Source organism: Sesamum indicum, linkage group LG6 (genome assembly GCF_026168435.1).
Source record: "Sesamum indicum cultivar Baizhima isolate 11 linkage group LG6, ASM2616843v1, whole genome shotgun sequence".
Taxonomy (NCBI): domain Eukaryota; kingdom Viridiplantae; phylum Streptophyta; class Magnoliopsida; order Lamiales; family Pedaliaceae; genus Sesamum; species Sesamum indicum.
Window position 1 is genome coordinate 562,203 of NC_142662.1, and position 144,179 is coordinate 706,381.

A 144,179-nucleotide genomic window follows, 5' to 3' on the forward strand; every position below is an offset into this window, starting at 1 on the left:
ACCACAGATCCTTTAACATCTCTTCAATGGCTTCAGATAAATATTATATAGATGATCATTATAACAAAATAACAAGAATAAATATGTGTTGTACCAATACCTGAAACGTAGAGTGGCTTCTTGACCAGTTTCAAGTAGCTTTGCAATTTCTTTACGCATCTGCTTTAACTGAATCTCTATTTGATTTCTCAGTAAGAATTGGGAATACTTTCAGATTTTGAAAGATTGAAAATGTAGTTTTTTTATGGAAATTCTTAAAAGGGAAGAAGATGATCTCCAAATACTGAATGATGGTTCTAATGACAACCAGGAGTTTTTCCAAATACTAGTAAAATAGAGAAAGAAATTCGTCCTAAAATTCTAGATAAAGCCACAAAGTGGGATCCTGACCTCTTACCAAGGACGAATAAGAAGAATGATAGAGAATTCACCAGATTCAGAAGGTGCTACCAAGAAATGTGCTGAAAAGCCTACAAGCAACCAGAATCCATGGTAGAATACCAGCCAGGAGAAATGAAATGGGTAAATTCCTGTACAATTACAATTCTAAAAATTATGATTAAAGGAACTAATTGGAAAAAATTCGAGTCTGATACCTCGAATATATCACAAGATCTAAGAGAGATTCAAAAGACAATTCAAGACTATGAACATAGGTTAATCTATATATCTATGAAAATAGAAACTTTGAGCTAAAAGATAGACGAGATCCTTAAGATTCTTCCAAATCTACACAAGGATCTTACATATATGAAGATAGAAAGTTGCAGATCTAAAGAGAAGCCAAAGGGAAAATCCTGAAACATCCAAATTCAGACAAGAGCAAATCAGGGACGCCCTTGGACCAGTATCCATTCTACGTCAAAAAGGGAAAGCGGCGGAGATCCCAAAGCCAAAGACCATAGAGGATCTGATCATCGCATCCATCATATTTATAAAATAATGGAGGTAATGAGAGTATATCTGTCAGATCTACATGATTAGCTGAATCCTTGTTCCAACTCGCGATTGTGGATTTAGTCAATATTCAAACCCATGAGATCACTCCAGCACTACCATTGCTGGAGGGAAGTACAGGTTCCAATTATCCTCCATAGGATGATCCGACGAGAGAAAGTATAGATTTCCACACCAACGCGACACCTACTTTTGTGGGAAACAGACTTAGAGAGAATCAAGGAGAAATTCAAAAAGAGTGCCAAAAAATACACCTTTGGCAAGGACCATGCTCCAGCTCTTACATCCATATGGCACCATACTCAACTTAGATGTTATCGACTTCAGAAATATAGAGAATTTGATAGATGAGTGGGTTGCAGTCATAAAGATAGAGGCAACTACCCTAATACTCGACAAAGAAAACTTCATAAAACTAGTGAAGTTGTTAGAGGGCTCTGTGCAGATCGGATTGGAAAACACCCCAGAAGATACCAAACCAGTATCCTTGTCGGGGATTCAAAAGCGCAATAGCAGATCGACTAGGAAGGATTATGAAGATACACATCATCATATATGGATACTTCGAAGGAAGTAGAGCAGAAAAGGCTAGAGAGTATGCACAAGCTATTTTCGGCCTTGAATTAAGGAGTATTTGGCAGTAGATGAACATATCTATTGATTTCGCAAGTATTTCTTCCAAAGTGGAGTAGTAATAGAAGTAGCAACTCCAATGTTCTTTGCAAAGATCTGCAATCCATGAAGGGAAATGTTGATCAAGTTATATAAAGTATCCAAGGGATAGTTGAATTCAGTTGCAAGAAGGACGTCTTTCCTTAAAGACAAGCTGAAGGATTGGTACTATCAAACATCTATCCAGAAAAATATGAAGAAGCTGAGAGGTAAGATCAAAAGAACTCTTCTCTATTGTGATAACAATGATTTTCCTACGATTATAGGAGAATCAAGTGAGCCGAGGAAGTGGAAGAAACAGAACAGTGACTCCTTCCCTAAGACCTCCAGAAGAACCTCTTTCAAGCGAACATCATGGTGGTCCAAATCAAAAGTCAAATTATATAAACTGGATAGAATGCTGGACCAACAAGGGATTCATTAAAGGGATTTAGACTAACAAATGCAAGATCCATAAGAAGAACCCCTACAAGGAGAACTTTCAAACGAGCCCATACTCGAGCCAATAAAAGTTTCAAGGATTGTAATTACTGCACCTGCAAGCAAAGGGTCATATATCTCTGGACTGCCCACAGAAACGTGGTGAGTTGAAAAATTTAGAAGGTACGGTCGACATTTTAGACTCAGTCTATTATCGCGATTTGGTACCAATGTACCAATTCAAAGATCTTCCTTCAGATGAAACTGTATATGAGGAATAAACAGAGACTGATTCGGATGGATCTTCAATCGAGTCAGAATAACTACAACAAGGAAGATAGTTTTCAAACCTCTGAAAGCCTGTCATGATTCTTTTCAAGGATGATGATGTCAAACAAAATTATGGAAAGAATCATGCGCCAAGATTCCAATCTCATCCCATACAATGGATTTAGGATTGGAGGAATTGGGAGAGTCCTCAACCAGATAGAAACCAGAAAAAACATCACATAATTTACAAAGTAAATTCAGGTGAGTTCGCTATTCATACAGTACTTACAGGCAATGTGATGAAAATACAGCTTATTCCTAAGTAGTAACAGAAACAACATTCAAGGAAGGAATTGATTCAGAAATAAAATTTATAAAAAATGGATAGAAGAATCAATAATTTAAGAGATGGTTGTCTTGGGACAATATAGGTAATATGTATGCAAGAAAATTAATATTTGATATTCATCCTAGAATTGCATACAACCTAGCAGACCAAGATTTAATAGAGTATAACCCTTCATCAGAACTTTAAAAGAAAAGATCTTATGAAAGAGGAAAATGGACCGTATTCTATAACTTATAGAATAGCTTATGCCCTTTCCAACACACATCATTCCGATTTGTTTCTTAGGAAGGAGTATATTGAGATTCCTAGAACTTTCAAAGAATTCACTAAGGTAATGATACCAGATCCAATTAGGATACCTAGAATAGGTAGTGTTGATATCGTTATAAAAGACCACCCAGTTTTAGACCGAACCATAGCTCTAGAACTGAGTTTAGTAGCAGAATGTCCTTTTCGAAAGATAGGATTACAGGCTACAAAGGAAATGAGAAGGAGTTGTTAAAAACTTTAACTCCTTAAGAAATTAGGGTAGATAGCATAAAACTTAGATGCCCTAAAGGATGAAAGAAATACAAGTTATATTTGAAATCACTAAGAAAGAAAACTCTTTTCCTTGTGATGACTTATATTATTTACAACAACCTATCATTGGTAGATATGAAGGCAAGTTAGAAATAACAGGCTATGAAATTCTAGTTGCAGGTGCTGCAGGACTAGAAAATAGGAGTATGACTTTAGGGTTAAGTTTGCTCGAAGATCAAACCATGGGAAATAAAAGGTAATGGAATGGAATTCAGTCTTGATGGTGTTACCATATGAATTGAATGGGGATTCCCTTTTTTATATACATATCTATTGGTATGTTATTTTATCAATATAAGATAGAGTATTTTGTAGCTTATATGGATTTAGGATTAGGAATTTGCTCAGCAAAACCTGGACTTTTCCCTGAAGAAGTAAAGAAAACCTTACCCGTCATTGCAGAAAGGGATTTTTCATAGAAAATCCTAATACTCAATAAGAGTATACTAGAAGCCAAGATCATGATTAAAGAAGCACTCGAAACACCCTACTTTGAGGTAAAAACACCTCCTATCTACTTTCGAGATACATGTGTTGATATCTTGTTTGATAACAATTTTATTCAAATATTTGTAAGATACAAGAAAATAAGAGGAATCTGTTAATTTTTACAGATAACTGTGGTAGTGAGATACATGTTTTGCAAAGAGAAAATGCAATTAACAGGATAATGCTTATAAGTTTTCGCAGCAAGTGTGGTGATTTTGATGCCAAATTAACTCATCCAAAAATGCAAGATAGGAGGAAATTTGGTAAACTCTTTTATCTTTCGGGCAATAGGGACTCATCAATAGCGATAGTTTCTACGAGGAATTTGAAGAAGAAATTAAGAACCTCAAGGAAGTATTGCAAAAGATAAATTCACTAGACATATACGAGGAAAACAGGCTTTCTCTCAAAAATATTAAAAGGCTTATCCAGAGAACTTCAGTGAAAATTTTTTGGCGTCGTGGGATAGGAACAAGATTGAAACTACTCTAAAAGTCAAATATGAATGAAAATATGAGTATGTTCGTTACAAGCCTATCCAAATGAACATGGAGGATAAGAAGAATATACGGGAGATTATAAAAAAGCATATCAATCTTAGACTTATCGAGCCTGGAGTCTCTGTTTACAATAGCCTTGATTTTCTGGTAAGAAACCATGATGAGATAAAAAGAGGTAAATCTAGGTTGGTAATTGACTATCAGGGCATTTATAAAATATTAGAATTTGATAGTTATTATATTCATAGTAGAGAGCACTTAACTGATTGCATTAAAGGTGCAAAAGTATTTTCTAAATTCGGTTACAAACTTGATTTTTATCAGACCAAGATGGAGGGTGAATCAAAGAAATTTATTGCATTGTCCACACCGAAGGGACAATACATCTGGAATGTGCTACCAATGGGATTAGCTAATGCACCCTAGATATTTCAAAGAAAAATGGATAATCTTTTTAAAGATTATTTTGAGTTCATGTTTGTCTACATTGACGACAAACTGATTGCATCTAAAAATATGAATTAACATATTAAAAATCTTGAGATATTTTCTAATGCATGCCATAGAGAAGGATTAGTACTTTCTACAAAAAAAGCTACTATAGCTATCAATAAAATTGAAAATTTTGGATCTTATTGACGAAACAAGTATTGAGTTACATGTGGAGAAAATTCGCAATTTTTCAAACGTATTCAAGGATAAGAAACATTTTTAGAGCTTCTTAGGAATTGTTAATTTTGCAAGTATCTTTAATAAGGATCTTGCGAAATATAAAAAGGATTTCTGACTACTTTTGAAGGAAAGGGAAAGTTCAAAGTGGAAGTGGAAAGAAATTCACACTCAAAGGGTCGTGAGCTAAAATAGGCTTGCAGTAACATGTCCAAGCTCGCCACACCACAGGACAAGGATGAATTGATAGTCTATACGGACACCAGTGATTATAGATGGAAATAGTGTTCATGAAAAAGACCACTATAGTGGAAGAACCTTATAGATATACAAGAGGGTTGTTCTCAGAAGAACAAGCCCAAGTCTGGCACATCAACCAGAAGAAGTTTTTTGCAGTTTGGAAAACTTTTAATAAATTACCTTTATTTTTACTTGCTAAATAATTCACATTAAAAGTTGATAATACTAATGTTAAGGCTTTCTTGAAAAATAAATTAGAATCTAAAATTGGGAAAGCTTGCATTATCGGATTGCAAGCTGAATGCTAATAAAATCTCACGAGAATGTTCTTCCAGTTTTCCTAACATGAGATGGAGCATCTGAAGCAAACTCCATCATGTTGAGGTTTAGGCACCTGAGAGAAAACCTTGAGGAGCTTGATAAGAAGTTTCGACAGCTAAAGGTGAATGCCCAGGTGACCAGACAAATTAAAGAGCTGATCTTGACACTGTCCAAATTGCAATAAGTACCATGGTGGTTTCAATGTCGCTATGGAACGACCTACAAGAACCAATTCAGAAGGCATCACCCTCGAAGATGACTCACAAGTTGAAGGAGCATGACCCTAAACATGACCTCAGAGTGTAGGGCTCTAGACATAGCGTCGGATTCAAGTACCAATTTCATAAGGCCATCGCCAAACTCTGGTGAAAAAGCAATAATTGAATTACAGAAAGTGCAAGCTCTTGATGATGCAAGTCAACTCAACACCTCTAGGGTAAAAGAGGGAGAGATTAGCCTTAGGCCGTCGACAGGCACCTCTAAGGTTAATACTAAAGAGTTGATATCTTCTTCTTCTGCTTGGCAAGTTTACAAGCAAATGTGGAAAAAATTAATTGCTTGCAAAGAAGTGAATCCAAGCAAGATCATAATCAAAACATCCAAAAAATATAATAGAGTTTGGATATTAGAAAGGTCCAAGCCAGAAAATGTCCGAGAATTGCATGGTTTTGGAGCACTGGCTTCAGGTCATACTATGTCACCAAGTTTTTCGAAAATTTCAATGCTTCTAGAAGGGATTAGTGGGGCGGTCTATGATTAATGAAAAAACAACCCCCACTTGAAAAGAGGAGATATTTTGGAGTTAAAATTCATATTAGTCGCTCCAGAAACTGCAGAAAAAGAGTCTCATCCAACATTCCATTTTATCAAGCTGCAGAGACTGGATATGATAGCTTTCAACAAAATCAAAGCTACCTCAAAAGAAGCTCTACTGGTTTCAGTCATAAGTGAGGATGATATCTCCACCAGGAGAGCTTAAGGATTATGGGTCTGTCTCACCGAGATGGATAAAGTGAAGTATTCATTTAAAATCTTCTCGAATAGTTTAAATTGGTCATTCCTGTTAAACTCTGTGACAGGAAAAAGTACTAAGTTCGCGGAAAGCTTATTTGAAAAGAAAAATATGTTGATTTGGGAAAATAAGCTACCAACGACCAAACCTACAAGGATGAAGACATGTAATATATTGCATGTTGGGCAATGGCATAACCATGTATACCTTTGTTGTGAAAAAACAAGAAAAGTCCTTGTTTGGGACAAAAATTTCGGTTACCCAAAAGAAACCCGAACTAAATAAGACAAGGGTAAAAGAAAGAATTTTTACAAAGCGAAGTAAAAATCAAAGAATGTAAAAAGTTGAGAATAAGACTATCGGTAGAAAACGAGAGAAGCCAATAGAAAGTAAGAGAACTAGCTAACAATTACATGGCCGACAAAGCCATCATGACCAACAATTGAAAAGGACAAGGAGATGAAGAATGCAGTGACATCATCAAAAAATAAGTTTGAAGTCCGTGTTTGAAGTTCGCGGACGACTATAAACAAAGAAGCAGTAAAGCAGATGGGATCATCAGAAATTTTCTCCACTCTTCAAAGCATAATAGTTTAAAGCTCTCAAGCCTTTGTAGTTTTTAATTCTCAGATTTATGGGGATATCCCTAATGAGGCAAGTCCTTTATCATATGAGAGGCTAAGCAGTTGTCTCCTCTAACGGAGGAAATGATAACTATGTAATATTTCATATATATCTTCAATAAAAGTCCCTATATTGGAGTGTCGAAAATTCTATTAAGTCCCTATATTGGAGTGTCTTCATGCCCTAAGGTAGGAAACGAAAGAGGGTTGTGCTGTATGTTGCTGAAAGAGCCAAGTATCTATGGACCATCTACAGCGGTAGTATGGTTGGAAGAAGTTCATAAATCGAGAATTTAGAATACCCAAGAATAAGGCAGTTGAAAAAAGGTATGAACTTATGAGAGCTTAATTTATTTTAAAAGCATGTTGGGCCAAATTTTGAGCATAGAATGAAACTATAAAACTTTTACATTAGAAGGGAAGAGTGGTCATTAATTTGTCTATAGGATCAAAAGTGTTGAGTCTGGAAAGATATAGGACCAAATGTGTTACGTGCAAAGTTAGAGAATTGAATGGGCAAAATCTCTAAACATATAGGACCAAAAGTGTAATTTCACCAAAAAGATAATAGAAGAAAGAAAAAGAGAAGAGAAAGGTGGGGGGGGGGGGTGGAAGGAGGAGGGTGGCGGCGGTGGGTGAAGGAAAATGGGAGAAAGAAAAAAAAAAGAGGGGGAGGGGAAAGACAGTGAAGAAAAATGAAGGGGGAGACTAGAGAGAAAAGAAAGAGGGAAAGAGAGAGAGAGAGAAGAGGGAAAAGGGAAAATGAAAAATTAGGTTATGAAAAATGAGTTACAAAATTTTAGGATTAAATTTGTGCTTCAAATATTAAATTTAAAATTATATTTATTTTTAATAAATAAATTATATTTTTTATATTTAAATATATATTATTTTGTGTATTAAAAGAAATGAAAAAAAGCAATATTAATTCTAGAGCTAATTTTGTGTTTGAACTTATTAAATTTAAAATTTAATTTTTTCTTTAATAAATAATAATATTATTTATATTCAAAGATATATATTATTTTGTGTGTTAAAAGAATAAAAAAAAAAGTAATATATATATATATATATATATACATACAGTAAGTAGAGCTATCAGTCAAAATATATATATATAATACAATAAAACCAACCAATCAATATTCGTCATATAATAACAGCAGATGTAAGAAAATAACACATGCCCACAATCATATATTAATCCAAGACATGATATATGACGTTGTAGTTTATTTTCTTAGAGCTCTATTTACCCAAGCTGGAAAGCATCACCCAATGGTCTTTGTCGGCTATCATCATCATCTCAATCGCAATATCTCATCTTTTTTTTTCGATATCATACAATATATAACTCGTATTCTACCACAATATCAATGATATCACACAACACATAACTGATATGATATCTCATCATCAATCATATCGCACAGCAGACAGCTCATTCAATATCTCACATCATCTTCATTGATTAATGACAACACACAACTTGTCTTTAATTATATCATCATAAGCATTGCAGTATGCTCCCCAATTAGGTAAGCCATCTTTTTATTTCAATTTATATCACATCATTAACTTCATCACAATTTCATTTAATAATTATAAGCAACCATTCAAATAGTCAACATCTACGATCAAATACACGAACAATCAGTATATAATATTCACATATATATATATATATATATATAAGTTCAACTCGCTATATACTTACCTCAAATCTCAAACGGTTAGGTTTATAGAAGGAGCAACTCAACCCTCTTCATTATCCTCGCATCCTATAGTTCCTCGCTACTATAGAATTAACTAAACACCAATACTTATAATTAAGCATTTGCTCAATAGGCCCTATGAAAATGAATAAATTAATTATAGAAATGATTAAAGCTAACAACTCTAGTAATTTAATTTAAAGTTTTTTCTAAATTACCCACCACGTCCTTTCTAATTTTTTCTTAATTAATATAATTTGCTCTCAAATATTATGACAACTCGAATTTACTCCGTTCAAATTTAAATATATTCCAATTTATATATAATTATTTGTGATTAAATCTAAGTTTTCTTAAAAATAATCAATTAACTTCTTAATTATGTATAAAATTCTATGGACATCACAGGTCTTCTTGTATATCACTTTTGCCACTGCTTCTGCCACAGATTGTGCAATGATTTTGCCAAAGAAGAAATAATCCGTTGCATTTTCATGGCAAAATTCAAATTCAAAATAATGGGATCCAACTGTTTACATATGGATTGCGATGGACACAATACATTGTAAAATCCGTTGCAAAAGTAGTTGTAAAATTGTCGGTAACATGGCCACGGACAAAGATCCGTTGCTAAGTCCATTGCAAAACTTATTTTGTATTTTGCAACTGACATCATTCATAAAAACATTGTCGCAAATACTATCAATAATTGCCATGAACTAATTTTGTTGCAAAATCCGTGGCAATACTGCAATGAAAATATTCATGGCACAATGGTATTTTGTAGGGTGTTGCAAAATCCGTGGAAAATAAGTTCATAGAGACTTGGTTTTGTTGCAATAGACGTTCACGCTAGCAACGGATACAAGATAAATTTTCGTTGCAATATTTGCAACGACCGCCATCCATTGCAATACCCATTACACATTTATAGTTTGTGCGTGGCAACATTTCTCATTGAGTTCACAGTGACTTATGTCAATAATGGGACATCATAAACTTGACCAAATTTTACAACAAATTGTTACAATGGATAATCTATTGCAAAAGTTTAGACTGCTTTGCGATGGAATATTGCCACGAAAATTCAAATAAAATGAAAGTCCGTTGTAAAGTCGCTGCAAATTACCAACTGATGCTTCCGTTGCAAAAATTCGTGCTATAGGTCTAATTTCTTTTTGTAGTTACTCTTTTCTTTAAACTAAAAAGAAATTTAAAACACTAATAAATAAAAATATGATTTGGAAATATTTTTGACATTAAAATTTAGTCTAAACAAGAAAGGGTTAAATGCAGTAGTTGGTCTGATGTTGATGTAGTCATGTTGTCGATAATAAATAACGACATCTCATGTATTTTCTTTGAAAGAACATTAGTTTTTACTATAATCATATGTTACTTATTTTATTGTTGTTTCTATTTTAAATTTATGATAATTACATCGCTCTTTCATGAAGTTTGGTGTAATTTCACATAAATTTTATTTGAAAAAATATAAAAAAAAAGAATTTTTTCTGACCACACTATCATTATAAGGATGTGAAGATGTATAAGGAATCGTTTGGTTTGAAAATTTTCATTTTGACTGGCAATAAGTTATGAATAAGTTAATTCGGAGTAAATATATATTTTTATTTGGATTTTTTTTTACTAATATTAGCAAATTTCGTAAATTTTGATTAACGAAAGAATTTATTTATTAGATAGAAATAAATATTAAAATTATTAGATATAATTTCTCAATTCCACATAAAATTACGTGTAATTACTCTAAATTTCAGAAAATGGTGATATAATTATCTTTTTAAATTTCCACCAGGCCCAAAATATACAAGTCATATTAATACAGAGCTTTTCGATATTGGGCCGGCAGTTGAAGTTCTATTGGGCTGTTGGTATCGGCCTGCTAAGGTGCTGAGGCCTTAATCTTATTATTGTGAGATTGGCGTGGCTAATTAGGTGATTCTCAAACATGGTGTTATCTCTGAGGTCTCTTATTACCAGAAGATTGTATGCAACATCAAGCCTTGCTGTCGTTGATTCAATAGATATTCTGTCCGTGGAAGGATGTAAGAATCACTCAGCAGAAAATCGAAATGAGGCCATGGAAATCAACATGCTGGAACTCAACTCACAGTTGAAGTGCCTAACAAAAGCTGGCGACTTGAGAAGTGCCCGCAACTTGTTCGATAGATTGCCTCACAGAGATGAAATTTCTTGGACTACTATGATTTCGGGTTATGTCAATGCTTCGGATTCATCTGAAGCTTTGTCTTTGTTTTCTAAGATGTGGGTTGCTCCGTGTGTCCGAATGGACCCCTTCATACTTAGCCTTGCTCTAAAGGCATGTGGGCTAAGTGTGGATGTGAAATTTGGGGAAATGCTGCATGGGTATTCAGTGAAAACTGGTTTAGTTAGTTCAGTTTTTGTAGGGAGTGCAATGCTTGATATGTACATGAAAAATGGGAGAGTTTTTGACGGTTGTAGATTCTTTGATGATATGCCATTAAGGAATGTAGTGTCTTGGACTGCCATTATCACGGGGCTTGTTCGTGCCGGATTTAATTCTCAGGGGTTGTCATATTTTGCTAAAATGTGGAGGGATGGTGTTGACTATGACTCTTATACGTTTGCCATTGCATTGAAGGCGTGTGCTGATCTGGAGATTTTAAATTACGGAAAGGAGATTCATGCACGAACAATGAAGAAGGGTGTAGATACGACTTCATATGTGGCTAATAGTCTTGCGACCATGTATAACAAGTGTGGGAAACTAGAATATGGTTTGCGTCTGTTTGGAAACATGAGCAAACCAGATGTGGTATCTTGGACCTCCATAATAACCACACATGTCCAGAGAGGCCAAGAGCAACAGGGAATTGATTCATTTTTGCGGATGAGAGAGTGTGATGTGTGCCCTAATGAGTATACCTATGCAGCAGTTATTTCAGGCATTGCAAATATTGCAAGACTTGATTGGGGTCAGCAATTGCATGCACATGTTTTGCAAGTAGGTCTTGCAGGTTCATTATCCGTGGCAAATTCCCTCATGACAATGTATTCGAAATGTGGAAATTCTAATTCAGCTTCAATTATTTTTCATGAAATGACTGTAAGAGATGTCATTTCATGGAGTACAATTATTGCAGGTTATTCTCAAGGGGGTTGCGGAGAGGAGGCTTTTGAGCTTCTGTCATGGATGAGAAGAGAGGGGCCGAAGCCAACTGAATTTGCTCTCTCTAGCGTACTAAGTGTTTGTGGAAGTATGGCAATTCTTGATCATGGTAGACAGATTCATGCTTATGCATTGACTGTTGGTTTAGACCAAACGGCTATGATAAGAAGTGCTTTGATTAATATGTACTCAAAATGTGGGAGCATAGCAGAGGCAGAAAAAAGTTTTTCTATGTCAGAGAATGATGATATAGTGTCATGGACAGCCATGATTAATGGATATGCTGAACATGGATACAGCCAAGAAGCTATTGGATTATTTGAAAAAATTTGTCATGTTGGTTTGAGGCCAGATTCTGTTACATTTATTGGCGTTCTTAGTGCTTGTAGCCATGTTGGACTTCTCGATCTTGGCTTTCACTATTTTGATTCAATGACTAATGAGTACAGAATAAATCCTTCTAAAGAACATTACGGTTGCATGATTGATCTCCTATGTCGAGCTGGTCGACTACGTGAAGCTGAGAATATGATAAGAAGCATGCCATTTGAACGGGATGATGTTGTTTGGTCAAGTCTGCTAAGAGCCAGTAGAGAACATGGTGATGTGGAATGTGGAAGGATTGCAGCAGAGCATCTACTTCAACTAGATCCAGATTGTGCAGGGACCCATATCACACTGGCTAACATTTATGCTTCAACAGGGAAATGGAGAGAAGCAGCAGATGTGAGGAAACTGATGAAATCAAAAGGTGTTATCAAGGAACCTGGATGGTCTTGGATAAAAGTCAAGGATCAGGTTTCTGCTTTTGTTTCTGGTGACAAGTCTCATACACAGGCTGAAGACATATATAACATTTTGGAGTTATTAGCTTCAAAAGAAGAACTCACTATCCAGGACCTTGCTTCAATCCTGTATGTTTCCGAAGGATAACAGATGATTAAGGTAGTCAGTTCTATCCTATTTGTTAATTGATAACGAGCTTTTTGAGAGCACCAGCTTCTTTTGCAGTGACTTTTGCTTGCAGTTATTGTCTATTATGCAAGCCCAGAATTGAAGTTCAGAATGGACTTGTGGGTAATAGTTTTCAGCAATCTGGCTTTTTGCGTAAGTTGTGCTTCTTGCCAGTAAGATATGGAAAAATTGCTCTAGGTTGAAGCTGGAGACAATCTAGCTTGCCACTTTCAGGGTAGACACTAGATAAAATGTGTTTCTTCAAACGTATATAATACGCAAAATTCTTTGGTGGTGCTGACCTAATGATCTGGTAATTAGTTTGACTTTCTAGAGTCTGACTAACCTCTGAAAGAGAGATGTTATCATGTCAGAAGCTTGAGGTAAAGAGCATGTCAACTGCAAGTGAGTAGAAATATAAGAGACAAGAATTTCAGAACAGCTATAGTTTCAAGGAACTCTCTATTGCCAGTGCAGGTGAAAGATCATGAGAGCACTAAGGCTCAGACCATGAGAACATATGAGCTGCAAGGGAGTAGAAATACAAGAAACAAGAATTTCAGAAAAGCTCTAGTTTTAAGGAGCTCTATTGCTAGTGGAGGTGAAAGATCCTGTACAAAATCATATTCTGTTATACATGAGTTCCTGGAGGAAGTGAACTAAAGGTTCCAATGAATCCAAGGAAAGATCTTCCACCAAAGTGGGTAGATGGAATCATATGAAAGGTTCGAAGAACTTCCATTCCATTCAAGTTCTTGTTCAAGAGCAAGGATAAAGAAGAATTTGATAAAGATGGACTAGACCAATGAAACACAAATACCTTGGATCAGGAAGTGCATAATTCATGCTTAAATACACAAATGCCGAGTCGGATGCTGAAACATAGCAGCATTGTTGTATGTTCAGTAAGATCTGAAGGTGGTAGATCTATTTAAAACTGCTCAAAAAGGACCGCTGGGGGATGGTGGTAGCACTTTGTTTCTTCAGCAAATACTCTTTCATCAATCTAAGATATTCGATTCATGGCTCGTATGATAATGTCACTCAAAGTCTTGGACCAACGTTGTTAAGACTGTATTATCATCTCATACACTGGAGTTAATGTTACCTGGACCATGAAGTTTCTTTTTTCAATGTGAGTACCAAGTCTACTTCTCATGTACGTGTTTGTCATGATATGTTGTAATGTATAACAGTAGCACGATTTTAGACGAAAAGTTTTAGTTTGACCTATTTAGGCATGTAGATACACGAAGCTTGGGTTGTATATTACTTGGCACTTGGAAAGAATATAGTTTCTTGTTTACAGCTTTTGGATTTCTGCCGCTTGTTGCTTCTTTGCAATATCATCTACTAAAGAAGAGATTGGATTTTGGAGTCAGACCACCACTGTTAACAGCTAAAAGAATGAGAAAAACGAAGTAAAACTACCAAAAGTATGTGCAGACAGAGAAAGTGAACAATCACCATAGATTTTATCCTTGCTCATCAAAATGAACTTTGGATCCTGTTACTAATATCTATTAAAAAAGAAAAGTAAGAATAAATCTAGCAGATGCAATCTGGAACCCCATACCAACAATCATAGTTCTTCCAGAATCCAGGTACGATAAACGTGGATAAGAAAAGCCGAACAGTATCCGATTGCACCAAGAATAACCACAATTCTAACCCACAAGAAGGATATGAAAAATTTTAGTATGAAGCTATTCCATAACCAGGACCAGAAAATGGAGAAAAAGGATCCGAGAACAGCTCCCACGATGACCTGGCTAAGTGTATGAAGTCGTTGAGAAACCCGTAGCCATGACTGCAAAAACACAGAATTCACTAATTAACAACCATTTACATTTATGCCAGAATAAAAAATGGAGGTAACCATACCATGCAAATCGTAAAGCAGACGAGTAGTTATAAGTTCAACCGTAAATAAAGTTTACACCACTAAAATTTCACATGGTCAATGCAAGTACCTCATGAGGGCGATAAACCTAATGATGGGAAATACATTTTTAAGTTTTGTTACTATCAACTATATACACTACGCCACTAGTTGCTAAAACCAAATTTCTTAACTTCTACCACTAATTAATACTGGAATATAAGTCACTAGCTACTATCAATGTGAATTCGTGAAAATGTGAAAGCAAGAAATAAGACTTCAAGATAATCATTCTTCTGTCATTACTGATATGAAAATATCAGAATCAACCTACTTTAATTAGCAGATCCATCTAAATTAGGAATCTCCTTCAATGGCTAATAATGATAGGACATGCATGTGGAAGTTCCTGAATCCGCATGAACTGATGTATACTTACAAAATAAGAACCAACAATTAAAAAAAATCCGCTTAGTGTTGCCGTAAGTGCATTCACCCCGTACCACTCTAGCACTGCAGCAAAGAATACACATGAGATATACAAAATGAACTATATGGTAGAAGTTAAGAAACAGTTTATACTAATACAGAATGAAAATGATCAGCAACAATCAATGATCAAATGAACTCAAACAGATATAGCTAATTGAGGCTTTTCCAAACTTGCAACATTTGGTATCCTCACCCCAAAAAGGGCACAAGGAAAAACTTTTGATTTTCACGTCATGGTGATGCTTAATATAGCATGACGAAAGTACATCATAACTTGCATGAGAAAATGACACAGCAGAATGAAATATGCGAGGAACTGTATCTCCATGGCTATCCAGGCTTACTTGACAGATTGAGAAATGTTATAGTATAGAAGATGGACTGCGCATGAGAAGAAGGCATTCCCGGGTCTGATCTTGACGTAGATATTGGCCTTTCTTGGTTTAGTACTTTCTTAAGTGTGATCGAGAGCACAGCATTGAGAACAGCACCCATAGCAGCCCATAATGCTTCGGCATCATGCCTCCAGAGGATGATTGCAGCAAAAAGTGCTGAGACAAACCACTTGCTCTATGACAAATGTAGTAAACCAATGAAAATCATAAGAAGCTCACTCAAAGTAGGAACTTAAAGATAGAGTATATACTTCCAGACCAAAAACGTTTTCTACTGAAAAATTAATTGTTGATTTGATAATCAAGCAATATATTTGAAGTTCTGATAGAAAAATGTGAAGAACAATGACTCTAGTTATAAGCCTATAGAAGACAAGAGCATTTGCAATTGATATTTACACCTTATGTCAGGAATTTTGTTTTACAAATCTTAAATACAAAGAAATACTAAAAAAGAAAAAAAGGGATAATATATAATATAAATCTAAATTCTCAAATTTTAAACAGATTTATTATAAACCATCCGCCAAATAAGTGTGTAGATGCAAGCATTTGAAGTTGCTGAGCTGCAATACAGTCATTCAACCTTTTAAGTACTTCTAAACAAGATGGCTGCAGTCAGAATCATTAGCCACCTATGACCAATAATACAACTTTTAACAAGCCCGTCAATTGAAACTGCATGAAAATGCTTAAGAACATAGTTCTGAAGCAAGGAAATGCACTAAACACAAATATTTTGGTGGCGAAAGTCTAGAACTAGTTGAATAAAAAATTTGTACCCAATAAGTGACTTTTTCCTAATCAAATATGTTCAGAATTCACTGGATATTACCTCTGAATCATTTGCATAGCTATCTTAAATTACTTGATCAACAAGTTCTAACCAAGTTACTTCAGAAAAATTGACAAAAGAATCATCTTCTTGAATTTCCAAGAATAGATGAAAGTATTAAGTTGTGCTTTGCTTACATTTCACAGCGTTACCTCTAATCATTAATCACTAATATCAAACACACTTTGATTGGCGACTGACAACTTCATCTCACAACATTGAACACTATCACCGCAAGAACAACTTCTGAATTCTCCAAATAATGAAAAAAATTATAAAACTGAAGTCATTGAAAAAGGTCTCATCAGACACATTAAGTGAAATTTATGCAGTGTACGAAGTGCATCACAGAGTCACATTGAGCGACCATATCCTTTCAGCTCTTTCCATTTAAAATTTTCATTTATTTCTCGTTTTGCCTGCTGACAAAATTCATTAAACAAACCGAATCTTGGAATCACATCAAGTACATTTCCCCCTTGGGTTACAACATAGCACCTCAAAAATTTATAGAACTTAACTGCTACATCCAAACAAAAAAATTACCGAGCTTGACCATACATCCAACTCTTCCATTTTCACCTTTCTCTTAGCTACATATGTCAACTCCACTTGAACGTACAATCTTAAATCTATGAGTAGAAGTACTAAGAAGACTGTCTCCCTGTATACATATATATGATATAACTCACAGGAATTCTACTTGATAATTTTTAATTTTAACTATAAATTAGCTCACTCCCCAGGACACTATCATGTTCCAATTGTTCCACAATTGCTTAGAGTAGCTATTACTTGAGATAACATCTATGGTGACCTACATAGCCTAAAGCTATTTCCCTGCAATTAAAGCTATATAAAATGACAACAAATCAACAAAATTTGAAGGTTTGACCAAATACCAACCAAACCATTGAGAGTAGCTTCAAGCCCACCAGCCCCCAAATTCGTTGAGTCTTCCACAAGGGCTTCCTGCTCAAAAGCTTTAACACCCTCATCAGTTATACGAACTTCAATAGGATTCGTCATAATACTCTGATTTCTCAAAGTAGCCCAACAAACAGATTGTCTGCGACCGAATAGTCCCCCAAAACGCAGACTTTTGGCGCAAATTTTAATGGGTTTCTGAGGTTTTCTTGACTGGGACGCACTAAAACTAGCAACTGCGAGGGACGATACAAAAATAGCTGACATTTTCTGCTCTTGGGCTGTGTTTGTTTATTGATCGAGCGGCCGTTCTTGAGGACTCGGAAGGCTGTTCATTATCAAGAAATAAAAGAAACAGGTCAAAAATCAACACCCGTCGTGTACTAATTTGGAGCATTAAATTAGAAAGTTGCAGCAAAGACTTTGTTTATTGGCGGATATGAGAGAATTACAAGATAGAGATGTACCAAAATGAGCATCTCATTTGGTGCCCGACGATGTGAAAACTGCCAAATTCCACTTTCCTTCTTTCCCATCCTTGCAACAAACAAACAATTCTCCAACGGATGGAATGAAATTAAAAAAAAAGGGTTAAACTATACCTAAATTACAACCATCTGTCCACACATGCTACATAATTACAAATTCTTTTCGTCATTCAAAAATTATAATTTTACTTATTTTGTAGCAGACTAATCATTTTGAAAGATAAATTATAATTTTACTTATTTTTTTAAAAAATTATGGACGAAGTGGGCAAGTATTTTTCTTTTTTACAATTTTTTGAATTTTCCATCCACCTTGTCAGACTTTTCATAGGCTAAATAGAATAAAAACTCTCCATGTGTTTTAAAAACTCTACTAAAAGTTTCTATATTTTAAAAATAGGCAAAATCCCGCTCTCTTTTATTAAACGTAGATCACTTGCTCCTTTCCGTTAAATTGACTTAACACCGTTATTTTTTTTTTTTCATATGAACATTATGCCCTTTTTTATGTTAACGATCGTCATATCTTTTTCTATTAAATAATTATCGTTAAATCTAATCAATTAATCTCAACAATAGATTCTAGAAAATAAAAGATTTAGATTAAAAAATTATTTAACTTATATTATATACATAGATAATTAAAAATTATAAAAAATATTTTTTAATTAATTCAATTAATAAATTAAATATATATTATTGTTAAATTAAAAATACTTAGATAATTATATACTTATTATATTTAATTAACCTTTTTGCAGCCAATATATATATTAGCTTCCTTTGTTATTTTAAATACATATAATATTAATGTAAATATAGGTATTATTTATAGAAAATTGTGAATGTTAATTTTTTTTCTTCAAACATTCAAACTTCAACATTTTGTCACCTTTCACTTGTATTTTATATACTCAAAAATTTTTATTACAGAAAACTAACGATTTAATTCATTTAATCCTTCTGTGATATGCAAAAACTCAAGATTTTAACCGTTTAATCTGCAACAAAAGGGTTGTAGATGACATTATTACTATTTTAGGATAGTATTATTTATGTTTTTTTTTTTGTTTTTTGTTGGATTTTTATGAAAATAATATAAACTATTTTGATGATTTTTAGAAAAAAGAAGAGATTTTAACCGTTTGATCTGCAACAAAATGATTGTAAAGGTATTATTACAGTAATAGGATAGTAGTCTTCACGTTTTTTCTTTATTTTTTGTTGGATTTTCATGAATATAATATGGACTTTTTGACGATTTCTAGGATTTTTGCGTACGTTGGACTGCAAAGGCACAGAATATAAGAAGTTCAAATGAAAGTGATTTTGGTATTGAGAATCAAATTTTATTTTAATTTTTTGTTTTGTCTTTTATGTTTTGGTATTGAGAATCAATTTTTTTAAGGTTTTTGTTTGTTTCTGGTGTTGGATCCAAAGGAAGAAGCTTATAAAACTGCACATGTGCTTCTATGAAGGTTAGGTCCCCATATGTTTTTAAGGTGAATAGCAATTTATCATCCTGTAACATTGAAAATAAGCATATTATACCCCTATGAAAAAGTTATAGCAATTTACCGCCTTATACTTTTTAAAATGAAGCAATTCACCTCCTTATACAGGGAGGTAAATTGCTTCAATTTAAAAATCATAGAGAGGTAAATTGTTGTATTTTAAAAAATATAGGGAAGTAAATCGTTATTTATTTTTTCATAAGGGGGTAATTTGCTCATTTGCGATATCACAAGGGAGTTACTTGAATTTTTTTCTATTTTTTTATACACTTTATTCTAAAATTTTCATAAAAAGTGCTTATGTTGTCCCCTGTTTTATCACTTTTTGAGACCGATTTTGTTTGATAAATATTATGGGACAAAATGCATAAAACCTCTTTGTGTTTTAAAAAGTATGCAAAAAGCACTCCAGTATTTTCAGAATAGGTTAAAACCCCCTCCTGTTTTGTTTTAGTCAGCAAAAAACCCTCATTGTGTTAGCAACTAACGGAAAGTGGAGAAGACGTGCGCCAACTGCGTTTGGTAGTCTTTTTCTGCGATTTAGGTTGATATTTAATGACTTTTTAGACTAAAATACCCCTCTGAATCTATATAACATACAAATAGGTTTTTTGCTTGTTTTGTGTCTTCCTTTTGCCATTTCTCCAAAAAAAAATCAGTGTTTTTCGTTCTATTTAGGGTAAAGAAACACAAGTTTTTGGATCAAATTCCCTCGTTTTCTCCCTCTCAATCGCATACCACAAAACCCTAGTTTTTTTACTTTGATAATTCTAGTCTCGTTGTAACTCTTTCTCTCTCTTCGAATTCACTCTTTGACTGTAGTCAAAGAGCAGTAAAGATAGCAGGGTTATAACGGTCAAATTAGGAAGAAAAATAACGCCGTTAGCGCTCGTTTTAAAAAAGGTTACGTGAGCTGACTAAAACAAAACAGGAGGGGTATTTTAGCCTATTCTGAAAATAGGGGGTACTTTTTGCATACTTTTTAAAATACAGGGAGGTTTTATGCATTTTGTCCAATATTACGTGACATTGATAAAATTTTATACATAATTGAAAGACTAATTAATAATTATTAAAAAATAAAATTTAATTGTAAATAAATTAAAATATATTAAAATTTAAACGAAATAAATTAGAGTTCATAATAATATTTGAAAGTATTAATTAAAAATTAAAAAGCACTTAATGTGGCTCTGGGCCATCGCTTCCACCGCCTACTTATGTTGTTAGTTTAAGTAGTTTAATAATTGAAACTTAAAGACTTTTGCACACACTTTCACGCAATTACGCAAACATTTGCGGTGCCAAGACAGGTATGGAAATTTTGAATTTTAATTTCTATTAATTTATATAATTATATTATTTGATTAGTCAATTCGTTAAATATAATTTTACATTAACTGATGTAATGTTTAATCGAAAATTTTATGAATTGAATTATTTCTAAGTTAGGGATTAATTAGATATCCTATTTGCTTTAAAAATATTATAGTGGGATAATTAAATTATCTAAATTGTTAGATTTTAATTAATTTACTCAATTTTATTGGGTCTGTTGATCAAATGCTTAATTATGTGTATAGTTGTTTAATTAAATTCTGTAGTGATAGAAAATTTATAGAAATATTAGAAAATTATAATGAGAAATATTATAGTTATTAAAAATAAAAATGGAATTTTTGTAATAAGTGAATTAGGTATATTATAGAGAAAGATAGTTATTAGATATATGACGGGTTTAATAAAACTTAATAGTCATATGACGGATTTAATAAAATAAATTCTATTTTGGTAGATTAGATATATACCTGAAAAAAGCGTAAATACTTAGTTATTTAGAAAAAAATGGAAAAGAGAGTTGAATTTCTATATAAATAAAATATTTAAAGAATGATAAAAAATATATGACTATTATTTATTATTTATTTAGCATTTACCATATTCTTATATTGGTTATACGAATTATAATTTATTATAGGAGACAAAGTTAAAAGAGAGGGTTCAGAAACTCCTTCTACTAACATAATTATTTTGAGATTGAAGTAAGTATAGTTGATTAAATTTATATATATATGTATATATATATATATATATATTTATATATTTGTATTGTATATTTAATTGTGAATTGTTTATTTATTTATTTGGATTGTCTTGTTGTTTTGTAGAGTTGTCGTTATATATTTATATGTGGTTATGATGTAAGAAGAATGGATATATATATATGTATATATATGGATGTATACGTACTTGTATCTTGATCGTTAATTGTCGGCCATTTGTTGGATTACGTTGTTATTTTATGAAGTTGTTGCTATGTGTTATTTGTGATTATGTGTAAAGTAAATATTGATGGATTATTGTTCTATATTATATTTGATTATTGAAAGGATTGGGCAACGACTTATCGATGAAAAATTAATTATTGGATTAAATTAAATGACAAGAAAATATTGTGAATTGAGATGAAAAGATGACTTACCTAACCAGGGGCATATTCAATAGTTTGTAATGATTTAATTGATGACGAGTTATGGACTGTTATGACAATGTAATTGGTGACGTGATATATGATATGTAAAAAACGATATAAAGTATCATGGTACGAAGGGTACCGGAGTATTTTGGTAGCGGGCGATATACTGTGTTGATAGCTACACACTGAGGTGGCGTGGGGATATCACATTTGATAGGTATCCTATGTTGTATATTATATGATACTGATTGAGATATTGATAATCGACAAAATAATTGAATGAAGTACTCCAATTTGGGTATACAAGGTCCCAAAAAAGTAAACGATAAGGTCATATGTGTTGTTGCGAATTGATATATGATAGTGGGTATGAATTACTTCTTATATTTATTGTTATTATATGACCAATATTTATTTGTTGGTGTGATGTATTGTACTTGCTATTATCTTATCAGGTCAAATGGTTATTTCTTATGACATGAACTATAATTATGTATGGGGTATCCCTTTCCACGTACTTTTTTTGTTTTCTTTTTCAAGGGATAGGCCATAGTGTAATGTCCACAAATTTTGTATGTAATTGAATGACTAATTCGTAATTATTAAGAAAATTTAAATTTAATTATAAATGCATTAAGATTGAAATTCGAATAATTAAAACTTAAAAGGAATAAGTTGGAGCTCGTCATAATATTTAAAAGCATATTATATTATTAAAAAATTAGATAGTATGTAATAATAATTATTAAAAAAATTAAATAAAATAAAAACAAATAACAAGAAAAAGGGGGGATAACAGCACGTGGCCACCCCCCTCTCACCGCCTCACTTTTCTCATTTCAATACACATATATGTATATTATATATATATAGGGAAAAGTATCATTTTACCGTTAAGTATGCCTAATTTTAATTTTTGTCCGATAATTATGCCCATATTTGTTTAGGTCCAGTAACTTTCGAAATTGCTTACTTTTAGTCCTCTGGTAGATTTTCAGATAATTTTACCCCTATGCAACTTTTAAAAACCAGTTTTAGTCTATATGCACTCACTTTATAATTTTTCGTTAATGCTCGCCAAAAATGGTATCAGAGCCCAAGTATATTGAAGAAATATATGATTATATTATATTTTGATATTATTTATCCACTAATGGAGGAGACTATTTGAGAGAAAATGGAACCGAACAAAGGTTCGAGTTACAATGAAAACAGGAAATATTTCCAAATTTTGGAAATACAAAAAAGAAAATTTCTCATAAAAATTCTTGACAAGAGTTATAGCGATCCCAATAGGGTTGATCCAGAACTTCTCACGCCAGAAGAAGAACAAGAATGACTGAAAAATTTTGAAGTTGACAAGTACTACTAGGAAGTGTAGTGAGGTGTTTACACTCCACTGAAGTCCATGGTAGAATCCCAACTAAAAGAAGCTGAACTGGTAAATTCCTGCATAATTACAATTCTAAAAATTAGGATTAAAGGAACTGATTGGAAAGAACTCGACCCGGATACATCGAGGATCTCCCAAGATTTGAGGAAGATACAAAAGACAGTTCAAAACTATGGACATAGGTTAATTTACATACCTATGAAAATAGAATCCTTGAGCCAGGAGGTGGATGAGGTTCTTAAGATTCTTCCAGATCTACACAAGGACCTTACAGATCTGAAAGCAGAAATTGCAGATTTGAAGAGAAACCAAAGGGAGAGCCCTAAGACATCATAATCCAGACAAGAGCGAATCAGGGACGACCTTGGAGCCGTATATCTTCTACATCAGAAGGGTAAGGCCACGGAGATTCCAATGCCGAAGTCCAGAGAAGAGCTGATTATCGCATCTATCAGATTTATAATATAATGAAGGTAACATGAGCAGATCTATCAGATCTACAAAAATTGGCGGAATCCTTCTCCCAACTCGGGAATGTGGATTTAGTCAATATCCAAACCAATAAAATCACTCCAGCACTACCACGGCCTGAGGGAAGTATATGTTCTAGTGATCCTCCACAGGATCATTGGATGAGAGAAAGTGCGAATTTCCACACTAATATCACTCCAACATTTGCGGGAACCAGGCTAAAGGAAAATCCAGGAAGAAATCCAAAGAGAGTGCCTGAAAATACACCTTAGGCAATGACCATGTTCCAGCCCTTACATCCATATGACACTATATTTAACCTGGATATTATCAATTTTCGAGATACCGAGAAGTTGATAGACGAAGGGGTTCCAGACATCAAGATAACAACAACTACTATACAGCTCGATAAAGGAAAACTTCATAAAGCTTGTGGAGTTGAGCTTGGAGGGATTTGTGAAGATCGAATGGGATAATACCCCAAAAGATACCAAGGCCAGCATCCTTGCCGGAGATTCAAAAGGTGCGATAGCAGACCGGCTAGGAAGGCTTATCAAGATACACTTCATCGGAGATGGATACTTCGAGGGAAGTAGACTAGAAAAGGCAAGAGAATATGCACAGGCTCTCTTCAGCCTTGAACTAAGAAGTATTTGCATAGTAGATTAATATATCTATTGGTTTCGCAAATATTTCTTTCAGAGTGGAGTAGAAACGGAAGTAGCAGCGCCAATGTTCTTGTAAAAATATGCAATGCGTGGAGGAAAATGTTGATCCAGTCATACAAAGTACCTGAAAGACAACTAAATTCAGTTGCAAGGAGAATGTCTTTTCTTAAAGACAAATTGAAGTACTGGTGTTATCAAGCATCCATCCAGAAAAACATAAAAAGATTGAGAGGTAAAGTTAAACAAACTCCTCTATGTTGTGATAACAATGTTTTCCAACTATTATAGGGTAATCAAGCTAGCTGAGGAAAAAGAGGAAGCAAAATAGTGACTCCTACCCTAGGAGTTCCAGAAGAACCTTTTTTCCGACGAAAATCATGGTGAACCAAGTCAAAAGCCAGAACACACAAATTTGGACAAAAATAGGACCAACAAGGGATGAATCCCAAAGATCTAGACGAACAGATGCAAGATCCACTGGAAGAACCCTTACAAGAAGAACTTTCAGACGGGCCCATACTCGAGCTAATTGAAAGTTTCAAAGACTGCAATTGGTGGACTTGCGGAGCAAGAGGACATATATCTCCCGATTGCCCCCAGAAACATGGTGAATTGAGAAAATTAAAAGCCAAGGATGATATTCTAGAAGCAGTCTACTATGGAGCCCCATCTACCAATTCGAAGATCTTCCGTCAGACAAAAGCGTCTATGAGGAGGAAATAGAGTCTGATTCGGATGGATCTTCAACCGAGTTAGAATAATTACAACGAAGGAGATAGGCTTTAAACTTCTAAAAGTCTGTTATGATTCCAACCTCAGCCCATACGATGAATTTAGGATTGGAGGAATTGGGAAAGTCCTGAACCAGATAGGACTGAACTAAAGGAAGCATCACACAATTTACAAAGTAAGTTCAGGTGAGTTTGCTATACCTATGGAACTTACTGGTAATGTGATGGAAATGCAACTGATTCCTAAAGAAGAAATTTTTGAAGAATTAAGTAAGCTTAGAGAAGAAGTAGTTGTTACTATGAAATGGATCCATATAGGAACTATTGAAGTAGTAATAAAAATAACTTTTAAAGAAGGAATTGATTCAGAAATACATATACCTATAATGGTGCCGGAGTGCTAACATGTTATTTCCCCCAGCAATGGCTGACACAATTGCATTGCCTTCAAATAGGTCTTCAAGATGACACCAGATTGTAGGACTCCCCGAAGATGAGTAGTAGGGTGTCCCCTTCATGGATGCAGTGATGACGGACGAACTCCTAGTGAATTGTCATACCCGGCTATCGCAGAATATGATAGGATGATTGATCCTCAAGAGCATCTCTCACATTTTGAGAATGCGGTTCTTCTATATATGTATACGGATGGAATCAAATGTCACGTTTTTGTCACCACCTTCGCCAGGACCGCGCAACAATGGTTCATTCAGTTGCCCGTGGGGGCAATAGGAAGTTTTCAAGAATGTTGATCTCTCTTTTTGTACCAATTCGCTAGCAGTCGAAAGCTTGTAAAGACGGAGCTCAGCCTTTTTGCCATACGTAAAAAAGACAAGGAACCTTTGAAGGAGTACTTGCAGAGATTTAATGCTACAGCATTGGAGGTACCCTCCCCCACGAAAGAGGTGAAACCCAATGTTTTCTCACAAGGACTATTGGATGAGGACTTCTTCAAGTCCCTAGCCAAGAAGCCTGTCTCCTAGCTCATGCAACAAAATATATCAACATAAAGAACGCGCAAGCTGCCAAAAAAGAGAGTCATGGGGAGAAAAGGAAATAAGTATGGGAGCAGGCCCCCTCCAAGAAGCCCCGACTGATTTTCGGGATAAGATGCCACCTTTCAAAAGGGTTAATGTAGTATACACCCTCTTAATGGTACCTATACCTCAAGCCCTTATGGTGATCAAATGGAAAGGCCTACTAGCTCACCCTAAGTCATGGAGAGAGAATCCTCGACGTCCTAAGTTTGATAGATTCTGTCGTTTCCATAATGATTACGATCACACCACTGAAGAGGGTCAGCATTTAAAGAATGAGATAGAAAGTCTTATAAAAAAAATGGTTATTTATAGGAGTACGTTTGCTGGGAGAAGGTTCGAGGAATAGGGCCATATCAAAAGCAAGAAACAGACAAAGGAAAGAAAGCGAAGAGATCTAGTCCCGAGTCTTTACTAAACGAAGAGTACAGAAGTGCGTGTGGGGGAAAGGCTGAAGCTAATGAACCTCCCTGTAAAGGGGATATGCGAATGGTTGCAGGGGGTTCAAGTGAAGGCGACTCCCACCATGCTTGAAAAGCCCAAGTTAGAGAGGCACACGGTATAACTATGAAAGAAATATGGGATGTTGGGGGGATAGAGGACACTCCCCCATCTAGTTCGGAAGGGAAGAACAGTCTGGTGCCAAAAGCTCTCATAATGATGCTCTGTCATCACGACATATTAGCCAACTATGAAGTAGGACGCATCTTCATAGATTCAAAAAGTTTTGCAGACATATTATTCGAAGTGGCATATGATCAAATGGCTAGGGGACACCTCCCTAGAAAAAGTGAACACCTCCTTGAACGGTTTCACAAGAGAAGTAGTCCACCCTCAGGGCATGGTTTCACTCCCATCGACCTTAGGTACTGAAACTATTCGGAAGACTTGCCTGGTAAAATTTTTAGTGGTGGATTCACTCTCAGCTTACAACATCATTTTGGGAAGACCTATCCTCAACGCTTTCCAAGCCGTAATCTCCACTTATTACATGAAAATCAAATTTCCTACATCTGGAGGTGTAGGAGAAGTACAAGGACAACTCCTTCAATTCGCAAGTGTTACGTGGAAACTGTTTGTAAAGGGCAAAAAAAAAAATAAGGACGAAGCGTCTAAGGAGGCACCCCCAAGCAAACGAGAGAAGGGGGTTGTAGAAAATAAAGAAAGTGAGGGAACATCCCCCGAGGTTCAGCCAGCTAAGGAACTAATGAATATCAAACTCGTACCTAGAGATCCATAAAAATTTACGCGAATCAATTCTTAGATGGAGGGCGCAGTACGTGAGGAAATAATTCAATGCTTACGTCGGAATGTAGATATCTTTGCATGGACCCAATAAGATTTAGAAGGGATTAACCCTAACGTCATAACTCACCATCTTAATATAGATCCCAACATTAAGCCAATAAAGCAAAAGAAAAGGCATTATGGGCCTGAAAAAGATAAAATAATCCAAGCTGAAGTAGATAATTTTTTGGCGGCAGGATATATCGAATAAATATAATTCCCCGAATGGCTATCTAATGTCATATTAGTACCTAGGCCAGGAGGAAAATGGAGAATGTGTATTGACTTCGGGGACCTCAACAAGGTATGTCCTAAGGATTTTTATCCCTTACCTTGGATTGATCAACTGGTGGATTCCACATCAGGATGCGGTTTACTAAGTTTGATGGATGCATCTCAAGGATATCACCAAATAATGTTGGCCCCAGAAGATTGCAAAAGAGTTAGTTTCATCACGTCCACTGGAACATTCCGGTTTGTAGCCATGCCATTTGGTTTGAAGAACGCAGAAACCACCAACCAATGTTTGGTTGATAAAATCTTTTGCCGAAAAATTAGATAGAATGTCGAAGTGTACGTGGACGATATGCTAGTAAAAAGCAGGGAGACTAAGAACCATGTTGCAGACTTAGGAGAAACATTCTCTATTTTGAGGAATTATGAACTAAAGCTCAATCCTGGAAAATGCGCCTTTGGAGTGAAAGAAGGACTCAAAGAGGGACTGAGGCTAACCCCCTCAAGATTAAAGTCATTCTGGATATGAAAGCACCCTCCAACATTAATGAAGTTCAAATACTAACTAAGACAGTGGTGGCACTCAGTCGTTTTATCTCCAAGTCGACAGAGAAAAGCCTATCCTTTTTCAAAGTCCTATGGAAGGCGAACAATTTAAGTGGAACAATGCGTATCAACAAGCCTTTGAAGAACTCAAATGATATTTAGCAAGACTCTCTCTACTGGTGAAACCATCTCCAGGGGGATACTCTTTATGTGTATTTATCGGCCACCCCCAAGCTATCAGCTCCATCCTCATTTGCGAAGATAACGAAAAATAAATGCCGATTTATTACGTCAGCAAAGTACTCAATGGAGCGAAAGGATATACCTTTATTGAAAAAATGGCCCTCGTGCTCGTCATCACTGCTAGAAGACTACGGCCTTATTTTCTCTCGCATGCCATTGGAGTAAAAACTAACCTATCTCTAAAGCAAACACTAGGTAAGCCATATACATTTGGACGACTAGTAAAATGGGCGGTAGAACTAAGCGAGTATAATATCTCTTACCTACCCCGGACTACCATCAAAGCCCAGGCTTTAGCCGACTTCGTCTCCGGAACAACAGGGATATCTTAAGAAGCCAACCCTCAAGCCGAAAAATGGCTATTACACGTAGATGGATAGTCGACCCTTCAAGGTAGTGGTGTGGGCATAGTTATCACTTCACCTCGAGGAGAGGATTTAGAATTCACCGTGAAGTTCGGATTTAAGGTCTCCAACAACGAAGCTGAATATGAAGCACTAGTAACAAGCCTCAAATGGCACGAGAAATGGGAGCTAGACACTTTCTAGCTTATTTAGATTCGCAGCTAATAGTCAAACAAGTAGAAGGCTCATATGAAGCTAAGGAAGAAAATATAATACAATACCTACAACAGATAGCAAAGTTAAAAATAGGATTTGAGAGTTTTGAGCTTATTAAAATCCTAAGGGATGAGAATGTCAAAGCCGACTACCTCTCTAAATTGGTTAGTGCTTTAGAATATTATAGGACAAGGCATATTACCATACAATACCTCTCCAAGCCAAGATATCCAATTCATATTCAAGCCATATCCTCCTCAGGAGATTGGAGGACACCTGTTATCCAATGGCTGCAAAAGGGACACCTCACAGATAATAGGTGGGAGGCAGCAAGACTTAGGGCTGGGGTTTCCTGTTTCCTGCTCTAATAAGGAGTCCTCTACAAAAAACCCTTCACACACCCCTTACTTCGGTGTCTATCGTAACACGAGGGACAACACATTCTTAATGAAATACATTGTGGTTGTTATAGAGTGCACGTGAGAACATGGATCCTCGCTAACAAAGCGCTGCGGACGGGATACTTTTGGCCTTCCATGAAACAAGACGCACGATAGCTGGTGAGCAAATGTGAAAAATACCATAAACTCTCCTCCCTCATACATCAACCTACGGAACCCATCATAACCATGTTGTCACCTTGTCCTTTCACACAATGGGGAATACATATTGTGGGCCTTTCCCCTAGCTCCCGATCAAAGAGAATTCCTTCTATTAGCCATCGACTAATTTACCAAGTGGGTGGAAGCTGAGTCACTCGCCCGTATCACATAAGCAGAGGTGATGGAATTTATATGGAAGAATTTTATCTATCGTTTTGGACTCTCGTCAGAATAATCTCAGATATCGACAATTCCAAGGCCATAAAATACAAGATTAGTGTAAAGAATTGCATATCAGACAAAGATTCACATTAGTAGCACACCCCAGTCCAACGGGCAAGTAGAGGTCACTAACTGAATCCTCGTTCAAGGAATCAAAAGAAGATTAGAGCAAGTTGGTGGAAATTGGACAGAAGAATTAACAAGTATCCTATGGGCATATCGCACAACCCTCAGAGGGTCTACAGGAGAGAGTCCATTTACATTAGTTTATGAAACTGAGGCAATCATTCTTGCAAATTGGGGGTACCCTCCCAAAGAATTTTACATTTTTCTGAAGAAAACAATACAGAGTTCTTAAAAGAAAGTTTGGATTTTATTGAAGAAGTGAGAGAGAAAGCTTTCATTCGCATCCATAGATACAAAAACACTATGATTAATACCCAGAACAGAAGAGTACACAATACGAATATTTCGAGTCAGGGATCTAGTATTAAGAAAGGTGGACACTTTGAGACCAGTGGAAAAATTAGAGTCCACTTGCTAAGGACCCTTTAAAGATACAGGAGTAATAGGACGAGGCGCATTTGAATTAGAAGATCTTGAGGGACGTCCACTATCGCGTCCTTGGAACATACACAATCTGAAAAAATACAATGCATGAAGAAGGGCGTCCCCTTCGCATCCAAAAAGTCCTTCTGAAGAACATCCTCCAATAAGTCCTCTTGAAGGACTCCCTCTAAATGTGTCCTCCTGAAGGACATCCTCTAATAAGTCCTCCTGAAGGACTCCCCCTAAATACGTCCTCCGGAAGGACTCCCCCTAAATATGTTTTCCTGAAAGACATCCTCCAATAGATCCTTCTGAAGGACTCCTTCTAAGAAGTTTATACCAGTAGACATAAGAAATCAAATTATTATTGACATATGGATATTCCATGAAGAATTCTCCCTGTTGGGGGAATCCCCCATAAAGGTATGACTTCTTGCATTTTTATTGAGGCGAGGCACAAAAATAACATAGGAGTAAGCCCTCTCAAAATTCATGTAGGCCTCTATCATCAAGGGAGCCTTTGGGACTCCCATTTTAAACCCTCATACGCCTCTTATCCATTTCTCTTTACATAAGTACATTTCATAATATAATATGAATACTAACCCTATTCTTGAGCAATTAGGATATAGGAAAGGTAAAGGGAGCATCCTACAAGAAAGGCAAAGGGAGCATCCCCCATAATAAGTCTCTCTCGTATCGTGTCACTTCAAGCAAAGCCTAAGAATTCTATCAATCAGGAAGGTAGTGCAAGCATAAGGATGAACATGAAGCATAAAATAAAGCAAAAGTTAAGGGCATCGCATTGTGCCCCTGGCCTAAAAACATGGCCAGGGGCAAAACAAACATAGGATCCACCAAATAAAAAATGTAAATTCTCTCATCCCCATTCCAAATGGGGGAAAGAAGCAGAACAAGAAAATTAAATTATTTTCAGCAAACACAAAGAAGGAGTAAATCATACGACATCATCATTTTTTCCCACATGTGGGATCTTCGTTTTCCTGATCAAGAGAGCATCAATAGCAGTCTCACAAGTAGTAGGAGGTTTTACACCAGCGGCCAAGGAGGTTTCTTCTTCTTTTGATTCAGGGGCGCCTTCACCCTAGAGATCTCTCGCTGTAGAATCAATTACTGCTTTAATAGAGGGACTCATCAGTTCTGCCTCGACCTCCTGAGTGGATGGTCTAAGTCACCTTCTGCAAAATCTTGCGGAATTAGTATAAAGTAGGAATGAAGTATAAGTAGAGGATGGAGGAAGAAATCAACCTGAATCAAGGGGGGCTCCCATCTCTATGAATGGAGGATTCTGCAAAGGGATCAGGCACATTATACAAAGTTGTTGAGAGGTCAAGGAAGGTAGACTCTTCTCCTAAAGGGGGACACCCTAAGCTTGGAATTGCTCCTTGCAGGCTATGAAACCATGTTCAAAGTAAGGTCTGGCTATCTTGGTCACTTCCTGCTGGTAGCCTTCGGACTTCTTGAACTCCTTGAAGTGGCTTTCCCGATAAAATTCCAAGTAGTTCTTGCCCTCCTCTGAGTTGGGAAAATCTAACACCGCTTTCTTAAGGGCTCTCTCATGGCCGGCCACCTCCTTCTGTATCTTCCTCAAGTCTTTCTCTAACTACTGGCAGCGATTTATAGCTTCTTGCTTCGCCTCCCTCAGTTTAGCATTTTTATTCCCCAAGCGCTCCACGTTATCTTCCAATTTCCCCCTTTAGGCGTTAGTTGGAGGGATAGGCAGAACCCCCTAAGACCTAAAAGAAAACTGTTTTGCAAAAAAATATGGAGCATCATAATATCATTTAAAAAAAAAGAAAAATAAATGCATCAAGGGAGTAATACCTTGAATAGATAAGAAGTTGCCATCTCATTAAGCTCCTCCCTAGCAAGAGGGGCCAGAAGATGCTTATCCCCGAGGGGTAAGACCCCCCTCCTAAGATCGGCCACCATAGGATACTTCCCTCTCTCTTGATCCAAGGATTGACGACTATAAAGGCGGGCGGAGGAAGTACACGAAGATCTAAGAGGAGTATCCATATTTTCTTTGGATGAGGGGGAGGAGGGGGCAGGGATGGAGGACAAGAAGAAGGGGCCCCCATGAAGCCTTTTTGAAGAACTACCAACAACTGGCCCTGGAGAGAAAGAAGAAGAGAGATGCTTACCCTTTGACTCACTATAGGCGAGGACCCCCTTTGAGGATCTTGGAGTAGGGGTTCCTCTAGCACAGCCTCCCAAGACATGATCCGTCATGAGCTTGTTGAACATGATGTTTTCAGCTGAATATAAAGAAAAAGTTAGTACCCCAATGATACACAAGAAAAAGAATACACAGCAATAAACAAAAAACAAAGAGATACCCAAGTAATCTCCTAAGGGTTCCGTTTAAGGGGCTAAGCTAAAATGCCCTAACAGTCTTTGGTCAATAAGGGATCGACAATCATAGGGGGTCTCATTCAACCTAGCCAATAGAGTAGACAAAGCAATTGTTCTTGCCCCCACAAGCGCAAGAGGTATGATCTCTTGAACCCATTGACTAGGGAAGGACCAGGCATGGGGGGGATGACAAAAAAATAACTCTTTTTTTCAATATTTAGGGGGATTCGGCGGTGGTAAGAAGGACACGAGGGACAAAATAAAAGAAACCTTTCTCAGCTCGTTTAAGACGAAAATATTTAGCAAAAGCATTTGTTGTTACAGGATAACCATGAAAAGCGAAAAATCATAAAAAAGCCGACCAAAATCCTAAAAGAATTAGGGACCAATTGGTTCAAAAGAACTTGAAAAAGATGAGCAACCTCTGAATAGAAAAGGGGATGGAAAAATGCAAACTTGAAAATAGTTGGACCGTGAAGAAACATAAACAATTGGGGGGAGGATGAAATAGACGACTTATGGCGGAAGGAGTATACGCAATAAAGGAGGAAGAAATGTGAAACTCTTGGAGCAGCTGATTTATGGAGGAGTTTTCAGAGTAGAAGACCCTTAGTCTATCGGTGACTGGGACACTCTCTCCTCCTCTTCGTCCTCCTACTGGTGGGACCTCTACTCCTCTTCCCCAAGAGGAAACCCAAACACCCTGGCCTCCCAACAGGAAGACCCAAGCATCCCCTCTTCCCCTAACGGAGACCTAGGCCCCCTCTCTTCCTCAGGGGATGATCCTTGACCAGCATTTTCCCCTGCCTCCTCATCAGAATCCTCATCTATTAATCATCGTGCAACATCCGTCGCTTGTCGCAGACTCCTCCGGCTACTAGTAAATCAATACAAGATAGTACTCGTCTTCTAGGAAGTAGCCTCGGAGGGATCATCCCCCAAGAAGGTTTCCTTGAGTAAAGGGACAAAATCATTGGAAGAAGACATGGAGAAAGATGAATCTTGGAAAAGAAAGAAAGGGGAGAATACTTACTGGAGATGAAGATGGGAAACCATTGTGCTACAAGAAGAAAGAATTTTTGGAAGAGGAGAGTGGAGATAGGTTACACTTAGCCAAGATAATGGTCGAAGGGGGCTAAGCCCATGACCCACTTGTAACCGCACGAGAGTGGGTGGTTACCAGGTGCGTGGATAGGTGGTTACCAGGCGCATTGGGGTCGGTTACCAAAACATCACCTTTCCTTGAAGTAGTTATGGCCATCAAATCAAGCCGACAAAAAGTGAGATACACTTTCCTAAATTGCAAAAAATGGCAAAATGAGCAGGCAGCAGAAATGTCAAACAAGGATCCCCTCTTCTTGTGTTAGAAGGGCTCCTACTCTAAGGAGTTAAGAGGCATCCTTCCTCTTTAGAGTAGGGGCGACTGAATGATGTATGTGGCCCAAGAGCACTTAGCGCAAAAGAGTTTATGAAGCCCAAGCGGGGCGCATCAGCTCAGAAGGAGGGTAGCCCACCAGAAGATCCCTTGATTTAGCCCAAGAAGGGGCCCCAGTAAAACGCTTTCCAAACCACATGCCTAGCTTCAAGGCTTAGTTAAAACACCCCAGGAGAAGGGTGGAACCCCCAAAACTCAGGATTCCTTAACCTAGAAGGACCCCCTGTAGAATAGGAGTCCTCACATAAAAAGAATCCTCCACCAAGCAAAGACGTGTTGTTGTGTACTGATCAGCTAAAGATAAGATCAAATCATGCCTTATCCACATGTATTTTGCCCCTTTTTTTCGGAATATAGGTAGTATGCAGAGTCCCGATGGAGGGGGACGCCCACTCTATAAATACAGGTCCAGTCCCCGGACACCTTCAAAGTGCTTTCTGCTCTCACTGTAGCTATCAATTTGCATTCTAACCATAATTTTCTCACGAATTTCTTATTTATATCTCAATTTTTCATTACGATTTATTTTTATGGTTATTTAATTCGAAATTCAAGACTAATTTGGGTGTCAAAGTGCTAACGTGTTGTTTTGCAGGTTATATTTTTACAAGATCTTTTACTTAATCATCCCAAGTCCATTATCAAGGTCCAAGCTCATTGGGGTCGTGCTAAAATCGCACATATCAGAAGAGATGGGTCGTGCTAAAATCGCACATATCAAAAGAGATATTTGTACTAATACCAAATTTCAAGAGAACGTGTTGTAATTTTATCCAAAAAATGTAATTCAAACACACTTCATTACTTTCAAGAAAACATAATGCATCAACTATAATTATTATATTTTTTTTTATTGTTTACGCATCACTTCAAACTATCATGATTACACTTTTATTTCACGTCTAATTACATACTAAAAAAATTCTCATTCCATCTCATTTTTCTCCACTGATATGAGAAAAATTTACAAGTAAATGCAACTTTGCTTGATGCGTTCAAAAAATGCACGGGTCCAATTGATATGGACTATGCTCAAAGCTTGGGCTGAAGCGAATACAACTCCTAAAGGGGGGACCTGCAAAAAATGTGTTAGCACTCTGACGCCCAAGTTAGTATTGGATTTGAAATGAAATAAAGCCAAAAAGTAAATAAATGTAATTGAAATTAATATATGATGAATAAAATTGGTAAAAAGTGCAAGAACATATGATAATGTGTTTGTAGAGTGCTTAGAGAATGTTTAAAGAGTATTTAAAAAGTGTTTAGAGAGTGAGAGAGAATATTTAAAAAGTAAGAGATGTGTGAGAGACGTTAGAGGGTCTGACGAAGGTGTTTGGAAGTGTCTTGAGCATGAAAGAATAAACCTATATTTATAGGGGGAGTGTCCTCTTCCGATAGGATTGTGCATGTTTCGTCCATTTTCGGGAAAATTGGATGAATGGGAAAATTTGATGAAGGTCGTTATGATAAACCACAATTTGATCTTATCTTCTGTTAAAAGTGCTTTAGAATCCTATCTCCGAGTTTGAGGGGACTCTTCATCAGCAAGGACTCCTAACCGCTAGGGAGTCCAAGCTGCCCAAGAGTCCAGTACTTTGGGGCCACCTTCCTCGTCTGTGAGGAGTCTCAACTGCTGGGGGGGGGGGTCTTTCTAGAGCTGATGTGGTCCAATGTGGCTGTTGACGAGATGCCACATAGGAAAGTGGGTTGCCATGTGTGTGGGTCTTTTGAATCAAATATTTGTTGGGCTTTGATCATGGTCCGAGTAGGGGGATGCCTTCAGCCTCCTCCCTTTTTCAATCTATTTTCTGGAGGGCACCCGCTTGCCTGTCTGCTTTCTAGGGGGCACCTGCCAAGACCGCCCGCCTTACTGTCTGCTTTCTAGGGGGTACCTTCCAAGACCGCCTATCATGTGTTTTTGGGCCTCTCATGACTTGGGCCTCTCATTTCTTTCTTCTTTTTGGATCGTTTGGACCTCTTTAGGCCAACCTATTTTTATGCACATCATTGCTGTTAATAGATTATTCTCTTCTCGTTTATTTCTGGTCTCACTATAAAAAAAAAAAAAAAAAGAAAAGTGTTTCCTATATTATAAATGACCATTGCTTTAAAATCATTGCAAATAAATACTATATACCTTGACCATCCAAAATTATGATTATAGTTATGGCCAAAATATTTGTCACGATGTTTAGATGTGACTAATATTGTCGCTTCCTTTGTAAAAACAAAAGCTAGTAGTCGATGAATAAATGAAGTTAATTAATTCGTATTCGTCATGATCTTTTACTTTTAATATATTGTCGTGTAACAGTACTCTCTACTGAATGAAAAAAGCTTGACTTATAGCGATAGTTCCTTGCTACTTAAAGGAGTATCACCCCTTGGGACTCGAGTCAATGGTTCTTGTGGATAAACCTCTAGGGAATTTGACAGAGGCTGGAGAGGATCTTCACGGATAGAACTCTGTTGAAGACTTGTGATCAGATAGGTCTTCTTATAGAATATTCTTCCGAATTCCTACGGTAGTTAGGAGGTGTGAGTCAATCAGCCTAAATCCTTAAGCTTTGGCACAGGGTGCATGGCTGGTCTTCCTCCAACTAATCGAATGGCCTTCTGCCAATTGTCCGAGAGACACACGTTGGTACCCAGATGTCCGCCCTGTCATCCTAAATCGATGCCCACAACGATACCGCTAGGCTCCTACCATAGTTTATCTCCAAGGGCTGCCCAAGATCTTCTGCGTCTCTCCACCAGGCTCTTCTTGAATCGGACCTTCTATTTGGGCTAAGAGTTTTTCTAGGTCATCAGAAATTAACCTTGACCACAAAATTATATTACTACTTAATATCTCTTTATTTTCTTTTAACATTTGCTTATACTTAGTTTAGCTGCATACTGAAATCCAAAATCGCAAGACAAAATACCACTGTCACCTCTCTATATATACATATATATATATTTTTTCTATATAAGGTTAAAAGTGGTGGAGAAAGAGTCTGTAAAAATGGAGAAGTAGAAGAGCTGACAGTCAAAGTTAAATAATTGCAGGAAGAGAAGTGAAGATGAATCTGAATACTCAACTGATGAGAGATGACAACAACAGCAGAGTTGATTTTCACTTTTTTAGGCACCCCTACATACCTACTACTACTACCACTTTAGAACAATAATTGATGAAAGAAAGATCGACTTCTCAAAACCCTACCTACCTTATTCAACCCTTATCAATGAATTCCATATTTATTCCTATAAAAAAAATTATATCTATAATGATACTCAACATAATAAACTCATCGTATAATTAAGATTAAATTTAAATGCATCTAATTATTGGACATAAATGGCCATTTAATTTTGTGCCAATTTTATTTCAAGTTGTGAACATTTTCAATGACATGAAAATATTTTATTGGTTTTTGCACGAGAAATGAAAATAGGCTTGAAATGTGTGTTTCCAACCTAGTTTTGTAGGTGTGGGAAATGAAAATAGATTTGAATTTGATTTGTTATATGGAGGGTGGGGGTCTAGTGGGCAGAAGTTTTCTGCAATGGACAAGTTGGGGATGTGAGAGTAGTCTACTACACCTGGTCAGTCTATGTGGTCATAAATGTAACCTAAACCTAAAATATTATCTACCTTCACATGATGATTGTACACAGGCGAGAGACGTACACGTTCTTTCCCTAGGTTTAGTTTGTAGGGCACGGGGAGATTTAAATGTACTTTTTGCTTATTTAATTTAAATTATTTTTGATATTTTTTATCCTTTGAATTTTTAGTATAGTATTTTAATTATTCTTTTTCACATAAGTTCATTATTCTCGTCAAAAAATTTATATGCATATCACATGACCTTTTAAAACTAAACTATTATTTTTATTCGCTCATTTTTGTCAGTATTTTTGCTATTTGACTTTTTCGGGTCGTATTTCGATCCTACATTTTATTATTTTTTGTAGTTTCATTTATTTTTTAAGTCGGAGTTCACCCTCGTCGTTGGTGGAGATGAACTCCGGTGAAAAAGGACTAAATCTTGAGAATTAAAAAAACTGGAGGATCAAAATGCTATCCTAAAAAGTTAAAGGATAAAAATGTCAAATAATTTAAGTTGCGGAATAAAAAATTCTAGTAACACTAGCAAAAAAATAATTATTTGGTACACTTTTAACTGCTACGGACTAAAACTCATAGTAAATAATTATTCTTTAACCATGACTACATAAAATCGATATAAAAACTTAGGTTATCTACCATGAAAAATATTTTCATGGCTTTTAGCCACAATGATGTATCAACCACATTCTAAAAAACTATGGCCAGCAATCATTGACTGACCGTGGTCTATGACTATTTAGCATAGTTAGTACTTTTCATGGCTTTTAGCCACAATGATGTATCAACCACATTCTAAAAAATTATGGCTAACAATCATTGCCTGACCGTGGTCTATGACTATTTAGCATGGTTAGTATTTTTCATGGCTTTTAGCCACAATAATATATCAACCACATTCTAAAAAACTATGACCAACAATCATTGTCTGACCGTGGTATATGATTATTTAGCATGACAACTAACCATGGTCTTCCGGGCAAATGCTAAATTTCACTGGTAAAAGGGGTACATATACAAGTATATCACCCACGTCTCCTACCATGTAATTTTCTAAATTCTTTATAAAATATACAGTTGTAAGCTAGGCCTCAAATCTCTTCTCATAACCCTACATTGGTCAAGAATAAGTTCCCAAGGATTGTTAGTGACGGGTGGGTGGCCTCATAGCTCCGTCGGCTACGTTTCTGCCATAGGCGAAAAACTAAAGATGCCAAGCATGCTCCACAGGCCGCATTCACTGTCAAAAAAGGGCATTCATTTTACTCTAGTAGTAGCAGATGTTCATATGTATCTATATCTAGAAAAATAATTGTAGCTATTTCATGGCTACAGATTCCTGTAGGCCATTCTGTAGGTATATAATATATGTAGATTTTGTAGCTAATTTTGTTGCAGTAACGATGAAATATCTGTTATAGTGTCATGCTTCAAACCTGCTCCCATGCACGCGACACTTTGTCCCGCATAGGATTTAGTTCCCGACTGATTTATTTGGTGGTCCTGATATAATATATTTGTCATGCCCCGTGTTTGCGAGCCTGTTAGACTCTAGAATTGTCTCCAAATCCACTCGAGTGCATCCTAAAATAAGTATGTAGCAATTTCTCTACCAAAAATTCCATGACAGTGTCATCACTATAGAAATAGAAGTTCTGTAGCTGTATATATTAATATAGCATCAGAAAATTCATAGCCATTTTTGTTTCCAATGCAAATGAGTCCGTAACATTTTTGTTTCAAAAAATTCGATAACTCCATAGTTCACTTTGTAAATAAAGGCAAAATTGCAAAATTGGTCCCGTAAGTATGGGGGGGTGGCAGAATTGGGACCGTAAGTACAGGATTGGCAATTTTAGTCCTGTAAGTATTGATTTTTTGACAATTTTGGTCCTTCCGACCAAAATTGCCCAAAAACGCGGCGGAGAGATTTGGGGCTTAGGGTTCCGACGTCCACGTGCGCAACTTAAACATGTAGGAGCTTGCGTGGCGAATGACATGGCTTTAGGCGGGAAAAAGAGCTCCTATTCCCGCTTTTTTCACTGTATGTAAGATCTCTCTCTCTCTTTCTCATTTTTGCTGCTGCAAATGAAGTTGCAAGTGAAAAAAAACAGCAAAAATGTCTTCTTTATCATTCTTGCATACATACCTGAAGGATGTCGATGATGCTGTTGACCCACATCTAGAGCGGATAAAGAATGAGGCGATTGGAGATGACAGCGATGAGGAGGTGATGCTCCTATTTTGCTCAGCAATGAGAAAAACAGCAGTTGATTTGGTTGGAGGTTCTTGAGAGATTGTCCACTGCAGATAAGGAGCGATTGGGCTTTCTGTTCAGCACTTAGTGGAGAGCTATCAACATGTTTTCTTTCGGTGCCCCTTCTCTAGGCACTACTTGAGATTCGCTTCACTTGGTCCCATCAGTCACCAGTGGGGATTCTAGAAGATGGCATGGAAAGCACCTGATCAACAATGCTGCTAACCAAAAAATCCGGTGAACTCCTAATGCCTTGGAATCTACACTTGTTTCCTCAATCCAAATATGGTACATCATGAAGACAGGGATGAAAGCCCCAGGATTGAAGAAGAAAGCTGAAGGAAGAAGGTGATGAACAGAGCCTGGAAGTCTAGTCTCTGTCGAAGAAAGTTGCTATTTCACAGAGAAAAGTTGTCGTTTTACAACTTGCACTAACACTTTTATTAGCAAGGAGCAATCGTGTTTCTCCTAACACAATTCTTGTAGAAGTGAGATTTTATTAGTTGATTAGCAGCTAGTCGTTGGGTTTGTTAGTAACTACCTTCAAATATAATCACTGTACTTCTTCCCTATTTTTATCTGAGAGATACTGAAATGGAACTCGATTTCTTGATTTTATTTTCTTGCTTCTCGACACACCAAAGACATTTTTGCTGTTTTTCTTCACCTGCAACTTCATTTGCAGCAGCAAAAATGAGAGAGAGAGAGAGAGAGCTCTTACATACGGTGAAAAAAGCGGAAAGATGAGCTCTTTTTCCCACCTAATGCCACGTCATTGGCCACACAAGCTCTTACGTGTTTAAGTTGCGCACGTGGACGTCGGAACCCTAAGCCCCAAATTTCTCCGCCGCATTTTTGGGCAATTTTGGTCGGAAGGACCAAAATTGCCAAAAAATCAATACTTACAGGACTAAAATTATCAGTCCTGTACTTACGGTTCCAATTCTGCCACCCCCATACTTACGGGACCAATTTTGCAATTTTGCCTAAGATATTCTATAATTTTTATCTTTTAAATTAATTCGAACTTTGTAGCTAAGTCGTTGCATTAGCAATAAAAGTTGCAAAATAAGTGTAAACAATAAAGGTTCAACTAATTTACACTTTATCGCAATATTCGTAGCCATTTTGTTGTCTATATACCTAATTTTATTTGGATATTTTTTATACATAATTTTATATGAAATATTCATTGTTAGTCAATCTCCTTAGTTACAGAGTTACAATATTTGTAGCCATTATGTTGTCGTAAGATCAATCGTTATCCATCTCATCAGCGTAAGATCAATGTGAAGAAAATCTTGCACCTTCTTTCATGAATGCGAAATCCGAAAGCGATTCGCTTATGAATTTCTTATTAAAGAGTTTAGCAATAATCACAAAATTAGGCTAATATTCTAAATAATAATATTATTTACATAATAATTCAATAATAGAAAAAATAGGCTAATATTCCAAATAATAGTATTATTTACATAATAATTACAATAATTATAAAATTAGGCTAATATTTTCCATAATATATAATAATAATATTTAAATAAGTATGGTTACAATAATCACAAAATTACGCTATTATTTCAAATAATATACAATAATATTATTTACATAATAATTACAACAATCACAAAATTAAGCTAATATTTCAAATAATAATTATAATAATAAAAAAATAAGACTAATATTTCCAATAATATATACTAATATTATTTAAATAATCACATAATTAGGCTAATATTTCAAATAATAATATTATGTAAATAATAAAATTGTAATAATCACACATTGAGGATATTATTTTCAATAATTATAAAATTAGGATATTTTTTCAATAGTTTAAAAAACTGATACTTAACATAATTTAGTGGTGGTCTGCCTCCTCTAGGACGTGGACAACATGCTCGTGGTTGTGGCCACCGTCATGGCCCGCCTTTTTCACAACTGCCATTTGGTGCTCCCCATATTACTGAAGCAGTGTTCCGATCACCCCACCACTTGGCATGGTTGGACCTTCAGCTACAATACCGGCAGTTGAAGAGGCGAGACAGCCTTCTTGCCCCCTAGCGGCTGATCCTACCCACCCGTGGGTTGTTCAACACCACCAACAGTCCCCCCACCATCAGCATGCTAGTATATCAACCTCGATAACGCTTGGTAAATTTGTTTATTATGTTATTTTTGTATCATTTTTATTTTAAAATCACTAGTTAATATGTCATTTCAGGTCTGGTCACAAAATTTTATGAGAGCATCAATGCGGTGGTGCAAAGACACTTTTCCCACCCTTAGGGATGTTTAAGGGGGGTGCAACCAAAGCACCAACAATTCTGGTTTAAGAGCCTAAAGATAATGTATTTTTAAAAAAAATTGTATCATCTTATAATTTAAATTATTTTATGAATTTCACTATTATTTTTTTTATTTCATGTTTTGTAGATGACCTACTGGTGGGACTGTGACGACGAGTCCATGTTCCGGGTCTTCCACATGTGGGCAGGCAAATTCATTCGAAAACGATTTGCTATCCCCCGGAAAGAGCTGGTCAAGCCACTTTGGCTCATCAACTCCAGTTATATTGGCCCATCGTGGACTTCCAAGATGAGTCAGCTAAGAATAAGGCGAACCAGGCGGCTAATCCCGTGACGTCCTCTAGTGTGTACCGCAAAGGATCTTCCTCTGTCTGCATGTGCAAGAAGAAGATGGTAAGTATTCAGTATTTTACAAAGTTATACCAACTGTTTGATTTTTGTACATAATGCAGAGTTTGGTCGGCCTGTCAAGCAGCTGAGGTGGCGGTACGTAATAGTAGTAATTTTATTTTTGTTTAAAATATTTTTTGTGTAAAATTGTAAGATTTGGTTTCTTTTGCAGGATACATTCCAGAAGATGATGTAGGATCATCAACCTAAGGTCATGGTGGATGACCATGAATACCTCGATACAATCGGAGGCCTTAGTGGTAATGACAGAGCAGTAGCTGTGGTTGGCAGCGGTCGGGAACAAGCACAAAAGCCATATATTTGGTCTTGGTTCTGAAGCCCTCATTTGCAGCCGGACCTACACTTCATCGTCGCCACCACCACCCTTATGTCCAAACATGGAGGATCGGATAGTCCGGTTGGAGACAGTGATGGTCAACATGATGGTCATGATGAAGTCCATGCAGAGTAGCTCCTCGACTAGCGAACCGTCACAGCCGACCGCCTCCACTATTGCCCTAGCACAACCTATAAAAGACCCCTCTCCCCTCCCCCCACCCCAAACGATGACGATATGGACGTTGTTGATGAGGAGAGTTTAGATTAGGTTTTATTTTTTTTAATTTTTATTATTGTATAATTTTTATATTAATATAATATTTCTATGTCTGCCGGTGGGTCTCTTGCTAATGCAGACGCGAATGGTCCTTTCTTTAAGCCATGGATGAGGATGCTAACCATCATATCTATTCTCAAGTCTTGCACTTCAAGCGTCTTATTATTGAACCTCCCCATAAAGTTTTTCAGAGTCTCATTTTCTTGCTGCCTTATGGTGAACAAGTGTGTGGCAGACCGCTTTTGTTTCCTCTTACTAGCGAAGTAGAAAGTAAACTTTTGTGCTAGCTGTTCATGGGATTCGATACTTCCCGGTGGTAAATTGGTAAACCACTCTTGAGCTTTTCCAGTCAAAGTCGTGATAAAAAGTTTCGCATTAATCGGACCAGACTGCCCATAGAGATTCATCACCAAATCAAAAGTCGCCAAGTGTTCCTGTATGTCTTTAGCCCCAACAAATTTGGGTAAGTCCAGCATTCTAAAGTTTGGGCTCACGATCTCTGTCAGAATCTGGTTGTCGAAAGGCGAGTTCAAGTGTTAGGCGACCAATTCGCCTCGCTTCTTGAGCTGATCAATCTGTTTGCCGAGCTGGGCAATTTGTCTCGACACATAATCAACCTTAGTTCGAGAAATGGCGGGTGCCCTGGGATGGCTTTTTTCTCGACTGCTCGATCCGACCTTAGAAGGTAAGCGCCTGCTTCTATCTGCAGCCTTTCCATTTGTTCCCAACATCTTCTCTTGATCTCCTCCTCCGAATAGCTTCCTTTTTGCAGTTTCTTTCTCGATGGGGGTGGTAGTTCTCCGCTCGTAAGCTACGATCGCATTCCACCCTGCTTCCTCCATCAGTTGTTGCAGTTCTATCCTTGTTAACTGAATAGTTCTTTCCGCAGTTCCCACCGTCGTTTCCAAACCCGGTGTGTTTCCTCCTAAATCTCCTTCCATGATTCTCAGGTTGTATGATAAATCGTTCCTACAAACGGCGCCAATTGATCCGTCTCGAAATGTAATTCGACCTCAATCGTTATCCCAGAAGGGAATCGTCAAATGGACCAATAATACCTGTGAATCACAAAAGATGGTTAGGCTAGTCTGGATCGTCCCTACGACGACACTCCGATGCCTAAGTCAAATTTGGACAAAGGTGATAAAATTAAGTGGTTTCTTAGATCAGAATCATCTTACCCCATTAATGATTAGTCTCCCCTTATTTATAAGAAAGCTGTATTTATGGTAACGACTCTTTGTGTGGGTCTTCAGGCAATCAACCCTCCTTTAATCATGTCCACTGATCGCATGCCTTCTAATCCTCCCATAACGAAGCCGCATATCTTGTCCATAATCAAATCTGGTTAATCCTTGCCAGAATGAGACGTTTTGCTGCTGAAATACCCACATTAACCCCCATGAGGGGTAATTTTATGTTTTGACATATTTTTCCCTCATCATTAGCCCCCCAACTTCTGTGTGTTGTGACCCTTCACGCATACAGAAGTCGAGAAGCCATCTTTCTAATTCAGTTGCTTCAATTCGAGACACGTGTTGCTTGAGTGTGGTCACCTCGGGCAGTACGCCAATACGTGTCACCCCCGTACTGGTTCTGGCTTTCTCTGATATCCCGCCCTCTCTATATATATAGGGGTCTTGTTCAAATCCAGTCTTGGTTACTCTTATACTATCAAGGTCGCTTCTTCTTTCGTATCGATCCCCTACCAGTTGCTCCATTACGTTCTCGATTTTCGATGTACTATGTCTTCTTCCCATTCTACTTCTGATTCAAATTCTGCTACTCTTTCTGATAGAATAGGGCTCCCTGTTCCTAATGAGGGTCCATCTAGGGTTAGATCGCGTCGCGATAAACGAGCTGAGGCGTCGTCCTCAGATGATAACCCTACTTATGAAAAATACCAAGCTATGTTAAAGTGTAACCCTTGGGCTGGTATAGTTAGCACTGTAAAGCAACAAATCCATCGCATAAAAGAAAAGTATTATATTCCCAACAGCTTCGAGGTCGTTATTCCCAGGTCGTTCGATCGTATGCATAGCCCACCAAGGGGTTTTTGGGCCTTCTCGCTTCATCACTTTGATGCTGGGCTACGGCTCCCTTTATGCCCTTATGTGGCTAAGATACTTAGTCGCCTTGAATTATGCTCTATGCAACTATCCCCCAATTCTATCCGTCATATAATACTCTTTATAATTATCATGAGAGTTCATCATTTTGAACCGAATTTTGATAACTTTTTGTCCTTGTACTCTTTTACCACCTCTAGTAGATCGGCGGATAAAGGCTTTTTCTATCTGTCCGCGCGTAGAGACTGTAGATATTTAGATCCATTAACCTCTAATGTAGGCCCTTGGAAAGAGAAGTTTATCTTCATCCGACCTCCTCCAGGTCGAGAGTGGCCTTTCAAGTGTGAGTGGGTTATAGAAAAATCAAAACCTGTGATCAAAGGAGGGGGGTTGGAATGAGACCAAATAATCAACCTGACTTCCTACCGGTATGATCCGAAGAAGATCCTGGTAGAAGAAATCCTCAGGCTCGCGCACCTTACTCCAGCACCCCTCCCAATGGAGGGATCCTTAGGTGAAAGATTCATTTGGTTTAGTTTCAAATTCCGTCGCAGATAGTTATATTCTAACTAACATCCCCTTTTGCAGACAATATGGTTACTCAAGCTCGCATTACTCAAAGGATTAGGGCTGCAACAGCACAAGTGTCCTCCCCCGCTGCTCAGGTCGCATCTTCTCCGGTTGTCTCCGCTCGACCAGTAGTGGAGAGCTCCTCTGCTCCCCAAGGTAGTCCAAAGGACGCCGTTCCTATTGTTGTTGGGAGCGAAGACACACGATCTAGAGACTTGGATTGTTCAATAACCGAGGGGTTGCCTGATGGTTCTCGTACTGGTGAATCTAGCCCCAGAGACCTGGTAAGTCGCCGCAGGAAGAGGGGTAAGAGACCGTTACGATCTATTTCGAGAGTCAATCCCGGTCCCTTAGGGCGAATTACCCTCTGAATCCGTTAGAGCAGAGGACATGAGGAGCATGGAGCTTTTAAATGACGTCACTGAGTGCTAGAAAAAGGCTCGGGAAGATTTGCGCACTCCACATCATTTGACAGCTCAACTAGAAGGTGAAAAGTTGGCCCCAAACTGGAAGGTATCTTCCAGCAGCACAGTCTTCGGTACCCAGTCAGGTCAGGACTCTTGGGAATTCTATAATGCGAGCTTCCTTCCTCGCGATCAAGCTGCTTTTCTTCAGACCTCTTTTACTCGCCTTGAAGAACATACAGCCCATTCTTTAATCCAGGTTCGTTTTCGTTTATTCATACTTTGAAACACTTTTCTTTTTACTGACCTCCCCTCCTCAGGCTGCCAATTTCATTCACGGGCTCTCTCTGAAGTGTGTTGGGTTTCGAAGGAACCAGATCGTAGCAGAACGTAGGAACCACGAATTACGAAAGAATATCTGAGTCCTCAGCTCGCGAACTGGATTTGGAAAATCAACGAGCTGCCCTTGAAGCTCGTAACAAAGAGTTGGAAGAAAAATTGATCTCCAAGGTTGCCAGGGCGAGGGAAATGGTAAAGGAGGAAGGTTTTTCTGCTGGTCATGCAGTTGGGAAAGTCGTGGGGGCCATTGAAGGTCGGGATGATTTCCTTAATTCAGACGACTTCTCTTTGCGCATCAAAGAAGCTCGCCTTCAGAGTGCTCGCGATTTCATGAAAGCCCCTGCTTTTGAATCAGCCTTGGAGATCAAAGCTGCAGATTATCTAATGCAGGGATTCGATAGATGTAAGAGCCAAATGACCACTTTGGGAGGTTTTGCTCCTGGTTTTGATGTGTCACAATTGGATCCTGGTCTTGATGGCAAATTGCAACCTTTTCCTGAAGAGCAAGATCCATTGCCCGTTGAAGATGAGTTCGCGATTTCACTTGATGAGATCGAACAAAACTAATGATTTGTGGATGTTTCTGGAAGTTGTATGTGTATCTCTGTACTTGCATCTTGGATCTGTGTCCATGCAATTTTTGGACCTCTTGTTTTTATTTTTAATGCACTCCAGATTCTAATTTCTTTTTGGAAGGAATGCGATCTTTTTCAGATGTCGCTAATAGTGTCAATGCATATCATAAAACAAATCTTTTTCAGATTGTTCAGCATGTCCTTCCATAAGCAAAAAATGGAGATCTTTTTCAGATCGTTTATTATAGCTACCTTTCTCAGGTTTAACTGGGAGATTTATATTAGATCGTTTTTACATTATTGCGACCTTTTTCAGGTTCTTAGAAAATGATGATCTTTCTAAGATCATTTACTTTATTGTGACATTTTCCAGGTTCTTAGAAAATGATGGATCTTTCTCAGATCATTTACATTATTGCGACCTTTGCCAGGTTCTTAGAAAATGATGGATCTTTCTCAGATTATTTACATGTGACCTTTTTCAGGCGTAGAATTTTCTCAAATTGCGTATATTCCATGGTCGTGGGAGGGCCCACCCATTTATGTCTTCCAGCTTGTAAGATCCCCCTCTTATCTCGGTTACTTTGTAAGGTCCCTCCCATGCTGGGCCCAGTTTTCCCACATGTTTGGAGACTTCAACCTTTTTTAGAACTAGATCGCCAATCTGTAATTCCCTTGGCCTTAGTTTTTTGTTGTAATTCTTCAACATCAATCCCTTGTAGTGGAGTATTCTCGCATATGCTGCGTCTCTTTTTTCCTCCACCATGGTGAGATCGAATGCTCTCTGCTCCTTGTCGGTCGTTGAGTCATAGCTTGCTATCCTCTAAGTTTCTTCGCCAATTTCTGCAGGAATAACAGCTTCAGAACCATAAATTAAACAAAAAGGGGTTTCACCTGTTGCGGTTCTTGGGGTCGTTCGATAACCCCATAATACTCCCGGCAACTCCTCATCCCACGACCCTTTTGACTTTATCCTGGTTTTCAGTATTTGGAGGATAGTTCTGTTAGTCACTTCCGTTTGTCCATTCGCTTGCGGATGGCCAACTGATGTAAAACTTTGCTGGATTTTCAATTCCTTCAGCCAAGTAGTAATCCGTTTGCCTTGAAATTGTGTGCTATTATCTGATATTAGCGTCCTAGGTACTCCAAATCTGCAGATAATATTTTTCCAAATGAAATTGATCATCTCCCTTTCAGATATTTTCGACACCGCTTCTACTTCGACCCATTTGGAGAAATATTCAATTGCGACCACTATGTACTTATTTTGGGCTTTGGCTGGGGGGGGGGAGAGGTCCTAAGATGTCAATTCCCCATTGGTCGAATGGGCAAGTAATCTGTATCGGTTTCAGAGAGTGGCAGGTACGTGCGTCTGCAAGGCATGTCTTTGGCAGCTTTTGCATTTTTGTACCAACTCTTTGGCGTCTTTTAACATAGTGGGCCAAAAATACCCTTACCTCGAGATCTTTTGGGCTAGCGATCTAGCACCAGAGTGGTTACCACAACTCCCTTCGTGAATCTCCCTCATTACATACCTTGCGTGGTCAGAACTCAGGCATCTCAACAGTGGTCCTTCTATGGATCGTTTATACAGGTCGAATTCGTTCATTACAAACCTTGTTGCCCTGAATTTCAATCTCCTAGCTTGTATTGGGTCTTTCGGTAGCATTCCTTCTCTAAGATATCACACAACTTCGTCCTTCCATGGACATGCGGGTTCGATCGTCTTGACTTCCTGTGCTTCTAAGATTGCTGGCCGATCTCTTATCATCACCGTGATTTTTCAGTTTTTGATCCCCGATAATAAGGCTCCGAATTTAGAAAGTAAATCAGCCCTGGCGTTTTTGCATCTCGGGATTTGTTGGATCGAACATCTCTTAAATTTTTCCATCAAAGATTTGGCTCTGTGGTAGTACATAGTCATAGATTTCTCTTTCGTTTCATAAGTTCCTTCGATCTGTAACGCCACTAACTGTGAATCTGTTCCAATTTTCCACTCCAGCATCGCGAGCAAGCTCTAACCCCAAAATCAAGGCCTCATATTCCGCTTCGTTATTAGTTGTCGAGAAGGATAGTTTTGCCGCGACCTCTATCTCAATACCCTTAGGCCCTTGAAGCAGAACCCCTACCCCTCCATTGCTAGCGTTTGATGAGTCATCAATATGTAACATCCATGTTTCGATCTTCAAGGCTAGTTCGCTATTTGAGCCTTGGTCTCCGGCGAGCTCCATTACAAAATCTGCTAATATTTATCCTTTTTCTGTCGTCCTTGCCTGGTATTCGATATCGAATTTGCCAAGTTCGACCGTCCACTTAATTAGTCTTCCCGAGGCTTCCGGTCGTGACAGTATGCTTTTGAGTGGCTGATTTGTGAACACTACAACCTTATGAGATTGGAAGTAGGGTCGCAACTTCCGGGCAGTTACCACCAGGGCCAAGATAAATTTCTCGATCGTAGTATACCTCTGCTAGCGTCTTGCAACATTTTGCAGACGTAATAAATTGGGTTCTGGGCCCTCTTTTCCTCTCTTACTAGTATGTAACTCACAGCATTTTTTGATACCGCCAAGTACAGATACAACACATCACCTTGTCTGGGGTTCGCGAGTAAAGGTGGCGATCTCAAATAATCTTTGAGCTCTTGGAATGCTCGTTCACTTTCCTCTGTCCATTTAAATTCTTTAGCTTTTCTCAGAACTTTAAAGAAGTGTAAATTTCTATCTGCTGATTTCGAAATAAATCGATTGAGTGAAGCGATCTTACCAGTCAGTTTTTGGACGTCCTTAACCGAGGTTGGTGATTTCAACTGCAGGATTGCCTCTATCTTTTCTGGATTAGCTTCTATCCCTCGACTACTCACCATGTACCCTAGGAATTTGCCTCCCCCAACGCCGAATATACATTTGGTTGGGTTGAGTTTCATCCCATAAGCTCTCATAATGTCGAAGCTCTCTCTTAGGTGAGACAAATGGGTTTCTGGCCGCCGGCTCTTTACCAGCATATCATCTACATAGACCTCCATTGTGCGTCTGATTTGGTCTTTAAACATCTTGTTCACGAGCCTTTGGTAGGTTGCACCTGCATTCTTTAGTCCAAAAGGCATAACGTTGTAACAGAAAATACCTTGCTCAGTCACAAACAATGTTTTGTTTCGATCTTCTTTTGCCATTAAGATCTGATGATATCCCTGGTAGGCATCCATCATTGAGTAAAGCTCGTAGCCCACTATTGAATCTACTAACAAATCAATCCTCGGTAGTGGATACGGGTCCTTTGGGCATGCTTTGTTTAAATCAGTAAAATCAATACACATTCTCCATTTCCTGGAAGACTTTGGTACCACCACCACATTTGACAGCCAATCTGTATATTGGATTTCTGAAATGTACCCAGCTTTTAACAGCTTGTCGACCTCCTCACTGATGACGCGATTCTTTTCTAACCCGAACGTCCTCTTTTTCTGCTGTACTGGTCGTACGGTCGGGTCGACATTGAGCTTGTGGACTATTACCTCAGGACTGATCCCTCCGAAGTCTGAGGGTTTCCATACGAACATGTCCGCGTTGCTGCGAAGGAAAGCGATCATCATTGCTTCTAATCCTTTATCCATTGTTGATCCAATTTTGGTAGTGCGAGTTGGATCTCCTTGCACTAATTCGATCTCCCTATGCTCCTCAATTGGCTCTATTCTTTCCCTTTTTCTTTCCATCCGTTCTCGCTGGTTTCAGTGAATTTTCTTTTCCTTTCAAGCTTTTCTCCTTTTTTGAGCGACAGGTTATAACTTTTCCGTTCCTTTCCTTTTAACCTTTTCCGTTCAAACTTTTTTCTCGATCTCCGAGAATAACCATCTGCTGAGCCTCCTGCAATGGTATGGATGATGCCTTTCACAGGCGCATTCTCCCTTACTTGCGGGTCCCCTACGCCACTGGGTCTTCTATTCGGACTCCGTGATCTACTGCGTCGATCTCCCCTATTCTAGTTCCTAGCCACTTGATTTCTGAAGTACCCCTGACGTACTAGCCTCTCGATCTCGTCTTTGAGCTGGTAACAGTCCTCAGTATCGTGACCTTTTTTTCCCTATGGAACCGACAGTATTTGTTAGAGAATTTTTTCGCAGGGGTAAATCTTGTATGTTTAGACAATTTTAAAACATCCTTCTTCTCCACCATTAGCAACGCCTTAGCTCGCGTCATATTTAACGGAGTATATTTGTGGTATTTGGGTAGGTAGGGCGGTTCTTTTCCTCTATCGTGTTTTGGTCGCTTATCCTCCTCTTTGTAATAACGAACTCGATCTCTTCCTTGCTCCTTATCAATCTTCCACTCTCCATCTTTCATCGCGTTCATTTCTTCTTCATCTATATATTTCTGAGCCAGGTTCATCAATTGTTCTATGTCTGCCGGTGGGTCTCTTGCTAATGCAGACGCGAGTGGTCCTTTCTTTAAGCCATGGATGAGGATGCTAACCATCATATCTATTCTCAAGTCTTGCACTTCAAGCGTCTCGTTATTGAACCTCCCCATAAAGTTTTTCAGAGTCTCATTTTCTTGCTGCCTTATGGTGAACAAGTGTGTGGCAAAACCGCTTTTGTTTCCTCTTACTAGCAAAGTGGAAAGTAAACTTTTGTACTAGCTGTTCATGGGATTCGATACTTCCTAGTGGTAAATTGGTAAACCACTCTTGAGCTTTTCCAGTCAAAGTCGTGACAAAAAGTTTCGCATTAATCGGACCAGACTGCCCATAGAGATTCATCACCAAATCAAAAGCCGCCAAGTGTTCCTGTGGGTCTTTAGCCCCATCATATTTGGGTAAGTCCGGCATTCTAAAGTTTGGGCTCACGATCTCTGTCAGAATCTGATTGCCGAAAGGTGAGTTCCGGTGTTGGGCGACCAATTCGCCTCACTTCTTGAGCTGATCAATCTGTTTGCCGAGCTGGGCAATTTGTCTTGACACATTATCCACCTCAATTCGAGAAATGGCGGGTACCCTGGGATGGCTTTTTTCTCGACTGCTCGATCCGACCTCAGAAGGTAAGCGTCGGCTTCTCTCTGTAGCCTTTCCACTTGTTCCCGACATCTTTTCCTAATCTCCTCCTCCGAATCACTTCCTTTTTGCGGTTTCTTTCTCGATGGGGGTGGTAGTTCTCCGCTCGTAAGCTACGATCGCATTCCGCCCTGCTTCCTCCATCAGTTGTTGCAGTTCTATCCTTGTTAACTGAATAGTTCTTTCCGCAGTTCCCACTGTCGTTTCCAAACCCGGTGCGTTTCCTCCTAAATCTCCTTCCATGATTCTCAGGTTGTATGAGAAATCATTCCCATAGACGGCGCCAATTGATCCGTCTCGAAATGTAATTCGACCTCGATCGTTGTCCCAGAAGGGAATCGTCAAATGGACCAATAATACCTATGAATCACAAAAGATGATTAGGCTATTCGGGATCGACTCCGACGACGACACTCTGATGCCTAAGTCAGATTTGGACAAAGGTGATAAAATTAAGTGGTTTCTTAGATCAGAATCATCTTACCCCATTAATGATTAATCTCCCCTTATTTATAAGAAAACTGTATTTATGGTAACGGCTCTTTGTGTGGGTCTTCAGGCAATCAACTCTCCTTTAATCATGTCCACTGATCGCATGCCTTCTAATCCTCCCATATTGAAGCCGCATATCTTGTCCATAATCAAATCTGGTTAATCCTTGCCATAATGAGACGTTTTGCTGCTGAAATACCCACATTAACCCCCATGAGGGATAATTTTGTCTTTTGACATATTTTTCCCTCATCAAGATGTAATTATTTAAAGTGTAACGAAAACTCAATTTTTCTTCAGTGTTTCTTTTAAAATTTTCCAAATTTTCAATCCAACTCGTCTGTTTTGTTTATAATATTTAATTTTTTAAGAAAAAGGAAAAATTGCTCCAAAGACAAAGTTGATCATTGCATACCTCCATCTAAAATTACATAATTTAATCAAGACAAAATCGCCAAAAAAATAAAAAAACCTTTGTTTTTATTCAGCACATACTCCCTTTTTCTTTTATCAAAGCTTAACGTCGTTAAACTTTACCATAGACTGACCATTATACCCTTACATACCATATATTGTTCTTTTTTTAATGACCGTTGAACCATTATTGATTAGATGAGAGCCGCCAAATCTAATCAATTAATTTGAATCGTTAGATCATAAATTTTAAAAAAATTTAAGGGTTTAAATTTATTAATTTTAAATATATATTATAAAAAATAAAATTAAAAAACAACCCTATTCCCACCGCACCCCACTCCCGTTGCCTTCCCCACCGCCTGCCCCCATCCCCACCCCTGCCCCGACCATCCTCCGATTTGGAGACATCGCCGTCGCACAAATCAAATCTAGACGACCGCGTCATTGGCTAACAGAGATCGTCGCCCAGTAAAAAAAGATAAGGACAGCAGCGACGCCGCCTAGACAGAAAAAAAGAGGGCAACTGATGGCTGATGCCCACATTTTTTTTCTTAATTTTTTAATTAATTTAATTATAGTTAATTTTTAATTAACTTAATTATTAATATAGTTAGTTTTAATTTTTTAATTTACTTAACTATATTTAGTTTATTTTTTCCATTAACTTAATAATTAGATACTTAATTATTATTTTGTTTGATATATATATTGAGTTTCTTTTTCCTTTAAATAGTCCACTAAAAATACTTAACTTAAATTTGAAAAATTAAATATAGTATATTAGGATTATTTTTTATAAGATATAGTACATATTTATTTTTTTTTGGTATCTTATATTTATGAATACATTTTTAAGAAATTTTTGAAATAAAAAAATAATGTATATAAATATGTATAAGAAAATATATTTTTATCTTTTTGGTATTTTTAAAAAATTTTGAAATAAAAAATTATAAGGTATAATTTTTATAATGTAATAAATTTAAATATAATTAATTTAATATTTTTAATTATATAATATTTTTAAATTAGTTGATAATGTATATTTTTATATTTCATTAATATCCATATGTTTTAAGATATTTAATTTTTATATTGTGATTGTAATTTAATTTTTAATTTAAATTCTTAAATATTAAAAATTTTATATAATGTTGTATTTTTAATTTTTTAAAGAGATGAAAATTAAAAAAAAATACACAAAACAAGTAAAAAATACTTGAATATCTTACATACTCATATGAGGGGTTTTTTAGTCCAAAATGAGCTAAAATATTGACCAAAATGGCTAAAATAGACAACTAGGGGCACCACCCGCTCGTCCACACCACTTTCCGTCAATTTGCAACAAAATGGGGTTTTTATGCAGCGATTTTGAAAAAGGGGGGGTTGTCTATTTTCAAAATATAAAGATTTTTTTTGTTAATCTAACAAAACGGGAAAAGTATTAGTTTTAGTTCGCTAAGTATGTCTAATTTTAATTTTAGTTCGATAACTATGTCCATTTTTTTTTAGGTCAAGTAACTTACGAAATTGCTTACTTTTAGTCCTCTGGCAAATTTTCGGATAATTTTACCTCTATGCAACTTTTGAAAGGCGGTTTTAGTCCATATGCACTCATAGGGGTAAAATTGTCCGAAAATCTGCTAGATGACTAAAAGTAAACAATTTTTTAAGTTAATGGATCTAAACAAAAATGGACATAATTATCGGACTAAAATTAAAATTAGGCATAATTAACGGACTAAAATAATACTTTTTCCTAAATTAAATAAAATAAAAATAACAATAAGATTTATAAAAATAAAATATCCAATTCCGGAAAATCTAGTGGGAAGCAGCTTTATTTCTGATGAAGAGTACTACTGTTGTCTGTCAGTGTAATTGTTCAGCACACTTCATTTACTATTTATATATCCATAACATACTTGAAAACTAGATACAATAATTAATAATAATAATAATAATAATAAATAAAACTAATTATTAATAATAATAAGTAAAATTATATAATTCAACATCCACAAGATATTTTGTTCAGTTCATTATAATAAAAGGGATAATTATACTCTCGTCTATTAAGGCTTGATATAATTACGCATAGACTCCTTATAGTTTGAAAAATTACATTTAGCACCTTTGAAGTTTACTTTCGTCTAACAAATATGTCCCCTCAAAGTTTACCGATTTACTAATATTAACAAAAAAATAAAAAAAAATTGATATTTACTCTCGATTGAATTATTACTCATTTATATTATAGGTCTATAATCGAATTATTCCCATACGTCTTCACATGTTAATGCATATGAGGAGGTATAACTTCACCACTTAAAGGATAATTTAGTCGAAAAAATTATTTGACCTGCAATAAGTCAATAATAAATCAATCGAGGCTAAATATCAATTTTTATTTAATTTTTTTGTTAATATCAAAAAATTCAGTGAATCTTTACTAACAAATTGACTTATTTTTGTTAAATGGAAGTAAACCTTAGGGGTGCTAGATGTAATTTTTAATAGCACAGTGAATCTACGTGTAATTATACATAACCTCATAGTAAGATAGAATTATCCCTACAAAAAATTAATGAAAATTTAATAGATACTAATAAATTAAATTAATTGTTGTACGACTGTTTAATTAAAATGAATTAAAAAAAATTTCAAACAACAAAAAAAAATAATAATTATTTATTTTTGTGTCAATGGAAAAGCTCTATAAAAAAAAAGGCAAAACAGCCCTTCCCTCTCAAACGAATCACTTCCTACATTATAGCCAAAATTTCATCCCTCTTCTCTCCCCAAAACACACACACACACACACACACACACCTGACAGTTCTTCTCCCGTACTTCTCAGCTCCGTCACATCCTCTTTTCCCAATGCGTTTCTTTCCTTCTCAACTTTCCAACAAATCAATTTAGAAAACACACACACACACACACCACATGTTATGTATCTATAGAGAGAGAGACAGAGAGAGAAATGGAAATCAAGAAGCTACTTCGCATTATGGAAATCTTCCTGTTACTGGTTTTCCTGACATGGGCGTCCGCCCGCCTGCCGTTCGCACTCAGAATCTCGGCCGAGTACCTCCGGCAGCTCGCAAGGGTCGTCGTTAGTCCGCTCTTCATTTTCCTCCTCAGCAACGTCATAGTCCTAACCCTCTTCTTCAAGTCCCCCGGCGATCTGATCTTCCCACCGCAGACTACTTCTCAAAATGTAACCGAGTCCCACATGGAATATTTCTGCCCAGAGTTCATCAAAGACGCCGGCAGAAGCTCCCCTCCCGCTGCGGAGGATATTGTAATGTTCCAAGACAAGCAAACTGTTTTCGAAGTGACAAAAGTCAAAGTTCATAGGAGGAGCCAGTCGTCGGAGACGATGAGTACTTCGAAGCAGGATTATAATAACCCATGTAGTAGTTGCGGGAAGCAGCTGCGGCGGTCGGAGACGGAGAGGCGGCTGAGAGTGGAGGAGGTGGCGGCGGAGAGAGCAGAGGTGGTGGATGAACTGAGCAACGAGGAGTTCCAGAGAGCCATAGAAGCATTCATTGCTAAGCAAATCAAGTTTCATGAAGAAGAAAAGCTGGCGATTGTGCTTCATCATGGTTGAACAATTATGTGTAATTATTAATTAATGCAGATCAGTTTTTAGTGATCATAATTCTATAAAATACTTTATCAAGAAATTGAATTTTTCCATATATAAAATTATTCATATAAACAATATTTCAGAACTAATTATTTATATATAAATATTTTTTCAATAATAAATCAATTCAACTGATACATCAATATGACTAATAATAGTAATATATTACAGAAATATAACTAAGAACAGTAATAAATTATAAATATAAAAGTTTACATAAAGTTAGACATTCACACAAAATGAGACATCACCCACACGTCTTATTAGATTCGAACTCATAATTTTAAATTAATAGCTATGTTAACACTAGAGAAAAAAATTACTGTTGTCTAGGTATCTAAAAAAAATTAGGTTATCACCATTGAAGGCATTTTTTTGCCATAGTTTTATGTGAACAATGACAAGAGTTTCTGCCAACGCGTTTTTAATCATAATAAATATTTTAATCAATTTCGTGAAAATCACGGCCAACAATCATTCCGTGATCGTGGTCAATGGCAATTTACTACGACTTTTTATTTATAACTAGAAAAAAATATTATTTTAGTTTGCTAAGTATGCTTAATTTTAATTTTAGTCCGATAACTTTGTCATTTTTTGTTTAGGTCAGTAACTTACGAAATTGCTTACTTTTAGTCCTCTGGCAGATTTTCGGACAATTTTACCTCTATGCAACTTTTGAAAGGTAGTTTTAGTCTATGAGTGTTTTAGTCCATATGCACTCATAGGGGTAAAATTGTCCGAAAATCTGCCAAGGACTAAAAGTAAGCAATTTCATAAGTTACTGGATCTAAAAGAAATGGACATAGTTATCGGACTAAAATTAAAATTAAGCATACTTAGCGACTAAACTAATACTTTTTCCTTATAACTATGACAACTAGTTATGATTAAATATCATATTTTTTCTAATGTAATTAAAATTTCAAGAGATTTAGCTAGCAATAATATTTGAAAAAATATTTCAAATATTCTTTTTTATATAATTTTTTTTTTAAAATGGTAGGGAAATATAGAGAAGTTGATGAACCAGAATATAATGAATGGTCTATTGAAAAGATAAATCAACAATTAATTACATAAAATTAATTAATTAATTCAAATTTAATTGATCTGAACTAAATACTCCGTACCAACATTAGTTAAGTAGTCTAATCTCTAATCATCATTACCTCCTAATGAGTGATCAATAAGAATTTGTGCCATAAAATGTCATAACGTACCATCAGTTTATTTAGTTATATATATTTTAACAGATGAGTACTGAAAAGTCTCATCATTGCCAGTTTTAGTTTCATTACAACCTTTTCACCTAATCATTCATTTTCTTATTTAGAGAAAAGTATTATTTTAGTCCGCTAAATATGCCTAATTTTAATTTTACTCCGATAACTATATCCATTTTTGTTTAGGTCCAGTAACTTATGAAATTGCTTACTTTTAGTCCTTTGACAGATTTTTGGACAATTTTACCATTATGAATGCATATGGACTAAAACTGTCTTTCAAAAGTTGCATAGGGGTAAAATTGTCCGAAAATCTGCCAAATGATTAAAAGTAAGCAATTTCGTAAGTTATTGGACTTAAATGAAAATGGACATAGTTATCGAACTAAAATTAAAATTAAACATACTTAGTGGACTAAGATAATACTTTTCCCTCTTATTTAATTGCTACATATTTCTGGTTTGCAGCTTCAATTTTTCTTTCCCATGTCCCTAATTTTATGAAGGAATTATACTTTATTTATGATTAATTGAATATATTAAATGATTTTAGATAAACAAAGTGAAAAACAGGGATAACTACAATTCATGTTCTCAAACATAGCCACTTATGCAGTTTCGCTTCTCAAACAATTTTAGATTGTGATTTTGGTCGTCAAATTGTATTGATGTTTAATTAATTAATTCTAGGATGTATAATTTTCAGTATGAATGTTATTTTTTGCGTTATACATATGTTGCAGGCTATAATACATAGACACGGACATTGCGACACGAAAAATAAAAAAAAATTATATACAACACAACACCAACACTGTTATATATTATATATATTCTTATTATATAAATTCTCATAAAATTAAAATATACAATATGAATAATATCAAGAGAAAATATAAAATAAGCATGTCTTACATCTATATTTTTAATTAAATATGGCTTTAAATATATATATATATAGTCAATTTATCTTGAAAATACGCAATGAAAAATTCTTAATATTCAAATTAATTAAATCATCATAACCATCTCCCAAATTTTTAATAGCTTCTTCTCAAAACTTTTAGTTTGAGATGAGTGGGTTAATTTTTTTTCTTTAATTTTTGTTAAGCTTAATTTGTTTTTTAAAAAAATTGGCCAAACCTTTTGAAATTAAAAAAATATCAAAATGTGTCCAAAAGGTATCGAATACCCTTCCAAAACATGTCGTGTCCGAAGCCGTCTCCCTTTTTATCATTTCTTTTTAATACGTGTTCGACGCGTCGCCAACACGTGTCCGACACTGCATCGGGTAATTTTTCAAAGTGTCCGTGCATTATAGGTTGTAGGTATTATTTTTAAATTATTATTCCTTTCAAATTTCTATAGGTTCAATAAATTATATATATAGTTTGAAGAAGTAGTTAATTAATATGATCATATATACCAAAAAAAATTATTTTATTTTTCATATTATAGTCTGGAAATGTGTTAATTAATTAGTAAATGAGGGAGGCCATCAGATTTGGGCAAAAGTAACTTTAACTTTTGAAAAATGAAAGAGATTAGAATCTTGTAAAATTAGGACTCAACTTTCCTCTTTTCATTTGTGAAACATAATCATTACTAATTCCACTCTTAGATCACTTTTATAATTAATTTATATCAATTATCATCATATATATATATATATATATGTATAACTTTTATCGCATGTCAAGCCTTTGGCCCAGCACCACCCAATAATATAAAAACACTACACAAGAGCGAACACTCATTTCAAAATTAGACCTCCCCACTCCTCATTTTATTTCTTCTTTTTCTTGTACCAGTGTAGCATACCTGTATTTTAGGGTTCCATAACTCAAATTTTTTATCGTTATTAATTTTATCTTATCATATTCCATAATTATTTTTTTTTTTTATAATTTTGGCCCCAAGTTTTATTTCTATTAAATTTCTGATAAAAACATCATGTGGAGACATGAGCTCCATTAAATATTAAGAGGCCGGGTTGATTGCATTAAGAATTTAACATTAATGGGGTGTTGTACATAGGATGCAATATGGTGAAATCAATAACAATAAGACTGATGCATATGGCCTAAGGAGGCCCAGTCCAATAAGAGCAACAAGGCTTGAGGGCCGCCTAACATATTTGTCTCAGTGGCCCAGGAGACCTACTAGCCCTGGACGGAGGACGAAGGCCCAAGGTACCCCTGAACTCAATCTATGCACGTGGACTAATAAGGATAACCAGCCTAAGGGCCCACATTTAGCGATTTCCACCATGGCGTACGATTGACTGGCTAGCTAGTTGCCAGACCACGTCAGCCTTGAGGAGGCAGTTAAGATAAGGAAGAACTCCCTAAAAGTCAAGGCTCCTTGGTGGCTGAGACTCCTTGTCAGTGAAGGGTCTTGTGGACTTATCCATAAGATGGATAAAGGCGACTTACTGCTTATCCAACCACTCTAACCCCTTTTCCCAAAGATCAAAAAAGAAGGATAGACCCCCAGCTAAAGGAGTGTGTCCCCTCTATAAATAGGGTACATAATTGTGATCAAAGGGATACAAAAACACAAGTGTGATACAAATGAGTTTATCACAACCCTCTCCCAAAATATGCTCTCTCCAAATAGTCTCTCTACATTCTTCCTTGGAGCATTACCATAGACTCCAAGGTATGTAAACGAGTGGGTTGCTCTAGTAGTAATCCACTAAGGCGAGCAAGGTATGTTCATGGTTTGCACAAGATTTCAAATAAGATCCAACGTGGGGGAATCTTGAAGAAGTTTGTGAGATGATCTTCCAGATAACGAGAGAATTCGTGATCCAATCAAAGCATGGGCTAGTAGACAAGTCAAATCGGATACATGAATCGACATATTTCAGCTGCTAAAATTAATTCGATCCACAATTATGTGACAATATGCGGAATTATTTATTTATGAATTACCCATTATTATTTTTCAATGGAGGGTATATTAGAGATTTAGTTGCTGACTTCCTTATATGAATTTCCAATTTCCATCGTAAATATTAATCTCTTCTTTGTACTTTGAAGGGAAGGTATGAAAGACATTATTATTAGAAAAAATACAATTTTTTAGTTTTGTAATTTAAATGGTGTGACATTTTTAGTTCTGCATATATTGGTTTTTGCAATTTAGTCCTTTAATTTTAAAATTTTGACAACTTTAATCTTTTACTTTTAACTTTAAAATTGTGACATTTTTTGTTACACAAGAATTACAAGTGCTTTGCACATGATCCTAACTAAATTGCAGTTTTGTTCCTGTAACTTAAGAGTGTTGCACAAATTAATTTATAGGACTAAGATTGTAATGTAATTGGATCATGTGCAAGTCGCATGCAATGTTCTAGAGAAATTAGTTGGGAAAGGACTAAAATTTAAAAAAATTAAAATTCTAAAACTATATTGTCAAAATCAATTCATTCAGGAGAAAAAACGCCATCTGTCCCAAGTTATAGAACTAAAACAACAATTTTCCTATATAATTATAAGACTTTTAGTAAGAGATTGTCTAGTTCTTATTAAAAAAAAATATTATATTTGATGAGCAAATAATTGCAACTGAAAATAAAATTGGATAGAAAAGTGAAAACATAACTATGCTAACAAAGACAAAAACAATACCTATTTATTTTTTTTATTAACTAATATTGCCTAATTTTTATTTTGATATTCGCATCTAAAAATATTTCATTCTTCTTCTTGTTTGCTGCATATTTAATTAATAAACTTTCAAGTTTAATTTATTTTTTCAATCATTTAAATATTTCAATGCTAACTTGTTCAATTTCTAGTAAATATATAACGAGAATGATGTCGTCAAAAAGCCAGATCGACTAAATTTATTTTATAGAGGTGCGATTCAACACGCTTTCACTAGAATTTGATACAAGTGATTCCATCATCTTTTTTCATCTCAAATGAAGGCGCGTATTTATACTACTACATAAAAGTTACGTTATATTGGATAGGTGAAGGTGAAGTACCATTTTGTCCCTTACCTACCCCTATTACATGGCTACGATTTGTTTGCTTGGGGTATTTCAGTAATCTACCATATTACGATGATTTGGTAGGTTTGACTACAAACTTCCCTTTGAGGTAGATATTCTTTTTTCCTTGTTAGGATGATATTTCCCTTCAATAGTGCAATTTATTTTTCCTCCATAGAGAACAACGATAATTATTGGTAAATTATTAAAAGGGTTAAATATATTTAGTCCTCTACTTTACGAAATTTTCAAAATAATATTAAATTAGAAAAACTCGACACATTTAATCCCATGCTTTATGGAATTTTCAAAATGGTTTCAAAATTAAGAAAACTCGACACATTTAATTCAATAAATTTCGTAAAATTGAGAACTGTATGTGTCGAGTTTTTTTTGACTTTTTTGACTATTTTAAAAATATCATAAAATAAAAAACTAAATATATTAAATCCCTATTTTGTAGGACTATAAAATATAATTCGCCTATCAAATCAATTTATATTAAAGAAAAAAGTATTATTGTCCCTCTTTCTTTTTCCCTCACACTTTCCATTTTCTCTTATTGAACCAAACAAAAGCTAAGATGGTCTAGCCCCATAGTGCACCACGTGTCATCTCCCCCTCACAGTCTTGTAAGAACAAGAACAATGTGGGTGGAGGCAAGTCCCTGTTTGGCCATTTCTTGATCAGCCAATCGAGCATATTGGTGGAACAGCTTGTCCAAAACACCCTCTCCAAAGTGGTGTGCAATCATTGATTCTTGAATGGACCTCACTGTCTTGGCCACTGCCTGTCCGTAGCTTGAATACTTATCCCCATCACTACCAATATCAATCCCTTGTTCAAACTTGTCAATCATCTCCACTTTGAAAGAACCCTCCTTTCTTACTTCTTCTTCCAACTCTTCTTTTGATGGCGCATAAAAGTTCACCTCATAACACTCCAACTTTTCCTCTTCTATTTCACCCTACAAAAGATTTGGGAAGTTAGCTTTGGTTGAAGATCAATTAGTAAGCATCCAACGTTGTCATATTAATGATGTGAGTTTGAATACTTTATAACAATTTTATAGGACTATACGTATATCTTGATCTGTATTTATTTTTCATCTAATTTAAGAGTTGTTTGTAATATTTTACTATCAAAAAAAATATCTTTAGTTTAACTTAAATTAGGCTGATTTAAACAAAAAATTATAATCAACTCCCTACTAATTTCTGCAGCTTATTAATATAAATGTAAATATTAAATTATTTTCACATATATTTTGAAGGGACGTTTAAACTCCCTGATAATAAAGGTGGATTGCGCCTCCAATTATCCACCTTTATCTATGGTTTATTATAATAAATAACGACTCATAAGTAATCCATCAAGCCCTGAATAAGGCTTGATACCTTTATTCTGTCTTGGGGGTATGATAATATAATTCAGACTTAATTAAAAATAGTAAAAAGATGCATTTCTAATCCCATGTATTAAGTCGTTTCTCAATTTAGTTTCATCTGTTATGATTTTTTCATATTACATCCTATAAGTTGAAAATTTTCTCAATTTTAGTCCTCACAATTACTTTTTGTCCTTAATTAATGGAGCCATTAGCATTTCTCAATAGTTTTTGTCAATTATTGGTGAAAAATGTACGTGAGGACCAATATTGAGAAAATTTTCAATGGAATGCAATGTGAGAAAATCATAACAAATTGGACTAAATTGAAAAAGAACCTAATATTTGGGGACCAAAAATGCGATTTTCCGTACAAATACCTACTCGTTGTTTAAAAAATTAAAAATACCCCTTTTGGAATTAACGATCATCTAACAAATACCTCCCTACAATGAGTTATCATGATATAATATTTGTTAGACGATCTTTAATACCAAAGGGATATTTATAATTTTTTTTAAACAATAATAAAATAATTATAACTATGATAAACTTAACCAAAAAACCCCTCTCAGTGTGTGACTCTTAACTTGTACAATTGGAGTTTGAGTCAAAATTTCTTCCATATATACATATAGTAATAATCTTGTAGGTTATACCTGACTAACAAGGGTGGCTAAAGACTGATAGAGCATTTCCCAGTAGATGTAACTGTTCCTGTCGACATGGTATGGGCCACTCCTTCCCAACAACAGCAGCACCATCTTCCCTCCACTGACAACCTCCTCAGACCTCGACTTCAGGAAAAATGACAAGTCCTCCTGGAACTGTCTGAGGAATGCTTCCGGTACCCCTGACGGGCTCCTCTCAGATATGTATATGCTCTTTTTGTTTATCGACACGCCCTGCTCGTCATAAATCCCTGAAGGAACCTGCCCCAATTCCAGCACTTTGCAACAATTCCATGAGAAATCTCTACTTGTGAATGATCGTGTAATTTGTGTTCTAAATAATCTCAACAGGTACATATATAAAGTTAATTAAATAATTTATCACAAGATCTATGTAAGATACACAAAAAGGTACACGGATGAGAGTTACAACATTTGTGGTTTGACTTCTCCGAGAAACAGTTTTATTGCAATTTTTAGTCCTATAATTATAGGTGTTTGGCGTTTTCCAAAACCTCCAAATGTAGAACTATGGCCCTTGGATGATAAAATGAGAATAACTTATAAAAGTGTAATAAATTTTTAGGATTAATTACACTCAAATTTCTTTTGAAAATGTGAAATTACTCTTTCTCTTAAAGAAGTTTCCAAATTAAACTTGCACCCTCTTCAAAAATTCATTGATTATACCAATCCCTATTCGTTAGAGTTGAGACAAAAATGCTGACATTAGGAAAAAAAAAAATACATAAATTTTCATTTTTACCCCTTGTTTAATATTTCCGTGTAATATTAATTTCGTACTTATAAGGAGAAAATGTAATAATGTTAACCTTTTCCATATATATATATATATGTATATATTACATATATCTTTTTATAATTACAAAAATGTATATGAGTATGTTAAATAGGGAGTAAAGCTGAAAATTATGTAATTATTTTTACTAATGTCAGTTTTTTTTGTCCAAACTTAATAAAAGGGAATTATGTATAAACGATGAATTTTCATAAAGAGTGTAAGTGTAATTTCGATTTTTGTTTGGAAAAAGTGTAATTTTGTATTTTCAAATAGGGTTTTAGTGTAATTAACCTTAATTTTTATTCATAATAAATACACAAATATAAATATTAACACTACCAAAAAATCAACATTTTAATCAAATAGTCGTAGCAAACAGTAATTGACCACGGCCGTACAATGGTTGTTGGCCGTAATATCTGCGAGGGTGGCTAAAATAATTGCCATCGCAAATAATTTTAGCATGGCTCTTAGCCATGACAAATAACTTTTCTTTTGGTGAGAAAATCCATATTTTTACATCAATTTTATTTAATCGTGGTCAATAACAATTATTTACTACATATTAGCTCATAACTGTTAAAAGTATAGTCAATAGTAGTTTTTTTTAAGTGTAAACTAATGAAAACATAACAAAGTGAGACAACTTTTAAAGCTTATTATCCTACAATAACCTCAGCTTTCTCAAACAATTATAGACTTAAGCTAGACATATATCACATATGTAAATGAAGAAAGATTATAACTAGTACTGACCTTGGACAGCCAGTGCAGGCTGTTGGAGGAATAGACAAAGTTCAAGCTATTGTCCGGAAAGAGCCTGCCATAGAATGTGCCTGGACAACCAGCGATATATACAGCCGGGCCCCCGTCGTTTCTCCCTTTCCTCAGCTCCCTGTAAAAATCGGGCAAGGCCTGGAAAACAGTGTTGAAATCATTTGTCGGGAGATCATTCAGATAAACCCGGAATTCGGGCCTCGGCTGCTGGATTTTCCGATTGGTGTTTTCAACAGCATCCACAAGTTCTTTAACGTTCGACAGCGTGTTGGGCCCGGATGAACAGCCCAGATCAGCTATGCCTAAGCTCTTCGGCCTTGTTGCCGTAAACATTTCTTCTATGGCTTCCAGGGTTATGTGTTTAACCATATCAGCAACCTTTTTCTGTCAAGAAACCAAAAAATTAATGAGAGAGAGAGAGAGAGAGATGAGATGAGAGAGAAAGAGACCTGAAGTGAAGAATTGTTGGCATAGCTGTTGTCTCCAAGCCCTCCTTTCATGTGAAAAACTTTCTCAAGATCCATGGCGATAAAAGTTTTAGTGAAAGTTGTGGTGATGGGAAAGCAGGGCTGGTGTCCCCATTTAAAGAGAAAATTCTAATTCGAATCGAGTTTCATAATATTTGAATTAATTATATGTCAAATTAGTATATTTATTGTATACAGATCAAAAAAAGTTGTCACTCATATTCTAAGTGTATGATACTTATGTTGGGAATTGATTTGATTTGGCCGAACCCAAAATATAAATTTTTCTTTTAAAGAGCGTTTCAGATTGAATTTTTTATGCTTCTATTTTATTTAATATATATAAAAATTACACCATTTATTATATTTACATAATGTATATATATTAATTAAAATAGAAAATAAATCTGATTTAAAAGAATGCTTAAATTTATTTTTGATACTTAATTTAGGTTATTTGGCGTTTTTTAATTTTTAGAGTAGTATTTTGGTCCGATATCTCTTTAATTTTTATAATTTTAGTCTTTTTTTAACCTGAGTTCACATCTATCGGGGAGAAGGATAAGCTGATCTCTGACGGAAAAAAAGACTGAAATCATGAAAATTAAAAAGATACAAGACCCAATTTTATACTAATCTAAAAAGTTAAAAGACAAAATGCTAACAAAAATGAGCGAATAAGAATACTACCTTACATTTTTAAGGTCAAGTGAGTTGCGCATGCATTTTTTCAGACGAGAAAGGCAAACTTCGGTGAGAAAAAGATTGAAATTGCAATTGTGTTAAGAAAATAGTACAGAAAATTAATAATAAAATCATTTCCCCCAACAAATTCCAGAAACAAAAAACGAACACTAGAAAAAAATATATCTTTTGCTATGTTAATTACGATTAAAAATAAATAATTATGGCAATTGTGCATTAATGATTATTAGTCATTGTTTCTGCAAATATTAAAAAAAAATAATTCGCTACGGTTAACTATTATAATTAAAAGAAGAAAATCATGGTAAATACAAATTAACCATGATTTCGCAATGGGCATTAACTGTTGTTTCTGCAAGTGTGACCAAAACATTAGTCATCGTTAAAATCATGACAAATATTTTGGTTATGGCTAAAAATCATAGTGAATTTTGATTAATCGTGGTAAAAATTTAAATTTTTTCTTTGGTCTTATTTCAATGTGGTTAATTTTATTAATTTACCATGATTTTTAAGTCGTGGTCGTTTATAATATAGTGAAAACTTAATTTTTTTTAATAGTGAAACGAGGCTAAAACATTAATCATATTTAAAAAAACTATGATAAATATTTTGAATATAGGTAACAGCATAGTAACTTTTTATCAATTATAGTTAAAATTTAAATTTTTGTATTAAAATTGTTTAATAAAAATAAGTAATATTAATTTATCATAATTTTTAAATTATAATAATTTATAATTTAGGGAATTATTTATTTTTAGTGAAAGATGAATCATCAAGAGGAGGTAGCTTCATCTTAAAAAGACAATCACATGCATAGAGAGATAATCACATCCTACCACATGAATCTAAATGAGTAAAATTCTAAAATTATAGTAAGGGTTTAAAGTTAATCAAGGGAACAAGAATTTCTGTTGTCATAGTAATTACTTTTACAATTTTATTAGTGATAAAGATTATATAAAAGTCATCTTGTTTATATTATACACAATAAAAATTATAAATATAGCTATCATTATGAATAATTAATGACAAATATAAAATAACAATTTAGTGATGAAATTACAAACATTTTTTTTTTCACTTAATATGTCGATGGCTAGCTCAATGATGAAGTTGGAGGCCTCGTGACTCTAAAATTATAGATTTAAATCTGACGAATATGAGGAAATATAAGAGTATGGGGGATGAAGATGAATATCCACAACTTCTAAATTCACAACACTCCCCCTCGGATGTTCATCAATTAAGAATATGCCTCGTTAAAACCTTATTAAGAAAAACCTTGAGGGACAAAAACTTAGTGAAGGGAAAAGAGCACATTATTGTTTAATACACGATTATATGTTGCCTCATTAAAAACTTTACCAGGAAAACCTAGTGAAAAAAACATGGTCAAGGGAAAAAGAGCGTAGTGCGTATGGACTCCGCCTCATTAAAAGTATCAGTCGAGATCTTTGAGACGAAACGCCAATATTATGGACTATCTTCTCAAATATTGCAGTGAGAAGTGCCTTGGTGAACAAATATGCTAGATTGTCACTTGAACGGATTTGTTGAACATCAATACCACCATTCTTTTGAAGATCATGAGTGGAGAAAATATTTTGTGAAATAAGTTTCGCTCTATCCACTTTGATGTACCCTTTTTTTGATTGAGCAATACATGTTGCATTATCTTCATATAAGATCATCGAGATAATATTTCCAAATGATAATCTGCAAGTCTCTCGGATGTGTTGAATCATGGATCTCAACCAAACACATTCTTAACTTACCTCATTAGTTGCTATAATTTCTACATGGTCGATGATAAGGTTGTTATTATTTGTTTCTTAAATCACCATAAAATTATTGTACCACCACACATGTAAATAAATATCCTATTTGCGATCGGCCATTATGAGGATCAGACAAAAAATCCAACATCTACATACCAATTAGATCGGAATTTGGTACCTTTAAATAAAATAACCTGATAGTCATCCTACCTCTAAGATAACAAAGTATATGCTAATCCCATTCCAGTGTTTTTTCGAGTGGGTAAAGAACTATATCTTGCTAATAAATTGATAGCAAATATTATATCAAATCTTATATAATTAGCAAGATACATTAATACTCCAATTGCACTAAGGTATTGTACTTCAAAATCAAGCAATTCTTCATCATTTTATCGAGGCCTAAAAGGGTCATTATTCACATCCAATGATCTTACCACCATTAGGGTGCTTAATAGATGCGATTTCTCCTTATAGAATCGCTTTAGCACCTTCATAATATAAGCTTCTTAGATGCTCAAAGATTCTATTATTTAAATGTTCAACTTGTAATGGAAGGCAATATTTTGTTCTTTCTAAATATTTCATTTCAAATTATTTCTTTAAGCAATATATAGCCTTTAGAAACTCTTTTGGAGTTCTAATAATATTTAAGTCATCGACATAAACTGTATACCAAATTCATTTTCAGATCATCTCATCAAAATACATGGACAAATGGGATCATTTCTATATCCTTCTTTTAATAAATTTACTCAAACGATTATGCCACATTTGTCCAGATTGCTTCAACCCAGAGAAGGATTTATTTAATTCGATAATATAATGTTATCAAGAATGTGAATTGTATGCTTCGAGCAAATGAAATCCTCTTGGGAGTTTCACTACCAATTGGGTCATTCTTTCACTACCAGACTAATTAAGTATTGAAAAGTAGTTACATCCACTACAGGAGAGTAAGTCATTTCATAATCGATACCGGGTCTTTAAGAAAAATCTTGAGCAACAAGTCTTGTTTTATATCTTACAATTTCACCTTGCTCATGTCATTCTCGCACAAATACTCGTTTATATCGCACTGGTCTTTATATCTTCAGGTGTACATGCTACAAGTCCAAAAAACCTTTCCTTGTGTAAGCAAGTCTAATTCTGTCTCAAATGCGTCTTTCCATTTTGGCCAATCATTTCTTTGCTTGCATTTCTGAGCAGACTTTGGTTCATGATCCTCATTATCGTTTATTACATTGAGCAATATATTATATGCAAAATATCATCGATGATGACTTCATTTCGGTCCAGTGTATTCCATTTAGGATATAATTTATTGAGATCTCTTCATTTTCATGAATTCCAAATACCAGAGTTTCTTCTGGAACTGACATAGTAATTATGTTGGAAACTCTTTTGAAGTTGTATTCTTAATTTGCCATCTTGATTTGTAACTTCTTTTCTTTTCAGGGGTTTTTAAGCAATATATAGCCTTTATCGCTTTAGGCGTTTAGACTTATTTGCAATATTAGCTTATCCAATACGGACATCAATTTTTATCGAAGCATTAGCAACTAGAATATGAGATTTAGTTACTCTTGTTGGGTCAGTAGATGAATCTGGCAGTTGATTAGCTAAATTCTGCCAATGAATCATCTTTTGAACTTCCAATTCACTTTGATTAGTACGAGGATCAAGATTAGGTAATGATAATTCATTCCAACTATTTTTTCTTTCAGCTGCTTACTATCATCCTCCTAATGTTGAAAAAACTAATTCATCAAAATGACAATCGACAAATCGAGTTGTAAATAAATCTCCTGTCAATGGTTCAAGTTACTTTACTATGGATGGAGACTTAAATCCAACATCAATTCTCATCCTCCTTTAAGGACCCATCTTAGTTCGCTATGGTCAAGCAATTGGAACATATATTGCTTCCCCATAAATTCTTAAATGAAAAATATTAGGTTCCTGAGCAAAACTCAATTATAGGAGAGATGACTCATGATAACTTGTTGGTCTAATGCGAATTAGTATTATTGCAAGCAAAATTACATGTCACCAACAAGAATCGGAAAGTTTGTGTCTCATGAGTAACGGTCTTGCAATTAATTGTAGACGCTGAATGAATTATTTACAAGACCATTCTGTGTATGAACATGTAATACAAGATGTTCAACATAAATTCTAATAGACATACAATAGTCGTGGAAAGTTTGAGAAGTGAATTCACCAGCATTATCAAGACGTATTTTCTTCATCAAAGAAATATGCTCGTAATCGAATTAATTGAGCAAGCAATATCTCAAACGCCATGTTGCGAGATGATAACAAGGACACATGTGACCATCTAGTTGACCATTTAATTAAAACCATGAAATATCAAAATGGTCCTCATGGCATGTGGATCTCTTAGAAAGAGAGAGAATTTTCTATTTTTTTCGTTAAATTCAATAAAAAAATAAAAGACTGGAAATGAAAGTCTCTTTCTTACAGTCATTCTCTATTACACTGCCGTAACAAAAATATCGGATGCGGCGATATAGAAATATTTGGTACATGAAGTCGCGATCTGATAGCTATACATCTAAATAGACTTAGATAGAAATCAATTCATCTTGATCTGGAATCCAAGAAAGATAGTGGAAATGGCTCTTATCTTATCACTTGGAAGAGGGGTTTCTCTGTAGATTATCGAATTTCTTTCTTTGTCTTTACAAAAAAAAAAAACAAAAAAAAAATAGGTGTAAGCTGTGATACATTCACTAAAAAAAATTCTTTTCTTTTTTTAGAAACGAGCAAACAACAGGAATTGAACCCGCGCATGGTGGATTCACAATCCACTGCCTTGATCCACTTGGCTACATCCACCCCTCTACTAATTTATTTTAAATCAATTTACAAATATCGCCTTGTATATGTCCAAAAAAAGGGACAAATTCATTTTCTAATTTTGTTGGTGGTGATAACATAATTAACTTTCCTTGAGAACAAACAGAACATAAGAAATCACTGGATTGAAGAATATGGCGGGTGTTCAATTTATCTTGACATGAATTCTCAATTATTCTCCACATCATGATTGATTCGGAATGACCTAACATGCCAAATAACAAACTTATTATGATTTGTAAACTTTTGGTTTACGAGAGTATGGTTTTTTTAGTTGTACTCATATATGTGTAGTACAAATTAAAAAAAATACCAGTAATTTTTCAAATATGCATTTCTTTCCCAAGATCGCACCTGTAATATAGAGATCTCGATATTATCTTCATTTGTTGTCTCAATAAGATATCTATTACAAAGGATATTCTTAAAGTTTAGACGATTTCTTTGGGACTTATTGGAACAGAATGCATCATCAATATAAAATTGTGTTCTACCAGGTAGCAATACATTAACACTTTCGGAACCCGCAATTAATTTTGCACTTCCAAATATAGTATGAACATTGGCATCTTGCATTACTAAATAAGAAAAGTACTTTTAATTTTTAAGTAGTGTTAGTTGTGGCACTAGCAACGAGATACATATCTTCACTATTGACATTGATACTAACAAAATGGATACTCATTTTTTATTAAAACTATGGCAGAAATGTAAAATCGATATCAGAATATGCTATTAATGAGAAACAATATTATAAATAAGTTCTTCATTATCGTAGAAAACATATCGGATACTAAATTCATAATACTAAAGAAGAAATAAGAAAATTATTTGTCAACACTTCCATCACCAGTCAAGTGGTCAATTCTCCCATTTGGATAAGCAAATAAATCGGCAACGTCTAAATGAGTCATATCAAATATATCCATCACTTCCGTCATCAACAAAATTTGATTCAGTCTTCTTTCTTTCTTTTTTTTCTTTTTTATCGATACGTGGTAAAGGTCAACAAGATACTTTGACGTACGACAGGACGTGACCAATGACCTTTGCCACCACAACGACAACATAAATTCTCTACAAATGACCTTTACCACCACAACAAAGAATTATCTCAGAATATTTCGTAAAACCTTTTTCACAATTTTGTTGCTGCAGGAGCATATTAGATGTATCGAAGGTGGAAAATATTTTGTCTAACTATCACCAACCGTGATTTTTCTCCACACAATTTCAATTGAGAACTGATTCTAAATATCGCATAATTATACTCACTTAAAGGTTTTAATATCATGCAATCCCAAATCCATCTAGTCATAGCGAACTTTTGAAAGAATGACGACTTTCTGGTGGTCATACCTTTTTTTTCCAAGTTATTCCCAAGAACAAATTGGTCTTTTACGGTAAGATACTCAATTTTTTATTCTAAAGTAATGAAGGAAAATCATAATTTTGGCCCCATCTTGATTAGATGCTTCATTACCTTCTTTGATATTGTTTCCAAGACCATTTTTGCATCTAAATGAATTTCAACATTTAATACCTAAGATAAATAATTCTTCTCTGTAATGTCAAGGGTCACAAAGTTAAGTTTTGCAAGGTTCGATATAATTGTACGATCATAAAATCAACAAAACAAGTTATATAACATCTAATGTTATGAAGATCAGTATATTAAAAATTGATGAATACGTAGATAGTACATTCATATAATATATCAAAAATTAACGTGTTCGCATAATAATACTATGAAATGACGAGTCATATAAGTAATAAAGTATTTAACTCGATATGTCACTTTGGAGAAATGCCTTCGAAAATCAAATCTTACTACAAAGATTTCTTTAATAATTAGGTGGACTATTCTTGAAAATATAAAGTTTTCGTGCTGATAACGTATTATGAAATAATTTAAAATTACAACAATATAAGAATTAGAGTTGGCATAAAAGAAGATATTGTTATATGGTTTGTCCTATTAAATAACTTAACTACTCAATCACATCCCGTAAAAAATCAATTCCATCAATTACCTGCAGTCATAAATTAAATTTACTCCATTTTGTTTAATTTTATTCTTAATTAAGATAAAAGAAGATATATTAGTATTTATTTTTGTATTTAAATAAAATTATCAGTATTAATATAATATATATTATACAAAGTTTTAATTTTTAATTTATAATTCAAGTAAAATATATATTCACAATTAATGCATTCGAAAAAGTTATTGAATAATTTTTGCTTGTGAGGTTCTAATTAAAATAATAACAAATTTTGATATACATGTATAAATTATAAACTTTAATAAAATAAAAATATTAATTACAATAAATACAATAAAAATGTAACCATCTCAATTTCATTTCATATATATATATATGATTAATTATACTTATATCCCTCTAAAAATACAAATTTGTACTTTTTTTTTTTTGATGAAATTCCAAAATTATGTATATACTCCCTCCAAAAGATTATTATTTACACATGACCTCTTTTTGTTAGGTTTGAAAAAAAAAATACTAACTAAGCAAAAATATTGCATAAATTTTTAATTTTACTTATTATTATATATTCCCATATAATAATTCTGCACTTATAAGGAAAAAAATACAATGGTGTTAACCTCACTTTATATATATACATATATATTCTATTTATTGTTGCATGCGGTTCCTGTGAGTATATAAAAAAATCTTCATGTGATGATAAGAAAAAAGAATTTATGAAATTAATAAATTATAATTATAAATTATAAATTATAATAAATATGAAAAAAATGTGGAGCAGTGGGTAATTAAGAGGATAAAAATATAATTGTGAGATTATTAAAAAATATTAAAATTACTAATTTGATCAATTTTTTTAAAGAGAAGAAATGAAATAAAGGGTAAATTTGGATTAAAAAATTGGTATGCCAGAAAGGTTTCTTTTATAATAGTATAGATATTGCGTTTATCCCGTTATAAGTAAAAAAAATATATATGAAAATATTAAATAAGGAGCAACATTGAAAATTTATGTAATTATTTTAACGGACAACAATATTTTTCGTCCATAGATCAGGTGTAAATGGAGAATTTTCGAAGGGAGTTTAAGTGTAATTTCAATTTTTTTTTAAGAAAACGTGTAATTTCGCATTTTCAGAAGGGGTCTAACTGCAAATAACTCTCTCTCGATATATTATATATTAATTCCTCTATAAATACAAACATATACATGAGAATTTTAAGGAAAAAGTATTATTCTAGTCCGCTAAGTATGCCTAATTTTAATTTTAGTTCGATAACTATGTCCATTTTTGTTTAGATCCAGTAACTTACGAAATTGCTTACTTTTAGTCATCTGACAGATTTTCGGACAATTTTACCCCTATGAGTGCATATGGACTAAAATTGCCTTTCAAAAGTTGCATAGAGGTAAAATTGTCTGAAAATCTGTTAGAGGACTAAAAGTAAGCAATTTCGTAAGTTACTGGATCCAAACAAAAATGAACATAGTTATCGGATTTAAAATTAAAATTAGGCATACTTAGCAGACTAAAATAATACTTTTCCCGAATTTTAAATAAGGGACAAAGTTAATAACTTATGTAATATTTTTTGTTCAAACTCCGACAAAACGGGATTAGGTATAATGAAAATTTTTGAGAGAGTTTAAGTACAATTTTAAATTTTTTTGAAGAAAAATATAATTTCATATTAAATAAAATTTAAATATAATTATTAATATATAGAATGAATTATAGAATTTGAATGTATTTGATTAGGTAAGAAGTGCATCCAATCAAAGCAAAAAGAAAAGGAGGGAGACAGCGTTATCAAAGCGTAATTCCCCCATTTTAGGAAGTGCCCTTTTTCTTTGTTGGATTTGACTATGAACCAGTGATTAAAGAGGGAGCAGAGGTACCTGTACTAGATACTGATTACTGACAGTTGATTGATGAGAGTAGTGTCTGAATTTTTGTGGAAGTGGAGCATTAGCAAGCCTGTGCAGCTGTGCTGTACTCGTTAAGACAGCATGTAAGCTTAATATATACTCAAATCAAAGCGTGATTATATTTACATTCGTTTTAAAAATATGAGATTATAATTTTATTTTAAAAAAATTTAAAATTATATTTACACTCTTTTCAAAAAAATTTGACTTATCTTTTATCAGAATTTCACACAAAATACTGATTTCAGCAAAAATAGTTACATAAACAGGTAATATGGACACTGCGTGGACTGAGGCTACCGAACGATGAGCAAGTAAACGCATGAACTGAGGGAAGGACGCCAAGGAGACCGACACAAACGAATCCCCAACCAAAACAACCAATGAACCATCGTAGTAGAACTACATTGAAGGAATCGAAAAATCATAAACAAATGGGCCCAAAGTACGCAACCACTGAACTCCAAGAACGACATCCGCACCGTGCACCGGCAGAAGATAGAAGGAAATACGGAAGGCGTGCTGGTGCAATTGAATCGGCAAATCGGAACAAACACCAGAGCAACCAATGGAGGCCCCATTACCAACCAAAACTGAAAAAGGAAGAAGAGGATGCACTTTCAAGTCCAATAACTGGGCAATGCGAGGTTGCAGTATGTTATGCAAGCTACCGGAGTCAACGAGAACCGACACTGGCAACCCTAAATGTACGCTGTTAGGCGCAGCGTACGAGGGGATTGCGGGCCCAAAACCGCATCAGCAGAGAGGTGAAAATGCGAAGGGGCCGGAGAAGACGACGATAACAGAGAAACCGGCAGAGGGGGAGGAGTGTCACTCGATAACGGAGACGAGCAATCATCGCCGAGACAATCTGAAGAAGCGGAGGAAGCAGGAGGAGCATCCTTATCAGCGAGGAGCAATAAAAATTGCTTTGGGCGGCAACGGTGACCCGAGTAAAACTTCTCATCGCAATTGAAACAAAGGCCTTTGGCACGACGAGCCTGCATTTCCGTCGGTGATAAGCGCTTAATGGGAAGCGCCGGTGGGGCAGAACGTGGCACAGTAGAAACTGGCGCAACAACAAAAGGGGCCATAGTCCGGGGAAGGGGCGAGGGCGCCGGAATGGCGCGACCCAGAAAAGGGCGATCGTTGAACTTAGACTCCAAGAGTTTAGCAAGCCCAATAGCTTGCGAAATGGAACGTGGCTGAAGAATGGCCATTTCGCGCTGGAACTCGGGCAAGAGACCCGATAGAAAACAATCTTAGGGGAGAGACCCACAACCCGATTGCAGAGTTGCTCAAACTCACGTTGGTAGTCAACAATGGAACCCGATTGACGGAGCTTAAATAAGGCTTGGCGATGATTCTCATACGAAGACGGCCCAAAACGAAGCTCCAATGCAGAAACAAACTCCGGCCAAGTCGAGAGAAGCCCATTGTTATGCATCCATGGGAACCACGTGAGAGCATCACCACTCATATAACAAGAAACGCGACGACGGTGAAGCTTCGGGGCAACGGCGCAAGCAAAAAACTGATCAGCATGAAACAACCAATCCAAAGGATTGGAACCATCAAACAGTTGCAAGTGAATTTTCGGCGGAGAAGGAAGGGGTTCGGCTTCAGGGGCAACCTCTGAAGGAAGAGGGGGCGAAGAAGGAACCATTAACGATGGTGGGGAGAAGAGGATCGGCGTTGGAGAGTAGAAATCGCAGCCACAGTGGAATCGTGACGAGCGTCCATAGTCGTCTTAAGGTCCTGAACCAAAGCCGAGAGAGCAGCGACCGATTCCTGAAGCTCTTGGAGATCGGACTGGGAACGAGTCTGCATGATGAGCGCGGACGAGAAGGCAATGAAAACACCAAATGTTAAGCCCTTAATCTGTTCGACAGAATTAGAACAATCGGCGACAAGATTCGCCGGAAGAGATAATGAAATTGGACTGTCAGGAAAACAAATTTATGTTTTCAATTTGATTTCTCCGTTCATTCTCCCCCAATTCTCACCATAACTACATACTGTTAGTGCTCTCAACAAGGGATCTCTCTACACGTGTTTTCATCCCACAATGCTTAAGATTTTTTTGGAAAAGGAAATAGTTAACAAGCAAACATAACTAATAATCTGATAACATCAAATGTGGGCTAACTTTGTGAAAGTTGTGTATGGACTCCTGCTTAATCCAAGTACCGGGCTGGTTTGCGGATCTCTCTTCTTGGTTTGGGCTGGACTGTCGACACTTTGTGAGTGTGCCTATCACCATGCCTAATAGAATATTTCATATTTATATGCTTATATTTTTATATATTTAAATAATAGTGATTTCATAATATGGATTGGTAGATAATTTGAATTTGAAAAAAAGAATTAAGAAAAATGATTTTATGTGACACTAATATTAAATAAATTTTAAATTCATCAATATTCAACATAATATAATTTAAAATTAAGTACAAATTTGAAGCATTTGATGCCCATTAATAATTTAAAATTATTCACACAAATTTAGATAATTTGTTATTAGAGATTTGACAGTCAATCCAATATAACTTACACAATTTCGTATATACAAATTAGCAATAACTAAAATTCTTATACTGGGACGAGCCCTAATTTAAAGGTATATTTAGATGGAATAATTTGAATTGAAATAAATACTTTCAAATGATTCATATTCATCAAATGATTATGATATGATAAAAAAAAATTAAAATTCATAAATATTTTATCAAATTTTATTTAAATTAATAATTGAAAGATTTGAAATCCTTTTAAATATGGAATCATCCAACCAAATATAAAAAGATTGTTATTTGGAGTTTGAAATTCCTACGTCTGTACCCATCAGCCCAAACAACAGGGTCAAGGAATAGAACCTACATATAATTATCTCATCAATTCTTTTATATTGCATTTGGATCGATGGATTTGATACTAAGAATTTCAAATTTATAGTAATATATAAATATGTCAGAACTTGTTTAGATAATTCAATATTACAAAAAATTTCAAGTTCTTAAATTCCCATTTTGAAGTATATTTTGTAATAAATATGTTGATATATTTCAAGTTCATCTAATATAAAAATGTTTGAAGTCATTTTTCCAAATTTATTTTTCAAATTCAAATCACCCCTTCCAAACACAGCCTCAAAACAAGTAATTATCCACTAATTAAGAATTATTTGCCCTCCTTCTCTTTGAATTTTATCTGGGTTTGGTAGTTCTTGCACAACGTATAGATCCTCAACTTTCTCAAAAAACTCAATGCCCCCCAGAGGGATATCTTTCTTGAACACTCGATACTCCAGAACAACATCTTGGGCAAAAGATCAATAAGACATCCCCCAGAAGAAAAGGCAAGGAATTTTTACATATTCGATGTAAAATCTTAGGGTGAGGCTCAAATTTATCTGGAAGAAGTCCTATAGAGAAAAACACAAACATCCTTAACAAGGGACAACGTGATCCCATCAGAAAACCCTCATGCCCCCTTCTTTTGAAGGAATAATTTTATCCTCCAAAAATTAACGTGAAACTAAAAGTGTTTTTTAAGATGAATTGTAGTTGAAAAAACAGGTTCAAAGGGGCAAGAAAAAGAACAGAAAAAGTGGAACCATTGTCCCCAAATGGTTATGCATATACTCCCTGTTCATACATGACAACAACGCTCCAAGTCGAAGCATAAATAGCAAGCCATCAGCCTAAACATAAGTAAGTATGCAAGCAACACGATAAGCAACAATAGGCGGCAAGTCCCAAACATCAATAGGTGAAAGCAAAATTGATTAAAGCATTTTTCCTGGCTAAAACCTAGCCAATGAAAAGGAAAGAAAACAAGCATTCAAGAAAACCAAAATAAAATAAAATTGTTTCATCGCCACCCCGTATTGGGGTAAAACCTTCTAAGAAAAGAAAGAAGAAATATTGTTTTGCATACATCAACCAACTACCCCATACTCGAAGTCTTCTTTTCAGCAACTTGGTTAGACGGGGTTGGGGTCTCTTGGGCGGCAGGCTCTTATTAGGGGATGGGAGCATCCTCCACAATCAGCTGTGGAGGATCTCCTCTTGGGGCATCCTCCCCAACAAGAGCAGATAGGGTAGCTTGAGGTGGAGGGCTCCTTGCTTCCGCCTTAACCACCCCCAAGATTTGATCAAGGTCCTCATCAACAAATTTTCCTTGAAACTGACAAGCAAGTTAGGAAAATTTCATAAAAGATAACCTGAGAATGAAGTAGTCTAAGTTACCTGATTCCATGGGGGATGGGGGTCTCGGTAATAAGTGCAGGAGGATAGGCAAAAGTGTTAAGGTGTGAATATTGCTTACATGTTGAATAAGTCAAGGATGACTTCATGTTGAAGAAGTCAAGGATGACTTCATGATGACTTCATGTTGAAGAAATCAAGGATGACTTCATGTTGTGGCTATAAATACTCTTGTTGGCATTGTTTTGTAGTGCAGAGTAATGAGAAAAACATATAAGTTTTCTGTGTAGTCGAAAGAGAAAAGAAAGAGTTGAGACGAGAGTGAGTGTTGTCTTTCACGTGTGGTGAAGACTTACATACAGGTGTGTGTGTGTGTTGTACTCCTCAGTTTTCCTCCTCTTTAAGTGTTTTCTCCTGGCTTGGTATCGCCCCCAGACATAGGATTTATATCCAAATTGGGTTAACAAATTTGTGTGTCTTTTATCTCTTTCATATTCCAGTTGTTGTCCATCTTGACCCGGTCCAGTTTCTAACAACTGGTATTAGAGCCAGGTTCAAGGAGTTAAGATGGAGGGAAAGATTCCAGTCGAACGGTTCAATGGTTCCGACTTTGGATTTTGGCATATGCAGATGGAGGCCTACCTGTACGGGAAGGACCTGTATGGACCACTTGCAGAGAAGCCCGAGAAGACGAGTGATGAAGAATGGAAGGTGCTCGATCGGAAGGTGATGAGCGCAATAATCCTGTCGCTCTCTCGGAATGTCGCCTATCATGTGAAGGGAGCGAAGAGCACGAAGGAAGTCCTGCAGACTCTGGCCAATATGTACGAGAAACCCTCAGCAATGAACAAGGTCATGCTGATGAAGAAACTATTCAGGTTGCAGATGGAGGAGAGGAAGTCGGTGGCCGATCACCTCAATGACTTCAACCAACTCACGACACAGCTGGCGTCTGTGGATATCATGCTTGACGATGAGGTAAAAGCATTAATTTTGCTCTCATCTTTACCTGACAGTTGGGATGTGGTTGTTACTTCGGTGAGCACTTCATCTGGGAAGGAGAAGATGAAGTTCGACAACATCAGGGGCATGATGTTGAATGAGGAAACCCGTAGAAAGCAAACGGGTGGATCATCTGGCTTTGCACTACATACAGAGTCCAGAGGGAGACCTGACACACAGGGTAAATACCTTGGAAGATCAAGGTCCAGGGGGAAGAACAAGGGCAAGAAGGAGATAGTGTGTTGGAACTGCGAGAAGCCCGGACACATGAAAAGCGAATGCCGGGCGCCAAAAAGGGAAAAGGAGGGCTGGACAGCGAATGCCGCGACGGAAGAGATCACGGATGCACTCTTGTTGAGTGTGAGCAGTTCTTCCAATGATTGGATCGTGAATTCAGGGGCCTCATTCCACTCATGCAGCAACAAAGACATCATGGAGCCATACACCTCAGGTGATTTTGGCTTAGTTTATCTTACAGATAACAAACCCCTCAAGATTGTAGGAAATGGAGATGTGCGGATCAAATCAACGAATGGGTCATGCTGGATCCTACATGATGTGAGACATATACCAGGACTAAAGAGGAACTTGATCTCAGTCGGACAACTGGACAGTGATGAATTCCACACGACGTTTGGAGACGCAAAGTGGAAGATTAGTCGGGAGCAATGACTTTGGCACGAGGACTAAAGTCGGGAACGCTCTACATGGCGGGAGGATCCAGTTCAAACATCCCCTTTGCAGGAACTGTATCGCAGGCTAACCTGTGGCACAATCGCTTGGGCCACATGAGCGAGAAAGGAATGAACGTGCTGAAGTTGAAAGGACGGTTGCCCGAGTTAAAATCGATGGAGGAGCTTCCCCCAAAAGGCAACCGAGTTATTTAATTTTTTATTATAAAAAAAAAGAAAATTCATATTAATATAATTTTTTTAAATATACTAATAAATAATATAACAAGTCGCGATTTTGAATCGCGACTCGATTAAAAAATTCTTTTTTTAAAAAAAAAAGTCCCAAGTCGGGATTTGGAATACCGACTTCAAGTCGGTATTCCAACACCAACTCCAAGTGCAATTTTTTTTTAATTTTTTAATTAAATTTTGTTAGTTAATTATATAATTTTGTTTAATTACGTATAATTAATATATTAAAGTTTAAAAATTATAATATTAAAATTATATTAATATAAAAAATTATAATTAAATGTACAAACATAATATGTATATTTTTTTGAATAGTTGTAAAAAATACAATGAAGTATACTATTATTTTTGATAATCCAACACTAGTACATCTGATTTTGTATCACGACTTGTGCAATTTTTCTTTTTTGTTTTCATTTAATTAAATTGTAAATAATTAATTATATAATTTATTTAATTATACATAATTAACATATTAAAGTTACAATTATATTAATTAACATATTAAAGTTACAGTTGTATTAATTAACATATTAAAGTTATAGTTGTATTAATTATATATAATTAATTAAAATTATATTAATTTTAAAAAATTATAATTAATTGTACAAATGTAATAATGTATATTTTTTGTACAGTTGTAAATAATACAATGAAATATACAATTACTCTTGACAAACCAATACCGACACATCTGATTCTGTAGAAGAATTTTTGGAATATTTCTATGATTTTTTCTATCAATTTATCATTACTATATAATGTAATTAAACAACAATACATAAAATTACGCATGTGGTTAAATATAACAAATTTAATAATTTAATTAACCAATTATACCATTTTTATATCAAATGTGATGTTTAATTGAACATTAATATAAATAGCCAAAATCATAAAATAGCCAATAATATAATTTTATAAATTATTCACAACGAGATGGATTGGCGCAAACGCGTGCAAGGCAACAATCCTAACAAAGAAATTCTTCTACACAATCAAATGTACTAGTATTGAATTGTCAAGAATAATTGTATATTTCATTGTATTTTTTACAACTGTACAAAAAAATATACGTATTATAGTTGTACACTTAATTATAATTTTTTATATTAATACAATTTTAATATTATAATTTTTTAAACTTTAATATATTAATTATACATTATTAAATAAAATTATATAATTAATTAATAAAATTTGATGGAAAAACAAAAAAAAATTGCACTTGGAGTCGGTATTCCAAATACTGACTCCAAGTTGGGATTTGGAATACCGAATTCAAGTCGGGATTCCACTTTTTTTAAAAAAAAAAATTTTAAATCGAGTCGCGATTCAAAATCGCGACTCGTTATATTATTATTAATATATTTAAAAAAATTATATTAATATAAATTTTCTTTTTTTTGTAATAAAAAATTAAATAACTCTAAGGCAACCACTTGTGATAAAAAGGATGGAGGTTAGAGTAAGGAAAATAAAGATAATAAATGAAGCACAGTTGAAGCCACTCACCTTGGCTAGCCTATAGGATACATCCTATCAAGTTCTTTCTTGGGCACTGGAGATAGGAGGCATTATCCCCTAGGGTAAGTGTCCCCCTCAAAATTTCTATAGCTAGGGAGGACTCCCTATCCCTCTCTTGATCAACCAACTGGCGAGTGTACAAACTCTTAGAAGAAAAGCGATGGGGCTTGAAGGAAGTGCTCCCTAAACCCCGAAGAGGAGGAGTCGGTGAGGCAATCGGGTGTGTAGAGCTGGTTGGAGGGGCACCCATAGATCTGACCTTGGCGCGCTTGGAGAATGCCCTTAGAGTCATGACAATAGGTCGTTTCCCCCTTTAATCACTAGAGACCGGGATCCCCTTAGAAGACCTGGTGGGATGAGGAGTAGCAGCTGCATGAGCCCTCGGACTCTCAAAAACTTGATTTGTATCAATTTGCTAAAACATTATGTCTTCTGCCAAAAAGAACAAAATAACAGCAATCAACACCTCATATAAACAAAATACAAGAAAAATGAAAGAATAAAACTAAAGACAATAAAGATACCCAAGGGTTCCCCAAGAGACTCAACTCGAGGATTCAACCCAAAACGTCCTAAAAGCCTCTCTATCAATTAAGCCTCTATAGCCATAATGTCTTTCATTCAACTCCTCTAGAAAAGGGAGAAGGCAGTTGTCTTGTCAGACAAAGAAAAAGGGACAACAAGGGAAGGGTCATATATACATTTGTGGGGGAAGGCCCAAGGTTGGGGAGGCAAGACAAAGAAGAAACTCCCCTTCCAGCGGTAGGGATGACTAGGGGCTGGGAGGAAACGCACCCCTAGCGAGGGGAAAAATGAAAAACCCTAAGGTAAGAGCGTTTTAGCTTAAAGGTTCAGGAGAAGATCCTAGCGATAACAGGGGTATTGTTAAACTCTAAAATTGTGGAGAACCCAACCATCAAGTGGAAAGAATTTGGAGCCAACTGATTTAAGGGAACTTAGATAAAACGAGCGACCTCATCATAAGAAGAGGGAATGGGGAAGTGGAGGCCAGCCTAAGCTGGGAGGATAAGAAACTTAAACAATTAGGGGTGGAATCCCAAAGTCCCCCATTAATTGGCAAACCCCAGAGAGTTTAAGTTAGGTAGGAGCTTAGTCCACTACGGACTGGCCAGCACCCCCCTCCCCCGCTTCGCTCGACCTTCCTCCTCCTCGATCGAAGAAGAATCTTCCTTTGCCTCATTTCCCCCCACCCCCTCCTTATCATCAAAAGGCTCATCCAATAAACAACAAGCGGCCACGGAGGCCTGTCTCAGGCTCCACCTCCGACCACTAGTGTAGGTGGACGGACTACGCCCCGTCCTCCTAGAAGGGGCTTTAGAGGGATCGTGGTACCTCCTTCACAAATCTTACAGATTCATCTAAAGACGACATGAGAATTTAAAAATACAAGTAAAAGAAGGGAGAAGAGGGAAGGATGTGAAGAAGCAAGAAAACAAAAAAGAAGGAGAAGATAGCGAGAAAAACTTACAAGAGTGAAAACCTCGAAGGATCTAAAGTTGTTTCTCTCTCTCTCTCCAAGTCATGGGAGAAAGAAGGAAAGTGTGAAGGTTGAGGTTATAGTCCACCTCCAACCTTAGTAATTGTCTCCAGTTAAAGCGATTACCCAAGAAGTGGGCGGGGGGGGGGGGGGGGGGAGGGGGGCAGTTAGCCCTAGCCATCAAATCAAGGTCGATAAGAAAGCAAGCGCGAGGTCCCAAGCTGAAGACTTCGTCAGGAAAAAAGAAGAGAGGCCAAGTTGAGGAGGACCTGGTAGAAGGATGAGGGGGAACTCCCCCAACCACAGAGACCTCTTACTCTAAGAAGGAATCGGCAGGCATCATCCTCCTTAGAAGGGAGGACTGAATGATGTGGGTGCCTAGGGCAGCCCAGCCTACTGCCTAACCAGGAAGAAGGAGAACGGGTCAGTACCTCCCACAGACCCATCACAAGCAGGGGCCAAGAAGACGTTTGTTCCAAAGGGCTTGAACACATGGCAAACCCGCACTTTAATGAGATGTCTAGCTAGACGTGTGATCTTAGTGCCAACATCCACCTTGAACCAGGTTAGCTCATGTAAATGTGGACAGACTCCTAAATAAGAAAGACTCCTACTAAATGTGAAGTATCCTAGATAAGGATGGCTTCCACCAGACATATCCATCCGTAGCTAAGGGATGACATATCCCCTCTCTAACCAACCTCCATGAAATTCTCAGGAATAGGCTAGACTCTCTGCAGACTGGGACACTCCCTCTATAAGTACAGGTTCCATCTCCTTTTGAGGGGATGCTCTCCAGGCAATTTCTAAGCAATTTTTGAGCACTTTATCAATCATTCTTATATGGTTCACCAATTCTCTCACAATATTGCTATTATATTTATGTTCATTTATCTCTTTCGTTCTATTTTATCAAATATTCCGTACTAACTTGCGCGTTGGAGTACTAATATTCTTTTTTGCATGTTCTCTTCTTAAAGCCCGCATACGCTTTGGCTCAAATTCTGAACAATAGTCCATATCTACTAGACCGTGCGATTTGCACGTATTTGGCATAATTATAAATATCTCCTTGTTATTTGACAAATTACCAATATCTTCCTAATACTTGATTAAATTATATTAATCTTTGGATAGAGGTCTGAAGTTGCCAGTTTTCCCTTGTATGTTTTTACTAAGAAAATTTTAAAAATTGTAAAAAAAAAAAAATGATGAGGTGGATGAGTTTGAAAAATTGTTAAAAAAAAGTCCATAAAAGTTTTCTAGAAAATTTTGAAAAATATAAAACATTATAATTCATAGTTTACAAAGAAATTTTAGTCAATTCATCACAAAACATTGATAGAAACCAAAAGAAAAATAACGAATTGAACTAGCTGTTGGACAACTATTAAAAACAGGAGTAATATATTTTTTTTCAAAAATAAAAAAATATTCATAATTATGCTAAATTTTAAAAGAGCTCGTTACAATTTATTTATTTATTTGTTATCGAATCTAATGGCCCCCAGTGAGAGGGAAGATGATTGCTAGTTTTGAAAGTGTTGGGGGTACAAAATGACACGTCTCCAAACTTCAAGAGGGTGAATGGTAATTATCAATAATAATAGGAGTACCATCATCAATTAATAAATAATACATTCCTAAAATTTGATGTAATTACACGTCGATTTTTTCTGATTTGAAAAATTATATTTAGTATTCCTGATGTTTGTTTTTCTCTAACAAATAGATCTCCAGTTCATTCAAATTCATCTAATTTGTTGATATTAGCAAAAAAGTTGAATGAAAACCTATAATTGCTCTCGATCGACTTATTACTAAATTATTGCAGGTTAAATAAATCTTTTCTCACCAAACAACCCTCATAAGGGTGAAAGATATAATTCCTCACATGCATTAATGTGTGAAGATGAATAAGAGTAATTTGATTAGAAAAAGATTTATTACACTTGTAATAAGTTAATAATAAATCTATTAAAGATAAATATAATTTTTTATTTAATTATTTAATATTATCAATAGATTCGATAATTTTTATTAATTGAGAAATATATTTATTAAATAGAAACAAACCTCAATAACGTTAGATATAATTTTTTAAAATACAAAAAATTTACATAAAATTACATCAAATTTATAAAAAAGGGAAGTACGGTATAATTTTGCCAAACTTTTAAGGTTCACCTAAAACGACACAGCTTCACATTTGATCTACTTAAGACGGCATACCAACCAGGCAACCACAATTCCATATATGTGGGCCCATAATGTTTCTCTCTTCAATTAATTAATAATTAATAGTGGTGAGTGCATGATTTATTGAAACTTTTTAGACGGAATTATTTCGAGAATCGTATTAAATGATTATTTAATATTAAATAAATAATAATTTTTTTTTATATAATTTGTTAGGTATTTATTTATATGTAACAAATTCTATTAAATATGTATTTTAATATATCCACATGTTTTTAATAGAAAAATTACTTTTGAACTATTATTTATTAATTGAAAGCAAACCTATGAGATGCTAAATGTAATTTTTCAAATCACAAAGGGTCTATGTGTAATTACATTAAATCTCAATGGAGCGTAACTATCCCAAAAAATAAATATTCAGTCACAACAACGATTTGTGACAATGCAAATACTAATCTTTTTTTGTTATATTAATAATACTTTTAAGTAATTTTATTTTAGGGTTAAATGCAATTTACCCTTCTTATTATGGGAAATGAGTAAATACCATCCTATAAAAAAAATAGAGAAAAATATTATTTTAGTCCACTAAGTATGCCTAATTTTAATTTTAGTCCGATAACTATGTCTATTTTTGTTTAGATCCAATAACTTACGAAATTGCTTACTTTTAGTTCTCAGGCAGATTTTCGAACAATTTTACCCCTATGCAACTTTTAAAAGACAGTTTTAGTCCATATGCACTCATAGACACTTTTAAACAGCATTCCGTTGGCGAGCTCTCCAGTGTTAGAGTCATAAAAATTACCCCACCTACAAGTAGGGATATCAATCGAGTCAGTAGGGACTTCTGGATGTGTTGTGCTAAAAAATGGAATGACCGGATATATGGTCATTCTGTCAGGCACGACAGGCATGTTCAAATCAAATTGCTATTGTGCATTCTCACCAAGAACATCCATCATAACAGGTATACTTACGTCACCATCATCTTCATTATTCTGGTGAATCTGGTCTTCTACTTCGACCTCATCTGGTTCTGAGTCAGCTTGCGCAGTGTTCAACAAACTATCAACTTCGAAGTCGGCATCTTCATCATTGCATTCAGATGAATCCACATAATCCGATGGACATGCATAATCCGATGAACCTGAATATACAGTCGGACCTGAATATGATGATGGGCCTGCATACGACGATGGACCTGCATATGATGATGGGCTTGCATACGACGATAGACCTGCATAATCTTCATTAATACCAAACTGCCCCATTTCTTGAGTTACTACTGGTAAGCTCGGCAAATCTTGGTTTATCATAGACATATACGTTCCCCAATCACCAACAGCTGAGTCATCTGGTACAGCATCTTGCAGAACTTTCTCCGCTTCGACAAAAATATCAATCGACACATATCCATTCACCGAATTTAAAAAAAATTTCATATCACGATCCTTTTAAATTGCCAACAACATCTCATTCCTTTGGCCAAAATTAAATGTTATGTATTTAAAGAATATATTCAATTTAACATTATTCCTATCCATACCAATTTCTTCATACAAAATTAACTCTAACTCAGCAAATGTAGTACTACGAGAAATCTACATGAATCCGAGTGGAGGACGATCATAACTTACAGAACCATTCGAATTAATTTGTTGACCTCCAAAATATATAACAATATCAACGGTATTTTTCGCCGCCATATCTTTAAAACAAAATAAAATACACATCAATAAATTTTTTTTTTTAATATAAGAAGATATTTAAAAGAAATAAATAATACAAAAATTTAATAAATAACTTACTAGACGCCTTTTCAATTGTAAATTTTCAAATAAAAAGTGAACAAATTTGAGAAGAATTGCGCGGTATGGTGGAGTATGAAATTTTCGATGACTGCTTTTTAGAGTGTAAGGGATAAGAAATGAATGTTGAATTTTTTGAAGCTGGCGTTCGATTTTTCAATGTGGATGACTGAGGGAATGGAGTGTGATATATATAGCTAAAAAAACCGCGATAAACAACCGTAGTGTCACAGACAATAACGCAGAAAAATTATTTATCACCGCGCTATCTTAACGCGGTCTCAGAGACTAGAAAAGCATAGCAGAAAAGTTGATAGTCACCGCGCTATCTTAGCGCAGTGTCAGGTACCGGAAGGACAATGTGAAGAATGAGCCACCGCGGTACCTTACCGTGGTGGCTCATTCTTTATTTTTTTTTTAAAATATTATATGGCACCGCGGTTCATTACCGCGGTGGCATATTAAAAAATAATTTTTTTTAATAATTATGTGTCACCGCGGTAAGCCACCGCGGTGACATAGAAAATATAATTTTTTTTTATTGCCACCACGGTTCATCACCGCGGTGGCTTATTAAAATATATATATATTTTTTAAATCTTTGTCACCGCGGTAAGTTACCGCGGTGACAAAGGCAAAACGTTTTTTTTTTAAATTTTAAATTGTGACACCGTGGTGCCGCTCACTTTTTTAACAGTTTCAAAACCACATCAAATCTCTAATTTTTTTTTTCTGCTTTATTTACATAAATTTGCCCTTTTAGGTTCACCTAAAACGACACAGCTTCACATTTAATCTACTCAAGACGGCATACCAACCAGGCAACCACAATTCCATATATGTGGGCCCATAATGTTTCTCTCTTCAATTAATTAATAATTAATAGTGGTGAGTGCATGATTTATTGAAACTTTTTAGACGGAATTACCTCGAGAATCGTATTAAATGATTATTTAATATTAAATAAATAATAATTTTTTTTTATATAATTTGTTAGGTATTTATTTATATGTACTATTAAAGCAGGATAAATTCTATTAAATATGTATTTTAATATATCCACATCTTTTAATAGAAAAATTACTTTTGAATTATTATTTATTAGTTGAAAGCAAATCAATGGGATGCTAGATGTAATTTTTCAAATCACAAAGGGTCTATGTGTAATTACATTAAATTTCAATGGAGCGTAACTATCCCAAAAAATAAATGAATATTCACTCACATCAACGATTTGTGACAATGCAAATACTAATCTTTTTTTGTTATATTAATAATACTTTTAAGTAATTTTATTTTAGGGTTAAATGCAATTTACCATCCGTATTATGGAAAATGAGTAAATACCCTCTTATAAAAAAAATAGAGAAAAATATTATTTTAGTCCGCTAAGTAATGCCTAATTTTAATTTTAGTTCGATAACTATGTCCATTTTTTTTAGGTCCAGTAACTTACGAAATTGCTTACTTTTAGTTCTCAGGCAGATTTTCGAATAATTTTACCCCTATGCAACTTTTAAAAGACAGTTTTAGTCCATATGCACTCATAGGGGTAAAATTGTACGAAAATCTGCCAGAGGACTAAAAGTAAACAATTTTGTAAGTTACTGGACCTAAACAAAAATGGACATAATTATCGGACTAAAATTAAAATTAGGCATACCTAGCGGAATAAATAATATTTTTCGCATTAAAATAGCAAATTACTGCATGTGTTTCAAAAAAATGAAGCAAATTACTCCTTATCAATGGTTTAAATAGGGGGTAATTTGCTTCTTTTTCCAAAATACAGAGAATAATCTGTTATTTTATTTTACACAGAGAATTTTTTTGCTCATTTCTCATATCATATAGTATAAATTATGTTTTTTTCTTTTTATTTTTTTATTTTTTTGGGGAAATATGATGTATTGATTTATCTATTGTCAAATACATTAAAAATCTTGTGAATTTGTTTGTCATTCACATTGAAGAAGTGTTTTCGGACTTTTGACATTTTGGTTTCTCTCTCAGTCTCACTCACTCTCTCGCTTTTTAGTTGGGATAAAATCCGAAAAATATTAAGAGATGGCGATTCAGGATGATGACAATACTATGAAAATCTTCTGCATTGGAACTGCTGATACGAAGCTTGAAGAGCTGAGATTCCTCGCCCAGGCCATTCGCTCCAATCTCCAACTTTTTTCCGCTAACTCTACCTCAGAGGTGGTAACTTTTTGTCTGTTTTCTGCATAAGGTGGATTACGTAACTGTTCCTGTAATTCGAGGCTTGTAATACGGTTTTCTTTGTTAAGTTCATGTAGTATTCTTCAGATTTTTGGTTTAGTTGGACATATGATATATCAGTGGTTAACAGTGAGTTTCGTGATCACGCGGTGGCGTTTATTGATTAGAAGTTTTGTAGTGTGCCAAAAACTGTAAGATTTCTGATACTATTTGGATGTAAGTGTAGTGTAATTTTTAGGTTGAAATGAATGTGAAGTTGTTCTGTTCGGTTCTTCATGATGGATGCTGATTGATGTGTGGATTTTTCATATGATTTTGTACTTGTGCAGGTGTTGGTGACACTCGTAGATGTGTCTGCTAGTCGGAAAGATGTGGAGAGTTGTGAGGATTTCAAATTTGTGTCGAAGAAAGATCTCCTTTCTTGCTATTTTGGAGCAGGGGAACAACATGGTACCCTGCTTCCGGATGACAGAGGCAAAGCTATTGCAATCATGAGCAAAGCGCTTGATGTTTTCCTCAGTAAAGCTCATGGTGATCGAGTTCTTGCTGGAGTTATAGGGCTTGGCGGTAGTGGAGGGACAGCGTTGATGTCATCTGCCTTTAGGTCACTTCCTATTGGAATTCCAAAGGTGATTGTATCAACTGTGGCTAGTGGTCAGACTGAACCCTATGTTGGAACTTCTGATTTGGTGTTATTTCCATCAGTGGTGGATATTTGTGGCATTAATAGTGTGAGTAGAGTCGTCTTGTCGAATGCCGCAGCTGCTTTTGCTGGAATGGTGATTGGGCAACTAAAGATGTCAAAAACATCTGAGGCTGCTAGTGGAAAGGGTACAGTTGGTATAACTATGTTTGGGGTTACTACTCCATGTGTCAGTGCTGTTAAAGATAGATTGCAGTGTGAAGGTTATGAGACCTTGGTTTTCCATGCTACTGGGGTTGGAGGGAGGGCTATGGAGGATCTTGTTAGAGGAGGATTTATACAGGTATTTCAGCCTCATCCACCATTTGTGTTTTCAGATCTAAACTTCTCATTTATCTCACTTGCATCACATGTTGTGCAATCTATGGACTTTATAGCTTTTGCAATTTGACAGAAAATCCGTTGGAAATTTTGTGGCATTTGTGCCTATTGTATTCTATACATCTTTCTAAAAGTATTAAATGCATTAACTAGATAACTAATTTGATTTCCTTCTAAAATTGTCACAATGAGAAATGGCCATGTTGATTGAGCATATAGATTGGCTATGAGATGAATTAAAATGGGATGTGGACTCCTCCTACATTCTGGTAATTGAACTCAGAGATGGAATACAAAATACCAATAAATATGCTAAACAGTTGTTTGGATGTGTGCATGGATATGCTTGTTTAATTTTATCACTTCAATAGACAAGTTGAAGGGTATTTAATGTGCTAGGAATTTCATTCTACATTTATTATTGTTTGTCAATGCATCTTTTGTCCCATAGGGTGTTTTGGATATTACAACTACAGAGGTGGCTGATTATGTAGTTGGAGGGATCATGGCATGCGACAGCTCCCGATTTGATGTCATATTAGAAAAGAAGATACCTTTAGTTCTCAGCATTGGAGCATTGGATATGGTGAACTTTGGACCAAAAGACACTATATCTCCTAACTTTCAGCAAAGAAAAATTTATGAACACAATGAACAGGTGATAATTCTGTCACAGCCTCTTTGTCCTGTTTTCTCTTTCTCTTTGGATGTCTCATAAACTTAGTTAAGAGTAATCTGCCTAGATTTGGCTGCTAAAGCCTTATCAATAGTTCCTTTGTACCATGGATATGGTAACCAGAGTGCTTTACCAGTTCTCTTTAACTTTTCTGTTGCAAAAGCAAAGCTGTTTTCAGACGTTATGCAAGAATATATCTTGGGATGATTTGTCTCTAATATCTATGAGTATATTGTACAGGGATTAATTTGTGCTTGTCCTTCCTCAGGTTACACTAATGCGCACAACAGTGGATGAGAATAGGAAATTTGCTGCATTTATAGCAGACAAGTTGAACAAGTCATCTTCTAAGGTTTGTGTTTGCTTGCCAAAGAAAGGTGTCTCTGCGTTGGATGCACCAGACAAGGCCTTCTACGATCCTGATGCTACTGGGGCTCTCATAGAGGAACTGCAGAGGCTAATTGAAACTAATGAAGATCGTCAGGTTCCACCACTGCTCATCAGATAAAGTTTTGCTGGTTATCGGCATTCTCATGACCGTTATGTGCTCATCGAAGTCCAATTTCTGTTTATTAATAGGTTAAAGTTTTCCGGCATCACATTAATGATCTGGAGTTTGCAAATGCACTAGTGGACTCGTTCTTGGAGATCTGTACGAACCTTATCGGAGTTGGAAGTCAAGCTACCTGTGGATCTACTGAAGGTGCTCAGGACAAAACTTCTGCCCCTAAGATAAGTTCCCAGAGCGTCATATCTGTTTCATATAGCTTGAGCAACTTCCCTGATGCAAAACCAGGTTGTTACACCTCCCTCTCAGCTCCTACTTAATTTGTTTTTCTTTCTATTTTCATACAATTTTTTTTTCACCATGAAATGTAATGATATACATTGGTTATCACATTTTAAATTTAGTTTACCTAACTTAGACATAATACAAGGCATTGTCATGGGATCCGTGAATATTCCAGTCTTAGATACTTTAGAAATAAATTGATGAAATCCCTTTTATCTTATTACTAAGGCCACATGCCTAGTAATTTATGTATGCTGCTGCATGGACTCTTTAGCATGTGTTAAATTGCCCGAGTGGACTGCAGGTAGTCCGACATGCCTGATGCATTGTATTCTTCTCATGTAGAACATATATTACTTTCTTGTAAATGCATTGATATTTATTGCGTTGGTGAGTGCTTAAATGTCAGTTGGCATGCCCATCACTTCAGGGTAAACATACCACACTGAATGCATTAACAAGGAAATTTGGTTAAATAAACAAAATTCTTGCACAAATGTAATTTGGTATTTTGGTGACGGATCAAGTAACAGAATTTCAATAGGTTCCATCACCATGTTGGTAATAAATGCCTTTGTATTTCATGCTTCTACTTTATTTTAAGAATTCTTCGTGTACATGTGCAGAAACACTACAAAGAACACGAGAAATACTGCAGCAATTGAAATATCAAATAAACGAGGGCAAACCTATTATTGGTGCTGGTGCGGGTACAGGCATATCAGCCAAGTTTGAGGAAGTTGGTGGAGTGGATCTGATAGTCTTGTACAACTCAGGGCGTTTTAGGATGGCAGGAAGGGGGTCCTTGGCAGGTCTATTGCCATTTGCTGATGCAAATGCAGTCGTACTTGACATGGCCAATGAGGTGTTGCCTGTAAGTGTTTCATTTGCCTATTTGGAATTCTTCCAGACACGACCTGATATTACTAAAAGTTCATGAGCAAGTGTAGCACCCTATGCTTTCCAGAAAGTTATAACTAAACTTTATAAATTTCAAGTTAAAGTTCAATCTTAGACTGGTCATCAATAGTTGAAATGCAGCCTTATATGTAATTATAAGGATGAGGAATCGCTTACTTTGACTATGCTGGACATATCACAAGGTAATAGTTGACATAAGAATTTGATCTAATCTGCATGATATTTTTTTGAATTTTTAAGTAGATGCTTTCTAAGATGCCGAATTAGGATTGCATCATGCAATTTATTGAGTTTATAATTATATGGCTTCGGCATTTTGTTCAAATATGTTGATATTGTGTTGACGGGAACTAAGAATATTTAAAAGATGAGGTCCTAAGGAATCATTCCAACTTTTTATTGATAATCAAGATAAAGCAGTATTTTCATTTGTCTTTGTAATTTTTTGTCAGCATAGTCTAATTATGTTTAGTTCTCTATGGCTTTTAAATGCTCCATGTACTACCCTTGCATATGATATGGAGAGTTCTCGTGAGCTTAGATGACATGAAAAACCACCTGATATGTTACCAGTTCATCTCTTTGCATCTTTGACACACTTAGGTAGTGAAAAAAGTTCCAGTTCTCGCTGGAGTCTGTGCAACTGACCCATTCCGGAGGATAGATTTCTTCCTGAAGCAGTTGGAGTCTATTGGATTCTCAGGGGTGCAGAATTTTCCAACTGTTGGGCTATTTGATGGTAATTTTAGACAAAATCTGGAAGAGACAGGAATGGGATATGGGTAATGTACAGAAATTGGTGATCATTTTATTTCTTTTTATTATAATTCCTACACATACGATCATCTAAATATTCAGAAAGCTAATGATTTTATTTGATTCCCATTTCCAGATTGGAGGTTGAGATGATTGCGAAAGCTCATAAAATGGGGCTCTTGACAACCCCATATGCTTTTAACCAAGAGGAAGCGACAGCAATGGCAAAAGCTGGTGCTGACATCGTTGTGGCCCATATGGGCCTGACTACATCTGGTTCAATTGGAGCTAAAACAGCACTCTCAATTGGGGAAAGTGTAACTCTTGTCCAAGCTATTGCAGATGCCGTTCACAGGATCAACCCTGAAGCTATTGTTCTATGCCATGGAGGTAAAATATTTGATATTTTGCAGCAAAAGTAAGGCATTCCGCATAGATAGTATTTAAATTTACATCACTGAATGAGAATCTTCTGTATCGAAACATTTCTCTATGTGTGTTACATACCTCAATCTAGCTTAGCTTAGTTGTTTGCCATCTAAAATTGAAAAGTCATTCAATCCTTTTTCTTTCAAATTCACTTTCTCTTGCATAAGTTCACTATAATGATTCTGCAATGCAATTCCAGGTCCGATATCTGGGCCGAAGGAAGCAGAGTATGTATTGACAAGAACTAAAGGAGTTCACGGGTTCTATGGTGCATCCAGTTTGGAAAGGCTGCCTGTTGAACAAGCCATAACAGCCACAGTACAACAGTATAAATCTATATCTATGACTTGACTAATTGCCTATACTTTTATTTCTTTCATTATGTGCTTGGTGCAGAACATACTTTGTCTCTCTTTTACTTTTCTTAACATTCTCCATGCTTCCTATTCTTACATGCATACAGCTGGAGTTCAATGTTTGAGATCATAAGTTTTACCTTGTATACAGTGTATGAGAAGTAGCTTTAGGCATTCTCAATAATTTTTATCAAATCCTACTTGTAATATTCTTGACATGCCACTTCTTGTTTGCTAATGGACTTCATGTTAATTGTTGTATGTATACATAGATGGCACTCCTTTGACCTTAATCTTCTACTCATGCATATGCCTTAGTTAAGTTAGAAGAATTTATGTCTTCCTTCATGTTGTCTCTGTGTGTATGTATGTGGCTACATGTTACATGGCTTCTCTTATATGTAGAAGTATCAGCAGGGATAAACCATTGAATTTTACTAGTTTCTAGGTTTTCTGCGGTAGAAACAAGACGTCATTAAACCAGTAGAAAGATCTAAACCATCTGTTACAATCATGAAACATCTGAACATCTACAATCATTAATTGCTCAAATGACTCGTAGAAAATCTATGAATTAGTGATAGATGTATCGTCCAGGCGTGTTAATGTGATTGGGCATCCGCTTCGCAATCTGGGAATGTGTGCTTTCCTTTCTAAGCTGAGATCTTCATCATCAACTGTCCACCTGCATGACAATAATCAAGAAAAACTTTAGTCTATTTAAGTTTTATATTTAGGTAAAAAATATTTCTGACATCAATATGTATGATATGTTGTACTCACGTGTAGCCACTAGTTAGTCGATGTAAAAACACCAGCATCGTAGCTTTTGCCATATTTATACCCAAGCATGTCCGAGGACCTAATCCGAAAGGTATGTAACTATATGGCTTTTGCATTTCCTGCAAGCATACAACAATATCATCAGTTGTATTCCCTGCCAAGTGTTCATACAGTACTATTGGGAAAAATTCTTGTCCAAATAATTACAAGCGTTGCTGCATTTGTCATATGATACATCACTGTATAATGCACTCGTTATGTGAACAATTTAAATATAATTAGCTTGGATTTGGCTGAGAGCTATGTTTAGACTTGAAATTTCGTTACTTTAAAAGAGAAAGCGGCTGAGATGTTATACATCAAACCGGGAAGGATTGAAGCGCATGGGGTCCTTGTACGTGTTCGGATCATAATGTATTTGAGTCGCGTCAATGTTTACATTCCATCCCTTCTTTATCTCGTAACCTGCAGGTACAAACATATCGAGCGCTAAACATGTTATCCACAACAATGAACAATCAGAGAGCAAAAATAAAGCCACATTTTTAGGTTGGTTCAGAAGTCTGAACTTGCCTTCAATAGTGCAATTGTCTAGTGCAACTCTAGGATACCACAACAAGACATTTGACATCCTCAATGTCTCTTTGACAACCTAAACATCGTCACATGTTAATGTTAATAATGTTTATAACATACACAGATACATCAGTTTATAGGTTTAATTAATAATTTGGTTTCTCTGACCTTTGAACCGTAAGACATGCTCATCAGATCATCATATTTAAGCAAAGCTCCCGCAGGTTTGTTTCTAAGAATTTGCAACTGTTCCTCCTGCAAGAAAGTTGGAATCTAAATCACTGTCATAATTGACCACATTACCTTTTACACTCCCATCACACTAACTCATGTGCACAAAAAATTCGTCATTCTTACTTCTGAAAAGGGGGCTTCAGGAATTTCGAAGATCCCAAGCAGGACTAGAATCCATGTTTTCTTATTCAGATTACACGTGACAACTACCTATCGACTTTGCTACCTACCCCTAACCCAAATGCATTTATTCCAATTTTAGCAACTATTTGAAAGGCTTAAATGCATTTTTCATCCAGTAACTTAAGTTATTTGGTGTTTTCATCCTTTAACTTTTTAGGTTAACATTTTGATCCTATATTTTTTAATTTTCGTGATTTTAGTACTTTTTTTTTACTGAAGTTCATCCTTTGGTTCATTTTTGCCATAATTTTGTCTTTTAACTTTCAAAAGTAGTGTACATATTTTTAATTTTCGCTATTTCAATCATTTTTCGTTGGAGCTCACCCTTCTTGCCAATGCAAGTGAACTCTGACAAACAAAAAAATAACAATCGCGAAAATTAAAAAGATGTAAAATCTTACCTTAGAAATGATGTTAAAAGGCGAAAATCCTAAATGACCTAAATTACGGAACAAAGAATGCATCTTATCCTTGTTTGAAACAACGGAACCAAATGTTTTCTGCAACCAAAAAATCAGGTACGTCTACAAATTTGTAAAATGACAATTATAGGAAGACTTCTTACTCTTAGCTTGTCTTGGGCTTGTTTGTTCTCATCCAAGAACTTGACACACCACATTATGGCAGCTGCAGTGGTGCTCTGCCCAGCAATTATAAGCGTCAACAAGTTATCCACAATCTCTTCATCATCGAGCTTTTCGTTGGGCGGATATGAGTCTCTCTGCAACATGGATTGCAGGAAATCATCAGAAACTTCTTCTCCATTCCGTCTCTTGGTAATCTTCGCCTTGAACGTATCTATTAGCCTTTCGCGAGCCTGCACGAATCATCCATCCTTCTTATAGATTATTTAGCAATTTCAGGACAAACTGTGTTACAACGTACAGATAGTCGCCTGTTTGCTAGTTAATTTATTCTCTTTTAAGCCTCATGTGGTTTTTGAAAATTTTTGTTACTTTGAGTTGGTTCATTTTGGCCTGATAGAACAAGACAATCCCATGACAAATTAGATAACCCTTGTAATCAACTTGACGTGACAAAATCTGGTATAGGTAAGAATTTTTCCTTTTAACTAGTCAACCTTACCTTCATGCCCCTATAGTATCCTGTGCCAGGAATCATAAGCGGAAACGACAACATCGCATCAGTAACGCATGTGATATCATGCTCGAGTTGGTCGAGCGTAGAAGCATCCGTGATGCTGATCAACATGTCGCAAATCCCATCAAACGCAGCCTGCATCACACATTTCCTCTTGAGGTTAGAAACTTAGAATGTAAAGGTTTGAACCAAGAGCTGTGTAGGAAATTTCGAGGCCAAGCCACTGGCTGTTATAAAGGATATATAGGGGACACAGCAATGACTATGGATCCAACATTTAATAGTTGAGGTGTTGGGTACCTTCATGCTGAATTCAAGCACTCTGAAGCTCTTCCCACTGTTCTCCAATCTCTTGAGTCTTTCAGACAACTCACGGTCGAATTTGGGGACAAACTTTGAAACGGAATTCATAGAGAAAGGATCGGCCAGCAGATGCCTCATCCTTCCATGTATCTCTTTAGGAACACACAGTAAGCTATTCTTTCCCACCATGTCTCCCATTGATTTCAGGTACCTTTTGTTGAACATCACAAAGTCATTTGCAAACACTGTTTTTGCTCCCTCAACACTTGGAACGTACACGTGAGTTTTACCTAAAATTCTCGTCTTGAACCATTTCCCGTACCTGGTTTTATTTATAATTTACATCATAATATCAGAATATCAGCATCATATATATATATATTACACAAACCACTTCTATTTTTTGAAAAATTACACGTACAATGTTCCCAAAAATATCAATATCATTATACAAATTACCCTTATTTTTAAACTGCCAAGATTGATTTTTATAATTACATAAAAGATATGATTAGTTTGTGTAAATAAATTATAGGGCTTAAAGGCAATTTTCGTTCCCTAACTTCAGGCCATTCTTGTTTTAATCCCCTAAGTTACTAGGGTTCTATTTTTATCCCGTAAAACTGAAAAAATCTCAACTTTGGTACAAATTTGGTCGGAAAGTTGAGTCACTCGCCGGAAAATGGCATGTGACTTTTTAAATTGTGGCTTGCATTGTGATTGGCTGAAAAAGATGATGTACGAGAATGGCCAGAAAACCTTTTATTTTCAACCAATCACAATGCAAGCCCCAATTTAAAAGGTTATAGCAATTTAATGGCCATTGTAATTTGTTAACGTCTGTTAATATTGATGGGTATTTTTTGTAATTTTTCAAACAATGATGAGTATTTATAATTATGACAAATTTCAAGAGACTTCGTTATAATTTACCTCAATATATATATATATATATATATATATATATATGTGGGTGTGGGTGTGTTTCTTGAACATGAAGTATATGTTAGTATTCTTACCTCAATCTCCGAAGCCTCACAAAGTCATAGCAACCCCTGGTGCTGTTTACAGCTGCAAGAAAAGCAAATGTCTCTCCAAGGAAAGGAAGGCCAAGTTTGCCAGGAATCTCACTGCCTTTTCTCCCTTTCGGATACCACTGGAAAATCATCACCAATACTGCTGCTAAACCTACGGCAATCACTACTGAAGCACCAGCATAGTCGTTCATGTTGTTTATGAGAATTTGATGAACGTCTTCCTTCATATTCCACATCTTTAACGACTAACTAGTTGATCAATTTCTGATGGATCAGAGGGCATTGAATCACCCATCATTCAGCTTCCATCATGTTTTATATGAGCATCAACAGACAAAAGTTTGCAATAAATTAATCAAAAGCATCTTAGTATTTTTGTCTCTACTGTGCCAATATTGAGATCCCATTTTGGTAAAAGACAAAAGTGTTTGTAGTCCTTCTGCAGCTTGTGTCTAGCTTGCTTTTGTCTCCTCTTTGGTTAATCTTTGGTTTTCTACTCTTTTCCCTAGTAAAATAATCCGTCCCAGAGCCGAAATTCTATACTTTTTTTTCTCTAATTGAAAACCGTGCATAAGAGTTATTTCTCTTCTTGCATATTTAAATCAGCGGTGTTTAATTAATCTCCATTCGGACAAAACTGAGAGTAGGTTCGAAATAGTACTGTTGTTTGAATTTGACATTCTACCTGTTCCATTATATTTGATTTGCTCTTTCTTGTTCATTGATTCGTGTAAGGATATGTCCCTTAGATGGATTCCTTTTTGATGTGGTGGGCCCTTAATATTTTAAGAAAAAAGAGAAGAAAGAAGATGGAGACAGCAATAACCAAGGGCATGGCGGGATGGCAACGCTAGGCGAGCAAAGATATGAGACTAGGTGGTGAGAGGCGAGGCGAGGGGAGAATACGTGATGGCGAGAAGAGGCTATGAGAAGATGCAACGGCAATCCGAGGGTAGTCTAGGTAGCGACAGATGAAGCGAACTGGCGGGAGGCGAAGGTAGAGTGAGAAGAGAAAATAAGAGGAAAGAAGAAAAATCAAGAAGAGAGAAGAAGAGCTAGGGCTCATGCATAAAAAGTTAATATATAAATAGATATACAATATCAGAGCGGGTTTTGGGTTGGATCCTTATGGACTTGAGACCTGCCCTAGAATCAGGTGGGTCTCAATTTTCAAGACATATACCCGCCCCGCCTTCAATTTTTGGACTTAATGGGATGGTCTCGAAGGGTACGAATTCAATTGCCACCTATATTAGTTCCTAAAATTTGAAAGGAGTGTTTTAGATAGTTTATATATTTACATTGAAAATAAATTGTAAGCAATAGTAAAGAAAGTTGAAAGCTTAAAAGCTCATTGACCCAATTAGGCTGCAAGGAAGGGAAGCGCAATCGCTAGAGGCCTGCTCACGTAATGGGGATTAGTTTGAAGGAAGCAGATTGGCCTGAGAACGCGCGAGTGAAAATGCGAAAATGTAAAATATATACGCATAATTAAAATCATTAATTTCTATGACCATACAAGGGGTGTATCCTTGGTGTTCCTGGGTTTTCGATGTAGTATGTGGATTAAAGAAAATAAAACGACACATCCAACATACAAGACTATAGATGAAGAACAGACGAAAACTGGTTTTTAAATGAGGTCTTACTTCTTTCGTTTCTCATTTCAATTGGCAATATGTGTTCGACTCTTTCGTTCACCCTAGGCTCCAACGTAGGAGTCCTTAAAAAATGATCCACACTACACCATGGTAAGATAATTTGAACTCTTTGCTAGAAGAACTCAAAATTGATTGGAAGATGAAGAAAGAAAACTACAGTATCAATTAGTGTATTCACTTCATAAAAAAATTCTCTACAACTTTTCATTTGATCCTAGATCAAAGAGAGTTAAAGAATTAGAGGGATAGAGGGAGAGAAAGAGAGAGGGCAGAGAGTTACGTGGAGAAGGAGAGGGAGTGTGTTTTCTCTACACTTCTCACTATTTGTTGTCATATGAAAATAATGATGATAACACAAGTACATATGCTTTGTATGGGAACGTGGAAATGTGTCTATAGACATTCCACCTTCCTACAAGGTAACCCTCTTCCTATATGGTATAATCCAATCATGCTATATAGAGAAAGACTCTAAATATGATCAAATCTACAATTTCCAAAATTGCAATTTGACCAACCCACCTTTCAATAATGGAAGTCAATTCCCTTTGTTAGCGGGCTTTAACTTAGTGGACCGAATTCTTCTTGCATTCTTTCCCACGCTTCATGCCTCCTCTCTCTTCTTAAGGTAAGGTAAAGGATTTATTAAAATAAATTCAAGGCCCGATTGATTTTATTCAATTCAATTTAATAAAAATTCAACTAAATTAAGCCCAATGTCATTTAATCCAATTAAACACATAAACTCAATTTTCTTTAATTAATAAATCTAATTTATTAATTAAGATAAGTCCAATTAAATAATCTAATTAATCTAATCTTGGGTTACCATCAAATGGATCATCCCACATGTAAACAATCCAACTATTTATATCTTTCGAAATTAATTCCTTGTCTTTCCACGGTGATTTGTGTGTGACTCTTTAGGTTCACTTTTCAGTTAGACTTGGGCTACTGCCCAATACTATTGCTTAATTAAATCCAATATAATCATTCTTGATCAACCATTGATCAAGAAAACCCGCTGTCATTGGTGGTCGTCGAGCAACGATCCATGACACTAGAAACTAGGTGAATATCTATATGAACATTTAGGCTCCCAATTCCATAAGGGCACGGTCCTTTCGTCTAGCGTTTTCCGGCCTTAGTTTAAGGTATGAAATTTGATATCGATTTCCATCCTGGACTAGCCATCTATGCTTTAATACTTGAGACTGTATTTTGCTTAATTGCTCGACGTATGAAATTATTTCCTATTCGATCAACCATTGTAGCTACAAATTTTGTGAGGCATAAACACATCTCCAAGTGCATAGGAGATACTGCTGTCACAAACTGACAGAGGAATTATCCTCTTCTTGGAACCACCGTCCTTGCTACACATTCTGACTGCACTGGAAGAGCTTATAATGATCATGTCTCTAACACAATCACCTCTAGTACAGATCCAAGATACAACCATCATGTACACATGACCATCATGGTTCCTTAAGTTTGAGGACTACTCCTATATTATCATACCGACCAAGCCTCCAAGGCTTTCATATAATGATCCACAAGAGTCAGTTCAGTCAGTTGACCATATTGTCAACTAACCCACTGAAATTGCATGACATACAACCTCTGTCGTTAATGAAAAATGACACTCATGAATACAATACTTAGTGTAAGTCTTAATAGGACTCTCGATGCCCAATCTCAAGGTTTTCGACTTAGAACATTTCAGATCAACTCTCAAAAGTTGATTTTGTAGCCGCCATCCAATGCGCAACCTAACTATATAGGTTATCTAAATGGTATGTGGGCATCTGTTGTGACGTTGATGCTTAGTGTAATTGGTAAGGACAACAAACACATATATCAAGGATGAATACTTACCATATTCATCGGGATAATATTTAAAAATTATTTGAATAGTTTCCAAAACCGTCAATTCAATTGGCTTTTTGATCACCTATTCCAACATAGTTGCATTGATATGCTTGAAAACCCAATTGGAAATTATTAATTTGAAGGTCCCATAAGCCCACTAGGAAGTAGGGGTGGTAGACAAGTTGAGCCCAGCGTGAACTGACTCGATTTTGAGCTCGAGTCAAGCCATTTCGAGCTCAAACTCGAGCTCAATTCCCTCTGTTCATCATCTCACCAGCCGAATCACGAGCTTTTTCCATATTTTTTATTTTTTATATATATTTTTATTTTAAAATTTTTATATGTTTAATTTTATATTCAATATTTTATCAATTTTATACTCAAAATTGACCGTATATTATAATTATTAATCAATATCATATATTTTATTTTAGATAATAATAAATTTTGGTTCTTTTGTTTATACGTTTAATCTTTATACAAAGAAAATTTAATGTACAACTTAGTAAATTATAATATTTTTTATAAAATAATTATTTAATGACACATATAAACTTTATGTTATATTTTATTATATACTTGTATTGCGTTATACTTTTTTTAAGTTGACAAGTAATTCATTGAACTTTATCTATTTCTAAGTTTTATATTTATATCAAGATACATACTATGCATTATGCAATTTATTTTATTACTTATAAATTTATGTCGAAATTTAGTGATTCCTATGAATTAATCTAAAAGTAATGATAATAATAATAATAATAATAATAATAATGACGGTCGAACAATTTTAATTATTTTAATTATTATTTTACATATATATAATGAGATCAAAAAGTTTAATCAACAATTACGATATCTTACAATTTGGGTACCCGATTTATACCAAATTTAAATATATATATATATAAGACTGTGTCCATTGGATCATATCAGACGGTATAATTTGAAATCATATGGCCTAATTCAAAAATACACCATTTTGAATGATTACTCTTATATTTCAAGTACGATATCTAGACAGTTGTGTATCCAATAAGTCGAAAATTTTATCAAATGTATGTTTCTGTAATTTTGATCGTATATAACGGTTTGATCCAAATTTTAATGGCCCGATTAACCCATGTTGTTTAAAAATGTAAGATGATAGTTGCATTAATGTAATTCTAACATTTATAAATATATAAATTTATTGCAAATTGTGAACATATATTAATCTCAACTATAAAATATTTTTATGCATTTCAATTGCATTATTCTAGAGAATGGATACTTTTCTATAATTTTAAATTATTCAATATGAGTTTTTTTGATATATTTTACTAATTATATTTCTACTAAACTAATTAGTAGTTTATATTTATAACAACAAATTAAATATCATACTATATTTTGGTATATTTATAATATAGTATGTAGTATGCAATCTGTTTTGTTACTTATAAATTTATGTAAAAGTTTGGCGATTCTCATTATTTAATCTGAAAATAATAATAATAATAATAATAATAATCATCTTAAAATTAGCTCGAGCTCATCATGTAAGATTCGAGCTCGAGCCATACCACTGAAAATCGAGCTCGAGCTCGAGCTCACCAAAAAAGGTACACCCCTACCTGGAAGTCCAGTTGGGCACCATTAACTTGAAGGCCCATAAGACCAACCTGAAGGCCCAATTAAGATTAGGAATAATTACACCGTTCTTCTCAACTATTTGGTGTAACTATACGTAATTTTTTTTTAATTTGAAAAATTATATCTAGTACTCCTGATATTTGTTTCGATCTAACAAATAAGTCTTTTTATTAGTCAAAATCTATCGAGTTTACTGATATTAACTAAAAAAATAGATAAAAGTTCTTATATGCCTCTCATTTATTGTTAAAAGTTCTTACTGATATTTATTATTAATTTAGAGAGTGAATAATGTTATGTAATTCTCTAAACCACAGAGGATCTATGTTAATTATACCAAATCTTAATGGAGGAGAGTTTAATTATACCTTGAGGTTAATAAATGAAAAACTGCCTAGCCACCTCGCAAAAATCTAGTAACATTATTCCTACAATCTCGGCTGCATCAGTTGGCCCAACCACCTCGCTCAAAATCAGGTAATTCAGAGATGTGTTCTTATTCAACTTCCTCTATAAATAACAAATGTATTCATTCCCTAATCATCATTATCCACGATATCACGAAGCATACACAACATTATTCACTCTCTATTCTTACTACATTCAAACTCATTATTCTCCAAACTCCATAAGTAATATTCCTAACACAGTTTTATACTTTTCATTTCAATTCTTTTACCGACTTGAGCATTGGAGTAATAATCCTTTTTGGGCTCAGTAGGAATTCATAGGATCATTATACCTAATCCAACCCATTTAAACTTGACATAGTTTTTGGGAAAAAGTTAAAATGGTATTCCATGTTGATGATGCCCCCTAAAATTATTGGGCCAAACCCACTAATAGAAAAACAAAGCCCATAAAAATAAGGCACACTAGCTCAGTTGGCTAAGAACGTGGCTGGGCCGTCAACAGGAAGGCGAGGCTCATTAGCAGGGAGGAAAAGCTCATAGGTCTACCTCCTACTTTAACTGAACTGGTAGGCTCAAGAAACAGGTCTATCCTGCTGGACACGTCATTGCCAACGCATCTGTACACATCACTCTAAATTATCTCCAGGTGGTTCCAGGTAATTTAGTCGCAAATGAGCTGAAAAATCTATAAACAACCAACCCCCGAATTTTTAGGCAGATATGATAGAATTTAGTCTAACTCACGTATCTCAGCTATTATTTATCCAAATCACAAACGACTTGTTTTGGATGATAGCTAATTCAAATGGATTTCCAACTCAGTACGACACTTCACAACCAGCTCCTTATCCTACTTTGTACAAACCTATAAATAGGAACCTTGTACAGTCATTTGGTAACATCATACCACACTCTCAAACTCTCATTGATTTCTCTCGATTATTAAGCTATTTTTAGCTTATATTTTGCATTCCACATGGATAGTTATCATTCTTAATCATATGTCATCATTCTTCTCACTTTATTTCAAGTTTTTTTCTATTTTTTTAATCTGTTACTAACTTAAGCATTGTCAGGAGTGCATTTTTATTATACTTTCAGTGATATCTTGCTATCTTTTGAAGCTAAAATACTCCTAATCATGTGCTATATTACAGAATTAGCTTGTAAGAGATTGGTGGAATGAAAAAGGAAGAAAGAGACCACAATCAACCTTTTGACAGATTGGAATGACCAGTTAGGCGTGCCCACGCCTAAACTTGCGAGAAAGGAACAAAAAAAGAAAAGTCCAAAATACAATTTATGGTTGATTGGGAGATCTATGGCTGATTGAAAACTCTCCTTACTGAAGAAAACTCTTTAGGATAATTATGGGTATGACCCAAAAGAAGTTGACCCAAGAAGGAATGCTAAGCCCAAATAAGGGTCCACCAGCCCAAAACACCATGCTTGGCCCAAGAAGAAGATATCCTACTAATTTGGGCTGGCCCAGAAGGAAAGTCCATTCGGCTCAGCCCAAAAGCCCCCCCCCTGCACCAGAGTCTAGTAGGAGAGCCTGCCTTGTTGAATCCGGCCCAAGGAGGAAGCCCAATCTGAGAGTCTTCTAAACCAAAGCCAGAAGGAGGGGAATGACCACTGGAAGTTGAATTCTGTAGCCTGAAAGGAATCCTCATTCGATAGGAGTCCGCATGAGGAAGGAGTCTCCCTTTTTCAGGGCTTTGTTGCTAAAATGAATAAGGAAGAGCCTTATCCCCAAATCCCACTTTTTTCGTTGGAAGTTCAAATCCTTCTCACTAGATACACCTCCTCGGACTCTTGTCATAGAAGGACTCTTATTCTATAAATACAGGGAGTAACCCCCATCAGACCCCTCTTGCTGACAAAGATTTTCAACTCTTATTGTTACTTTTCTCACATCATAATTTCGTGCTCTAGCCTATGAAATTATCATTTTTATCATGATTTCTCATCATATTTCTTCTTTGTTTTTATCTATTCTTAAATTCCGGACTAATGTAAGCATTGGAGTGCTAACTCTTTGTTTTGCAGGTCTTTTTTCTCAAGAGCTTTCGCTCAAATTAGCCGAGATCTAACATCAAGATCTAAGAGTTTTGGATCCGTGCTAAAATTGCACGAATTGGCGCTATCTGTGGAAACTTGAGTTAAAGGCCTGAGATACCATGGAGACTAACAAGCAGAAGACCGCAGAGGTGCCCGGTAACAATCAGCCTCTACAAGTTGTTGCAAGGGCCTCCTTAGCACTAGTAGGAGGGTCCATTGCAGCTTCCTCGGCTCCGCTGTTATCTCCCAGAGTGACCAAGCCGTTGGCTGATCCTCTAAGGTGAAATATCACCTCTGACACCACATCAGGTGAACTTTCCCCGGCTTTACTGGTGCAATCCAATAGATTGTTGTAGCAGCGGTACGAGAGCAAATGGCAATACTAGTCCCTACTCTTCCAGCCCCCATGTTGGAAGCAGGTGCCCTTCAAGAAGGAACTCCCTCAGAAGAAGGTGTTACTATAATAGGAGCTACCCCTACCGGGTCACAGGATGACCCTTCAGCAAACCTACCAGATGTCCCCCAGCAATGTCTGACCTATTTGGAGTGTCTTCAAAAAGGCCTCTAAGACATGCAACACCAAATAGAGGGAATTCCAGAAGAAGATTTACAAGGTGACCCCTTCAGAAATGTTGTGGTTGCAGATGAGCTCCCGACCAATTGCTGTACTCTTGCTATTGCTGAGTATGATAGGTCGACTGAACCCTAGGAACACCTTTTGCGTTTTGAGAATGCGGTCTTGCTGCACAGATACACGGAAGGGATCAAATGACGAGTCTTCGTAACTACCTTCGCCAGGGCCGCACAACAATGGTTAACCAACTCTCCCCTGGAGCGATAGGAAGCTTCCAAGAGTTCAGGTCCCTATTTTTACACCAGTTTGCTAGTAGCCGAAAGCTGCAGAGGATGGAGCTTAGCCTCTTCGCCTTGCGATAAAGGGACAATGAGCCTTTGGGTGAGTACTTACAGAGATTCAATTTTGTAGCCCTGGAAGTACCCTCCCCCAAGCAAGAAGTAAAGGCCAGCGCCTTCTCTCAAGGTCTCTTGGATGGGGATTTCTTCAAGTTCCTAGCCAAGAATCTAGTTTTAAAATTTGACGCCCTCCTAGCTCGAGCAACCAAATACATTAACATGGAAGACGCTCAGACGGCCAAGAGGGAGAGTCGGGGAGAAAAGAGGAAAGAGGCTAGGGAGGAAGGCCCCTTCAAGAAATAACGCACTGAATTCAGGGACAAGAAGGCAACTTTCAACAGGATTCAATCTGGTTATACCCCTCTCATAGTGCCTATCACCCAAGCCCTCATGGCGGTCAAAGAAAAAGGTCTGCTCATCCCCCCCCCCCCCCGATCATGGACAGAGCAATCTCAGCGCCCCAAATCCGACAAGTTTGGTCATTTTCATAATGATTACGACCACACTACTGAAGAATGCCAACATTTGAAGAATGAGATAGAAAGGTTCATCCAAAATAGGTATCTCCTGGAGTATGTCTGTTGGGAAAAGGCTCGGGCAACGGGGCCCTACGTCAAGCAAGAAACAAACAGAGGAAAAGAGGTGAAGGTTTCCCCTCCAGAACCTTCATTCAATAAAGAACGCAAAAACATCCTTGAAGGGAGAAAGGAAACAAACGATCCTCCTCGAAAGGGGGTCATATGAATATTTTAGGTGGACCTAAGGAGGTGATTCCCATCATGCTAGAAAGAAGCAAATTAGAGAGGTGCACAACACAATCATAAAAGAAGTTTGGGATGTTGACACCATGGAAGACGCCCCCTTCATCAATTTTGAAGGGCTGAACGATCAGATCCTAAAAGCCTCCACAACGATGCTCTAGTCATCACTGTTCTCTAATTACAAAGTGGGACGCATCTTCATAGATTTAGGGAGTTTCATGGTCATATTGTTTGGAGAAGTGTACGATCAAATGCAACTAGGGGATACCCCCCTGGAATTGGTGAATACATCCCTTTACAGATTTGCAGGAGAGGTAGTCCACCCTAGAGGTAGGGAGCTACTCAAAGATAATTCCTACTAAAATTTCTGATGGTGGATTCCCCTTCAGCCTATAATATCATTCTAGGGAGGCCCACTCTTAATGCCTTCCAAGCTATGACATCCAGTTACCACATCAAGATCAAATTTCCTATATCAAGTGGAGTAGGGAAAGTACAAGGAGATCCCCTCCAATCTCGCAAATGCTATGTGGAGCTATAAGCAAAGGATAAAAGAGAAGTAGAGGATCCTGAGGAAGTACGCCCCAACAAGCAAGATAAGAAGACACCATCTAACCAGTGTGATAAGGAGGGGCCTTCCGGCGGGTACCATAAGGAAGCACCCCCTAATAAACGCGAAAAAGGTAATGCCGAGAACGGTGAAAAGGAGAAAGTAGCCGCCAAGGTCCAGCCAATGGAAGAACTAATGAATATTGAGATTGTACCCGAAGACCCCGAAAAATTCCAACGCATATTACTTCTCAACTAGAAGGAGCCACACACAAGAAAATAATTGAATGTCTGCACCGTATGCAAACATCTTACATGGACGCTGCAAGACTTAGAAGGAATTCACCCCAATGTCATAACACATCACCTTAACATCGACCCTCGCATAAAACCAGTGAAGCAAAAGAAGAGACATTTCAAGGAAAAAATTATTCAGACAGAGGTAGACAAACTACTGGTAGGTGGTCACATTGAGGAAATACAATTTCCTGAGTGGCTATCCAATGCGGTGTTAGTACCCAAGCCCGGAGGGAAATAGCAAATGTGCATCGACTTCAGTGATCTCAACGAGGCCTGCCCTAAGGATTTTTACCCTCTTCGTCGAATCGTCCGGATGTGGACTTGTAAGCATGATGGATGCCCCATAACGGTACTATTAGATAATACTAGCTCCCAAAGACCGCAAAAGAGTTAGCTTCATTACATCTTCTGGAACCTTCTACTATATAGCCATGCCGTTCCGCTTGAAGAATGCCGGAGCCACCTGTGAATGCTTGGTGGACAAAATATTCCATCTCCAACTTGGAAGGAACTGGAAGTCTACGTAGACGATATACTTGTAAACAACAAAGAAGCACAAGACCATGTGGCGGACCTAGAGGAGACATTTACTCTCTTAAGAAAGCATCGATTGAAACTCAATCCTGAAAAATGTGCATTTGGAGTGAAGGGAGGGCGTTTCTTGGGATTTATGGTTACCTAGAGAGGAATCAAAGTGAACCCCCTCAAGATCAAGGCCATCTTAGACATGAAGGCCCCCTCCAACATCAATGAAGTGCAAAGGTTGACAGGAAGAATAGCAGCACTAAACCGATTCATCTCTAAATCAGCAGAAAAAAGCTTACCCTTCTCAAAACACTCCGAAAGGCCAAAAACATCAAGTGGGATGATTCCTACCAACAAGCATTTGAGAGCCTCAAACAATATCTTGTAGGGCTCTCCCTGCTAGTGAAGCCTTCCCTAGGGGATACCCTTTATGTCTACCTATCAACCACCCCTCAACAAATCAGCTTCGGTGCTACTTCGTGAAGAAGGGAAAAAACAAATGCTGATCTATTATGTCAACAAGATCCTCAATGGAGCAGAAGGACGGTACACAGCCATAGGAAAGATGGTCCTCATGTTGGTTACCACTGCTAGGAGGCTGTGCCCCTATTTTCTCTCACATCCTATCCATGTGAAGACCAACTTACTTATAAACAAATGCTAAGCAAACCAGATACCTTAGGGCCGATTGGTGAAATGGGGGGAGGGGGGTGGAACTAAGCCAATATGACATCTCATACATACCCAGAACCACCATCAAAGGTCAAGCCCTGGCAGATTTTGTCTCTGAGACTACAGGAGTAGCTGAAGAGGATACCTCTCAAGTCGGGAAATGGGTGTTACACGTGGATGGGTCCTCCACCTTCCAAGGTAGTGGCACAGGCATAGTCCTCACCTCACCTCTAGGAGAAGACCTAGAATTTGTTGTTAAATTCAGATTCAAAGCCTCCAACAAGAAGCTGAATATGAAGCACTTGTGACGGGACTCAGAATGGCATGAGACGTAGGAGCCAGGCATGTGATGGCCTATTCGGACTCCCAACTATGAAGCTAAGGAGGAGAGCATGATCTAATATCTCCAACAGATAGTAGAACTCAAAACAGAATTCGACAGCTTTCAAATCATTCAAATTCCACGAGAGCAGAACATAAAGGCCGAATGTCTCTCTAAATTAGCCAATTCTCTAGAGGACTGTAGTACGAGGTGAGTCACCATACAATACATCCCTCAACCGTGGGCACAAATTTGCATCCAAGATGTATCCTCCTTGGACGACTAGAGGACCCCCGTTATCCGATGGTTACAGGAGGGACTCCTTCTGGGCGACAAGTGGGAAGCTATCAGGCTTAAGGCCCAAGCCTCTTGTTTCCTGTTGCAATGAGAGGTCCTCTATAAGGAGTCCTTCACACATCCTTTGCTTAGATGCCTATCTCAACCCGAAGGGATCCATGTCCTAAAGGAAATATATAGTGGCTACTATAGAGCACATATAGGCACTTGGATGCTTGCCAATAAAGCATTGTGGGCGGAGTACTTCTGGCTCTTCATGGAGCAAGACGCAAAACAACTCGTGATCAAATGCGAAAGGTGTAAAAAACATTCTTCGCTTATACATCAATCTGGTGAGCCTCTTACGACCATACTATCTGTAGCGCCCCCTACTCGCTACATCTAATTATTACTATTTCATCATTTCTTTAATCAGAACTCATTCTACAAGTAATTCTCTTTCATCTCGTAAAATAAATTCTAATTTATCAGCATAATATATATACCACAAAAGGTATTAGATATCACCAAAAGTTCAAATTTACCCCCACTAGATGTCCTCATGTACATAACCTCAACGAATATCATACCACAACTTAAAATACAAATCCCGACAAAAGACCAGAATATTTAATAACCCAATAATCAAAACTCTGACTTCAGAACTCACGGCAAACCCACCTAATAAAGACGACGGCACCGCTGAAAGTCCAATGTGGCTAATCAGTGTGACCTATCTCCTAAAAAGTACGTGGCAAGGAATGAGCTGCCTACTCAATAAGTATAGCTGATCAATTTATATATATATACACAAACAAAGATTCACGTACATGCAGTCATATCGACAACAGTCATTCGTCATACAACAACATCAGATATAAGCAACAATACATACTCACAGCTGTAAATCAATCCACGATATAATATTCATTAGTTATCATTTATTAGTTAAGGGCCCCACTTACCCTAGTTGGAGTACATCAGTTAATGATTTCGCCGGCCATCATCATATCATATACAGCACAGGATACCCGTCGTGTGATATCCCCACACTCTTTTACTCCAACTGTGTAGCAATATAGCACATGACATCACAACAACATGGTACCCCCACACCACCCCAGTGTGTAGCTAACAGCACAGGATATTCCGTGCTGCCCCGAAATACCCCGGTACCCTACGCGCCATGGTACCTAGCTTAAATCGTATATTTTTCATATCTCATTATCAATCACATTATCATCAATCATAATTTCATAAACCATTGACTGTGTTCCCAACTAGGTAAGCATCATCTTTTATTTCAACTCACAATCGTCATTCTATTCTTTATGATAATCACTCTCTCAATAACAACTCCCAGTTTGATTTCATCAACAATCAATTATATGATTATCACATAATCATACCCCGCATATCTCTACATTACCATCACATACCACATAGTAACAATTTCACCAATATTATGGTATTCTAACAAATAATTCACAACTAATTATATAAACAATCAATATACGAAAGCCACGCAATAATAATATAAAGCCAAATCCACGTTCGCATCCAAGAAACCAATATATATAATTTATACAATACTACACATATAAATATATATATATATATATATATAAATCCAATTAGCTATACTTACCTTATATCCCAAAATGCTTCTATTTTATGAGGGACTGCTCAACCCTCTACCTTGTCGTCACGTCCTACAATAAATTATAATACGTATAATCAATATATTTAATTTACCAAATAATTCATAAGAATTCACTTAATCAAACTCCTTATATATTTATAACTATCATTTTTAATAACATTCGTAAATTATATTACCATTGAAACCTCATTTTCCTCTTTAATAACATAATATTTTTAAAATATAACTTCCGAAGTATTTCTACAAATTTTCTGTCAATTTACCGTTGCTATACAATTTAATTAAGCAATAATACATAGAATTACATATTTGATTAATCATTCCGATGGAATTGTGTAAATTAGCTATAGTAATAATTAAATCTAACAAATCTAATATTTTAAGTACCCAACTATATCATTTTTATAGCAGTTATGATATTTAATACGACACTAATTTAAATAGCCAAAATCATAAAATACTCCGATTAAATAGTATATCGCTTAATATAATCAACATTTAATAAATGGAGTAATTAAATAATATAATTATATAAATTAATAAAAATTAAAATTCAATATCCATACCTCTGTTTTCCGAAATGTGTGTGTGCGTTGCTGTGTGTGTATGAATGTGCGTGTGCGCTGCTGTGTATGTATGAGTGTGTGTGTGTGAGTTTGTATTATGTGTAAGTGTGCATATTAATATGGACAAGAGAGGCCCACCGCCTCATTCATTCTACACTCTCTCTCTCTCCTCAATTCTACAATATATTATTTATATATATAATATTATTATTTTATATATTTAATTAAACTTTTCTCAAAATACCTATTACATCCTTCTTAATTTTCTAATTAATATAATTTGTTTTTAAATATTATAGCGAACTCCAATTTAATCCGTACAAGTTTTATTATATCCAAATTCAATCTATAATTTATTTGCCAATTAAATTTAAATTTCTAATAATTACCAATTAGTCTTCCAATTACGTACAAAATTCTATGGACGTCACAATTCTCCCCTCCTAATAAAAATTTCGTCCCCGAAATTTAAGTAACTTACCCGCTCAATGGAATAAATAGGTATACTTCTCTTTCATATGCTCCTCAACCTCCCAAGTCGCCTCCCTCGGGGAATGATGACTCCACCTCACCTTTACCATCGGTATATCTTTATTTCTCAATTTCCTTACATTCCTATCCAAAATCTCTACAGGCTCCTCCACATATGTTAACTCCTCGAAAATCTCTATCTCCGGCTCACGAATAATGTGGCTAGGATTAGACCGATATCGTCGCAGCATCGAAACATGGAAAACATCATGTATTTGTGACAACTCTGCTGGTAATGCCAATCGATATGCCAGTGGTCCGATTCTTTCAATAATTTCATACGGTCCCATATATCTCGGACTCATCTTCCCTTGCTTGCCAAACCTCAAAATTCCTCTCCAAGGAGATATCTTCAGGAAAACCTTATCACCTACTTTATACTCCATCTCCCTTCGGTGTTGATCAACATAACTTTTTTGTCGATCTTGTGCTGCTTTCAAATATTTCTTAACTACCTGTACCTTTTCCACTATTCTATATCCCAACAAATCGGACTGCGGCACCTTCTTCCATATAAAGCTTCATATGGAGCCATACCGATACTAGAGTGGAAACTATTATTATATGCAAACTCCATTAGAGGTAGATAATCATCCCAGTTGCCCTTAAACTCCATTGTACAAGCTCTCATCATATCTTCTAGGGTTTGTCTCGTTCTTTCTGACTGGCCATCTGTTTGAGGATGAAATGCGGTACTGAAATGTAACTTTGTGCCCAATGCCCTTTGTAAACTTTCCCAAAAGCGTGACGTAAATTAGGGATCTCTGTCTGACACAATTGATATAGGGACTCCATGTAATCTCACTATCTCAGAAATGTATAATCCAGCTAACTTATCCAGAGAATCAGTTACTCGTACCGGCAAGAAATGAGCAGATTTTGTCAATCTATCCACAATTACCCAAATAGTGTCGTGCTTTTTGAATGTTCGTGGCAACCCCACGACAAAATCCATAGTGATCTTCTCCCACTTCCATTCTGGTATCGATAGAGGTCGAAGTTTACCTGCTGGTGCCTGATGTTCTGCCTTTACTTGCTGACATGTCATACAATTAGCCACAAATTCAGCCACATCCTTCTTCATTGTTTGCCACCAGTAGTAAGGTCTTAAATTTCGATACATTTTTTTAGTACCAAGGTGCATCGCATATGGTGCATTATGAGCTTCTCGCAAAATCCTTTCGCGTAACCCATCCGTATCAGGCACACAAACTCGTCCCCCATTCACTATTACTCCATCAATTCTTATTGAAAAATTTGTTTTCTTACCAAGTCTTATTCTTTCTAACATTCGTAATAAGAAAGGATCTTGAGTCTGCGCTTCTTTGATCTGATCCACGAAGTCTGGTTTAATTTGCAAGGCTGCCAACAAACCCGCTACTTGATCAACCTCCAGTTCCGTATTCATAGACCTCATCTCCAGTAGCAATGTCTGATTATGACTCCCCAGATTGGCTAATGTACTTGAACTCTTTCTACTCAAGGCATCTGCTACCACGTTCGCTTTCCCTAGATGGAAGTCAATAGTGCAATCATAATCCTTCAGCAGTTCTATCCATCTTTTTTGTCTCAAATTCAATTCCTTCTGTATCAAGATATATTTCAAACTTTTATGGTCAGTAAGGATCTGAAATTTTTCTCCGTACAAGTAATGTCTCCAGATCTTCAGTGCATGCACAATCGCGGCTAACTCCAAGTCATGTGTAGGATAATTTAATTCATGGTTCCTCAATTGACGGGACGCATAAGCAATTACCTTTCTATTTTGCATCAACACACATCCCAAACCCTATTTAGAAGCATCTGTATACACTATATATCCACCGCTACTAGATGGCAACACCAAAATCGGATTGGAGGTCAGTCTCTTCTTCAACTCATCAAAACTTTGTTGACACTGTTCCGTCCACTGAAATTCTACCTCCTTTCTGAGCAACTTTGTTAGAGCACCAGAAATTATAGAGAAACTCTCAACAAATCTCCTGTAATATCTAGCCAATCCTAAGAAGCTTCGGACTTCAGTGGTATTCTTTGGCACTCCATTCCATAATAGCCTTTACTTTTGAAGGGTCAGGCATAACCCCATCACCAGATACTACATGTCCAAGGAAAACCACTTGATTTACCCAAAATTCACATTTGCTTAACTTAGCATATAACTCCTTCTCTTTCAAAATCTGTAAGACTATCCTCAAATGTTGCTCATGCTCATCTCTATCCCTCGAGTATACCAAAATATCATCTATAAACACAATAACGAAGTGATCCAGATATTCTTGAAATGTACGGTTCATTAATGCCATGAATGCCGCTGGTGCATTTGTTAACCCAAAAGGCATCACCAGAAACTCATAATGACCATAACGAGTACGAAAAGCTGTCTTTGGTATGTCATTCTCTGCTATCCTCAACTGCCAATAACCAGACCTCAAATCGATCTTTGAAAATATTGTAGCTCCTTTTAACTGGTCTAACAGGTCATCAATCCTCGGCAATGGATATTTATTCTTCACTGTTACCCTGTTTAATTGACGATAATCGACACATAACCTCATACTCCCATCTTTCTTCTTCACAAACAATACTGGTGCTCCCCATGGCGAAGTACTCGGCCTGATAAACCCTTTCCCCAATAATTCTTCGATTTGCTTTTTGAGCTCTTGTAATTCCACTGGGGCCATTCTGTACGATGCAATAGAAATTGGGGCAACTCCCAGAAGAGTTTCTATAGCAAAATCCACTTCTCTATGCGGTGGCAATCCTGGTTAATCGTCAGGAAACACTTCAGGGAAGTCTCTCACTACCGGGATTTCCTCCAATGCGGGATTAACCTTCTCGGTATCTACCACATGGGCTAGATATGCTTCACAACCCTCTAACATCAATCGCCTTGCCTCCATAGCTGATATTACACAAACTGGTACTACCTGACGATCCCCCACAAATATTACTTTTGATTCGCCAGAACATTCGATCATCACTTCCTTTTTATACCAGTCAACTATTGCTTTATGTTGCGCTAACCAATCCATCCCCAGAATCACATCAAACTCCTTCAAATCCAGCACTATAAGGTCTATAGGTAAATTTACATCTCCGATTCCCACTAAGCTCCGTTTCCTAACACTGTTCACTACCACACCCCCTCCCACGGGCAAATAAACCATCAAATTACATCCCAACGAACTATTCTCTCCCGGTATTTAGATGCAAATTCGGATGAAATATATGAATGTGTAGAGCCAGGATCAATTAGAACATAAGCCATAATGTCAAATAATAATATCGTACCAGATATCACGTCATTCGATGCTGGGGCTTCCTCTCTGGTAATGTTATATATCCTTGCCTGGGTCTGTCCCTGAGTACCTTGTGCTCCAGGCCCCCTCATACTGCTACCAATAGTGTGGCCACTATCTCTGTTGCTAGTGCCTCTACCTCTGCTAGCTCCTCTGCCACTACTCCCCTCACTGCTTTGGCTCTGGCTCCCACTAGCAACACTTTCAACCACGCCTATAGTCTGACTGGAACAGTTCCTGGCTATGTGTCCTCTACCTCCACAGCGATAACAAATCTTAGGTATATCCTCCCATCGCCAACATGGCCCTTGATGTTGTCTTCCACAGTTAGAACAGCTCAGAGGAAAAACTGGTCCTCGACCATAACTCGGTCCAGCTCCCCTTCCTGATCCAGTAGAAGGCGTAGCAAATGAACTGCGTTCAAACAAACCCCTGTTAAAGCCCGTGGATCCACCGAACCTCTGTCCGCTACTTCCTCGAAAAATAAGACCACCACGTGAAAAATTCCCACTTCCCGCGGAGAATGAGCGACCGGTTCCCCTCTTGGTCAACCTACTCGATTCTCCTATTGCATATGTTGATTTCCTCTTCTCTTCCCCCTTCTTCTTGTCCTCCATTACTGCTTCTTCCATCCGAACCGCCGATTCAACAAGAGTTTTAAAATTTATAATTCTGACTACGAGACCTCTTCTGATCTCCAGTCGTAGCCCTTGCTCAAAACGGTAACAACGATCCTCCTACGTCGCTATTGCTTTTGGTGCATACTTTGCTAGTGCCTCAAAACGGAGTTCATATTCTGCCACCGTCTGATCATCCCCTTGCACTAAATTCAGAAACTCCATCCTCTTCTTGTCTCGGTACATCTTGGGTCTGTATTTATCATCAAATTCTTTCTAAAACTCAGCCCAAATTATTTCTCTTGGCTCATATCCCCTCTTTACAGACCTCCACCAAATCAAGGCATTACCCACGAACAAAGAAACAACATACTTAAGTCGGTTCTCTAGAGTGCAATTTATTAAGTTCATCACATCTTCGACTTTTTCCCACCATCTCTCAGCAATCTCTGGGTCTAGCGTACCCTCAAATTCTGTGGCCCCCATCTTTCTGATTCTTTCGTAATTACGATCAATTGTAGGGACTACTGGTGTTGGCACTGGAATGGATGCGCGCGCTTGTGCAAGTAACTGCGCTTGGACTTGTGCTAGGGCTTGAAAAGCCATTTGAAATATTTGTGCATACTCTGGTGGTAATCCTGCCACTGGAGCACCACCGGGAGGAATAGGAGCATCAACACCAACACCCTCTCGACCTACTTCCACCCCACCTGCACTTGCAGGTGCCACTTAGCCCTCTACGGACTCCGCTGACTCTTCCCTATTAGCTACTGGGTGTCAGCACGTGTACCTTCAAAAGCCATCCTACATTAAACAATTCAATCATTAAAGACATCTCACAACCATTACCCTAGAAACGTAGACCTGCTCTGATACCACCCAATGTAGCCCCCCCTACTCGCTACATCTAATTATTACTATTTCATCCTTTCTTTAATCAGAACTCATTTTATAAGTAATTCTCTTTCATCTCGTAAAATAAATTCTAATTTATCAGCATAATATATATACCACAAAAGGTATTAGATATCACCAAAAGTTCAAATTTACCCCCATTAGATGTCCTCATGTACATAACCTCAACGAATATCATACCACAACTTAAAATACAAATCCCGACAAAAGACCAGAATATTTAATAACCCAATAATCAAAACTCTGACTTCAGAAGTCACAGCTGACCCACCTAATAAAGACGACGGCACCGCCGAAAGTCCAATGTGGCTAATCAGTGTGACCTATCTCCTAAAAAGTACGTGGCAAGGAATGAGCTGCCTACTCAATAAGTATAGCTGATCAATTTATATATATATACACAAACAAAGATTCACGTACATGCAGTCATATCGACAACAGTCATTCGTCATACAACAACATCAGATATAAGCAACAATACATACTCACAGCTGTAAATCAATCCACGATATAATATTCATTAGTTATCATTTATTAGTTAAGGGCCCCACTTACCCTAGTTGGAGTACATCAGTTAATGATTTCGCCGGCCATCATCATATCATATACAGCACAGGATACCCATTGTGTGATATCCCCACACTCTTTTACTCCAGCTGTGTAGCAATATAGCACAGGACATCACAACAACATGGTACCCCCACACCACCCCAGTGTGTAGCTAACAACACAGGATATTTCCTGCTGCCCCGGAATACCCCGGTACCCTACGCGCCATGTTACCTAGCTTAAATCGTATCTCATTATCAATCACATTATCATCAATCACAATTTCATAAATCATTGACTGTGTTCCCAACTAGGTAAGCATCATCTTTTATTTCAACTCACAATCGTCATTCTATTCTTTATGATAATCACTCTCTCAATAACAACTCCCAGTTTGATTTCATCAACAATCAATTATATGATTATCACATAATCATACCCCGCATATCTCTACATTACCATCACATACCACATAGTAACAATTTCACCAATATTATGGTATTCTAACAAATAATTCACAACTAATTATATAAACAATCAATATACAAAAGCCACGCAATAATAATATAAAGCCAAATCCACGTTCGCATCCAAGAAACCAATATATATAATTTATACAATACTACACATATAAATATATATATATATATATATAAATTCAATTAGCTATACTTACCTTATATCCCAAAATGCTTCTATTTTACGAGGGACTGCTCAACCCTCTACCTTGTCATCACGTCCTATAATAAATTATAATACGTATAATCAATATATTTAATTTACCAAATAATTCATAAGAATTCACTTAATCAAACCCCTTATATATTTATAACTATCATTTTTAATAACATTCGTAAATTATATTACCATTGAAACCTCATTTTCCTCTTTAATAACATAATATTTCTAAAATATAACTTCCGAAGTATTTCTACGAATTTTCTGTCAATTTACCGTTGCTATACAATTTAATTAAGCAATAATACACCGAATTATATATTTGATTAATCATTCCGATGGAATTGTGTAAATTAGCTATAGTAATAATTAAATCTAACAAATCTAATATTTTAATTACCCAACTATATCATTTTTATAGCAATTATGATATTTAATACGACACTAATTTAAATAGCCAAAATCATAAAATCTCCGATTAAATAGTATATCGCTTAATATAATCAACATTTAATAAATGGAGTAATTAAATAATATAATTATATAAATTAATAAAAATTAAAATTCAATATCCATACCTCTGTTTTCCGAAATGTGTGTGTGCATTGCTGTGTGTGTATGAATGTGCGTGTGCGCTGCTGTGTATGTATGAGTGTGTGTGTGTGTGTGTTTGTATTATGTGTAAGTGTGCATATTAATATGGACAAGAGAGGCCCACCGCCTCATTCATTCTACACTCTCTCTCTCTCCTCAATTCTACAATATATTATTTATATATATAATATTATTATTTTATATATTTAATTAAACTTTTCTTAAAATATCCATTACGTCCTTCCTAATTTTCTAATTAATATAATTTGCTTTCAAATATTATAGCGAACTCCAATTTAATCCGTACAAGTTTTATTATATCCCAAATTCAATCTATAATTTATTTACCAATTAAATTTAAATTTCTAATAATTACCAATTAGTCTTCCAATTACGTACAAAATTCTACGGACGTCACACTATCACCCTGCCCCTTTGCACAATGGGGAATAGACATCGTGGGACCATTCCCCCTGGCACTCGGACAAAGAAACTGCTAGTAGCCATCGACTACTTCACTAAGTGGGTGAAAGCCAAGCCGCTCGCCCGCATTAAAGAAACATGAAGTAATAAAATTCATACAGAAAAACATCATTTGTTGTATTGGACTCCCTCGAGAAATAATATCTGACAACGGTCGATAATTCCAAAACCACAAAATACAAGACTGGTGCAAGGGTCTGCATATCAAGCAGAGATTATATCAGTCGCACATCTCGAAGCTAACGGGCAAGTAGAGGTCACCAACTGAATACTTGTTCAAAGGGTTACAAAATATTTAGAACAAGTTGGAGGAAATTGGACGGAAGAACTAACTAGTATTTTATGGGTATACCGCACAATCCCTTGAGACAGGAGAAAGCCCATTCCCCATGGTATCGGGACAGAAGCAATTCTCCCAGTAGAGTTTGTTCTCCTAATGGATATAGCCCCACAAGTCTTCCTGTAAGGGCTCCCTTCTCGAAAAAGGTATGAGGCATTTTATTTGTCAAAATGAGGCATAAATTTTATCTAGGAATAAGCCCTGCCAAGACTCATGCAGGCTTCCGTCGCTAAAGGGACCTCCTGAGTCTCCCGTCTTAAGCCCTCATCTATATCATAATTCGGAAAAATTTCACTTTTGGTCCTACTAAATAGGGCCATTCTCACTTTTGGTCCCGCGCTTTAGGTGCTCAACACTTGTAGTCCCAAAATCCTAATTTTTTACCACCTTTAGTCCCACACTGTTAAAAACTGACGGAAACGGCACATGACACGTCACGTGCCGTTAGTCAGCTGGTATGGTCCATGTTGGTCAACGACAAAATATCACTTTTGGTCCCACTAGATAGCGTTATTCTCACCTTTGGTCCCACGCTTTACGTGTTCAACACTTGTAGTCCCAAAACCCTAGGGCCCGTTTGGTGGTGTTTTAATCTTTATACAAAAAATAAATTTAATCAACAACTTAGTAAATTATAATATTTTTTATAATTAAAATTATTATTTAATATGATATATAGAACTTTATATTATATTTTAATATATATTTGTATTACGTTAATATTTTTTAAATTGACAAGTAATTCACTTATGATTCTTTATTATTTATAAATTTATGTCAAAATTTAGTAATTCTTATGAATTAATCTAAAAATCATAATAATAATAATAATAATAATAATAATAATTACAAAAATAATAATAATGATGATGATGGTTGAACAATTCTAATTATTATTTTTATTAGATATATAATGAGATTAAAAAGTTTAATCAATAATTATGATATCTTAAAATTTGGGCACCTGATTCATACGAAATTTAAATATATACAAGATTGTATCTATTAGATCATATCATACGGTATGATTTAAAATCACATGGCCTGATTCAACGATATAATGTCTTGAATGATTACTCTTATGTTTCGATATCAGATGGTTTGGGTGTGTTTTTAGCATCTTGTTTAATTTTTTTTCTTGGGTTTAGGTGTGTTTTCAGGGGACAATGATTTGTTTATTTCTTGTTGTTGTTGTTTGGTTTTATAAAAGAGTTGTAATGTTGTATGGAAGACCATTATCGATTAGCAAATTTTCTGAAAAATTTTGTATGTAATGCTGTAAAATTCCTCTCCTTCCCACCTCTATTCTTCTGCAATTTCTGGAACAAAATCGAGCTCGAGCTCGAACTCGAGAAAGCGAGCTCGAGCTCGAAAATAATGTATCGAGCTCGAGCTCGAGCTCGAGCCCGAGCTCGACAAAAAACCCTCTCACAGCTGCAAGATTTGGTCCAGATGATGACTCAGTGAACACAGCTCAAACAAAGAACCCTCTCACACTCAGTTTCTTTTTCCTTCCCAGCCTCATTCATGGCGGCTCTTAGGCCTCTCTGTCTCTCTGCATTTTACCATACTAGTGGTATTTGACGAGAAGTTGCAAGATTTGGTCCAGAGGATGACTCAATGAACACAACTCAAACAAAGAACCCTCTCACAATCAGTTTCTTGTTCCTTCCCAGCCTCATTCATGGCGGCTCTTAGGCCTCTCTGTCTCTCTGCATTTGCATTCTTCTCATTCTCACTCACTCTGCTTCAGATGTTGAGTTGCTTTTGATGAAGATTAAGCTTTCACTGCAAGGAACCGCCGAGAACTTGCCGTTGTTGTCCTGGAATGTCTTAGTCCCACTCTCCATTAGGGTTTTGGGACTACAAGTGTTGAACCCATAAAGCGTGGGACCAAAAGTGAGAATAACGCTATCTAGTGGGACCAAAAGTGATATTTTGTCGTTGACCAACATGGACCATACCAGCACGTCACGTGCCGTTTCCATCAGTTTTTAACGGTGTGGGACTAAAGGTCTTAAAAAATTAGGATTTTGGGACTACAAGTGTTGAGCACCTAAAGCGCGGGACCAAAAGTGAGAATGGCCCTATTTAGTGGGACCAAAAGTGAAATTTTACCTTATAATTCATTACTTTTTATAAATATATATTTTGTAGTATATTGTTTAAATATTCACTTATGAAAAAGTTTAAAGGTACGTACTACAAGAAAGGAACCTATCTACCAAGGAATTTCAAGACCCCCCCTCCCCAAGTTTTCCAAGAAAGCCAGGAGGACCTCTCTGCTTGGAGTCCTTATAAGGCACCCTTCAACAAGGAAAACAAGAGCCACCCCAAAAATGACATCATGGAAGCCCCATCCACAAAAAAAAAAAAAAAAAGAAAAAGAAAGCACAAAGGGGCCCTCTAGGCTAAGAGGTTTTGGTGAACCCCCTTTGAAAAGGTAAGGGGGGACCCATCATCATAACTGAAAATGCAAATATCAACATATCAAGAGTATAACCTCATCCCTTAAGGAGAAAACAAGTAGGGAAGTTGGAATCAATTAAGTTACATTACTAGACCCCTCACCTAAAAGCATGGCCCTGGGTGAACCAAGAATATCCCAAGAAAGCAGAAAAGTAAAATTGTTTCATCATCCTTGCAAATGGAGGTAACAGGCCAGACCAAGAAAATAAATTATTTTCGAACCAACGTACACCTTACATCAATTTTTCTCCTCACATGCAGGGTTTTCCATTTCCTTCTCTGGAGGGTTGTCGACAGGAGATGATGAGGCAACAGGAGGAGTTATTAACTGGTTAGAGGGGGCCCTTCTCCTTTCTCTTCAGAGGCACCTTTTCCCTGGAGATCCCCTACTGTGGCATCAATTGCAGCTCCGTAGGGGGACTCCTCATTTCTACCTCGGCCTCCCCCAATATAGTGTCAAAATCTCCTTATGCAAAATATTTACAAAGGCCATTATTAAAATCGAAAGTGATAGGGGAAGAAAATTAAGAAGAAAACTAACTAGAGTGTGGGGGGAGGGCTCCATCTCCTTGGACGGAGGGCTCGAAAAAGGGATCAGGTGCATTATCCAAAGTAGTCGGAAGGTCAAGAAAGGAGGGCTCCTTTCCTGCAGGGGGATACCCTTGAGCCTGGAACTACTCCTTGGAGGCTGAGAAGTCATATTAAAAGAAAGGCCTCGCTATCTTCGCCACCTCCTACTGGTATTCTATGGAGCCCTTTGAACTCCTTCAAGTGGCTTTCCCTGTAGCACCCCCTTCGCTACAAGAGCTATATCTATCCTAAATGTCATACTTATAGTAATCCATGTGTTTATAAATATAAATGCACAAAATAATTTAATCCATATGTATACGTAACCCAACGTCATAACAAGCGTAATCAACCTACAATATCATATATGCACATCAAGCACCACAAGTAGTCCATCATAAGTAATCTCCATGCTTACGTTCTCTCTATACAACAAAATGTAGTTTGTACTCTAACTGACAAAGAGGAAAAAACTGCATACTGGCCTGACCTGCCTGAGTATAGCGCGTGGACCTATTTTTCAACAGTGAGACACCTCAAAGTCTACTCCTGAAAGAAAATGTCAGCAGGGGAGTGAGCCTGCCACTCAGTAAGCAAATAACCAGTCCTATCTATATATGTATACCAAATATAACCTCAAACAAGATACATAGGTAATATGCATAGAATATATAGTCAATTTGCTTCCTCATAACCATCTTTATTACACCACATAGTTATCACGCAATAAGACAATCAATTAAACTCTCTTTTTCCTAGTTTGCTTACCAGAAGGTGATATTGTGTTTTTCCCGCCAACTCAATCTCATCATTATTAAATTTAAGTGAACCCCCTTGACAGCCAGCTCATCAATCTCATTTCGCACATAGCATTTTCTTTTCATACATAGCTGTTTCATTTCGCACATAGCATTTTCTTTTCGCACATAGCACTTTCTTTTCGCACATAGCACTTTTATATCGCCTTATAGGCTTTTCAACACATCAAGGGGTATTCACACCATAATTATATTCAATTTCCACCACTCCCTCATTTCCACATATCACCATTCTTGTAAGCAACTAGTAACATAAAACCATATATCAATACATTCTCATTTTCACACACCCACAACACAACATACAACAAACATGATATTTCAACGTATTTTCTCATTCCACGTACACAATATCGTCAGTCAAATCAACTCATTCACAACTCATATATTTTCAAATAAATCAATGTCAGCATGAACCACAAATTCATATAATAGCAATACCACAAATAAAGATGACATATATAGATAATACCAATTATTTACTTAACTCGACCTTACAACGCTTTTATCTATCCAATAGGTAATGGTTCGGTCTTTTCACTTTACCCCCGTATCCTATAATGAGTTATACCACATACAATTCATATATCGAGAATATCGTAATTTCTTTTAAATATAATATTGAATATCATTTGTACAATTTCTAATAATTCTTTAATATTCATTTCTATCGAAATACAAATCTTCGTTCTAGTTCTCAATAACTAGACACTATAGGCTTCATAAAAATATTTATAATTTACCAAGTGATTCATAGAAATTTATTTAATGAAACCCCTTATATATTTATAACTATCATTTTTAATAACATTCGTAAATTATATTACCACTGAAACCTCATTTCTCTCTTTCACAACATAATATTCTTTAAATATAATTTTTTGAAATATTTCTATAAATTTTCTGTCAATTTATCGTTGCTATATAATTTAATTAAGCAATAATACATAGAATTACATATTTGGTTAGTCATTCCGATGGAATTGTGTAAATTAGCTATAATAATAATTAAATCTAACAAATCTAATATTTTAATTACCCAACTATATCATTTTATAGCAAATGTGATATTTAATACGATACTAATTTAAATAGTCAAAATCATAAAATACTCCGATTAAATAGTACATCGCTTAATATAAACTATATTTAATAAAAAGACTAATTAAATAATATAATTATATGAATTAATAAAAATTAAAACATAAATTACCTGTTTCTTCCTTCGGCCGCGAGGAATTGCAAATTTCTGAAAAAGTAACTTTAATATATAAAGTATATCTTACATATATCATGAGAGAGAGGAGAGAGATGTGGGGTGGCGGTGGCCCCCACCCTCATCCTTTCCCTCTTTTCTCACCATATATATATGTATTATTATATGTATATATTTATGTATTATATATATAATACTGTTATTAATTTATTTATTTAATTAAACTTTTCTTAAAATATCAATTACGTTCTTCTTAATTTCTTAATTAATATAATTTGCTCTCAAATATTATAACGAGCTCGAATTTAACCCGTTCAAGTTTTATTATATTCCAATTATGACCCATAATTTAGTGGCTAACTAACTAAATTTCACGAAAATTTACAAATTAATCCTACAACTATGGTCCATAATTTATTTACCAATTAACTAAATTTCATAAAAATTTACCAATTAATCCCCCAATTATATATTATATGGGCGTCACATTCCCAATAGGCCTCCAAGAAGTTTTTTCCTTCTTCAGAGTGGGAGTCCATCACTGCTTTCTCTACTGCCTTCTTAAGGGCACCCTCCTGGCTGGCTACTTCCTTCTTCAATTGCCTCACCTTCTTCTCCAGCTGTTGCCAGCATTCTGTCACCTCCCTTTTGACATCCCTCAATTTGGCATTCTTATTCCCTAAGCACTCCAGCTTATCCTCCAACTTGCACCTCTGGGCATCGCTAGAAGGAGAGGTTCCATGTGACCTGGAAGAAAGTTCTTCATAAATCGAGGTGGCCTTCAAAGAAATAAAATTTGTCAGAGGAAGATACACGAATACAAGCACCAAATTTTGGCAGGAGGGTACGTTGAAAATGTAGAGGGCTCCCATCCCTTCCAACTCCTCCCTGGCAAAGAGGAGATAACAGTTGCCTGTCCTCGGAGGAAGAAGCCCCCTCCCCAAGTCTGCCACTAGGGAAGCTTTCCCTTTGTTCTGGTCAAGCAAGTGACGATTGTGGAGACATACAGAGGGCGCAGGGGATAGTCATGGAGGAGTGTCCATCTCTTCTCTGGAGGGAGGGGCTGGAGGAGACATGGAGGAGGTACAAGAAGGGGGTTCCTCTATCTGTGGTTCTTTGAAAAAACTCCCCGCTTGTCACTGGCCTCTCCTTGGAAAAGACGGCCGACAGTGACTTACGGAGGACGTGCAGATGGCTAAGGGATGCCGACCGGCATGCAAGTGCAATAGTGAATCTTACGGATTGGAGATTGCATAACTATTGGAATGGGAACTTACTTGATAAGTGGGAATGCTATCCGCCAAGTATGAAGTCATTCTTAGCATGTTTGGGCAAGGAGATATAAGGGCGACGATCAGGCGCCACCCTACGCACTAGAAGGAGAGAAATGCGTGAAGCAGAGTGCTTTATCTTTGGAGATTTACAAAAATGTTTATATGGAACGATCCTTGGGGTGTTAGGAACATCTCCAAGATGTTTCAGAGTTAGACGGTTCCGTTTGAGTAGGAAGCGACGACGATGTTCAGAGTCTGCCAATGCAGTGGCGGGACTGTAGTTTCAGAGTATTGTGCAGGCAATTCCTCAGCGGTGGATGACCGGATGGGGTTGAAACTCTAGAGTTATGATTTGGAAGTCATAGGTTACGCTACAGTTGAAGCAGCACATGATTTGTACGTCGGTTGAGGGAGATGCGAATAAAGTTCACTCATCGACCATTTTAGTGTCTACTATTGGATCAACGAAAAATCTTTTTAGCCTATTATAAGGGGGGCATGCAGTGGTGAGCTCCAGCCAGCCACCTCGTGCATGATGACTGTGACGTTAGGCAATTGGGCCACTAAATGGGCATCTATTGGGGGCATGTTGAGGGCCTTCAAAAGCCGCTCTAGGCATCTCAAAGGAGTATTTAAAGTCCACAAAAGGCATGAGAACTGGACGGGTAGCGTAGGGCCATGATGGCTTACGTTGGGCACAAAAGCGGCAGAGAGGTTTCGTGTGACGCGGAAGGTTGCTCCGCGGGCTTCGAGATATCAGTGAGAACACCTGTCGTCCGAATGGGTGATAAAGGCTAGCACTCCAAGATCTCGTGATCCAACTCATGGCACGCGTTATTGGGTTCTAGCCGTCCATGGGGGTCCGTTGGCTAAGATGAGCGGTCGTGGGGCATGCTACACTTGGGGCAAATTGTGAAGCCATGCCGAAAGCAAGAAGGCATGTCGAGCATGCCGTGCGGGATCAAGGCAAAATGTCGGCATATCAAATGGCCCCCTGACTTAAGATACGGTCCTACTCAGGCAAGGCATAGAAGACGATCACGATGAAGGCGTGCGCTGAGGATGCACCGAGTGAGCGTTAAGCATGAGATGGGCGTTGCTGACGCATGCGGAGCGCTGTCATACCGAGGCGGAGCGAGGATGCTCCTTGCCATCGAGGAATGCAACGGCAGGTTCCGAGATTATGGACGAGATGCATAGCGGCTGACTAGCTAGTTGGGTCGGTCGCTAAGGGACGCTAAAGCATGGGTGCTGAGAGCCTCGACGAACATGGATATTTTGGATAGGCGAGCGCAAGGGCATGCGGTGCTGTGTAGGGAGGTGTTCTGATGTCGTGCTAGCGAGCTTTAGTGTCGAAGACACGTGATGGACAGTCGGTAAACTCTAAGATGTGCGAAGGCTGATCGAAAGTTGGGTGTAACATGAGAAGCCACACGGGCAAAAAATACAATCCACTACAAGACAAATGTCTGACACCGTTGTAGAGCCAGTAGAGAAGGAGGAGGCAGAGCATTTACCCTTGGAGTCACTGGAAGCAGGAGCCCCCTTGGAGGATTTGGAGTAGGCGTCCCACCGGAACGACCCCCCAGTACATGGTCTCGCATCAATTTGCAAAATATTATGTTTTCTGCACAAAAACAAACAACACAAATCAACACCCCAAGTAGATATGAAGAAAGAAAAGCAATGGCAGGCCAAGGACTTAAAAAGAATACCCAGACAATCCCCCAAATCCTATGTCACGAGCTATCCCAACATGGCCTAGTAACCTCTCATTAATTAAAGATCGGCAGTCATGGGGAGAGGCATTCGTTGTCTTTGTCCCTACACGTGCAGGGGGAGGGGTTTCATGAATCCATTGCCTTGGGAAGGACCAGCCGGGGGGTGGAGACAAAGAAATAACTAATTTTTCAGTGCTTTGGAGCATGAAGGAGATGCAAGAAGGGCACACCAGGATGAGGAACAAAACAGATAAACCCTATTTCCGCCTTCTTAATATGGTAACACAAAAATTACATGAGCAATCACGAGATAACCATGGATTCGAAGAACCATAAAAAATGACCAAAATTTTAAAAGAATTCGGAACCAACTGGTTCAAAGGAACTTTGAAGATATGAGCAATCCCAAAATAAAAAAGACGAACGAGAAAATTAAGTCTTGACCTTAGTTAGACAGAGAAGAAGCATAAACAGTTGGGAGGAGGGAAGAAAGGACGACTCATAAGAGAGGGGGTGTATACCACAAGCTCAGGAGGAACGTGACACTCCTAGAGAAGCACATTGATGGAGGAGGTTCACAGGATCAAAGGCCCCCAGTCCGATGGTGACTGAGATACCTTCTCTTCCTCCTCCTTCTCCTCTGAAGGGATTTCCCCTAGAATGGACGCAGAGGGTTCATCCATGGCCGAAGACTCTGGTGTCTCAGCCTCCTCGGGTGAAGACCTCACCCTCTCTCCCTCAGGAGAGGAACCCTCTCCTTCGTTTTCCCCCTCCTCCTCTTTGTCGGTGGCCTGCCTTAGGCTCTTCCTGAAGCCCCTCCAAAAATGAAGGGGAACAGGATCCACCCTCTTGGAGGTAGCTTTTGAGGGATTATCGCTCGCGAAGACCTCCTTAAGGAAATGGATGGACTCATTGGAGGATGACATCTGTTAAAGAAAACGAAGAAACTTTTGAAGAAAAAGCAAAAGTACTTACAGAAGAAAATGAAAGCTGGATGAGGACCTTGGTGCCTTTGAAGGAGAACTTTTTTTGAAAAGGAAGAAGAAAGACTCGAGAAGTTGCAGAGGGAGGGGTTTTTAACCTACGTCTTTGGTAACTGCCATATTAAGGGTGGGGGGGACTGAATGATGGGTATGTCGCAAAAGAAGTTGGCCCAGAAAGGTGTGCTAAGCCCAAATAAGGGTCCACTAGCCCAGAGAGGGCCTTCCAACCCAAAACACCATGCTTGGCCCAAGAGGAAGATCTCCTACTAACCCCCCCCCCCCCCTGCACCAGAGTCCAGCAAGAGAGCCTACCTTGTTGAATCCGGCCCAAGGAGGAAGCCAATCCGAGAGTCTTATAAGCCAAAGCCAGAACGAGGGGGATGACCATAGGAAGTTGAATTCTACAGCCTGAAGGGGCTCCTCATCGGACAGGAGTCCGCATGAGGAAGGAGTTTCCCTTTTTCGGGGATTTGTTGCTAAAATGGATAAGGAGAAGCCTTATCCCCAAATTCCACTTTTTTCGCTAGAAGTTCAGATGCTTCTCACTAGATACACCTCCTCGGGCTCTTTCCATAGAAGGGCTCTTCTTTTATAATTACAGTGAGTACCCCCCTCCATATTCCCCCTGTTGAAAAAGATTTTCAACTCTTATTGTTATTCTTATCACATCATAATTCTGTGCTCTGGCGTATGAAATTCTCATTTTTATCATAATTTCTCATCATAATTCATCTTTATTTTTATCTATTCTTAAATTCGGGACTCACTTAAGCATTGGAGTGCTAACCCTTTATTTTGTTGGTCCTCTTTTTCAAGAACTTTCACTCAATTAGTCTAGATCCGATATCAAGGTCCAAGAGTTTTAGACCCGTGCTAAAACCGCACGAATAAGACAATAATTTCAATTCCTTAGGTCTTTTAGTTTTATTAGGAATCTACCATTTTAATTCTTATAGAAAAAGGTAACTAGCTAGTATAAAATACTGATGTTGTCATCATATGAACATTTGGGATCTTTGATCTTTTGATCTTTAATTTCTTAATCTTATATTTTTTTTTCTAAAAACAACTAAGTGTATATTTTTTCTGAAAATAAAACTATTATTTTTTTTTTATTTTTAAAAAATATACAATTACAAAGAAAATCAACTTAGTCAAACTACTTTATTACTATGTAGTCTTAATTTAAAATCAAACAAAATTTCCATGAAACTTCATAGAAATTCATACACACACACACATCACAGATAAAGCAAAGTTCAATTTCTAAGTCTACTTAGTCAACTCCAACGCTGACCACCCAATCGCTCCCCTCTTCCTTGAAGCTGTCCATTTCTGACGAATTCTACATCGTTGACAACAAGTCAAGATCCAAATATTTTTAACTATTCTCCGATCACTCTACATCGGAATCTGCTAACAACATCTGTATTTTCTTACTCCTGTCGACTTTCACACACAAAAACGTGTATAAATCTCAAGAACACATCTGCATTAATCCAAGAATCAAGTGCCCCTCTTGTAGTTCTCTTTTCCCCCCAAAAACATGGCTATTTCAGAATCCCACTTAGCCACTGCCAAGACCATTCTCTCCGCCGTGGGCACCGCTACCGCCGCCGTAGTGGTGGTCCGCGGCGTCGCTCAAGAATACCTCCCAGCTGAGTTCCAAGACTACCTTTTCTCCGGCATAAGGAACTTCTTTAGCAGATTCTCAAACCAGCTGACCCTTGTGATCGACGAGTTCGATGGCTTAGTCAACAACGAAATCTACGAGGCTGCCGAGACCTATCTCGGCACGAAAGTCGGCCCGACCACCCGCCGCCTGAAAATCAGCAAGCCTGAGAAGGAAAAGAACTTTAATATCACCCTGGAACGTGATCAAGAAGTCGTGGACGTGTACAATGGGGAGAAATTCAGGTGGGTTTGGATTTGCAGAAAAACTGAAGTAAGAAACTTTTACAATCCCAGAGACATGAACTCAACCTTAAGAAACGAAGTCAGGTCATTTGAGCTCACATTCCACAAGAAGAACAAAGACTTTGCCATCAACTCTTACTTGCCTTACGTAGCGAACGAGGCCCAAAACAGGAAACAGGAGAAGAAAACAATCAAGATTTTCACACTGGATTACGAAAACATGTACAACATGAACGATATGTGGACGCCGGTAAAGCTGGACCACCCGGCCACGTTTGAGACCCTGGCGATGGATTCTTATCAGAAAGATATGATCTTGAAGGATCTTGATCGGTTTATTGAGAGGAGAGAGTATTACAGGAAAGTGGGCAAGGCCTGGAAAAGAGGATACTTGTTGTATGGCCCTCCAGGGACAGGGAAATCCAGCCTGATTGCTGCAATGGCGAATTATTTGAATTTTGATGTGTATGATTTGGAGTTAACGGAGTTGCGGAGGAATTCTGAGCTGAGGAGATTGCTGGTGGGGACGGCGAATAAGTCTATATTGGTGGTGGAGGACATTGACTGCACCATTGATTTGCAGGAGAAGCTGGCCAACAGGGCTACCCCTCCTCTGCCTGAATTTCAGCAGAGGGAAGAGAGCAAGGTTGGTCAACTTAATTAATTTCTTCATGACATTCTTAAACTCTTATGATGCTTGCTTTGTGTCTACGTCTGAGGATTCTGCTATATTTCTTGAAATTATTTGAATGGCATCCTGTGATGAAATTATCCTTTGAAAATTTAGGTGTAGACAGGACAATTCAGACTATAATTGTAACGAAAACTAAAGTGTAGCATAGGAAAATTAAACATAGTACCCTGTGGAGTCTATTTTCGAATTGGCAAAAGTCGATGTGGATACACACCGATCAACCATCGGAAATTGGTCGATACTTATTTTACCATGCTGGCAATATCTTTTTGTTATAACAACAATAACAAGTATGTTATATCAGTGATAAAGTTTAGTGTCTCAGTACCAACACATCTTGTTTTGTTTATACTAATCTTAGATGTATATGAACAGACGTGAGCCATATGGGTCCTGTAGAGTGTATAAAACAAGAATATTGTAATAAAAATGAGATACGGTGACCGTGTATAAAGGAGAAAGAGAACAACACATTTGTGGAAATTGAGGTAAAGTAAGAATGTATATGGAGGACACATCAACCATTATACACATACTTTTCAAGTGGAGGAAAGAACTTGACAAAGATTTGAAAATTCGCAAAAAGTACTGATGACAACATAAACAAAGACTTGTCAAAAAGATCTATTCTTTATCCCTTTGTGCTTTATTCATACCATTGTTCTGTACTTAGAAATCCCATTATCCATTTTGTTTGCTTTATTGTTCTCCTCCAAGATTACTTGAATTGACTAAATCATGCAAAGTTTCGTTTTTCCAATGTTAGTAAACTCTACATTGTATAAAACAGGTGACGCTGTCTGGCCTGCTGAACTTTGTGGATGGCTTATGGTCGAGCTGTGGTGACGAGAGGATCATAATCTTCACGACCAACCACATAGAAAAGCTCGACCCAGCGTTACTGCGCCCGGGCCGCATGGACGTGCACATCCACATGTCATATTGCACCCCTTGTGGCTTCAAACTTCTGGCTTCTAACTACCTCGGATTCAAAGAACATTCCCTGTTTGGGGAAATCGAGGATTTGGTCCGAAATGCCAAAGCAACGCCTGCTGAAATAGCTGAGCAGCTCCTGAAGAACGACGATCCTGATGTTTCTCTTCAGGGGTTGATTGGCTTCTTGCATAAGAAGATGAAAGAGACTGAGGAAGCTGAAGCTGAAAAAGCAAGAGCAGAATCTTCAGGTGAAAAGCAGAAACAGGAAACTGTTGAGAATGGGGAGAGTGAGAAAAATGATGAAGGAAAGGAGAATTCTTTGGGCTCAGCTCCTGAGCAACAAAAATTGGAAGATGACTAGAGAAGTTGGAGTTGGAGATTAGAGATTGGAATGGGAAATTCATGCCTCAGAATTCTTATAGCGTGGGAAAGAAGATAGATGATTATCATATTCCCTTTTTGTAATTAACCAACTTTGGACAAACTAATTACGAATTACAAAAATGAAAACAATTTTTTTTCCCTTGTAAGATTGAGATTAGATTGGCATGTAATCTTTTAATGACAAAACCAAGAATTGATTAGAGAATTTACAGGTGCAAATTTTTTATTTTTTGTTTATTTTGTAAAGAAAAATTCATTACTATTGTATTAATATATCAAAATACTAATTAATAATTACTTAAGAATTCTGTGAATAACCAACACAGAAAGGGTAAATTACATCTACCACCTTTGAAGTTTGACATAATTACGACCCTGAATTGAAAAGTAATTATGTAGTTCCTAGACAATAAGGTGGATATTATTATTATACCCTTTTTAAAATTCTTTAAAAATATAAAGAAATGAAGAAATGGTAAAAAATTTAGGGTGAGTGAAATATATAATCTATAGGGAATACTACTCCATAAAAATATTTTAAAATTTTTTTCAAAATATATAAAACTATAACTTATAATCTAAAAGGGTTTAATCTGTTCACTATAAAACTTGAATTAAAACCTAACGGAGACTAATAGAATTGGTTCAGTTAAATAGCCGCTAAAATTAAGTGTGACGCCCCAAAGATTATAATACATAATTGGGGGATTAATTGGTAAATTTTTATGAAAACTTAGTTGATTGGTAAATAAATTATGCGCCATAATTGGAATATAATAAAATTTGAAAGGATTAAATTAGAGTTCATTATAATATTTTGGGACAACTTATATTAATTAAGAAAATTCAGAAAAGACGTAATGGGTATTTTGAGAAAAAGTTAAATTAAATAAATAAAATAATAATATTATATATATGTGTTAGTAAATAATATATACATATATATATAAATAGAGAGAGAGAGACTTGAGAGTGGGAGGTGGGGCCACCAACCCCCCTCCCCCACCGCCTCACTCTCTTTTTATTTTGGTGTTCTTGGTACACACACAAATGCACACAACACACACAATTTCGGCCAAAAAAAGAAGAAGAAAAGAGAAGGAACAAAGGTACGAATTATAATTATAATTTTTATTAATTTACATAATTATAGTATTTAATTAGTTTATTTATTAAATATTGTTTATATTAAGCGGTGTACTATTTAACCGGAATAGTTTGCGAGTTTGACTATTTGAAATAGTGTCGAATTAAATATCAAATTGGATATAAAAATGATATTGTTGGTTGATTAGATTATTAAATTCATTAGATTTGAATATTGTTATAGCTAATTTATACAATTCCATCGGAATTATTAATCAAATACGCAATTGTATGTATTATTGTTTAATTAAATTGTATAATAGCGAGAAATTGATAGAAAATTCATAGAAATATTTCAAAAATTATATTTAATAAATGGTATGTTAATAAAGAGGAAAAAAGAAGATTTATACTTCGATAGAAGTGGAATATTTAAATATTATTAGAAATTGTACGAATAATATTTAATATTATATTTAAAGAAAGTTACGATATTCTCTATATATCAACTGTATGTGGTTTAATAACTCATTATAGGATACGGGGGTAAACTGAAAAGACCGAACCACTACCTATTGAATAGATAAAGGCGTTGTAAGGTTGAGATAAGTAAATAATTAGTATTATCTATATATCCCCTTTATTTGTGGTTTTACTATTATATGAATTTGTGGTTAATGCTGATATTGATTTATTTGAAAATATATGAGTGGTGAATGATTTAATTTGATTGACAATATTGTGCACGTAGAATGAGAACATACGTTGAAATATTATGTTTGATGTGTTGTAGATGTCTAAAAATAAGAATATGTTGATATATTGTCTTACGTTACTAGTTGCTTACAAGAATGGTGATATGTGGAAATGAGGGAGTGGTGGAAATTGAATATAATTGTGGTGTGAATACCCCTTGATATGTTGAAAAGCCTATAAGGCGAAAATATGATATGAAAGAGCTATGTGCGATGTGAAAGAGCTATGTGCGAAATGAAAGAGCTATGTGCGATATGAAAGAGCTATGTGCGAAATGAGATTGATGAGCCGGCTGTCAAGGGGATTCACTTGAATTTATATAACGGTGACATTGAGTTGATGGGAAAAACACAATATCACCTTCTAGTAAGCAAACTAGAAAAAATGGAGTTTGATTGATTGTCTTATTATGAGATAGTCATGTGGTGTAATAAAGTTGATTATGTTAGAATTAATTGATTGTATTTCATGCGTGTTGCATGTTCATCTTGTTTGGGTTGTGTTTGATATGCATATATAGATAGGGCTGGTTATTTACTTACCGAGTGGCAGGCTCATCCCTCTGCTGACATTTTCTTTCAGGAATAGACTTTGAGGTGTCAGACTGTTGAAGAGTAGGTCTACGCGCTATACTCAAGCAGGTCGGGCCAGTATGCAGTTTTCTCTTCTTTGTCAGTTAGAGTACAAATCATATTTTGTTTGTACGGAGAGAATATAAGCGTACGGATTACTGTGACGAATCACTTTGTGGTGTGTCATATGTATATTTATATATAATGTTGTGGGGTGATAATACCTATTATGACGTGTTGGGATTACTTATGCAAATTGATTAGATGGTTATGTGCAAATGTATATATATGAACACAGGGATTACTATAAGTATTACGTTTAGGGTAGATATAGCTCTTGTAGCGAAGGGGGTGCTACATTAAGGGATATTTGTAAGACTCAAACAACAAGAAGATATATGTGATTATACCAAACCTCAAATAAGATAATTTTAATTTACGCGCACATGAATCTAAAAAATAATAAAATAACAAACTCATATAAATGAGTCAACTATCCTCTTACTTTCGCTACTTGAACTCAAAACCTAGCTATTGTTGAGAAAGGTCCATCTTCTTGAGTACGTTATTAAAAATAATATCCACAGAGCTACCATTATCAACCAATATTTTGTGTACCTGGTAATTTGTGATGTCCATTTTGTTCACCATCGGGTCGTTTTAATCCTCCGCCCAAGCTCAAATCTTTGTCCACAAATACAATATGCTCCTATGGTTCCAAACACAACATCTGTCCTCCTCGCTTATATCTACAGTTGCGCGCATACCTCTTGCAAGCTCTTGAGGGATCACCCCTTGTGGGTCCTCCCGATATAGTATGGATGACTCCCTTTGTAGATGGATTGTCACGAACTTTGCCCCTGTCCGGATCATCCTTCCTGGCTCTCTCCCTACTTCGCGATCTACTCCTCCTCCCTTTGTTGTTGTCTGGCTCATTCTTCTTCTCAATCAAGTTCTTAAAATAACCTTACTGAATTAACCTCTCGATCTCGTCCTTCAGCTGAAAGAATTCCTTCGTATCGTGGCCCTTGTCTTTATGAAATTGTAATACTTGTTAGAGAATCTCTTAGTAGGAGTGTCTCTTGTTTTACCCAACCATTATCATCATAGCTCTTTCCCTCGTAGTACTCAATGGCGTGTATTTATGATACTTGGGTTGGTAGGGCACTCGTTTCTCTCGATCTTCTCATATTGGTGCCTCCCATCTTCAATCTCTCTCCTCCTTTCGCGCTACCTTGATCCATGGCCCACTCATTATCCTTCACTGGATTGATTTCTTCTTCATCAATGTATTTTTGCACCAACTCCATCAACTACTCCACTCCCTCTGGCGGGTTGCGAGCCAGCGCAGATGCAAAAGGTCCCTTCTTAAGATTGTGGATCAATATGCTCACCATCATGTCTATTCGAAGGTCTTGAACCCCCAACATCTCGTTATTAAACCTTCCTATGAAGTTTTTCAACGTCTCATCCTCCTTCTGTTGTATAGTAAAAAGGTATGTCACTGATCTTTTTGCTTTCCTCTACTGGTGAAGTGAAAATAGAATTATTACACCAGCTGCTCATAGGAATCAATTGATCCACTGCCCAAGTTTGTAAATCATTCCTGAGCCTTCCCCTTTTAACGTGGTCACGAAAAGTTTAGCTTTTATCGAATTGGTCTGGCTATACAAGTTCATCACCAAGTTGAAAGCTGTGACATGCTCTCGAGGATCCTTTGTCCTATCATACTTTGGGAGGTCTAGGAATCTAAAACCTCTGTCGACCACCTCTACCAAAATTTTGTTAGTAAATGGAGAATTCCTATTCTGCGAACACTTCTTTCATTCCTCAATTTGCTGTCCTAGTTTCTCAATATGAAGACTGACGCTTTCCACCCCTGCTCGCGAAATGGCAGCCTGTCGCGGGATCACCCTTTTACTTGTTACCTCATTCAACATTGTCCTTTTCGGGACCTTTCTCAATTACCCTTGATGTTACTCGATAACCTTCAGCTTCACCTTCGTGTCCTTTGAATAACTGCCTTCTTGCTTCCTCCCTAATAGGGGTCACTGTCCTCCTTTCATACTCTACTATGACTTTTTTACTAGCTTCTTCTATCATTCGTTGCAAATCAGCCCATGTTAAATGCAAGACTTGCTCGTCATCCCTTGGGGGAGTCTCCTCCTCCGCATGTCGATCTCTCCTGGATGATCCCTCCATATCGATCCCGCTTGTTCTCAGTTTCCCACATACGGCACCAAAATGATGCAGCTCGCTAAATCCGAATCGTGACGTGACCCTTGATCGCCTTAAGGTCGGGTCGCGGATCCCTCTTCGAGCTTCCTGTAAATGAATTTTGAGAACAAAGAACACGTTAGGCTTGTTGGGTTGCCTCCAACTAAGGCCCTCCGATGCTTAAATTAAAAAGTGGGGTCGAATTCGATCTGGAAGGGCTAATAAGGTCGTAATAATATTAATAGCACATGCCATAAAAATTTATGATTGACGATATTATAATTTGTCATACCGTATGAAATGGTTCCACATGGAAGGATCGGGATGTATAGGTGTCAAGTGATCCAACGGCCTATTTGCCGAGTCTTCTATCTGGGTCGGATCAAGTGACCGGACCCACGGGTTTACACGCAGATCCTGTCATCTTCTGCAATTTTCATGATAGTTAAAGGACATTTTTGTCCTTTTATTTATTAAGGGGCTACTACTCCCATCAACCAATACCACAGTTCTCAATTCTGTTCCAAGCCAGTTCATTCAAGTGTCCATTTGTATGGCCCTCCCCTGAATTTTTGATAATTCTAGCACAATCTTCGTATTAACCCAAAAGGCCTCAAATGTTTGTGGCTTCTGTCCAACCACTCTCGGCTGGTCTCCGCAATGTGTGTGACTAAGTAAAATAGGTAGGTGATCCGATTGAGTTGTGGCAAGATGTTGAATTCTCGCTTTTGGAAGCATGTCACTCCATGCACCGGTTGCACATGCTCGGTCTAAGCGTTCGCTGACACTGAAGGGGAAAATGCAGTTATTTGACCAAGTCAATATCTCTCCTTGAACACAAAACAGTCTTGAACACAAGAAACTTTTGTCATTAGTTGTTAAATTTGTCTCTCAATTTTATTTTACTTTTTTATCAACTAACCATTTCAACTTTATGTCTTTTTGCTAATTTTATTGCCGAAAGACATCAAATGCTGTCCATATGTAAAAAAATATCATATCACATAACCCTTAAACATCACATGTGCACTACATATAATGTTTTCTTGATAAAAAACTTAGTTGAAAAGGAGTTATAAATGTTAAAATGTAAAATTTGTAAAGTTGAGATGATAAGTGGACATACAAAAAAAATTATATGCCAAAGTGCAAAAACAATCATAGTTCGAATAACAAAATGTAATTAACTATCTTTCTAAATACGTATTTGTGTAAATTAATCATAAGCGTGGACGTAAATACAACTAAGCGTATATTTTTCCTGAAAAAAAACTATTATTTTTAAAAAAAAAATACAATTACAAAGCAAAATCAACTTAGTCAAACTACTTTATTACTATGTGATCTTAATCTAATTATTTTTTATTAATTTATTTATTTTTTGTTAATAAAAAGATAATTAACCCCCCCACACACACATCCCATGTAAAGCAAAGTTCAATCTCTAAGTCTACTTAGTCAACTCCAATGCTGACCCACCCAATCACTCCTCTCTTCCTTGAAGTTATCCACTTCTGATCAATTCTATAACGCTAACAACAAGTCAAGATCCAAAAAGTTTAATTTAATTTGAATGAGTTATATAGTAATTTTAATATATTCAATAATCACATATATTTGATAATAAAATCATATTTTTTGCTTATTTCATGTGATTCTTGACCAATTTTGTGATTAAAATGCTCCTAATTAAATATTATTTTGCAGTATTAGTCTATTAAGAAAAAATGGAATGAAAAATGAAGAAAAGAATTAGGATGAAAATTTAAACAGATTTGAAGAAACAACTAGGCGTGCCCACACCTAACTAGGAGATTTTCGTCTGAAAAAGGAAAAACACAAACTCGATTTTTTATAAAAATTTGGAGCTGTTTAAACTAACTTTTTAATGAGAAACATTTTTTGCTCGGAAAGTTTAATTAGAATAATAATTTTATTTTCGTTAGTCTTTTAGTTCAACTACGATTCTACCTTTTCAATCCTAATAGAATTAAATAACTACTTAGTATATATATATATATATAGCCCATATAAATATCATGTATCGTTGATCTCTCATTCTTGGAGAAATTGTCAGCGTTTTCTACAATTTTCTCTTCTTTATTTCTCATCGTTTCAGGTTCCCTCCCCAACAAATTAACAATTTCACACTTTTCTCCAATCACTCAACGTTGGAATCTGCTAACAACATCTGTCTTTTCTTACTCCTTTCGACTATCACATACAAAAACGGGTCTAAATCTCTAGATCTGCATTAAGCCAAGAATCAACTCCTCTTGTATTTCTCTTTTCCCCCCAAAAACATGGATATTTCAGAATCCCGCTCAGCCAGAGCCAAGAACATTCTCTCCGCCGTGGGCACCGCTACCGCCGCCGTAATGGTGGTCCGCGGCGTCGCTCAAGAATACCTCCCAGCTGAGTTCCAAGTCTACCTTTTCTCAAGCATAAGGAACTTCTTTAGCAGATTCTCAAGCCAACTGACCCTTGTGATCGACGAGTTCGATGGCTTAGTCAACAACGAAATCTACGAGGCTGCCGAGACCTATCTCGGCACGAAAGTCGGCCCGACCACCCGCCGCCTGAAAATCAGCAAGCCTGAGAAGGAAAAGAACTTCAATGTCACCATGGAACGCAACCAAGAAGTCGTGGACGTGTACAATGGGGAGAAATTCAGGTGGGTTTGGATTTGCAGAAAAACTGAAAAAAGAAATTTCTGCAATCCCAGAGACATGAACTCAACCTTAAGATCCGAAGTCAGGTCATTTGAGCTCACATTCCACAAGAAGAACAAAGACTTTGCCATCAACTCTTACTTGCCTTACATAGCGAACGAGGCCCAAAACAGGAAACAGGAGAAGAAAACAATCAAGATTTTCACACTGGATTTCGAGAACATGTACAGCTTGAATGATATGTGGAAGCCGGTGACGCTGGACCACCCGGCCACGTTTGAGACCCTGGCGATGGATTCCAATCAGAAAGATATGATCTTGAAGGATCTTGATCGGTTTATTGAGAGGAGAGAGTATTACAGGAAAGTGGGCAAGGCCTGGAAAAGAGGATACTTGTTGTATGGCCCTCCAGGGACAGGGAAATCCAGCCTGATTGCTGCAATTGCGAATTATTTGAATTTTGATGTGTATGATTTGGAGTTGACGGAGTTGCGGAGGAATGCTACGCTGAGGAGAGTGCTGGTGGGGACGGCGAATAAGTCTATATTGGTGGTGGAGGACATTGATTGCACCATTGATTTGCAGGAGAAGCTGGCCAAGAGGGCTACCACTCCTGCGCCTGAATTTCAGCAGATGGAAAAGAGCAAGGTTGGTCAACTTAATTAACTTTTTCATGACATTCTTAAACTCTTATGTTGCTTGCTTTGTGTCTATGTTTGATGATTCTGCTATGTTTCCTGAAATTGGTCGATACTTTTTCTACCATGCTGAGAGTACTCAAAGTACTGATGACAACATAAACAAAGACTTGTCAAAAAGATCTATTCTTTATCCCTTTGTGCTATATTCATACTATTTTTCTGTACTTAGAAATCCCATTATCCATTTTGTTTGCTTTATTGTTCTCCTCCAAGATTACTTGAATTGACTAAATCATGCAAAGTTTCGTTTTTCCAACGTTAGTAAACTCTACATTGTATAAAACAGGTGACGCTGTCTGGCCTGCTGAACTTTGTGGATGGCTTATGGTCGAGCTGTGGTGACGAGAGGATCATAATCTTCACGACCAACCACATAGAAAAGCTCGACCCAGCGTTACTGCGCCCAGGCCGCATGGACGTGCACATCCACATGTCATATTGCACCCCTTGTGGCTTCAAACTTCTGGCTTCTAACTACCTCGGAATCAAGGAACATTCCCTGTTTGGAGAAATCGAGGATTTGGTCCGAAATGCTAAAGCAACGCCTGCTGAAGTAGCCGAGCAGCTCCTGAAGAACGACGATCCTGAGGTTTCTCTTCAGGGGTTGATTGGCTTCTTGCATAAGAAGATCAAAGAGAATGAAGAGGCTGAAGCTGAAAAAGCAAGAGCAGAATCTTCAGGTGAAAAGCTGAAGCAGGAAGCTGTTGA

General features: G+C 36.5%; 8 protein-coding genes and 2 long non-coding RNA genes across 15 annotated transcripts in view; 6 read left to right on the forward strand and 4 right to left on the reverse strand.

Annotated features, from left to right (window-relative positions):
- Window positions 1-10,779: 10,779 nt before the first annotated feature.
- On the forward strand, window positions 10,780-14,256 carry LOC105165770 (putative pentatricopeptide repeat-containing protein At3g47840). Its single transcript, XM_011084896.3, has one exon. It carries the CDS (start codon window positions 10,792-10,794, stop codon window positions 12,925-12,927), a length of 2,136 nt encoding a protein of 711 aa, XP_011083198.2. The 5' UTR covers window positions 10,780-10,791; the 3' UTR covers window positions 12,928-14,256.
- A 148-nt stretch (window positions 14,257-14,404) lies between these two features.
- Window positions 14,405-18,076, reverse strand: LPPEPSILON2 (Phosphatidic acid phosphatase (PAP2) family protein). 4 transcript variants are annotated; one of them, XM_011084894.3, is made up of 5 exons: window positions 17,947-18,076; window positions 17,459-17,807; window positions 15,667-15,892; window positions 15,270-15,343; window positions 14,405-14,758 (listed from the first exon to the last, which is right to left on the reverse strand). In XM_011084894.3, exons 2-5 carry the CDS (start codon window positions 17,744-17,746, stop codon window positions 14,531-14,533), a joined length of 816 nt encoding a protein of 271 aa, XP_011083196.1. In that variant the 5' UTR covers window positions 17,747-17,807; window positions 17,947-18,076; the 3' UTR covers window positions 14,405-14,530. The 4 variants fall into 4 exon arrangements, with proteins under 4 accessions (XP_011083196.1, XP_088738035.1, XP_088738034.1 ...); XM_088881909.1 differs by lacking the exon at window positions 17,947-18,076 and having other exon boundaries at window positions 15,667-15,873; window positions 17,455-17,934; XM_088881908.1 differs by lacking the exon at window positions 17,947-18,076 and having other exon boundaries at window positions 17,459-17,931.
- Window positions 18,077-56,176: 38,100 nt separating this feature from the next.
- Window positions 56,177-57,092, forward strand: LOC105165865 (tRNA-methyltransferase non-catalytic subunit trm6MTase subunit). Its single transcript, XM_011085026.3, has one exon. The coding sequence runs from the start codon at window positions 56,398-56,400 to the stop codon at window positions 57,025-57,027; it is 630 nt and encodes a 209-aa protein (XP_011083328.1). The 5' UTR covers window positions 56,177-56,397; the 3' UTR covers window positions 57,028-57,092.
- Window positions 57,093-62,721: 5,629 nt separating this feature from the next.
- Window positions 62,722-66,541, reverse strand: LOC105165767 (S-adenosyl-L-methionine-dependent methyltransferases superfamily protein). Its single transcript, XM_011084892.3, has 4 exons — window positions 66,385-66,541; window positions 65,915-66,319; window positions 64,345-64,617; window positions 62,722-63,265 (listed from the first exon to the last, which is right to left on the reverse strand). Exons 1-4 carry the CDS (start codon window positions 66,457-66,459, stop codon window positions 62,921-62,923), a joined length of 1,098 nt encoding a protein of 365 aa, XP_011083194.1. The 5' UTR covers window positions 66,460-66,541; the 3' UTR covers window positions 62,722-62,920.
- Window positions 66,542-79,480: 12,939 nt separating this feature from the next.
- Window positions 79,481-80,085, reverse strand: LOC110012168 (uncharacterized). Its single transcript, XR_002287326.2, has 2 exons — window positions 79,967-80,085; window positions 79,481-79,904 (listed from the first exon to the last, which is right to left on the reverse strand). It is a non-coding gene; the product is annotated as an uncharacterized LOC110012168 (long non-coding RNA).
- Window positions 80,086-90,850: 10,765 nt separating this feature from the next.
- Window positions 90,851-96,338, forward strand: LOC105165766 (TIM-barrel signal transduction protein). The gene is made up of 9 exons (XM_011084891.3): window positions 90,851-91,095; window positions 91,446-92,102; window positions 92,592-92,798; window positions 93,085-93,300; window positions 93,396-93,612; window positions 94,236-94,483; window positions 95,134-95,312; window positions 95,423-95,676; window positions 95,915-96,338. The coding sequence occupies exons 1-9, from the start codon at window positions 90,958-90,960 to the stop codon at window positions 96,064-96,066; spliced, it is 2,268 nt and encodes a 755-aa protein (XP_011083193.1). The 5' UTR covers window positions 90,851-90,957; the 3' UTR covers window positions 96,067-96,338.
- A 182-nt stretch (window positions 96,339-96,520) lies between these two features.
- LOC105165765 (cytochrome P450 85A1) lies at window positions 96,521-113,962 on the reverse strand. 3 transcript variants are annotated; one of them, XM_088881255.1, is made up of 9 exons: window positions 113,899-113,962; window positions 100,271-100,552; window positions 99,249-99,573; window positions 98,934-99,083; window positions 98,413-98,664; window positions 97,599-97,685; window positions 97,213-97,506; window positions 96,855-96,973; window positions 96,521-96,756 (listed from the first exon to the last, which is right to left on the reverse strand). In XM_088881255.1, the coding sequence occupies exons 2-9, from the start codon at window positions 100,522-100,524 to the stop codon at window positions 96,639-96,641; spliced, it is 1,599 nt and encodes a 532-aa protein (XP_088737381.1). In that variant the 5' UTR covers window positions 100,525-100,552; window positions 113,899-113,962; the 3' UTR covers window positions 96,521-96,638. The 3 variants fall into 3 exon arrangements, with proteins under 3 accessions (XP_088737381.1, XP_020550407.1, XP_011083191.1); XM_020694748.2 differs by lacking the exon at window positions 113,899-113,962 and having other exon boundaries at window positions 97,213-97,319; window positions 97,428-97,506; window positions 100,271-101,392; XM_011084889.3 differs by lacking the exon at window positions 113,899-113,962 and having other exon boundaries at window positions 100,271-101,407.
- An 18,868-nt stretch (window positions 113,963-132,830) lies between these two features.
- LOC105165764 (AAA-ATPase At3g50940) lies at window positions 132,831-135,672 on the forward strand. The gene is made up of 2 exons (XM_088881021.1): window positions 132,831-134,099; window positions 134,938-135,672. Exons 1-2 carry the CDS (start codon window positions 133,083-133,085, stop codon window positions 135,442-135,444), a joined length of 1,524 nt encoding a protein of 507 aa, XP_088737147.1. The 5' UTR covers window positions 132,831-133,082; the 3' UTR covers window positions 135,445-135,672.
- A 393-nt stretch (window positions 135,673-136,065) lies between these two features.
- Window positions 136,066-138,116, forward strand: LOC148787625 (uncharacterized). The gene is made up of 2 exons (XR_016066195.1): window positions 136,066-136,576; window positions 137,892-138,116. It is a non-coding gene; the product is annotated as an uncharacterized LOC148787625 (long non-coding RNA).
- Window positions 138,117-142,168: 4,052 nt separating this feature from the next.
- LOC105165864 (AAA-ATPase At3g50940-like) overlaps window positions 142,169-144,179 on the forward strand; it is a 2,333-nt gene continuing 322 nt past the window's right edge. The window contains exons 1-2 of the mRNA XM_088881991.1: window positions 142,169-143,418; window positions 143,758-144,179. The exon at window positions 143,758-144,179 is cut by the window's right edge and continues 322 nt beyond it. Of these exons, the coding sequence (XP_088738117.1) occupies window positions 142,402-143,418; window positions 143,758-144,179 (1,439 nt within the window). The 5' untranslated portion in view covers window positions 142,169-142,401. The remainder of the gene's footprint in view (window positions 143,419-143,757) is intronic.

Excerpts from the sequence above, each read along its gene's own strand:
- LOC105165770 (XM_011084896.3), top strand. The coding sequence starts at position 10,792 with ATGGTGTTATCTCTGAGGTCTCTTATTACCAGAAGATTGTATGCAACA.
- LPPEPSILON2 (XM_011084894.3), bottom strand. The coding sequence starts at position 17,746 with ATGTCAGCTATTTTTGTATCGTCCCTCGCAGTTGCTAGTTTTAGTGCG. Across the intron at positions 15,893-17,458 it reads AAGCTACTCTCAATGGTTTG|AGCAAGTGGTTTGTCTCAGC; the intron begins GTTGGTATTTGG and ends CATTTGTCATAG. Across the intron at positions 15,344-15,666 it reads AACATTTCTCAATCTGTCAA|TGCTAGAGTGGTACGGGGTG; the intron begins GTAAGCCTGGAT and ends TCTTTGCTGCAG.
- LOC105165865 (XM_011085026.3), top strand. The coding sequence starts at position 56,398 with ATGGAAATCAAGAAGCTACTTCGCATTATGGAAATCTTCCTGTTACTG.
- LOC105165767 (XM_011084892.3), bottom strand. The coding sequence starts at position 66,459 with ATGGATCTTGAGAAAGTTTTTCACATGAAAGGAGGGCTTGGAGACAAC. Across the intron at positions 66,320-66,384 it reads CCAACAATTCTTCACTTCAG|AAAAAGGTTGCTGATATGGT; the intron begins GTCTCTTTCTCT and ends GTTTCTTGACAG. Across the intron at positions 63,266-64,344 it reads TAGCCACCCTTGTTAGTCAG|GGTGAAATAGAAGAGGAAAA; the intron begins GTATAACCTACA and ends AATCTTTTGTAG.
- LOC105165766 (XM_011084891.3), top strand. The coding sequence starts at position 90,958 with ATGGCGATTCAGGATGATGACAATACTATGAAAATCTTCTGCATTGGA. Across the intron at positions 93,613-94,235 it reads CTTCCCTGATGCAAAACCAG|AAACACTACAAAGAACACGA; the intron begins GTTGTTACACCT and ends GTACATGTGCAG. Across the intron at positions 95,313-95,422 it reads GAGACAGGAATGGGATATGG|ATTGGAGGTTGAGATGATTG; the intron begins GTAATGTACAGA and ends TCCCATTTCCAG.
- LOC105165765 (XM_088881255.1), bottom strand. The coding sequence starts at position 100,524 with ATGTGGAATATGAAGGAAGACGTTCATCAAATTCTCATAAACAACATG. Across the intron at positions 99,574-100,270 it reads GTGAGGCTTCGGAGATTGAG|GTACGGGAAATGGTTCAAGA; the intron begins GTAAGAATACTA and ends AAATAAAACCAG. Across the intron at positions 96,974-97,212 it reads TCAATCCTTCCCGGTTTGAT|GAAATGCAAAAGCCATATAG; the intron begins GTATAACATCTC and ends GTATGCTTGCAG.
- LOC105165764 (XM_088881021.1), top strand. The coding sequence starts at position 133,083 with ATGGCTATTTCAGAATCCCACTTAGCCACTGCCAAGACCATTCTCTCC. Across the intron at positions 134,100-134,937 it reads AGCAGAGGGAAGAGAGCAAG|GTGACGCTGTCTGGCCTGCT; the intron begins GTTGGTCAACTT and ends TGTATAAAACAG.